Source organism: Cibotium barometz, chromosome 30 (assembly GCF_041138505.1).
Source record: "Cibotium barometz isolate CiBa-2024 chromosome 30, ASM4113850v1, whole genome shotgun sequence".
Lineage (NCBI taxonomy): Eukaryota > Viridiplantae > Streptophyta > Polypodiopsida > Cyatheales > Cibotiaceae > Cibotium > Cibotium barometz.
In genome coordinates, this window is record NC_141075.1 from 9295130 (window position 1) to 9439308 (window position 144179).

General features: G+C 41.8%; 1 protein-coding gene across 1 annotated transcript; it reads left to right on the forward strand.

Annotated features, from left to right (window-relative positions):
* Positions 1-33722: 33722 nt before the first annotated feature.
* On the forward strand, positions 33723-109871 carry LOC147621129 (ethylene receptor-like). Its single transcript, XM_086823862.1, has 7 exons — positions 33723-34646; positions 35626-36605; positions 36783-37151; positions 37252-37518; positions 37635-37762; positions 37870-38064; positions 108847-109871. Exons 2-7 carry the CDS (start codon positions 35700-35702, stop codon positions 109220-109222), a joined length of 2241 nt encoding a protein of 746 aa, XP_086679988.1. The 5' UTR covers positions 33723-34646; positions 35626-35699; the 3' UTR covers positions 109223-109871.
* Positions 109872-144179: the final 34308 nt, after the last annotated feature.

The following is a 144179-nucleotide window of genomic DNA, read 5'->3' on the forward strand; positions in this document are numbered from 1 at the left end:
GTTTTTTGTGTGGACGAAACACATTGAGATACATTACCACTTCATCAGGGAAAGAGTCTTGCCAGGCGACATTGACTTGGCCTACGTCAGCACATAGGATCAGGTCGCTGACATCTTCATGAACGCCTTGGGAGCTAAGAAGCTCTACAGATTTCGAGATATGCCTGGAGTTCATAAGTTAGAGTTGAGCTTGAGGGGGAGTGTTGAGATGTCAAGCTTAACATGAGTTGACACTCACGAAGAGCTTGCATGACCGTTCGACATTTACATCACTGACGGGTTTGGTAGCTGTGAAAGATCCTTGTCCCCTCTGCACAACAAATTCAGGGGTGCTAGTAGTGGAAGTAGCACTTCTTGCGCAGGGCAGAGCCTCTCACTCGGGGCCTCGCCCATGGATATCCAGACAAGAGACTAATCCCTCGGTTCTCGAACCCGAAAAAACTTCCCTCGCCCAACAGACAGGCGATTCCTCCAGGATAATTTTATTCTAACGTAGTCAAGGTCATCATTAACCAAACTAATCTGACTGAACCTGTAAGTCTCATGGTCATATCAAGGAAAAGACTTGCACTTGGATCATAGAGTCCAACGCTTTTTTCCTCATCAAGAGGTGCAGCCGTTGATTCTTTTCCATAGAACAAGGGTTATCCGAGATTTACTTCAACTATCGTAACTTAACAGAATTGAGTCTCATTTTAGGGACCCATCAGTCCAGCCTAACCCCATCCAATCCCATGGGTTAGCCAATTGCCCAACCACTATAGTGATAGGATCCATTTAGAAATTTGGTTATGTTTTGTCCCAGGTACTAGGGAAAAGAGTTCCCAGGCCCCCTAGAGCCGGCGCTTCAAGCAAACTTCAAGATAGTCACACCACTTACACACCCCCAATACGAAATTACCTGTTTCACAGATTCAACTGTCTTTAAAACAATCTTTTAAGGAAACCATAGTATCACTGATCATAATCCTCCAAAATATCTAGCTTGAATTCTAATTTCCAATCATTCCTTCATCGGTGTACCTATGGCATCCTTGGCAACTAGAACGCTCACCACCTGTTCACTCAGAAGCCTTTTCAATAGTTCCTAGCTCATAGTACCCGAAAATATATTCACTTAAGAAAATCCAGATGGACTCTTCGTAGCAAGATCAACGATCCATATAAAAGAGCCATGGACTCATTCGTTGAGGACTAGCAAGGACAATCAACCAGATCCATGCCCGAGTTTAGAAAATAACACTAACTCCTTGTTCCATTTTCTTTCCTCGATGCATGCGTGGGTATCTTCGGTGACCCAAAGACTGAGCAGCGTATGGTCAGCACCCTCTAGGCTCCTTTCTTAGGTCATCTAGCACTTCACTCATAGGCCGCTTTCTTGGTCCCTCATCCACCGTACTACCGAAAGCTCACCATTTAAATCGAATCGAGGCTGGTCAAGACCTCGGCCAACCTTGCTACGCGAGACATCCTCCATTGACTCTCCGTTAGATATTGCAACTTTATCACTTAGGTCTCCATGATCTCATTCACAAGATGGTCAAAATTCTTCCCCAACATTCTTAACATAAAACAGTCATTTAAAAACAGGTCATAAATACAGTTTCTAACGAACTCTCATCTTTCCACATTGTTCCACATCATTTCTCGTTATTCCATATTCTTCCAAATCAATTCACTTTGCTTATTCCACATCCAGTCTATCTATTCCCATCATCCTTCATCCATTCTCATCCAATCATATCATATTACATCTCATCACATCTATCCATATCATATCACATTCATCTACATCACATCCAATTACATCTATCCATATCATTCTCATTTATCCATATCATATCACATTCATCTACATCACATCCAATTACATCTATTCTGATCCTCATCACATGACATCACATCCATCCTCATCACATCTCATCCATTCACATCTACCCATATCCACATCACATCACATCACATCCATTCACATCTACCCCGATTCACATCACATCACATCTCATCCATTCACATCTACCCCGATCCACATCACATTCATTCACATCTCATCACATCCGTTCACATCACATCTCATCACATCCGTTCACATCACATCTCATCCATTCACGTCTCATCACATCATATTCACATCCATTTACATCTCATCATATCATATTCACATCACATCACATCCATTTAGATATCATCACATCACATTCACATCTCATCGCATCCATTCAGATATCATCACATCACATTCACATCCATTCACATCTCATCGCATCCGTTCACATCTCATCACATCCACTCACATCTCATCACATCCATTCATATCTCATCACACCCATTCACATCTCATCACATCCACTCACGTCTCATCACATTCATTCATATCTCATCACACCCATTCACATATCCATCACATTCATTGCATCCACATCTATCCTTATCACATCACATTCATTCCATCCATATCACGTCACATTCATTCCATCCACATTACATCACGTCCACATCTATCCACATTACATCTCATTCATTCCATCCACATTACATCACGTCCACATCTATCCACATCACATCTCATTCATTCACATCTCATCTCATTCATCCACATCCATCCATTCATTCACATTCACATCTATCCACATCCATCCATTCATTCACATGCACATCTATCCACATCTATCAATTCATTCACATTCACATCTATCACTTCACATCTATCCATATCCATCCATTCATTCACATGCACATCTATCACTTCACATCTCATTCTCATCTATTTACATCACATCACACCATTCACATCTCATCACATTCACATCCACATCCATTTACATCACATCACATCTCATCCACATCTCATCACATCCACTCACATCTCCTCACATCACATTCACATCTTATCACATCACATACACATCTTATCACATTCACATCCACATCCATTCACATCACATCTTATCACATCACATTCACATTTAGTACCGTTTTCTACTTTCGATATACGGATGGGACTTTTCTAAGTTTTTGCCAATTGCTTGGCCTAGTTAAAGGTACTTCTTCTCTCGATGGATATTTTCATATTCTTTCTCAAATTTCTCAAGTGAAATATTTTCAATATTCTTCTTTTAAGTAAAAGATTCATGGGATTTACAAAATTCAATTCTACCCATATTTTCCAATAAAATTAATAATGCTCAAAATTCCACTTTTAATAAATACTCATAATTTGAATTATGCCAAAAATTCCTCTTTTACCATTTAATTACTTGGATCTCAAATATCATGGGAATTCCTCTTTTTGCATAAAATTTAATTTACCAAAAATTTCTCTTTACCATTTAATTACTTGGATCTCAAATATCATGGGAATTCCTCTTTTTTCATGAAAATAAATTTACCAAAAATTACTCTTTTCTAATAATCAATTAATTATGCATAATTATAAAAAAATTATTTCTCATGAATATGATGAAAATCATTCTTTTTGCATAGGATGTCCAATCCTAGAATATGGTAGGAAGTCCTCTTTTAGCATTATGCATAAAAATAAGATATGTATTAATTTCTAAAAATTTTGCCATAGCTTCGCTGCTATTACTGATAATTCTCAATTTTTTTCTAAAGAATAAAAGCTTGTAATGAAAATATGATAGTAGTTCCTCTTTTACGCTTAAAATCAAACTATGAATTTAAATCATAATTTTAACCATAGTCATAAACTTAATTATGATTATCCCACTAGATTAAGCTAATTCCATTATTTCTCTTTTCCCAAATTGATAGGATAATCTATTTCTCATGTAGAATCAATCAAAGTAGTTTTTAACTACTTATAAATAATCTAAAAGAATCAACCATTATTTTGTTAACATAAAATCATAAATATAATATTTTCTTAATCTCTAGCTTATCAAGCCTAGAGTTTAGCTTTGAATAAAGAGATCCTTTTTCAAGGGATTTAGCCATAAAGATGGCTATTCTTTTAGAGAGAGAGATTTACTTAAAGAAAGCATTACAAATAAGCATAAAGATTAACTTTCTCTTAATTAAGCATTAAGACTTTAAAAGAAAGCTTGATTTGAATTAGAATAATTATTTAGAAAGCTTCTCAAGCTTGAGAGGTATTGAGAAGAAGAAAGTCATTGAGATAAATTGAAAAAAACCATAAAAATTATTTTACCTCCAAGTTTGGCTTGATTCTCTAATTTCAGTGAAGCCCCCGACCAATCAATTGGTCCACCAAGAGGATAAGAGAAACTCCAAGAGTTGTTGTAGAGAGAGAGAGAGAGAGAGAGAGAGAGAGAGAGAGCTCCAAGCTCCTAAGAGAGAGGAAAATTTAAAGGATAATAGAAAATATGATTATTTTAATATAATACTAGCATAGTATAGCTCCAATATTTTTTTACAAATGATTGATGGTCTATTTATAGGTGAGGGAGTCCACTAACCAAGTCCAAATGGGTTCTAGAATTTTCCAGGTTCAGTTTGACTCAATTTAGACAAGATTTGGACCAGTTTGGCTCCCTTTTTTATTTGGTTTGATCCAGGAGAGAGGAGAGATAAAAATATCACAATTTTTTTGAATTAAAAACCCTTCCACACATGTGAAATAGGTGCCTACCTCAAGAGTCTCCCTTTCCTTACCAAGGTGTCAAAAATGCATCATTATTCTAAAATATCTCATTGTTTTAGTAATATCTCATAATTTTTAACTAATAAACCTTGTACTCAGTCAACTCTTCATCATATGTGAGCATTTACTCAATTTTGGGTATTTTGTTTTATTCTTTTGGATTTATCTCATCCCAACACTTGGATTAATCCAATTGGTCCATTGGAACCTTAATTGGACCATAATCTAAAAATTTCTGAAAATGTAGACCCTTAGGCTAAGCTCCCTTATACACATTTTCAATTAATTCCAAAATGCACACTGGAAAGTTCATTTTGAACTTCTGTTTTAGGGGAATCCATTTTAGACACTAGGAGGATTTTTATATCCAAAGATATCTCAATTTTGAATTATCTCTCTCTAGATATTTTCTCTCTCTAGGCCAAAACAGGGTAAAACAAGATCTTTCTCCTATTTCAGAGAGGGGAATAATTTCAAGAACAGAAGGGGAGGTTCGTATATCTTTACTCCTCAAAAGTTGGAGGGAAGAATCTTACATCCTACCCACTTAAAAAATGCAAGATGTCCTCATCTCGCAGCAGCAAGAGGATAAACTCTTTCACCTTAAGATCCAACTGATTCTGGGGTTCCTTATAGTCTGGTCAACCCACGCAGAATCCTGGGATAAAGATCCCTTCATACATAACTCATTATCAGAGAACAATTCATTCAGAACATATCATTCATATCCTTAACATAATAATGGTCCATCATACCGAAAATTCTATCTCAACATTCCCCCCACAGAAATTTATTCACATCTATCCACATCCATCCATTCAGTCACATTCACATCTATCCACATCCATCCATCCATTCAATCACATTCACATCTATCCACATCCATCCATTCATTCACATGCACATCTATCACTTCACATCTCATTCTCATCCATTTACATCACAACACACCATTCACATATCATCACATCTCATCACATTCACATCCACATCCATTTACATATCATCACATCTCATCACATCCACATCCATTTACATCGCATCACATCTCATCACATCCACTCACATCTCCTCACATCACATTCACATCTTATCACATCACATACACATCTTATCACATTCACATCCACATCCACATCCATTTACATCACATCACATCTCATCCACATCTCATCACATCCACTCACATCTTATCACATCGCATTCACATCTTATCATATCGCATTCACATTTAGTACCGTTTTCTACTTTCGATACCGATGGGACTTTTCTAAGTTTCTGCCAATAAGTCAATATTAGGTAATTTGGAAAAAATCTCACATTTTGGGAATCAATTACTCCATATAGTTTTGGACATATCTTAAACATACTAACTCCAAATTTGTCGGAGATCATAGATTTAGATTCTACTCTTCAAGATCTTTCCAATGATATGTCACATGAGGGGGTTTTGACAAACTTTTGGACAAGTTCACCATGCTCCCATTTTTCAAATGGGAATAGGATTTTTCGCAAATTATCTAATATGGTGTTCAATTGCCTAGCCTAGTTAAAGGTACTTCTTCTCGCTAGATATTTTCATATTCTTTCTTAAATTTGTCAAGTGAAATATTTTCAATATTCTTCTTTTGAGTAAAATATTCATGGGATTTACAAAAATCATTTCTACCCATATTTTTCAATAAAATTAATAATGCTCTAAATTTCACTTTTGATAAATACTCATAATTTAAAATTCCTCTTTTACCATTTATTTACTTGGATCTCAAATATCATGGGAATTCATCTTTTTGCATAAAAATCAATTTACCAAAAATTTCCCTTCACCATTTAATTACTTGGATCTCAAATATCATGGGAATTCCTCTTTTTGCATAAAAATAAATTTACCAAAAATTACTCTTTTCTCATAATCAATTAATTATGCATAATTATCCAAAAAAAATTCTCATGAATATAATGAAAATCATTCTTTTTGCATAGGATATCCAATCCTAGAATATGGTAGGAAGTCCTCTTTTAGCATTATGCATAAAAATAAGATATGTATTATTTTCTGAAAATTTTACCACCATAGCTTCGCTGCTATTACTGATAATTCTCAATTTTTTTCTAAAGAATAAAAGCTTGTAATGAAAATATGATAGTAGTTCCTCTTTTATGCTTAAAATCAAACTATGAATTTAAATCATAATTTTAACCATAGTCATAAACTTAATTATGATTATCCCACTAGATTAAGTTAATTCCATTATTTCTCTTTTCCCAAATTGATAAGATAATCTATTTCTTATTTAGAATCAATCAAAGTAGTTTTTAACTATTTATAAATAAACTAAAATGATTAACCATTATTTTGTTAACACAAAATCATAAAAATATCATTTTTTTAATCTCTAGCTTATCAAGCCTAGATTTTAGATTTGAATAAAGAGATCCTTTTTCAAGGGATTTAGCCATAAAGATGGCTATTCTTTTAGAGAGAGAGATTTACTTAAAGAAAGCATTACAAATAAGCATAAAGATTAACTTTCTCTTAATTAAGCATTAAGACTTTAAGGGAAAGCTTGATTTGAATTAGAACAATTATTTAGAAAGCTTCTTAAGCTTGAGAGGGGTTGAGAAGAAGAAAGTCATTGAGATAAATTGGAAAAAACCATAAAATTTGATTTTACCTCCAAGTTTGGCTTGATTCTCTAATTGCAGAGTAAAGCCCCCGACCAATCAATTGGTCCACCAAGAGGAGAGGAGCGAGTTCAAGATTTGTTGTGGAGAGAGAGAGAGAGAGAGAGAGAGAGAGCTCCAAGCTCCCAAGAGAGGAAAATTTAAAGGATAATAGAAAATATGATTATTTTAATATAATACTGGCATAGTATAGCTCCAATATTTTTTTACAAATGATTGAGGGTCTATTTATAGTAGGTGAGGGAGGCCACTAACCAAGTCCAACTAGGTTCTAGAATTTGTCAGGTTCAGTTTGACTCAATTTGGATAAGATTTGGACCAGTTTGGCTCCCTTTTTTATTTGGTTTGATCCAGGAGAGAGGAGAGATAAAAATATCATAATTTTTTTGAATTAAAAACCCTTCCACACATGTGAAATAGGTGCCTACCTCAAGAGTCCCCCTTTCCTTACCAAGGTGTCAAAAATGCATCATTATTCTAAAATATCTTTTTTTTAGTAATATCTCTTTTTTTAGTAATATCTCATAATTTTTAACTAATAAACCTTGTACTCAGTCAACTCTTCATCTTATGTGAGCATTTACTCATTTTTGGGTATTTTCTTTTATTCTTTTGGATTTATCTCATCCTAACACTTGGATTAATCCAATTGGCCCATTGGAACCTTAATTGGACCATAATCCAAAAATTTCTGAAAATGTAGATCCTTAGGCTAAGGTCTCTTATATACACTTTCAATTAATTCCAAATGCACATTGGAAAGTTCATTTTGAACTTCTATTTCAGGGGAATCCATTTTAGACACTAGGAGGATTTTTATATCCAAAGATATCTCAATTTTAGATTTTCTCTCTCTAGATATTTTCTCTCTCTAGGCCAAAACAGGGTAAAACAAGATCTTTGTCCTATTTCAAAGAGGGGAATAATTTCAACTACAGAAGGGGAGGTTCTTATATCTTTACTCCTCAAAAGCTGAGGGAGGAATCTTACAAGCTAGACTAGACTACACCGACTAGTCCACATCTATCCACTCCACTTAGCGTGTTCACATTATGGACCGCTTGTATATACTCTATTATGTGTGTTAGTCACTTTATCTTCTTTGTAGACCTCTTTGTTGTGTGAAGAAGAAGAATAATTTTCAGCCTCTCACCCACCATTGTGTTCTCTTCTTCTAGGGTTTGTGTGAGTTAGTGTGTGCTTGCAAGAGCTCAAGCTCTCTTCTTCCCTGCACCAAGCTCAAGAAATAATTAATTATCCTAATTTTACCTGAAAATTATACTAAATTTAGCAGATCACAAAATTTAGCTGCTACTACCGGGTTGTCGAATACTAATGAGATTTCATGTGTGCATAGCCCGTGATGGGTAGACTCCAAATATGAAATCTTGCAGCCATTGGAGATCTGTAGCTAGCCCAAAATAGCAGTTTTCTCATCCGATAACTACTATGGACCAATAGTGAAAGACGAGTCCGATGGGCTGTTGGCATGGTCTGAAAGTGTGGCTAATTATTCTGTATAGTTCCAAGATTTGATATATCAACAAAGTGTACATCAAATATGTAGTGGACAAGATCATGTTCACTTTTAAGATCATTTAGGCCTTTTTGAGGTATGTTGAATATGGTGTCTGGCTCATATTTACATCACAACATCCGAGTTGCCTACCATGCATTGTAATACTATTTTAAGTATGTAAACATAGTCAGAATAGCTGGGGGTTTAACACAGGGCAAGTCCACAGTATAGTTCTTGCATGCGCAAGACCATGTTAGATTCTGATTACGTTCTCTTGCTAAAAATAGTAAACGTGAACCCCTGCATGCCTATGTCTGGCATCAAGTCAAATCTTTGCCCAAAAGCATTATAGACAAGCTGCTTTTGGTGCCAAACTTTCTTGGAACAGTATGGGGTTTGACATGCTTGTAGTCAAGGCATTTGACTACCTATGTATGAGAGCTTGCAGCATGCAAAGGATGGTAAGGTCCAGGAGAAGTAAATATGGACCTCCTACAGGCTAGGACAACAACAACTGATGCAGCAGTGCTTCATGATGTACCTGGAACCTTGCGGATAGGGTTTGACTTGGCTAGGATGTTCAAAATGGGTCAAAAATTGAAATTCCAGTTCTTAACACCCTGTTACCCGCTTTCGATTGTAATGGACCCAATTATAGGGCATTGTCAGCTAACAATAGTAGTTTGGCTTCCAGAAATGCAAAAAATTATCTTTTGGCTATCTTTTAGTATGTTCCCATGGGCCAAATAACATATGATTGGAACCTAAACATGTGTAAAAGGTTTGGTTTGGATTGGGTGTCAGATCTGAGGCCATCCAATGTATTGATTTGAACACGCTTTGTGTACATGACCAACTATACATATCCTTGTTTGGGGCCATCTTTGAGCATTCCAAAATCATAACATTGATGTCTAGAATCCCTAGATATCTAACATGCCTAGATTCCATAGAACTTTTTTGCCATATGCAAATCCTTGATGCCATACGACAGGTAGAAGAATCCTATTTGATGAGGTGGTCCCAAGATGGCTAAAAAATTAGCAAATTTTTCATGTTTTTAGTCCCTTTATAGCAGTTAATTTGGAAAAAATGCAACCAAACCTTATAGGCATCAAGTTCTAAGTGTTTTGCACTGGCATACATGAGCACAAGTCAAATAGATGCTTTGAAGGGGTCCTAACTGCCAAACATGGAGGCCTATACAGAAGTGGCCTTTTTTGGTGTGTCCAGTGCTCAATTCAGCAGCTCAGAATATGCCCTTTAGCCTATCAAAAAATTGTTGGACCTGGTAAATAGCTGTTACATACATAATACTTCTCATATGCAAGAGGGATCTGCAAAACAGTGAAGATAAGGCCCCATTTTTACCAAACATGTACCCCCTGTAAGATAGGGTCACACGAGAGGTTCGGAAAGAGATTTAAAGCAATTGTTGATGCTAATGAACCCCCATATATTGTCTGTTGGTCATCAAACTTCATAGGCCTATGAAACTAGATGTAGTTGAGAGTCTTATAAAGTCATACTAAAAAATGATAGGTGGAAAACCCCTAAACTGCCAAACATGGAGCTTTATTGCTATGTTTGGCCAAACAATCAAATCTTTGTCTGGGACCATATTGGAGTAATCAAAAAACATAGCATTTGTACCCATAATACCTTGACCTTTGATATTCGTGTAGTCCATAAGACTTTCTATCCTTGTGCAAAACCTTGTTACCATGCGATAGGCAGAAGAGCCCCATTTTACCAAACGTGGATCCCCTGTGTGCTTATCTGGGCCACTTCATCTTGAGACAACCTTGTCTTGCGTGCAGGCCGCCAAAAATTTTGATTTACAGCTCTAATTGAGGCGATCAAGTAGTTAAAAGTTATCTACTAAAAACAAGGATTCCATATTTGAAAGAAATTTGCAAAATTGGGTATTCCCTCAAAAGTTATAGGTGTTTAGGTAAAATGTAGTTGAGCATCAGGACATATAGTTACCCAATGAAATCTTTGTTCGGGACCATATTGGAGTAATCAAAAAATTTAGCATTTGTACCCGGAACAACTTGAACTTTGATATGCATGTAGTCCATAGGACTTTCTACCCTTGTGCAAAACCTTGTTGCCACACAAAAGGCAAAAAGCCCCATTTTACCAAACGTGGACTCCTGTGTGCTTATATGGGCCACTTCATCCTAGAGACACCCTTGTCTTATGCAGGCAATAACTTTTGAATTACAGCTCCAATTGGGCCATCAAATTGTCAAAAGTTATCTACTGAAAGCAAGGATTCCCAGGAGAAAGGTGATCACCTCATTTTGTGATGAAATGATTTCCTGTATCACTTACAAGTTAGAGTGGACAACCATATATTGTTATGATATTCTTGTACAAGAACTTGGCAGTACTTTGAGCATCAACTTTTACAGTGGCTCAGGCCTTTGCCCATTTTAAACAATAGCATGTATCTACTATAATACACCTTGCTTGAGTTGGCTCAGTTGTAGGACTGATGGGTCCAACAAAATCCACTCCCCACTTTTGGAAGACTTGTAGAGAGTAGACTACAGTCAAGGACATTTCAAATGATGGTTTAGAGCCCTCGCCTTTTGTTTATCGAGCTTCCTCATATTGCACAAAGAGTTCATCTAAATTATAATTCTTGAAATAATCAAGAATCTTGGAAGCATCTTCTTCCAAGTATTCTTCTTCTTGGGCCTTTCATTTTGTTCAGGGAATTGCAACTTTTCGACCTTATTCTTAAGCGCTTTTCCTAACCCAACTCCTTCGTTACTTGAGTTAATTGTTTTGCCCTTAAGTATGCTTAGATATGATAAGTTGGGATAAAATCATGCATGGATTAGAGTTTAGAGCTTACTTGGAGAGCTCAACATCTCTTAATATCTTGTAGAAGCGTCCTAAATGTCAAATTAATTGTGTCCCTCAAAGCTCCTTATCCACCTCGGCTCTCTTGTGCACTTAAATCTTGTAATAATTCTTCTTACAAACTTAAATGGTACAATGTTTAGCAAAAAAATAAAAATTTGATAGCATTTCGATTCTTTACCAAGTGCAAGTGTGGACAAAATAGGACTTGCAACAATGGCGCTAAAGAGTATGTTGCTAAAGAGCGCTAGTGAGAGGGATGAGAGTACAATAGCCTTATTGTTCTTACCGTGGCTTGAGACTTTCGTTGGTGAAGCCCCTGCAGCTTTGGTTGAGTTGCTAGCACTTGTAGATGATCTTAGTCAGCCCAAAGCAGCTCCACCTTGCTCATCAAAAGATGAGACTTGCCTTAAATCTAAGATCTTTTACGAAGAAGAAGTGGTGTTTGAGGGGGTTTGTATGCCCTCAAACTAAATTCTTTCCTTACAAAGATATAATAGATTAGGACACTTACCAGTACTTACCACAGTGGTAGTTGTTGAGTAAGCTTGCCAAGAATACGAGAAGCTCTTCCACAAGCCCCTACCGTTAATCCAAAAATCAAGCCAAAACCACTCCAACATTCACAAAAAACAAGCAATTTTCAACCATACTCAAATTTAAGTACTCAAATTTAAGTGAATTTTCAAAAGTGAAAATTAAGCCAAATGCACTTAGGGGATTGTAGATATTTTTGGATTGATTCTGAATATGTCCCTAGATACAAGATCGGACGCTCGATTGGAGAGCTAAGAGCTCCTGCATGCCACTTTCTCCTCATTGTAGAGCTTACAAAGAGTGACTAAAACCTACAAAATAGCTTCCAAATCCCTCAATAGTGCATGGAATGGATAGAGATCAATTAGAAGTAATTAAAAACTCTAAATCCATTCAAGAGAATCCCTAAACATGATTAAATTTAGTTAAACTTAATTAATATCTTAATCACCTTGTCAATTACCTCAAAAATTCAAGAGTGATCAAATGTAGTTTTGAGGCTTGAAATAACTCAATTTAGGTGTCCTAATTCCAAATCCAAGCTTGGATTTTGGATTAGAGTCCTCTTAATTGAGTTATTTAGGGATTAAGCTCACTAGCCTCTCTTTATAGAGTAATTAGTAAATGCTTAATCTAATGCAAAATGATTAAGCTCACTAGCCTCTATTAATAGAGTAATTAGTAAATGCTTAATCTAATGCAAAATGCATGAAATGCAAGTCTAAATACATCTATTATGCTTAGAATGCAAAATATTAACTAGTATATGGATTAATTAGCTAGTTTTTATACTAAATATCCGATTTTGGATTAATTAAGCACTCTATAAATGGACTTTAAACTAAAAAATAAAAATCATATTTCATCCAAAATTAATGTAAATGCAAGTTTAAATGCTATTGTAATGATGGAAATGCAATGCTAATAGCTAATATATTAAGCTGATTAAAGCCAAAAAAAACCCAATTTGGGGTTAATTAAGCCTGTTGTTATGGGCCTGCAAAAATAAAAACATTTTTTATTTTTTCATTGTTCTTATAGAGAACTCAATCAACACATTAAACAACCAAAAACCACACAAGATAATAATAAATTCCATACACTAAACCCACATTAATAAAGAAAAACAACCCACACAACAAAAATCAAAATAAATACGGAACCAACCAACCTTTTCCTCTTCCTTCTCTTACCTTATCCACTTTGTTATACACAAAGAGTGGGCAAAAATGGAAGAAAATACAAGAGAAAGCACTAGAAGCAAGAATGTAACTAATATTTAAGCCCTTACCTCCCCGACAATGGCACCAATGTTAAGCTCATTTCACCACACTCTCAAGAAAACTCAAGCAATAGCATTATGCACACCTCAATGAAAGGCTCAACATGAGAGAAAGAGATGAAACAACTTGCTTGTTGTGGGGATGCAAGGGAAATCTATTTAGAGCTTCCCAAGGGAGGCTCTCCAATGCTGAGATATTGAGATAACCCTCTTAGGTGATAGCTTCCGCACTTATGCCACTAGCATGGTTGGTGCGATTATGGTTGATATGCCGCCAGTGGGATGATAGCCTGTGTGACAGCCACTTTGGAGTACTAGAGTTATGGCATAGTTATAGCGCTAGCTCATATAGTCATGTTCACACTACATTTTGTATGTTATTGTAGGAGAGTACTTTCTCTTTATGTATAGACTCTCATCTTTTAGTTATATGGATATAGAGAAGAGAAGAAGATAGAAGAAAATTCAGCCATCCATCTCTCTCTTATGTCTTGCACTCTCTTGTGTGTGTGTGTGTGTGTGTGTGTGTGTGTGTGTGTGTGTGTTTGCTTTGCAAGGAACTCAAGCTCTCTCTCTCCTCCACATTCTCTTTATCCAACCACTTAGAGAAGTAGCTAGTGCAAACTTACCTCCCACCTTGGAAATACCTTCTCATAGCTCCATAGCTATAGTGATACAACCCAATAACCTACAAACAACTCTCACTCACACACTCACACACTCTAGCAAGAGGATAAGAGCAAGAGAACACAAGAGCTCTAAGATTGCATAAGGGAATTGTATGTTCCAATTCCTTACATTGTTAATTATACAAAACTTATAAGTGACCAGGCACCCAACTTAGGCAGCCATTGCGTAAAAATGAGAACTATCTGTATCTGCACACCTACTAGTATACATATGTATGTGATTCTAGCATTACACTTAGCTCAGACATCCCTTGTTTACATCGTGATACACTCAATTGAGCGATAAAAATCCATAAGATAATACATGAAGTGCTAAAAAACCCACTCGGGCGGACAAAACATTACAAGTGACCCAATTAGAGTAATCTGATGTTCCCAATCACTTGTTACGCTTGGACAGCCTTTGAAAAAATAAGCGGCGGGCCAGCCCATTTAACCACCATCGGAGATGCGGTCAAACAAATGCCTTATGATAGGCAAAATAAAAAGATAACAAAATGAAAATCTATGGAGCTAGGGCCGCATCGAGGTCCTCATCTCATGAACGTGATGTTCCTTGTCATTATCTTTACCAAAAACACAAACACAGTCTCACACATTTCGATTATTATCATTCCTTGTAGCTTCACCCTCTACTCTCACATTTCCATTGCTTTTTGATTACACATGGACATGGTTTGTAGTAGCATGATCCTAAAACACAATAAAACTAACATAAGTGAAACTTAGTTTTGAAAAAACAAAGCGGTTATGGTTTTAGGAATGTACCTACTTGCCATGCTTGCTAAGAATGGCCTCTAGAAATAATAATATATCCTTCTTCGTGCACCCTTTCAAAGAGAGCTTTACAACCCCATTCTAATGCGAAATCATATTCATCTTACGTAGGGGGCGGTCCACTTCTTCGAGCTTCAGGCATACATATAAATGAACATCGATTTTATGTTATTATAAGATAACCTTAAGATATGAGGCAATATACTTACAAATACTTTTGGGATATCTACTCCTCCTTCACGTGTAACATTGCCCTATAAGTTGTTTGCCATCTACCTATGCATTAACATAAATACTTAAAACTCCTATGTATAGTCTATGTATAATCAACAATTCATCCTAGATCATGGCACCATAGCATTGCAAGTTGTTTCTATCCATGGTTATTAATCCTAGATCGTGGCACCCTTCATAAAAATAAGCAAGAAAAGGTATTAAGAAGCTTACCTCAAGAGTCAAGGAGGTGTTGGTGGGCTCAAGATAGAGTAGACCTATAATATTAAATAAGAGTTAGAAAAAACATTAATGTAATAGTAATATCCTCTAATAAATCTCCACTGCGAGTTGGAGCTCCCCTGTCGTTGCCCCCCTCTTCATCGTCGCACTCCTCTCACCTTCCCTTCCTCGTCGTCGCCTCTCCCTCTTCATCGTCACTCCTCTCACCTTCCCTTCCTCGTCGTCGCCTCTCCCTCTTCATAGTTGCACTCCTCTCACCTTCCCTTCCTACTCCCCTTTGTTTCTTGTCTCTTCGCTACCTCCTCATATCCCTTTTCCTACCTCTGGTAGGGAGACCTTAGCATCATCGATCCCTCTATCTAGAGTTGATCCCTACTAGGCAAGTTGATCATTCATGGACTTCTTCCAGGTGGTGAACTTGGAAGGACTTTCTCTTACCCCAGACCTCAGCCTACACCTCTCGGAGGCCTAATCAAGGAGTCTCGTTGAGATATCAAGCAGGGACATACTTTGTCTTGACATTAACTCTTTCATTCCTTCATAGTAGCTTAGCTTAATTATGGACCCCCTCCCTTACAATGGTGGTTGGGAGTGGTGTCGCACCATCATGACATACCTTTTGCAGTACACACATCACTCAAGATAGTTCAGCCCTCCTATCAGGCCTCGTGGCAGACTTGTTAGAGAAGAGACCCCTTCCAAGGATCAGAGTTGGATGCGCACAAGTATGGGAGTGTTGCACCATCATGACACACCTTTGGCATTACACACTCAAGATAGTTTGGCCCTCCTATCAGGCCTCATGGCAGACTTGTCAAAGCAGACACCCCTTCGAAGGATCTCAGTGGATGCGCACAAGTATGAGGCCTTCCTATGGATTTGGTGTTATGGTCCTTCTCTCATTGGCAGAGGTGGTGAACCCACCTAGCATTATAGACCATTTGTATGGTTGTTCGTTCCCTCCATCGACCCACTGTATGAGGTAAACTCCTCCCCCTAGAGTGGCAAACTAGGGGAGAAGCACAAACCCCTTCCAAGGATCTCAGTGGATGTGCACAAGTACGAGGCCTTCCTATGGATTTGGCATTATGGTCCTTTTCTCACTAGCACAGGAGGTGAACCCACCTAGCATTATAGACCACTGGTATTGTTGTTCGTTCCCTCCATCCACCCATTGTATGAGGTAAACTCCTCCCTCTAGAGTGGCCAACTAGGGGAGAAGAGCATCCCCCATCCCCTGGACCTTTGTTTCTCATCGCTCACTCAACGGAGATCTTCATACTTAGCCAGCATTGTTGTCTTTTTTTGGTAACTAAGATCTCTCTTTTTTTTTAAAGAAATGTTAATCTAAAGCTCCTAATATACATGCACATAGAGCATACATAACTACAATAATATGCATACACCCTGAGGGTGTACTATTTTAATAGAAAGGATTTAAGGTTTAGAGCTTACCTCAATAGGAAGGGTAGGGTGTTGGACCAAAACAAAGAAGACCTACAATCATAAGAGTAGAGGTAATGCATAGGCATAGAAGCATCTTATGCAATTCTCTATTATTGGAACTTTGCATGTTGTATGTATGCATATTAAAGCATACATAGAGCATGCATAAATCATGTATATATGCATACATGTATATTAGAGCACGCATAGAGCATGCATATCTTTAATATGCATAGAACATATGTATTCTCTATGCATGCATAGAGCATACATATGTATGCATGCATATTAGATCTATGTGTATACTCTAATATGCATTCATATAGGCCTCTTATACACAATATCTCTATGCATAGAGGCCTCATACATGGAGCCCTCTATGCGTAGATGTCTCTTTAAGCATAGATGCCTCTTTATGCATAGATCCCTTTATGCATACTAGTAACATGAAAAAAAACTCCCATAGCATCCGAGGGTGTACCATTAATAGCACCCAAGGGTGTACAATTAATATACAGGGTTTGGGGTCTAGAGTTTACCTGAATAGGAAGGGCAAAGTGTCAGACAAAAAAAAAAAGAATACCTACAAACACATGAACCATAAACCATAAACATAAAGCTTATTGCAAAAAAGTGTGTGAGAGAGAGGGTTTCCCACCTTATGTGGAGGAGAGAGTTTCTCACTTTATGTGGAGGAGAGAGTTTCTCACTTTATGTGAAAATATCCTATAAAAATAAAAATGCTCAAATATTAGGTGAGATAAAACATAAACTTACATATGCCTTACTTATTAGTAAAGAGAAGGAGAAGAAATACCCCGGTTTAAAGAGGAGAATAAAGAACAGGAGAAGCAAGGGCAATAGCAAGAGGCCACTCTTCACTAATCAAGTTAAGGACAAGAATAACCCAAATCAGATGCATAATCATTATACTAAAGAGTATATACCTTCACGTGTTGCATGCTTATGAAAGAGAAGAGAGAGGGAAATAGAGGAGGGAGTTGAGGAGTTTGCCATGGAGGGATATGAGAAAAGGTAGATGAGGGTTGAGGGAGATGAGGTGAGGGTTTGCCAAGGAGGCATATGAGAAGAGGGAGATTATAGATGAAGAGATGAGTTGAGGGTTAAGTCGATGGAAGGATATGGAGATGCCGAGAAATGAAATTTGAACTATATTAAGCACTAAGCGACAATATAAATGTGTGAGTATATGAGATTCTTGTTATTAGCAACACATACCCGACTCTTTTTTTCAAATAATGGTTGAAAGTATCACTATAGGGTGTCATTTAGCAACACACCCGTATGTTTTATCACTAATCCCCTATCTCGTATGCCTTCTAGTGAGAAGAGCTAACAACGCAAAAAAGACAAGAGATCTACAATATAAGAAAATGATGTAATCATAAGAGCAATGCTAGAGTATGCATGCTCTATGTTTTATGCATGCATACATCTTGTTCACGTAACTAACTTTAAACCCCAACACCCAAGGGTGCAAACAAGAAAAGCATAAATAGCAAAAACATAGAGCATAGAGTATAGAGCATGCATAACACTCACTCTCTTTATGCATGCATAAAGCTCGATCTCTTTATGCATGCATAGAGTACGCATGCTCTATGCATAAAGATTATGCATACATAGAGTATACAAGCTCTATACATGCATAGATCATGCATACTCTATGCATGCATGGAGTATACGAGTTTTATACATGCATACAGTATGCATGATGCCTACTCTACGCATGCATAGAGAGTCTGCATGCTCTAACTCCATGCATAAAAACTATGCATGCATAAAAACTATGCATGCTCTAAGCATGCTTAAAGAGTATGAATGAAGCCTTAAAGCATGCATCCATAGAGTAAGCATACTCTTTATGCATGCATAAAGTATGCAAGCTCTATGTCCTATGCTTTATGCATACATAAAGCATGTGCTCTCTCTCTCTCTCTCTCTCTCTCTCTCTCTCTCTCTCTCTAATCCTAAACTCCATCACCCAAGGGTGTACATAAGAAAAGAATAAATAGAAAAAGAGCTTATCTCGAGTTGTCTCAAGAAGAGCTAATGGCTTAAAAAAGTTGAGAGATCTAATATAAGAAAATGATGCAATCATGAGAGCAATGCTAGAGTGTGCATGCTCTATGCTTTATGCATGCATAGATCTTGTTCATATAAGAAAATGATGCAATCATGAGAGCAATGCTAGAGTATGCATGCATAGATCTTGTTCACATACCTAATATAAGAAAATGATGCAATCGTGAGAGAAATTCTAGAGTATGCATGCATAGATCTTGTTCACATACCTAATCTTAAACCCCAATACCCGAGGGTGCAAACAAGAAAAGCATAAATAGAAAAAACATAGAGCATGCGTAAAGCTCTCTCTCTTTATGCATCCATAGATTATGCATGCTCTAATGCATAAATAATATGCATACTCTATGCATGCATAGAGAGTATGGATGCTCTATGCTCTATGCATGCACAAAGAGTATGCATACTTTAACTCCATGCTATGCATGCATAAAGGGCTCTATGCATGCATGCTCGAAGCATTTATAGAGTATGCATAAAGACTTAGAGCATGTATCCATAGAGTAAGCATAATCTTTATGCATGCATAGAGTATGCAAGCATACTCTATAACCTATGCATGCATAGAGTATGATTTATGCATGCATAGAGCATGCTCTAAGATCTCTCTCTCTCTCATCCTAAACCCCAACACACCCAGGGTGAAAACAAGAAAAGCATAAATATTAAAAGAGCTTACCTCGAGTCATTGAGAAGAGCTAACGACTCAAAAAAGGCAAGAGACCTACAATGTAAGAAAATGATGCACATGAGAGCAATGCTAGAGTATGCATGCTCTATGCTTTATGTATGCATATATCTTACTCACATAACTAACCCAAAACCCTAGTACCCAAGGGTGAAAATAAGAAAAGCATAAATAGTAAAAACATAAAGCATAAAGCATAAAGCATAGGGCATGCATGCATAAAGCTCACTCTCTTTATGCAAGCATATGCATGCTCTATGTATGCATAGAGTATACAACATCTATGCATGCTTAGACAATGTATGCATACTCTATGCTCTATGCATACATAAAGAGTATGCATAAAACCTTAGAGCATGCATACTCTATACATGCATAGAGCATACTTTAAGCATGATCTCTCTCTCTCTCTCTCTCTCTCTCTCTATCTATCTATCTCTTATCCTAAATCCCAGCAGCCAAGGGTGCAAAAAAGAAAAGCATGGCTCAAAAAAGGCGAGAGACCTAAAATATAAGAAAATGATACAATCATAATGAGAGCAATGCTAGAGTATGCATACTCTATGCTTTATGCATGCATAGATCTTGTTCACATAACTAACCCTAATACCCTATAGCCAAGGGTGCAAACAAGAAAAGCATAAATAGCAAAAACATAGAGCATAGAGCATAAAGCATAGAACATGCATAGAGCATGCATAGAGAATGCATACTCTAAACATGCATGAAGAGTAAACATAAAGTCTTAGAGCATGTATCCATACTCTTTATACATGCTCTAAGAGTATGCATAAAGCCTTAGAGCATGAATCCATAGATCAAGCATACTCTTTATGCATGCATAGAGTATGAAAGCTCTATGCCCTATGCATGCATACTCTACATGCATAGAGTATGCTTTATGCATAAAGCATGCTCTCTCTCTCTCTCTCTCTCTCTCTCTCTCTCTCTCATCCTAAACCCTAACACCCAATGGTACAAATAAGAAAAGTATAAATAGCAAAAGATCTTATCTCAAGTTCATTTAAGAAGAGCCAATGGCTCAAAAAAGACAAGAGACCTACAATACAAGAAAATGAGGTAATCCGAAAATATTAAAGGAGCAGAGAAAGCTTGAGCTCTTGCAAGCACACACACACTCTCACAACAATGGATAAGACACACATAAAGATGGGAGGATGAAATATTCTTTTACTTGTTGCTCTCAAAAGAGTTCTACAAAGATAAGTGAAAACCAACATAAGTACTTGACTACTATGTACAATTGGTCCATAATGTGAACATGGTAAGTAAGTGAGTTGGCAAGATAAGTATGTCATAACTTGGTTGGACTAGGTAGGTGTAGTCTAGCTATTGAATCACGACAAAGATCCATCATGTTAGCTACCAAACACGCCAGTGGTGTAAAGGTGAAATGATCATCTAGGCATGTTGTAAGTGTCAACTCCTATTGAACTTGACATCTCAACACTTCTCCTCAAGCTTAACTCCATCTCCAAGACTCCATGCAATCTGTGAAGCTTCTTTTCTCCTAAGGCCTTTGTGAAAACGTCAGCTACTTGCTCCTCTGTGCTAACATACACGAGATCAACATCTCCTGCTGCCAAGACCTTCTCACTCTGATGAAGTGATAATGGACCTCTATGTATTTGGTCCGCACATGAAACACTGGGTTCCTAGCTAACTGTATGCTACTAAGGTTGTCACAAATAGATGACAACTTGCCTATCTACTTGTAACCCCAAATCTTTAAGTAGCTTATGTAACCAAGCTGCCTCACATGTTGCCATACATCACCCTCCTTGTACTCTTCCTCCTTACTTGACAAGGTAACTATCGAGTGGCTCTTGCTGCTCCATGTAATAGCAACACTCCCAAAGAAAAATATAAACCTGCTACTAGTAGATCTTCTATCCAAGATGCTACCAGCCCTGTTGGAAATAATCCAAACATAAAGACAATATTAAAGCCTAAGGTTCAAAGGTTATTGACCATGTAACTTCAGCATTATAAAAGGCACAAGAATCCACTCAAATGGGTGAGAAGTAGGCACCCTCCTCTGTAGAGAATCAAGGAGAAATATGAGGGCAATGCCCACCTACATTCTCTCCACCTCTCCTACAATAACTCCATCTCTCCACATTCCTCTCCACCTCTCCTAAAATCAAGCCACCTCTTGGCCTATAAAAAAGGGACTTTTGGGAATGAGAAATTAGTACTTGTGTTTTGATTCATACCCTCTTCATGCTTGTGTAATTAGTTTAATTATATCTTAATCATATTGTTAATCATCTTCTAGTGATGTGGCATACATATGCTTTGATCCACCATAGTTACATGATCCTTTCAATTTTCTTTCATGGTATCAGAGCTAGGCCATCCCTTGGTACCTTAATTACACTTATTTAATCATCCTTTCGCAATATCATCTATAGATTATTGAGGTTTTTTATCACTAACTTAATCTAGCTCCTCTTCCCACAGCACATACATTGCTTGGAGGCCTTAGAAGGAAAAGGAAAGAGAGGCTCAAACCAAGGGGGGCAATAGTATGGAGAGGTGGAGGAGACTCATGTGGAGAAGGTGAGGGTGGTGATGGCCCGCCAACATTAGAGGCTGCCCGTTAGCATGCTCTCCACTCTCTTTTAAGCTTGTGAACTATCCTCTTTCTCTCAACTTCTTAAGCTTCATGAGTGGGGGGTTTCCTATTCCTATCAGATGTATTACTCTTATGACTTTGTGAGCTTATTCTCTCTAAAATGCTATGAAAACTAGACACCAAACTATGATTAAATGAAATGAGATTAGAAGTGTATGCATTTGAAGGAAACAACAATCTCTTATATTGCATTATATTGGATATTCTAATTCATAAGATAAGATTTTCCTTATTCAATTAGATGATTATGGATTTATAGATATTTTTTAAAATTAAATATACATGATATCTTTGGTTAGATTTTTGAAATAAGGAGTAATTTCATGTAATATATATTTTTTAAAATTAATATTTAAAAATAAATAAAATTCTTTTTTAAAGGAAAAGATATAAAATATATTTCTTTCAACTATAAAATAATATTTTATTCAATTTACATAACCATGCCTTTAAATTATATATATTATTTAAATTAACAAATAGCTATTTTTAAAATAATTATATATATATATATATATTACATAAATTAACAAACAGCTAATTTTTAAAAGTAATTATTTAATATAATTATATTTTATTTAATATAATTATATTTTATTTAAAAATAAGTATCATAAGAGTATTTTACACACATATGCATGGATTATCTATAAATTTTATATATATATATATTACATGCATGTGAAACTATGAATGGATGCACCTATGCATGGGGTGATGATATGGATACTCGAGTTAATAACAGGGCATGGTGGATTCTTGACATAGCATATGCTCCACCTAGGCTTGGCACATTACCTAACCTAGGTTACCAAGCCTAGTTAAGCTAGAAACTACTCAAGTAGAGCTATTTTCACATAAAATGAATGAAAATAGATCTTTTGTTACTTAAATTAAACCATATTTTTTTCACAGATTCACCATGATTAGCACTACCTTCTCACATAAAATTGTTGCATAATCAAATAAAAATGAATTTCTATAATTAATTTACCAATTATGTTCAATAAAGTATATTTTTTTCATAGATTCACCATGATTAGCACTACCTTCTCACATAAAATTGTTGCATAATCAAATAAAAATGAATTTAATTTACCAATTATGTTCAATTGCTCTAAGACTTTAAAGTAAACTTCCAATAGAGATCTTGGAAAATGTAACTATTTTAAAAATGAAATTTACAATAGAGATCTTGGAAAAAGTAACAATTAAAAATGAAATTTGATCATATGGTCATATTATCCTTAAAATTACCTATCCTTGGGTCATTCAATCAAGTAAATAATAATAATTTTTTCTATAAAGATATGTTGTATAAAAAAAATTTACTCTTTTTGTATACCTTCAAAACATATAATAATTCATTTAAAATAAAAACTACATGCAAAAATCAAGTTAAGATCAGCATTACATACCTTTCTTACGTGCAAAGTGGAGATGGAATTGGAGTTAAAACAAGGAAGTTACATTTTATGATCATATTGTCTACCTATTCAAGTTTGGGACATGCCATATACACTATATTTGTGATGCAAAAAATTTAGCGTTTGAAATTTTTGATTTTCAATCGGACCATTGAGGACCCTTATTGGACAACCATCCTCACCCACAATGCTACCTTTATGGGTTGTGGTATCATACATTTCACTTATTTATACTCCATCAAAAGGATATACTAGGTTGTATTATGGGCCTAACATTTACATCAGATATAGATCCACTATACCTTTAATCATAGCTATCTATGTTGATGATATCCCAACCTTATCTATATTAACATTGCAAATCTTAATGAAGCCAAGGAAAAACTCTCTTCTACCTTCTCCATGAAAGATTCTTGGTCCCTTGGAGTTTTTTATAGGGTCTAAGTCTTTTGTACATGTCTATTGGCATAATACACCTCTCCCAACCTAAGTTCATCAGCAAAATTTTATCAAAATATGAGATGTAAGATTACAGGCCTATACCTACACCATTGCCTACGACATGCCAGTTGTCTTTGAAGTTATCTTTGACAACAAGCCCCAATGAGGCCACTTCCATGTAGCACATTCCATATGCACAGGTTCTTGGTAGTGTGTGGTATTTAGTGACATGTACCGATCCTGATATTTGTTATGTTGTAGGTTTCTTATCTTGATTATGAAGAATTCTAGAATGGAAAATTGGTGAGCTGTGAAAAGACTACTTCGATATCTTCAATATTCTAAGATTTTTATGCTTACTTATGCATGCATCTCATTGGTGAGCTGGGAAAAGACTATTAATTTATAATCTACTTCTGGGTCTATGTTTATGTGCAAGAGGTGCAATGTCATGGCAAAGTAAGAAACAATCGACCATGGCTCTCTCATCCACTAAGGTCGAGAACGTTGTTGCTACCAAAGTAGGAGTGTGGATCCAAAAACTAGTAGTAGAAGTGTAAAAGATGCCGGAAGTACCTATCACAATTTATTACCACAATCAATCGTGCATCGCACTTGCCAAGCAACCGTGACATCATGAGAAAACAAAGCATGTTGATTTCAAAATGCACTTCATTCGTGACTATAGAAGATGGCCAACTCAACTTTGTGTAAACACCAACTGAAGATATGTGGGTTAACTACTTAACAAAGCCCACTTCATTCGTGACTATAGAAGATGGCCAACTCAACTTTGTGTAAACACCAACTGAAGATATGTGGGTTAACTACTTAACAAAGCCCACTGCCTAATCAGAAACATTATTTATGTTGTACTAGCATAGGAATATAAAGTACTTAAGGGGAGGGCATGTTGAAATGTATTAATCATGGATTAAAGAGGTGAAACCAAGAGAAAATCCCAAGCTTTTAAAGCATAATTAAGACTTTGAAAATTTTCTTTTTTTCCTCTCCATCCACGTGGGTGACGAATCGCGAAGCACTGGTGGGTTTCTTCTTCTTCACAAATGCACGCTACCCCATGGGTCTCTTAGCTGTGTGAGGAAAACGTATTAAAAAAAATTCAAGCCTAGGCTTTAAGCTTTGAAGCTTTAAAGCTTGTTATAACTATAAGCTTTTTAAAAGTTTATAACCTTTTAAAGCTTTTGTCTCTTATAGGCTAAAAAGATTATATATTTCTTAAAGCTCCAAAACCCTTCAAAGACTACAAGAGAGAGAGAGAGAGAGAGAGAGAGAGAGAGAGAGAGAGAGAGAAGTTTTATAGAAGAAAAATTCCAGCTTGCATTAATTGCAGGGAAATCTTTAGAAAAAAAAAGTTTGCCCACTTTTTTTTTTAATGGAAGGCCTCTTACAACCAGAAATTTTGGGCTTTACCAAAGGGGATCAAAAACCAAAATTTTTTAGAGGTGCTCTTCGATACCAGTTTCCTCATCACATCAAGCTTTAAGCAGGATTTTTGGATACTCAATGGATTTGAAGTGGCTTTAAAAATCTTGCTAAAGTCGACCGAAACTCAAGACTCTTAACCATGCATGAGATTCATTTGGAATTAGAGTAAAGGACAGTGCTAAGAACATCCTTTTGACAAAATTTCAAACCCGAATTTAACACGGTTTAAGAGCTAAGTTTTTCATCTTTATTTATTTATCCACATCATGAATTTTATTTTCTTTATTTATTTATTTACAATGGACAATTTACCTGCACAACCCACTATGCAAGAGTAATTTTTTGCACTTCAAGAGCAAATTACAAGTGAGCGTAAACTTCGACGCAAGCTAGAGTGACATATGAAGCGTTCTAAGCTCAAGCGTGACTCTTCTGACTATGACAAGGAGGAAAGTGATCATGTTAGGTGCACCATCAAATATACTTTGCGTGCCAAGAGTTCTCGAAAAGATTCACATATTAGCCAAAATGAGTTCACTTTCCAGAACTATGATGGCAAGAAAGATGCACAAGTACTTATTTCATGGATCAATCAAATGGGTGACTATTTTTTAAGAAAAAAATTCTAGAAAAAGGACAAGAATAAATGTGCTTGTAACCATTTGATTGAAAGTGTTTCTTTGTGGTGGTGGTATGTGATCAAGCAAGGTAAACATCGACCTAGGACATGGAAGGAGTTCTAGAAACTTTTAAAGAAACATTTTCTTCCTTCTCGATACAAGGCTAAAGCTCATCGACGATAGGATACTTTACATCAAGTGTCCAAGCTTACATCAATAAATTTTGGGACATTCTATTACAAGTTCAAGTGATCAAAAAGGTCAAATAAAAAAAGCAAAGAAGAAAATTCATTGCCCATCTCAAGCCTAGTATTACGGCCAATGTCAATATGTTTCATCCTCATAGTCTTAATTCTGCTATGGATCTTGCTCTAAATTTTGAATGCAAAACTTCTATTTCTAGAGATTCTAGAATGTAGGAAAAGCCTTTTACAAAGTCTTCTAAACCATCTTTTCCTTTGAGCAATTTTGATAAATCCAGGATGCATAAGGGTAAAGATGTAGTTAAAGGAGATGTTCAAAAAGACAATAAAAATAAACTCTCAAATGGTCAGCTAAAGAATCATATCATCATGTGTTTCAAATGTCACAAGGAAGGTCACCTTGCACCAAACTATCTAGAGAAGAAAAAAAACTCTACACTTATGGCTCGTCTCAACGTGATTGAAGAGGATGATAATGATTCTTTCAAGCAAGAGAATAATTCTGACCCTGACTATTTGAATTCATAGAAAAATAAAAGGAAAACCAATTTTTATCTTTCATGATGATGGTAGTTCCCATGACTTTATTTCTGAAAAGGCATTGAAAGTACTTAACCTAGATGCATCGTACTCTAGTTATAAAGTGAAAGCTACATTTCAAGAAACTAAGTATAATTGCACTAAAGAGGTTAATAATCTAGAATAGGAAATGGATTTGTTGAAAGAAAATAACATTTCTAGTTGCTCCTTTTTGCAAGGTGTTGATGTCATCTGAGGAATGCCATGGAGACATGAACATAATCCTCATATTGATTATAACACCCATACAATATGGTTAATGAAAGGTGACAAAGAAATTTGTCTCCAATGTCAGACTAAGGGCAGCTTAGATCCTCTTTTAACTCATACCCAAGCTAAAAGTGCTATAAGGAAGAAGAAGAAGACATTTTTAATTCTTGTCAACCAGCTTAGTGCTCAGGCTGACTCTAACCCAAACGTGTCTTATGATCCTTTCATTTCTAAGTTCTCTAACTGCTTTATACATGACCTACCTCCTGGTTTACCTAAACCTCGTCTAGAAGATCATAAAGTTAAAATAATCCCTGGAATCTCTCTGCCATATGCAAAGCTCCTTATCGAATTAATATGCTTTAGCATAAAGAGATTCAAAGACAAGTAGAAGAATTGTTAGAGAAAGGATTGATTAGACCCAATAGTTTGCCATTTTGTGCTCAAGTTCTTCTCATTAAAAAGAAGAATGGGACATATCGAATGTGTATCGATTATCGTGCTTTAAACAAGATAGTATCAAGAACCAATATCTGATACTACAAGCGGATGACTTGCTAGACAATCTCAAGGGAACACAAGTTTTTTTGTAAAATTGACATTAAGCCTAGCTACTATTAGATTTGAATGGATGAAGGGGATATTTTCAAGATTGCTTTTAGAACCAAAACCAGTCACTATTAGTTTTTAGTTATGCCATTTAGTTTGCCTAAAGCTCCGGCTACTTTCAACAGAATGATGAATAGAATATTCTTGAAACATCAAAATTTTATTGTAATGTTTTTTGATGATATCTTAGTTTTCAGTAAGAATCATCGAGAGCACGAACATCATTTAGAAAAAGTGTTCTCACTTCTACAAGAGAATCAGCTCTATGTCAACCCGCGACAAGAGAAATTTATTTCAAGAGGAAATTGAATACTTAGGACATATTGTTTCTGTTGATGGTATTTGAGTAGACCCCAAGAAGATCAAAAGCATTGCTAATTGGTCCAAACCACGTGATATTCATTAACTCCGATCTTTTCTTAGATTGTGTAGTTACTATAGGAAGTTTGTTATAAAATTTTCATGTATTGCAAATCCTTTAATCAAAGTTCTTAAGAAAGCTAGACATTTTGATTGGACTAGAAGACAGGATCATTCCTTCTCTGAGCTTAAAAAAGCATTGACTCATGCACCAGATCTTACACTATAAGATTTTCAACGACCATTCTTTGTCATAGTTATTGGTGCAAGTGGACATGGTTTTGGTGCTGTTATCATGCAAGATGGACATCCCATTGCTTATGAAAATCGTACGCTTAAACCAGGAGAAAGAAATTATAGTACATATGACAAGGAAATTAGCTGATATTGTTCATGCTTTAAGACTTTGGAAACATTATTTAATGGGATCTGAATTTTTAATAGACTGACCAACAAAGCATTCACCATTTGTTTACCCAACCCTTGATTTTTGACCAACATATCAAATGGGCTTCATTTATCCAGAGTTTCTAACCTATGATTCAATATCAACCAGGGAAAGAAAACGTTGTGGTAGATGCTTTAAGTAGATATCCTAGTGCCCACAACATTTCCATCATTTAGAGTGAACCTTTGAGTCCTATGAAAGAGTCTTATAATAGTAACCCAAATTTCTATGAGGTTTGGACTAAGCTTAAAGACAATAATTGGAACCCTATCAGTGATTACTCATGCTGTGATGGTTACCTTTTCTTCCATAAGAGATTGTGTATTACACAATCTTTCAGATAATTCATATTAGAGGAAATGCATCAACCACCATACATGGGTCATCGTGGTGTTTCAGCTACTTTATAATTAGTCTCTAGAGAATTATTTTGGCCTTATCATAAACAAGATGTAGCAAAATTTATGGCTAAATGTTCTATTTGTCAAAAAATTAAAAGCTATAAAGGTAAGACCCAAGGACTTCTTACACCTCTACCAATCCCTAGTGATACTTGGGAATAAATATCAATGGACTTCATCACAAGTTTGCCCACTACATCCGGTCGTAAATAATGACATGATTTGGACTATAATGGGCCGTTTAAGTAAGCAAGCTTATTTCTTATCTTGTAAGAAAACATCGACTTCTTAGCAAGCTGCAACTATGTTGATCAAGCAAATCTTTTCCCACTACATCTAGTTGTAATGACATGATTTGGACTATAATGGGCCATTTAAGTAAGCAAGCTTATTTCTTACCTTGTAAGAAAACATTGACTTCTTAGTAAGCCACGACTATGTTGATCAAGCAAATCTTTGTACATCACATATTGCCACGACTATGTTGATCAAGCAAATCTTTGTTCACTCATCACATATTGCCAAAAGTTATTATTTCTGACAAAGACTCTAGATTTAGCACAGTAATAACTTTTAGATCACTCTGTTCTTGAACGTAGGCACTAAGATAGATTTTCCCACATCTTTCCATTTGGAAACGACTGGACAAGCTTAAGTTACTAATAACACTATCTTGGATCTACTAAGAGAATATGTTTCCCAACAACCTAATTCATGGGATAAGTATATTCTTCTTCTCCAGTTTGCTTACAATTACTAGTCAAGCACCTTTCTAAATTGTGTATGGAAAACCTTTGCTTATTCTAGCTACTAGACATTCCCATAAACCGAAGCTACTGATCAATTCACTATCGATTTTAGTAGCATTTTTAATGATGTAAAATATTATATTGCACATGCTCAAGAGCAATATGTTAAGAAAGCAAACCACCAATGTAAAGCTATCTCTTTTAAAATTAGAGATTATATACTTTTGAGAATTGAGAAATGTAGACTTAAGAGTGTTGAAAAATTCATAGATGTCAAGCTCATTCCAAGATTTTATGGATCTTTTAAGGTGATTCATAAAATTAATGATGTTGCTTACAGACTTGAATAACCTTCTCATGGTGGCAGATTCATAACTCATTTCATGTGAGTTTGTTAAAACCTGGGATCACTTCCCACTCATCTTGTGTATGAGGAACCACCTCTTATTGAGGGTGAGGAAGAAGCCAGATACTGTCATTGACCAATAGATTACATCGACTTGTATTGGAAATCAATATATCAAATATTTGGTGACTTTTTAAATCATCCTTTATGAAGATGCAAGATGGGCGCCTGAGAAATATTTTCATGCCTTCCCTGAGATCCTTCGTTCTTTTCATCAACAAACCCACAATTGAGGGCAATTGCAAACTCAACCAAGAGGGAATGTTATGAGAATATATTTTAAGCTCTCTTTAAAATATTATTATACCCTCTTAGATAATTTGGGGATGCTTGGATTATCTTTGCGTCATGTCAAATCGTGTTAATATCATGGGTGATACCATTATAAATATTAATACGTTTGGTGTACATTAACGTATGATTGGGGCCTCCAATGTTTATTATAGTTGGTTTGTATGGAAGGGATTCGTGGGTGATATCATTATAAATATTAATACGTTTGGTGTACATTGACGTATGATTGGGGCCTCCAATGTTTATTATAGTTGGTTTGTATGGAAGGGATTCGTGGGTGATATCATTATAAATATTAATACGCTTGGTGTACATTAACGTATGATTGGGGCCTCCAATGTTTATTACAGTTGGTTTGTATGGAAGGGATTGGTTACTTACGCCTGGCAAACATGTATGTGGTGATGGTTTGTATACTTATGGAATATTTGTTTACCAATTTATTATTGGTTATTTTATAGGCAAAGAGGATTCAAAAGATTAAGGAGGATGCGCATGATATTATTTATTGGCACACATTTTTGTAAACAAGCTTTGTATATACATGTGTTAGCTTGTCCACATTTTGATTTATTTTGAAAAGCTTATATTTATCAAGATTAGACTTGAAGTTTAATATTTTTATAAACCATGATATGCTTTAACCCTAGCCTTAATTTATGGAGACTCTATTTTGAGCACAAGAGATTGATGTGCAAGTAAAAGCATCTTTTTGTATTTTTGGAGGCTATGGCCTATTTTGGAATGGAAAAATTACATAAATGCTCATGTGTGGGGAGAGGCCACACACATGAGGGGAGAAGATTGCACCTAATGTTCAGTCATTTTCATGAGCTAAGTGTTTTACACGTTATTTATCCAATTATTGAATATGTTAAACTTGTGGTTTTTATAAGTTGATTGAGTTGAATAGTATATTTTCTTGCAAGTCTCCATTTTCTCTCTTTTCCTAGAAGTGGATCCGTGTTAAGAAATAACCCAAGGTAAGAAAACTATGATACCATTTAGAGAGTCTCTCTTAATTAATTTCATTAACATTAACCATCTTTTTGTAATTCCATATGTCTTTTAATTTGCTTCTGCAACGTTGCGCATTTTTCTAAAAATAACATGTTACATGTGTGGGCTCTGGAAATGTGAATCATGATGCATGCTGGAATGTCAATTTGTATTCCTCTTCTCGTTGGCCATAAGGTGCAGCAAAGAGAGAGCTCTCTTGTCTCTCTTATGCATTAGAGAAACAGAAACACGCCTCTCCTCCTCCCATACAAATGCAAGGGAGCCTCTCTCTCTCTCTCTCTCTCTCTCTCTCTCTCTCTCTCCATCATTACTTTCGATTGTAATTGTCTCTTTGTCGTTGAATGTAGGTTATAGCTATCTCTCATATACTGAAGTGCAGATAAATCTCTTACTCTCACAAAGATTTTTAAAGCAGGCCGATGTCACCAGCACAACGACAACCAACCAAAAGGAACAACAAACAAGGTGCAACGCCATCACCTCCCCACCAAAGCGAGTCACACCCTGCATCAAAGAAACCTGCACGAAACCCTAACGAGAGGGAACAACAAACAAGGAATAGCGATAAGGGCTGTCACATCTCACCTCCACTCACATGTCATTAGCATCACAACCACAATGACAACGAACCAAAAGGAACAGCAAACAAGGAGCAATGTCACCACCTCCCCACCAAAGTGAGCCTGTATCATAGAAACCTACACAAAACCCTAATGAGAAGGAACCTGTATGAAACCCTAATGAGAAGGAACCTGTATGAAACCTTAACGAGAAGGAACATCGATCAAGGAGCAACCTCACCAACGTCCAATCACCTTCACTCCGCCCTCAAATAGACCTCCCCACCAACATCACCGGGTGTCAAAAACACATGCGATCTTTCACATCACTAAATCTACCATCATCACCTTTTAAAAAATGATCATAATTAATTAATGCATGAAAAAATGATCTTGGGTAGCTTATTGACTATCTTGGGCACTAGTGCCTGTCGTTTATAATTTCACCCAAATGTCTATCTTGGGCATTAATAAATGCCTAACGGTTAGCCTAAGGGTGAATATGCACCTAAAGGTTTACACTTTCACCCTTTCCACGTGGAAAGTCTCCCCCTATCCCCCAAGCGACCTCTACAGCTTGCCAACATCCCTCCACACCATGTGTGTTGCGTTGCTCGTGTGTCGTTGTGCTCTGTGTGCGTGTTGTCGGTGTGCTTGTGGTTTCTTTGTGTATGCTTCTGATTTAAGGTTTGAAGTTTTAAGGTTACTGGACATCGAGGGTGAAACATCTAACCTTGGTATAAATATTGATTAATTACTTCCGAGTCGATATAATTAATTACTTCCGAGTCGATATAATTAATTAATGCAACAATTTCAAGTGAAATAACTATATAGTAAGGGCGGGCATTAATTAATACAACCTTACACGATTAAGGTTGTTGTTGCTCTCCCATCACACACGACTGCATGCGAAGCAGAAGGGCGAGCTCGCCCATGGGCTGGAGGCAAAGGAGGTGGTCTTCCTTCTCCAGCAGAATGAAAATCGTGGTTGGAGGTGAAGAAGAAGGGTGATACGGTGCTGGTCAGGGGCGGGTGAGGTGCAGGATAAGGCGAGGTGAAGGGTTTCAGCGATTTCTTTCTCGTGTATGGAGGTATCACTTCCTCATGCATGAAGCAGGTGTTTGCAACCAAAGACATATGCAGGGTACAATGAAGCTTGTGTTTGTATGTCAGAGCTTGTAGAGCACAACAACAAGGCCGATGAGCTTTGCTTGGATATGGATTGGAGGCAAGAGACGAGGGGGCGTGTTATAGACGCCGAAGGTCGTGGAACACGTGTCACAATATACTATAAGCGGAAGATTTGTAAAATCTATGAAGATGCAAAATAACTGAAGAAAACCTTAGAAATAGCCTTGAAGACCTTCTGAAAAAAAGAATCGATTAATTAGTCATTTGACACGCTAAGGCAAATAAATTATTGGTAAGCCAAGTTCAATGAATACCTCTGTGGAGAGTGCATGAACAATGAATACCTAAGGTGGGCAAAGGTACTCGGGAGTATGTGTCAACAGTCATCTGGAAGAGGATGTCCCCTTCCCGAGGGACAGCACATTGCTTTATCTCTTCTCATTGTGGTGTGTTCTTTTATGGTCCATGTAACGGGATTCATCGCTTCATGTTTAAAAAAACACACACATACATGCATCGACCTTCTTTATGCTCTCTCTCTCTCTCTCACACACACACACACATAGACATCCCTTGCCCTTCACCGACCTTCCCTGTTCTCCCACTCGTGAGCTCTTACCTGCTCTCTCTCAATCGCATCCCTTTGGCACACTTTTCACCCCTCTCTGAGCTCTGTGTGTTTCTCGCCCCGCTCCCTTTTTTTTTTCTTCTTTGTGTATGAGCCCGCCCTTCCTCTCCTCTCAAAACCTTGCGGGCCTGATCACATGGCCTTTTCTCGCTGAAGCACAATCTATTGCAAGTGATTCACGGTGCCCTTTCCCGCTGTCTGTAGTGCTTCTGTAGCCCTTGGTCCGGTGGCTCATTTCAATTGATTCAGGGGCGTATACAACGGTGGAAGAGCTGATCAAGAGCATTTGCAGCTATTTAGGGTTTCACTAGCCAAGGTGTGATGATTCAGTCTTGCAAGCAGGTGTATTAGGGTTTCTTTGGCCAGGGCCTGATGAAAGCAGAGCTGATTATGGCTTCAGCAGGGGGTCAGAGGCCTGTGCAGTTGTGACAGCGCCGTTTGGGGTTTACTTTGAGGGGCGAGGCTGGGAACTTTGCACTGGTAGCAGAGTTAATCAGGCCTGGTGGGGTTTTACAATACAATTGAAGCAGAAACATCTACAGTTGTGCTAGGGCGACAATGTTTTCTGGCTTGCTTCGCCTGATTTGAGCAGGGGCAGCGCTTGATAAACGTGGAAACACTGATTTAGTCAGCGGCATGCAGGTACTTGGGCATTGCGGAACCACCTCTTTACTCAGTGACATACTGGCAAGAATGTACTCCGTCCTTTGTGGCAGAGCTGATTAGGATTTCTTGGCTTATCTTCATTGCGGCCATTGTTCAGGTAACAGTCGGAACTTGTTTCAGGCTTAATTATCAACTTAATTATGGGATTAATAATCAATCTTTTAGAATTTCCATAAATTAATTATTCGAATATGAAAGCCGCAGGAACCATTTGTTAATCTTAGTGCCATGTAGTATGTACATGGCTATGGCATCAATTAAGAAAGAAACTTTCCCTGGTCAGTCAGGGTTACACAAGAGTCCATCTGGGTATCATTCCTGCTTGCGTGTCAAACATTTATTGGCTGAAAGTTCACAAGGTCCACTGACACCTAAAGCATGGACTCCCACCCATCATGCCTCGTCACGGACACTGAAGCGCAAAAAAGTGTCCCACCATGGACAAGCCATCAAAAGGTGGACATGCTAGAAAATGGGACATAGCAAAAGGACCTCAGCCAATTAAAAGAGAATGTCTTGACCACATGGCTCACTTCAGGTTGTTGAAACAGAAGGAAATTTATGAAAAGGTGTCCATCGATGAAAAAGAAGAAGAAATCTACCCCTCTTCTACTCTACACACCAAAGTCCTCAAAGGACTACATCTTGCAGAAGTGCACGACACACAAGAGAAAAACAAAATAACTTTCTATATTATTAACAAAAAATGTGTAGAACCTCGTTATAGGAGTTACAAGTTGCTAGAAATAAACTAGCATCTATTCTTATGAAAAGGTCCTTCAAATAAATGCATAAGATTGGGCTATGGTTTTAACCATATTTATTCAAAATCCATCTTCACCTTGTGACACTTCCGCCTAGCGTCCTCCCCTCCCGGAAATGCCCATGGACAGCTGTGAATCGCTGTCCCCAATATGAGGGGTATATTACATTGGAAGAATTTTTGATCACCCTAGTCACTCCGTTCATTTATATTGCTGAACAATGATGGCTTTTGCAAAGTGAGCAGCTTGATTTTTTTGCTTACAACATTAAGGCTTTATTATGTGCATCTGAATGTAATGTCCTTGGTCCAGTTTTTCAGGTACTTCCGTCTCAGCTCTACATTGTCATAATTTTTTGAGCGAGCAGTCCGTGGACAGTTCACGGGATGGAGTCGTGCAATTGTGTTGAGCCACATTGGCCTCCTGATGATCTTTTCATGAGATATCAATACATTTCAGATTTCTTCATTGCATTAGCTTACTTCTCAATACCTTTGGAACTTATCTACTTTGTGAAGAAGTCAGCTGTCTTTCCATACAGATGGGTGCTGGTACAGTTTGGGGCCTTTATCGTACTCTGTGGAGCGACACATCTAATCAGTTTGTGGACCTTCACCACACATTCCCGCACAGTTGCGCTGGTGATGACTGTCTCAAAAGCATTGACGGCTGTGGTGTCTTGTGCGACTGCCCTTATGCTTGTCCACATTATCCCGGATCTTCTCAGTGTCAAAACAAGGGAGCTATTTTTGAAGAATAAAGCAGCAGAGCTTGACCGTGAGATGGGACTGATTAGGACCCAGGAGGAAACTGGCAGGCATGTGCGGATGCTGACTCAGGAGATCAGAAGCACATTAGACAGGCACATGATATTGAACACTACCCTTGTTGAGTTAGGAAAGACATTGGCATTAGAGGAGTGTGCACTTTGGATGCCGACACGCAATGGGCTAGAATTGCAACTTTCTCATACACTCCGGCTGCACAAACCTGTATCGATGACGGTTCCTATTCACCATCCAACTATCAAACAAGTGTTCAGTAGCCACAGAGCGATGGTTATTTCTCCTAATAGTCCTGTGGCAATGACACGGCCTAAAACAGGCAAATATATGGCTGGTGATGTCGTAGCCATGCGTGTACCATTGCTGCATCTTAATAATTTTCATATTGCAGATTGGCCAGATCCCTCAAAGAGGCCGTATGCGCTCATGGTCCTCATGCTTCCATCAGATAGTGCTCGCAGGTGGCATGTGCATGAGCTTGAACTAGTCGAGGTGGTGGCAGAGCAGGTTTGGTTTTTTCAGACCAGACATAGCAATGTATACTGTTTTGTAATTTAGATTGTTGGGGTCATGCAGGCTCCAGAGCGATTGGGAGATCCTCTTGATGAAACAAAGCTTACAGCATTAATTCAGTTTTATGCACTTCCTTTCAACGGCGTTTGATTCGATGGTGCTTTCTTTCAGGTAGCAGTCGCCCTGTCACATGCTGCCATTCTAGAGGAGTCAATGAGGGCACGGGACTTATTAATGGAACAAAATGTTGCTCTGGACATGGCCAGGAGGGAAGCAGAGACAGCAATTCGTGCACGAAATGATTTTCTTGCTGTGATGAATCACGAAATGCGGACTCCGATGAATGCAATCATTGCATTCACGTCCCTTCTGAAAGAAACTGACCTGACACCTGAACAAAGGTCAATGGTGGAGACTGTGCTTAAGAGTAGCAACCTTCTTGCTACTCTGATAAATGATGTACTAGATATGTCACGTCTAGAGGATGGGAGTCTTGAATTGGACTTGCATACTTTCAACTTGCCGGCTGTGTTCCGAGAGGTATTGCCATGCCTTTTGTTTCATGTCAGTTAAATGTGTGCAAAATGCTTCAATAAAGATAGCCTCTTTTTGCCGAAATTAATCAACAGTTGTGCTTCAGGTTCTGAACTTGGTGAAACCGATTGCTTCAGTGAAGAAGCTTTCAGTTACATTGCAGTTAGCCCCAGACCTTCCTGAATATGCAGTGGGTGATGATAAGCGGCTGATGCAAACTACTTTGAATGTGGTTGGTAATGCCGTGAAGTTTACAAAAGAGGGCAGTGTAGTTGTGACTATCTTCTTGGATAGGCAAGAATATCTAAGGGATCCTCGCTTTCCTGACTTCCGTCCAGTTCACGATAATGGTTATTTTTTCCTCAGAGTACAGGTAAATATTTTCAAGCGCAATTTCATACCTGATGTTTTTGCATCTTTTTGACCTCATGACTTTGGATTAGAAACGTTTTCAAGGGAGGTGTCATTTGCTGTTTGGATTGTTTGCAGGTCCGAGACACGGGAATTGGTGTCAATCCTGCTGATATACCAAAGTTATTCAACAAGTTTGTCCAAGCTGATTCGGCAACTACTAGGAGCTGTGGAGGGACAGGCCTTGGTTTAGCCATTTGTAAGAGGTAGGGTTTTATCAGTTTTGGGTACATTTTGTCAAGAGCCTTTTTGCTCCTTTAGAGGGATAGATTGGTGTAGTATCTGACTACTTGATTTTACGGGGTGGTTCCAGGTTCGTGACCCTGATGGAAGGGCACATTTGGATAGAAAGTGATGGGCTGGGAAAGGGCTGTACTGTGACTTTCATTGTAAAGTTGCAATTTCCGGAGTTTTCAAGTGAGATGCAACAGCTCGCTCTCACTGCTCCTTTGAGTAACATGTGGGCGGATTTGTCGGGGGTTCGGATTCTAGTAATTGATGATAATCCGTAAGTTGACTCATCTTTTATCACGTGTTGCTTTCTTTAATCCGTTTCATGGTGTAATGTTATTTTTTTATTGTTATGTAACAAGAGAAGAATCTCTCCAAGGGGCCTGCACAGAGAGAGAGAGAGAGAGAGAGAGAGAGAGAGAGAGAGGTTCTATTGATGTCTACAAAAGACCAAAGGCTCTATGAAACCAAAAGTGTTACGATGTGTCCAAGAAGTGACAGAATCATGGAAAAAAAACCTAACTAGAGCTAAAAGGAAAAAGACAGCTCTGTAAGTGGTAGTGGTACAATGCTACAATGATACATGAGGGGATCAAAGTGGTCCTCGACATCTATGACTGTATAGAGGCTCTCCACATTGACGGTCTGTGGAGGCCCGAGGGGCACTTTTGTATCTCTAGAGGATGTTTTGGATCTGAAGTTCTTGGGTGGAGCATCTCCTCGGACCAATGGGTCTTGGGAGTGTAGCTAGCTGCACCTGGGCTCTGTCTAGGGAGATGCCCGGGAGGTGGGGTGGCATGCACATGGCACATGTACTGTCAATGTGCACTGCCGGTCTGTTGAGCATAGGTAACAAGAAATGTGCTTCATTCTGAGGCCAACCTGTTTGAAACGACTAGTTTAAGATGTTTCAAAGAACGAGTTTTTTTACAAGGTTAAAAAAAAAGCATCTTGTGACCCACACTGACTAGAGGACAAAAAAAACGTACCTGCATAGTTTAAATAGATCAGGGATCAGGATGCACAGCATGTTGCCTGTTATAATTCATTAGTCAAAGTCTTAGGATGACTGTTGACATCTGGCATTTGTTAGACATTTAGCACTGTATGAAACGTTTTTGAAACTTGGCAGATTTGTATGATAGTAGATGCAATGAATGTTTTTTACATTTAACCATACTTGCCAAGTCCCACGTGTGCCTTTTCTCTAGTGCTGCCCTCTCCCTCCTCCTGTTGACCTGAACAGACTCGCTGCCCCTGCTGTGCATATGCACATACATGTTTATGGCTGCCATGTGGCAGTCCGTACAGTGTACCATCTGTACCTTGCGCCTGCTGGCTGGCTGCGCACTGTTCTACTCTGCGGCTTCTGGATTCTGGCTGCCTGTATCATGAGTGTGCTTCTTTCTTGCTTACATGAGAATGACCAAGCCATAATATGCTAGTCTCCCTACAACTATAGCCAAGCACAAACATGCTTTCCTGCATATAGCTCATAGGCAGCTCATGCCTTCTTGCTTCTCTCTTGGTATAGAACAAACCAAGAGACTGGTCACTGGGTGCCTTGTAAGTACTTGAACACACACTTAATAGTTTGCTGATGCTTTGTCCTTGGGATGTGCATAAATTTGCTCAACTTGGACATTCCAAACTGTATGTCCGGTCTTGTGTTACACAAGTATATGAGGCAGCGAACAGCCTGGCTGTAAAGAGTGGCAAGCATCACAAGGCTCTCTTGCATCATACATACTCAGCCTAAGCCGCCTAAGGTGGGGTTGTACTGGAGGAGAAATAGGGTTACAATCCTGAAATTTGAACCTTTGTATTAGCCCCTTTATGTACTTGGACTGCAGTGAAACAATGTCCTCTTGTAATTGTACAAACTGTATGCTTAAATAATAGTGTAACAGCCCGAGATTTGTCATCTCAAATGAGGATTCAAGATCAGCGTTGAATGCTGCAATTTCATCCTCATTGATCCTTGCTAGCAACATATCATCCACATATAGGATGATGATAATCAAATCTTGTTTGTTCACTTTGATGTAGAGGGTACTCTCCGTTGGACTATTGTGGAAGCCCTAGCTGGTCAAATAAGCATGTATCTTTTCATACCAAGCTCGAGGAGCTTGTTTGAGGCCATACAATGCCTTGTGTAATCTTCATACTTTACCTTCTTGACCATGTGCCACAAAACCTGTGGATTCACTCGCATACACTTCCTCGTGCAAGTCCTCACTAAGGAAAAGGCTATTTTGGTATCCAATTGAAGTACATTCCAACCATGATGGGCAGCCAATGCAATAACACTTTTGATGGTGGTCATCTTGGAAGTAGGTGCAAAAATCGCATCATAAACAGTGCCCTTTTGCTGAGCATATTGCTTATGTGACCGCTGACGATGTTGCCCACTTTTTCATGATTCCTAGGACCATAGTGTCAGATCGAGATGCCAAGTTTACAAGTCATTTTTGGAGGGCATTGTTTGATAATTTTGGGTACTAAACGGAACTTTTCCAGTGCGTTTCACCCACAGACAGATGGCTAGAAAAAAATCTACAACCCGTTGGCTTTCGACGTGCTGAAGTGTTATGTCCATGATCAACAAGGTAAGCTGGAATCATATTTGCCTTTAGTTCAAGCAGTTTTGAATGATTCATTTTCTTCACCTAATGGCAGGACTACTTATGAAGTAGCGTTTGGAAGACAATTCTAGTCGCTATTGACCAAAACCTTGTCTTCAGTACCTGAAGACCATTCTAGTCGCTATTGACCAAAACCTTGTCTTCCGCCAATCTGTTCACTTCAGTACCTGAAGTGAACAGATTGGCGGAGTCCTACGAGATCAGTTAAAGAGAGGTTGGCTATGAGTCTCCCTCTAGAATGATGTCAGGTGTCCTGAGTGCTTAGTTTGCAACCAGATGCCAGACATCTGTCTAGAAGCATGTAGTTGCATGTAGAAGGGGGGCAGCCCTTAGGGCTACCCCAGAAAGGGGTGTTGTATCCCTTGAATGGGCAAGGGGTAGGCCTTAGGCCCAAAGGGCCCAAGAGGCTTGTGGCCAACGGCCACTAGCCAAGGAATGGCTGTAGCCTAGTCGGCCAGCCCAAGAAAGGGCTTTGGCAGCCTGTCGGCCAGCTTTGGAGGCTTGGCCAGCTAGCCGACTTGCCTTGGAGGTCAGCCTAGCTGGGCGGCCAGGGCATATGTCATGACCCGGTGAATTTGTGCAGCGTAAGTGTGAGCATGGTGGTCGGTGAGCAAGATATATGTTTAAGGTTCATACTTGGGGCAAATGTTTTATTTAAATAACCCCATGTGTGGAGGGGACAAGGTATTTAAATAACCCCATGTGTGGAGGGGACAAAAGGGAACAAAGGTTTAAAACCTTAAAAAAAATAAAAGAACACCCCCTTTTTGGAGGGATCGTGGTCCCTAGGCTATTTTGGGGCCTATGCTTCTTTTGGAGAGGGAGTCGGGCCAGCACTCTCTCTCTCTCTCTCTCTCTCTCTCTCTCTCTCTCTCGCTTTTGGGGAGAGGTTGGCGGGCTTTGCTGCAGCACACACAGGCGTACTTCTTGGTGCAACAAGCAGGTGGGCTGGACAGAGAAATGGGGCTGCAGGAAGCGCAGACTGAATCTCTCTCTCTCTCTCTCTCTCTCTCGCTCTCTCTCTCTCTCTATTTGCAAGGAGTCGGCGGGCTGCAGCCAAGGACTGCAGCATACGTGGGCGCACAGAGGGGTTGGCTTTTTCGTGGAAAAAAGAGGGGGCACAGGGCTGCAGCATACGTCGGCTGCACGTGGGAGCTATCTTTCTCTCTCGTTGGCTGAAGTCGGATGGATTGCAGAGAAGCGTGGATTGGACAGAATTCCCTTTGCTTTTTGGTTACTGGTTGGCTGCAAGCGCAAGGACTGAATTGCTTTTTCTCTCTCTTTCTTTCTCTAGGGGAAAGCAACACAAGAACTGTAAGTTTCTCTCTCTCTTTATGAGCAGGTGGGACTGCAAGAAGTGCCTAACCAAGTCTATCTTTTCATTGGCTCGTCACTGTTTCGGAGTTGTTTCTCTGGCCCTTTGTGAGAGGAAGGGTTTGGCAGTTTGGAGGGTGAAAATAGGGCAAGTTTTTGGATTGATTTGGAAGAGTTTATGGACTGTTTTATGGCTGAGCTTGAGGCTATGTGCATGGGCCAATTAGATGCATATTCAAGGTCTCACGGATGCACTGTCTTGGCTGATTAGAGGAGATAACAGTGTGGTGTTTTTGGGGCACAAGGCTATGTGTAACCTCTATGCTAAGAGGTCCACGGGATTGGCAGATTGGACATGCAAACATACAAGCCATGAATGGCCATGATGTACTCATTTAAACTCTTCCATTTAATTTGAATAAAAAAATACCGAAAGGGGCGCCAAGCTTTGGGGCCAACAGGGGTCGTTCTTCTTTTCGTGTTGGAGCACTCTAGCTCTCATATATTTGTTGTATTTGCTGGATTACAACTGGTTTGGGTGACTGCTAGTCTACCGCACTTTGGTTTCTACCAGAGGCTGGTTTCAGCATATGGGCTACCCAGCAGGCCTAGGCAACAGCATGTGCAGGGCGGCCAACAAGCACCTTTGCTTTTGGCAAGAAGTTGACTGTCAGTTGAACTGCTGTTCATACAAACAGTGCTGGACATAGAAGCGTGGACTGTAGGAGGGAGTACAGGCTGGACAGCAGGTTCATCCACAGGTGTTCTCTCTCTCGGCTGCAAGACGAGGGCAGGACTGAACAAGGCTTTTCCTCACGCCTCCTCTCTCTTGTGAAAGGCGACACAAGGACTGTAAGTTTCTCTCTCTCGTTGTGAGTAGGTGGGACTGCAGGAGGTGTCATATTAAGTCTCTCTTTTCTGTTACGACCCTGTGTTTTTCTCTGGACAACATGCAGGTGGGCACGGGGACAGAATGGACAGTGTGAATGGCATCAGTTTGGAATTGAGAAGGAAACCCATGTGTGGACACCCCAAGTGTGAAGGGGACAAAAAGAATTAAAGTATAAAGGTTTTATAACCTTTGGGACAAAAGCATTTAAGTTTATAAGGTTTCATAACCTTTGATGATTTAAAATAATAATATCTTTGGGAGGTTGCGCTTTTTGGCTATTGCTTTTAGTTTTTGCTTTTTGAGAAAAGCGGGCTGAGGCGCCTCCTTATTAAGGGGAAGGGTGGTGGAGTTGACGGTGTGTGTGTGTGGCGCTTCTCCTTGGAAGGTTGGGAGTGTTTCTCTCTCTCTCTCTCTCTCTCTCTCTCGCTTTTGGAAGGAGGCTGGTTGGCGGTCTGCCCTGTAGTACACACAGGCGCAACAAGCAGACACATGGGTTGGTCTACAACGAAAGGTTGCGCAGCTCTACAGGGGCAAGCCGGTGGCTGCAAGAGACCGACTGGTTTGCAGGAGGCGGACTGGCAGGGCAGAAGCGCACATGTGGGCTGAGCAGGTTTCCTCACACGCTCTCTCTTTATCTCTCTCTTTGGAGGAGGCGCAGGGTTGCAGGCTGCTGCAAAGGGTGGCGCACAGAGCTGTAGGCAGGGTTTTGCTCTCTCTCCTCCTCGCTTGGCACACAGGCAGGTTGGCCTATAGGCGCACAGAGGACTGCAGCGCGAGCCTTTATGGAGACGAAAACCTGTTCGTCTGGAGTGCTTCAGTGTTTGGTTCAGAAGACACTCCATGGGAAGGCCGCGATGGAGGTTGTGACGAAGGAGATTGTGGCTGAGAGCAAGAAAGCTGCATCAAGAAAGCTCTGGTGACATGAAGCTTGGAAAGAAGAGTTTTTGGAATTGTTTCAGAGGCTCATTGGGATTGTTTTAGAGGCATGAGCCGCTATGGCAAGAGTGGGAGCATGAGGCTATGATTCCCAAACATGAACGCGTGCACTCCTGGAAGGAAAAAGCTGCAGATCAATTTGTATCTTGGGCTGCTATCTCTTTGTCTTGGGTCACGATGTTTTGGGTGGGTTAGAAGTGCTCTCTAGTGCTAGCCCTGTGTGAGCAAGGGTACTATGAAAAGTGCCTTGGCTAACAAGTGGTAGGACTTGGATCATGGGACACATCCAAGGTAGACTTGCAAGAGAGCAAGAGCGCCATGAGAGGTTCCGGCTAGCGAGTCTTGAGCCTTGAGTGTGTACGAGGCCCTCGAGCACTTAACTTGAAGGCTTTTGAAGACAAAGATCAAGGGTTAAGGCTTTGAGAAGGGCTCTTGATGAAGAAGACATGGGGTAAGGCTTGCTAAGCACTCATTTGGAAGACTTGGGTGAAACTACAAGGGATTCTGTTGCTGGAGGATTCTACAAGTTGTACTTTGTTCTCAAATTTGATTAAATTAAAGAAATACCGCAAGGGGCGCCACTGCGATTTGGGGCCAACCAGTGTCCGTGTACTTTTTGCAAGAGCACTCTAGCTCCCCCTGTTTGTTTTCCTTTTCCAGGTCCTCAAAGGTGTTGAAGTGTTTTGTGTGCGAGTGTTTGTTTCACCGCCCATCAAGATTCTGAAGGCCGGTTTCACTTTTCATTGGCTCGTGACTATTTCGGAGTTGTTCTCTCTGGCCCTTCGTGAGAGGAAGGGTTTGGTAGTTCAGAGGGTGGAAACAGAGAAGCTTTCTCCCATGATCAGGGCTGCCACAACCATCCATAGCCTCTCACCCTATGAACAGCATCACACCTTGACACATCCGGTGCTTCTGCATCACAACAAAGACTCCAAACTCGCATCACAGCACAACATACCATATAGTAGACACACCTGTACACCCTCTCTTTCACGACCCTGTGTTTTTCTCTGGACAGTATGCAGGTGTGCACAGGGACATGGTGGACAGCGTGAATGGCATCAGTTTGGGGCAATAACTTCATGGACAGATTGGTACAACTCTTGGGGTTGAAAAGGACTCAAGGTTTTAAAAAGGTCCTTTTTTCATTACCCCAATGTGGGGGGAGGGGACAAAAGGTTTTAAAAACATTAGAATACATTTTTTTTAAAGGGATCGTGGCCCATAAGCTATTATTGGGGGCCACGCCTGTGCTTTTTCGAAAGAGGGGCTGGCGGGCTGCAGAGGGCGCTTCCCTATTGCTGAAAAAAACGGAGGGTTGAACAGGAGGAGGCAGGCTGGAGCTGCGGCACATGCTCTCTCTCTCTCTCTCTCTCTATCTCTCGCTTGACACACGGAGGGCTGGACTGCAGGCGCACAGGGCTGCAGCAGAGGAGTGTGTGTATGCTTTCTCTCTCTGGAAAAAAGGCTGCGCTGAAGTACATACAGGCCCGACTGAATTTTTCTCTCTCTAGCGACTGTCAGCCTGGATTGCACGTGGCTGGACTGCACGTGGGCTGAACAGAGGAGTAGGGTTGAATAGCAGGCTGTCGGGCAGTTTTGCAGGGGCGCATAGGGACTGAACAGCAGGTTCTTTACCTATTTGCAACAGGCCGGCTGCAACTGCATGTGTGTGCTTTTTCTCAAGGGAAGGCTGAAGTGGCAGCATGCTCTATCTTTGAGACTGTTTATGGGCTGTTTTGCTTGGCTGCAAGTACACTATGTACATGGGTTATTGGCTGCAAGTACAAGGTCACCTGGTTATGTTTCTTGGCATGGGAGCGAAGCAAGCTCTCATAGGTGCATACCCATGGAGCAGATTGCTTTCTTCCTGTTGGGAAGGAACAGAGGGATCATCAGTTTTGGGCTTACCTGTGTAACATAGTTGTGGGGCAGAAATACAGCCAGACATATTCAGTAAGAGTTCTCTCTTTTGTTTGTGTATTGTGTTGGCACTACATTTGAATGTGCTGAGAATGTTTTCATGTGGAAACATGACATGGGTTTCATGCTGGGCCAAACCAGATGTTTCATGGGGAAACAGGTCACCCGATGTTTGCTGAAACAGGTCTTCGTTTCATGTGGAAACATGTATTTGGGTTTCTCCAGGAGATAGGTCACATGCAGGCAGCGGTCACAGGAGTGGACACATGTTTGGTATAGCCTTGCTACTGATTGGACAAGGGACAGGGAATCCATGACTGAGATGGATAATACCCTTGGAAGGTAGAGAGGGAGACTGGGAGTGTACAGGTGTGTCTACTGTATGGTATGCTGTGCTGTGATGTGAGTTCTCTTTTGAGAGACAATTTGGGAGTCTTTGTTGTGATCCAAAAGCACTTGAAGTGTCAGGGTGTGATGTTGTTCATAGGGTGAGAGGCTATGGATGGTTGTGGCAGCCCTGATCATGGGAGAAAGCTTCTGTATGCAGACTCAATGTGTGGGAGTCTTTTGATGTGAACAATGGCTGGACTTGTTTGTGGATGCCGAGTGGACAAGAAGCCATGATGCACGGTCTTTGCAGGCTTCAGGAGTTCTACTATGACGGTTGAGTTTCCAGCTTTATTGTAATCAAAGCTCTCTTATAATCAATCAAAGAAATACCGAAAGGGGCGCCACTGCGTTTTGGGGCCAATCGGTGTCTGTGTACTATTTGCAGGAGCACTCTAGCTTCCCTTGTTTGTTTTCCTTTTCTTGGTCCTCAAAAGTGTTGAAGTGTTTTGTGTGCGAGTGTTTGTTTCGCACCTCCCTTTTGTTTTGTTTGAAGACTGAGGCCGGTTTACAAGGTTGCGTTGTCGGGACATTGTCGACTTTCTCAAGTAGGCGAGCCCATGGTTGCTTTGGTTGGGACAATCACCAACTGTCTCAAGGGGGTGAGCTCGTGGTTGTCTCATGAGAGTCACATCAAAAGCTTCAACATGTGGAAAGTGAAAAGGAAGTGCAGGAGGCAGTGCAGGATTGTGTGTCTTTGTCTATATCAGGTGGAGCGAAAGCTGAGGATGAAGCTCAAGAGAAAAGACACCAAGGACAAGAAGTAGTCGGCCAGGAACAAGAAGCAGTTGAAGTGTTATGGTGCAAAAGATGGGTTGAAGGCTATGACTTTCGATAGTTTGTCATCGGTGGTATCTTCATGGAGGCTTCATGGGTTCGGAAGGCAGCTTCTTTCTATGTTTAGCAGTGGCGATCTACTATGCTTCATTAGGGACTTGTGCTTACCACTTGGGAGGAGTGCAAGCAGGTTTTGGGTTCCTGAGGATGTATCAGATGAGGCTTAGACGGAAGTGGAGGAACTTGATGAGGTTCTTATTCCCGAGCAGATACTGGCACATAATGAAAGAAAGGTACAAGGTAAAGTTTCCGGTCGCTATGTTGTGAAGTTCAAGAACTGTTCACCGATGGATGCAAAGTGGATGGAGGAGGGTGACTTAGCAGATTCACCTAAGGTATTGCAGCTTTATCTTGATGCCTTTGAGTTAGAGCCGACTCTTGCTATGGCTCATTTAGGTTGAGCAAGGCTGGGGTCTGGAGCATTGCCTGATGCTCAAGAGGGGGGTAGCACCTCGGCTCCCTTCTTACAGACAGGCTCAGTTGTCATCTAGGAGTCGCTTGGTGACATCTTTGTATTCACCCGAAGGTACTGATAGCTGACAGTACATTTGCTTATGGGACTTCTATGATATTGTGTACTAGTCACATGAGGTGGTACAGTTGGGTATGGTTCACAATCGGCTGCACCATGAACTATAACTGCAACTATAACTCTGTCTACATTTATGGTTAACAGAGATGGTTTTTGCCTTTGGAACTAAGGTATGACTGAGGAAGATTGGGTCATTGATCTTTGTCATATGGTTTTGGCTGTTCTTGACCACAGGATTGGTCAATTGGATATTGAGATGATGCTATTTGTGGAGTCATCAGTTTTGGGCTTACCTATGTAATATAGTTGTGGGGCAGAAATACAGCCAGACATATTCAGTAAGAGTTCTCTCTTTTGTTTGTGTATTGTGTTGGCACTACATTTGAATATGTGCTGAGAATGTTTTCACGTGGAAACAGGACATGGGTTTCATGCTGGGCCAGACCAGATGTTTCATGGGGAAATAGGTCAGCCGATGTTTGCTGAAACAGGTCTTCGTTTCATGTGGAAACATGTATTTGGGTTTCTCCAGGAGATAGGTCACATGCAGGCAGCGGTCATAGGAGTGGGCAGCGGTCATAGGAGTGGACACATGTTTGGTATAGCCTTGCTACTGATTGGACAGGGGACAGGGAATCCATGATTGAGATGGATAATACCCTTGGAAGGTAGAGAGGGAGTGTACAAGTGTGTCTACTGTATGGTATGCTGTGCTGTGATGCGAGTTCTCTTTTGAGAGACAGTTTGGGAGTCTTTGCTGTGATGCAGAAGCACTGGAAGTGTCAGGGTGTGATGTTGTTCATAGGGTGAGAGGCTATGGATGGTTGTGGCAGCCCTGATCATGGGAGAAAGCTTCTGTATGCAGACTCAATGTGTGGGAGTCTTTTGATGTGAAAAATGGTTGGACTTGTTTGTGGATGCCTAGTGGACAAGAAGCCATGATGTAGGCATAGTTGCGATGAAATGCGTTTCATTCAGTTTGAATGAAACGAAACGTTTCGTAAACGTTTCATACGAATGAAACGCGCGCGTTTCATTCGTGTCCACTTGGGAACTGTACGATTTAAGCGTTTTTAACCCAGATTCTTTAGTTTTAATTTGAAAACATGTTTTAATGTGTAAATGATGCATGTTTAATACTGTTTTGAAGGAAAGGCAACATATTTTTTACATATTATAAACTTATATATAAATTTTGGGCCTGTAATCTCCATTTTTTGTATGAAACGTTTGGGATTTGAAAGAAACGTTTATGAAACGTTTTTGAAACATGTTTCATGAAACGCTTGGCAACTATGGATGCAGGGTCTTTGCAGGCTTCAGGAGTTCTACTGGGACGGTTGAGTTTCCAGTCTTATTGTAATCAAAGCTCTTTTATAATCAAGTAAAGAAATACCGAAAGGGGCACCACTGCGTTTTGGGGCCAATCGGTGTCTGTGTACTGTTTGCAGGAGCACTCTAGGTGTAACGGGAGGCGGACGCGTGTATTGGAATCGTATAAATGTGAACAAGATTCTGAGCACTTAACACTTGAGCATTACAACCACAAAGTTGAAAATGACAGTACACCACATAAAGGGGCCGATGATAGGCTGATCCCCCCCCCTTTAGGTTATATTACCAAAAGAGTCTGCAAAGTACAAGATTACGGGTGCCTGGGGATTCACCACCAGCCTGCACCTGATTCTTCCAAATACATTATGAATGAATACATTTCAAACAAGAGAATCTGTAGGTACATCCGCCCTACACACAGGTACATCCGTCCTGCACAAGCCTCTTCAGCTGTAGCAAACACGCATGCACGCTCTCTCTCTCTCTGTGAAACTCGCACGTAAGCTCTCTCTCTGTGAAACGCGTGTGCAAGACTGAAAAAGGCCCAAATTTTGAGCCGTACGTTTTCAAACGGCAAAAATCCCCAATTTTGACATTAAAAAAAAAATAAGCATAAAAAACTCGTTTCAAATTTAACGAAACGTTTCGAAACGTTTCGTACTTCAGTGGGAATGCGAAACACGTTTCATTGCTACTATGGGTTGGACCAAAATTAACGAAGTCCGGACAGCTTATGGCCATTTCCCATTTGGTTGGACCTAAACTTACAGAAACAGGACAAATGGAGCACTATGGGCTGGACACCTACCTGGACACCTTATGGGGACACATGTCAGCCAGCATGTGTACCCACCAGGCCCCTGAGGTGGCACCTGAAAAAGGCGCCTCCCTCAAGAGGCCCTTTTGGGCTGTTTTATTCATTATTCAACACATTGGAGAGCTGGTTGGAGCTTTGGGAGTTGCTACAGGGCTGGTTGCTTGCTTCCCGGACTCACACAAGCTTGGATATCGATCCCCACACTCTTCTAAAGGGCTGGTTGGTAAATTTCAGACCTGCAATTTCTGGTTATTGCGAGTTTTGGGCTGGTTAGAGGTGTCCAAAGTCAACTTGGACAGTACAGGACAGCTCTAGGGACCTCCACAGGGCTGTAGGACCCCTTACAGGTGGATTTCTCGCGATAGAAAGTTGCTGTTTTGGACTGGTTATTGCACAAAACAGACCGGACAGCAATGGAATATGTGAGCATGGATGTGTCTCAAGGATTCCTGGTATAACAGGTGCTTAGGGCAAGCATTGGGGACACTTGCTCACGGAGAACACAGGTTTCTGGATCAGTTTCTCGCGTGGAAACAGGGCCTAAAGATCCATTTACATCCTGTGCAGGGCGGAGTACATGTGAGGATTGTGATACTCTTGTGCAGGGCGGATGTACCTGCTTGCAACTAGCAGGTTTTACCTCCCTCTCTCTCTCTCTCTCTCTCTCCTCTAGCTTTCTCTCTCTCTCAAGACTCTCTCTCTCTCTCTCTCTCTCTCTCTCACACACACACACACACAAACACGCACACACACACACATCTCAAATTTCAATTTTCAATTGAGATGTGTGTGTCTGTGTGTGCGTGTTTGTAAGTCTATAAGATCAAGGTGACATGTTGTTTGTTTGCAGTCTTATAAACTGATATGAAACTTGTTGAGGGTCCCTATTGTTGGGTCTCCCCCCCCCCCCCCCCCCCAGGTACCCCTCCCGTTTCATACTTTTGGGTCCGGCATCGAAACGTTTCGAAACGCGTTTCAAAAACCTTTTTTATGAAACTCCTGGCTACTATGGTCCAACCAAATGCGAACGCATTATAAGTTGTCCGGCCACTTATTAATGAGTGTGGACCTGCAAACCAATAAACCTTAGTAGTAAATGAAGTAAGCTGTAAATTGAGTGTGGACGCACTTACCACCTGCAAAACCCATAAGCCCACAGTTTTAGGCCCAAACAAACCCAAACAGGAGTGCACACACGTGTCCACAAGGTGCCCGGGCGTCCCCGGTCCCTCGGACTTCACAAGCCAAAATAACAAGCATTGTCCAGGCAGCAAGACAATGTCACACAAAGTAAAATAAAGTTATGGCATGCATCATTTATGCATTGTGCACATGTAAACTTGGAGAACCACCTATCATCATTCTTGTACTTGAAAATATTCCGCCTGCCATCATAACACGCCATGTGTGCATGGCCGGAATCCACACGGGCACCGCCCGAAAGTCCACAAATGTCCTGCCATGTCCTTGGACTCATATGCATCCACTCATATGATCCATACACATGCCCAGGTATAATACATACATGCATCCACATGTTTCTAGGCCTGACACGCATCCGCATGTCCCTAGAATATAGGGGTTTGTGACACTAGCTCCCCATGTTTGTTTTCCTTTTCTTGGTCGTCAAAGGTGTTGAAGTGTTTTGTGTGCGAGTGTTTGTTTCGCAACGCCCTTTTGTTTTGTCTGAAGACTGAGGCCGGTTTACACTCTCTACCTTCCAAGGGTACTATCCATCTCAGTCATGGATCCCCTGTTCCTTGTCCAATCAATAGCAAGGCTGTGCCAAACATGTGTCCACTCTTGTGAATGCTGCCTGCATGTGACCTATCTCTTGGAGAAACCCAAATACATGTTTCCACATGAAACAAAGACCTGTTTCAACAAACATCGGGTGACCTGTTTCCCCATTAAAAATCTGGTCTAGCCCAGCATGAAACCCATGTCCTGTTTCCACGTGAAAACGTTCTTGGCACACACTCAAATGTAGTGCCAACACAACACACAAACAAAAGAGAGAGCTCTTACTGAATATGTCTGGCTGTATTTCTGCCCCACAACTATGTTACATAGGTTTGCCCAAAACTGCAGGTCTCTCTGTTCCTTCCAAGCAGGAAGAAAGCAATGTGCTCCATGGGTATGCACCCATGAGAGCTTGCGTCGCTCCCATGCCAAGAAACATAACCAGGTGACCTTGTACTTGTAGCCAATAACCCATGTGCACAATGTACTTGCAGCCAAGCAAAACAGCCCATAAACAGTCTCAAAACATGCCCTGTTGCAAGGAGGACCAGCGTACTTGTGCACCTTTGTCCAGCAGCCAACTGGTCTTTCCCTCCAAAAAGCAAAGAGAGAGGAAGGTTCAGTGCCTGTGTTTTTTGTAGCACAGCAGCCAATCAGCCAACCTTTTCTCTCCAAAAAAGCAAGCCTGGTCTGCGCCTGTGTTCTCTGTAGCACAGCAGCCAAAGAAGCGTAGCCCATGTACTCTCCCCAAAAAGCAAGCCTGGTCTGCGCCTGTGTTCTTTGTAGCACAGCAGCCAGAGAAGCGCAGCCCCCCAACAGCTATTTTCCAAAAAGCAAGAGTAGCGCTGCCCGCCAGCAGTCCTTCCAAAAAAGCATGAGAGAGAGAGAGAGAGAGAAAGAAAGAAAGAAAGAAAAAAGAAAACTATATTAACGTCCTTTAGAGGCCACATTTGACCTATAGGACTAATCAGATACATCCATGTGATTACATTCCACTTCGGGGGCAGCAAAATGAAAATAGAGATAAAACTAAGGATTTCTCTAGCAGCTACTCTTCATTACTACCATGTTTGGTTGTCCTGAAATGTGCAATAACAGCTCTACCTCTACGGTAGACTGCCCATTTTCCTCGTTTCCTTGCTTCGTATACTTTATTGAGTTCTTGTTTCCTGTTTTTTAGTTGTGTGGCTGTGAGTTCATCCGCCATCCACACCTTCGTTCCCTTAAGTGACCTTGTTTGCTTCATGACTTCAATTTTGTCTTTCATATCTGCGTACCTCAAAACCACATGTTTTCCTTTGATTGCCACTGAGGGATCTCCACTGAGAGAGAGAGAGAGAGAGAGAGAGAGAGAGAGAGAGAGAGAGAGCCAAGGTGCATGTGCAGTCCCCATTGTTTTTTTCCACCAGTAGAGAGGCGCATCCAACCATCTGCTGTTTCACCAACAGAGACGCATCCAGTCATCTGCTTTTTCACCAAAAAGAAAGGTGCATCCAGGCATCTGCTTTCTGCAGTCCACAGCCAACCGGCGTGTAAGTGCAGTCCAGCGCTCTGCTTTTTCATCCATAAAGAGGCGCCTGTTGTAGCCCGCCAGTCCCTTTTGAGAAGAGCACACACGTGGCCCCCAATAATAGCATATGGGCCACGTTATCTTTCATAAAGGGTATTATAATGTTTTTAAAGGTTTTTAAAATCTTTTGTCTCCTCCCCCCACATGGGGTTGTGAAAATAAAAAGATCTTTTTAAAACCTTGAGTCCTTTTTGACTTCCGATGCCATTCACACTGTCCACCATGTCCCCGTGCACACATGCATATTGTCCAGAGAAAAATACACGGTCGTGACATACCCCCCTCTTGAAAAATACCAAGCGTCCTCGATTGCACTCAATGGCACAGTAGGCATCTTATGAGCAAAGACGCCCCATATGACAAAAGCAATGGCCCTCCAATGCATCTGGGTGATGCAACAATCATCCTGCACAATATGGCCACACCGTCACATAACCAACCTTCTTTGTTCCTTCAGAACCTGCAACAAAAGTCTAAAACCAAGTGGAAACACGTAACCTGTGCCAGCCAAAAACAAAACCATGCAACATTCTACATATGACACACATATGCATGGCACATATATGCATTCGCAAACAATATGCTCCTCAAGATGCTCTACCTACTCTAAAGTAATAGTCTAAGGGCTGCTCGCAAGCCTTACGCCAATGGACATCCCGCAGGAGTCGCGATTGGTGGTACAACATGAGCATATGAAAGTACTCAATGCATCCAAACAATACATCCACTAAGTACTTTCCACATATGTCCCTCTTGATGCTTTACCCACTCTGCTCATGGCCATCCCGTAGGAGCCACACCCAGTGGTGCATCCATGAACATAATAAAGTACTTGATGTATCATACCAACATACATGCCTCACACGACACAATCCGGAGTATTCCCAATGTATTCTCAAGGGTACCAGGATCCAATGGCACTAGAATACAATAATACCTCAAAAAGTGTATGCATACATGCACAAATAGAGTTCGATCCATATATCTATGAACCAAACCAACTCTAGGACTGCTCGCAAGACTTATATCCTCCATAGAGTCTCGAAGTGTTAGCTCAAGTTGCCGTAGACTTTGAGCTCTACCAAACCATGCCAGTCCAAAGGAGACTAACTCCACAAATAGCATCATCTCAATATCCAATTGACCGATCCTGTGGTCAAGAACAGCCAGAACCATATGACAAAGATCAATGTCCCAATCTTCCTCAGTCATACCTTAGTTCCAAAGGCAAAAACCATCTCTGTTAACCATAGGTGTAGACATAGTTATCCATAGTTGCAGTTATAGTTCATGGTGCGGCCGACTGTGAACCATACCCAACTATACCATCTGATGTGACTAGTACACAATATCATAGAAGTCCCATAAGCAGATGTACTGTCAGCTATCAGTACCTTCGGGTGAATACAAAGATGTCACCAAGCGACTCCTAGATGACAACTGAACCTGTCTGTAACAAGGGAGCGGAGGTGCTACCCCCCTCTTGAGCATCATGCAATGCTCCAGACCTATGCTCTGCTGAATCTGAATGAGCCGTAGCAAGAGTTGGCTCCAACTCAAAGGCATCAAGATAAAGCTGCAATACCTGAGGTGAATCTGCTAAGTCACCCTCCTCCATCCACTTCGCATCCATCGGTAAATAGTTCTTGAACTTCGCAAGATAGTGACGGGAAACTTTACCTTGTACCTTTCTTTCATTATGTACCACTATTTGCTTGCGAATAAGACCTTTGAGGACCAAGAAAAGGAAAACAAACAGGGGGAGCAAGAGTGCTCCTGCAAACAGTACACGGACACCGATTGGCCCCAAAATGGAGTGGTGCTCTTTGCGGTATTTCTTTAATTGATTATAAGAGACCTTTGATTACAATAAGGCTGGAAACTCAGCGGTCACAGTAGAACTCCTGAAGCCTGTAAAGACCTTGCATCATGGCTTCTTGTCCACTCGGCATCCACAAACAAATCCCACCATTGTTCACATCAAAAGACTCTTTCACATGAGTCCTGTATACAGAAGCCTTCTCCCATGATCAGGGCTAGCACAACCATCCATAGCCTCTCACCCTATGAACAGCATCACACCCTGACACATCCAGTGCTTTTGCATCATAACAAAGACTCCAAACTCGCATCACAGCACAACATACCATACAATAGACACACCTGTACACTCCCTCTCTACCTTCCAAGGGTACTATCCATCTCAGTCATGGATTCCCTGTCCCCTGTCCAATCAGTAGCAAGGCTGTAGCAAACATGTGTCCACTCCTGTGACCGCTGCCTGCATGTGACCTATCTCCTGGAGAAACCCAAATACATGTTTCCACATGAAACAAAGACCTGTTTCGGTAAACATCGGGTGACCTGTTTTCCCATTAAACATCTGGTCTGGCCCAGCATGAAATCCATGTCCTGTTTCCACGTGAAAACATTCTCGGCACACACTCAAATGTAGTGCCAACACAACACACAAACAAAAGAGAGAGCTCTTACTGAATATGTCTGGCTATATTTCTGCCCCACAACTATGTTACATAGGTTTGCCCAAAACTGCAGGTCTCTTAGCAGGAAGAAAGCAATCTGCTCCATGGGTATGCACCCATGAGAGCTTGCGTCGCTCCCATGCCAAGAAACATAACCAAGTGACCTTGTACTTGCAGCCAAGCAAAACAGCCCATAAACAGTCTCAAAACATGCCCTGTTGCAAGGAGGACCAGCATACTTGTGCACCTCTGTCCAGCAGCCAACTGGTCTTCTCCCTCCAAAAAGCAAAGAGAGAGGAAGGTTTAGCGCCTGTGTTTCTGTAGCACAGCAGCCAACCAGCCAACTTGTAACTTGGTTGAACACAATGCTAATCAATACACTTAAATACACTAAGATTTGAAGGACACTTGCTCAAATACAAGAAGTAAATTGCTGAATTGACAAGAGGCACACAATGAGCCGGAACGGCCGACCCCTCCCTTGAGTAAATTGTATTACTATAGGAGAAATTCAATACATAGTTTCACGGGCATCCATTGCCAAATCCTCCATGCCAATGCATATGAAATTCAGCATTTAGAAAACAATGGTATGTCGATGTAGATCACCAAGGAGCTGCCTTGATGCCCGGCCCGACTTCAGTGCCCATATTCTCTACCATTGGCTCTATGTTCTACCAAGCAAGGTAGCAACATCTTCAAGAGCACATAGGACAAGAGAAATACTACACAGGGCGGCTAAACAAGGAGTCCTGCCCTTCTACTGAGTAAGTAATGACAATACATTGTCCAATTACCTTACCAGTCTTCATAGAAGTTGTTGCAAGCGGAAGCCTTCGCGTTGGAAGCTTTAGAAGTGTTGATATCTTCGATTTGTCGCAATCCTTCGCGACAAAAGTCTTCAAGAGGATGAAGGGAACCTTTGGAAAGCTTCCCCTATGGTTCAACTTGAGAAAGAAAGGCTGAAATTAGGGTTTTCAGCAAAAAGACCAGAAATTACAGCAAAAATGAGAGCTGTTTTGCTGAATTTCAGTCATTGGGAGTGAGTAGGAGAGTGATTAGCACTTGGAAACACTCTTGGAAGATTGGAAAACACCCTAGTAAGTTGGGTATGGCTATGGAGAGCTTGGAAATGGAGAGAAATGGTGGAAAAACAGAGTTTTCAGCCTCCAAAAATCCTCATGAAGAGAAAACACGAATTTCTCTTAATAAGTAAGTGAATTGGGGTCCAATTAGGTGAAGGGACATGGGGAGATGCCCATTTATGAGTAAAAGGGGAGGATCAGGTCCTGGACATTGAGTCTTGTCCGCCTCGGGACTTCAGTGAGTGTGAACTTGGAAGCGGTCATAATTTATAAGTGACTTTTGGGCGCCCAAACTTTAATGAAATGGGAACGCACTCACTTATAAATATTGGCTAAGTCCTAAGGGTTATTTGAGCCTAGATTGGGTAATACTTACCACCTGTTCACATGCCACACAACCATGTCAGCAGACAGTTTCACACGCACGGTTCACGGGCGGGCGTCCCCTAGCCCGGAACTACACATAGGTCATGCAGGCATGAAAACAGCATGCAATTTCATTTGCAGGCAAGCACATAAAGATGCTATGCAATGCAGCATTGGCATGAGCGATTTCCGTTCATGAAACCATATAATACCAGGCGTTTCCAGGCAAGTATATGCGATACCAGACCCAGTGGAAAGCCAATCCTCCAGGCGTTTCCGGGCATGTACACAAAGGTACAAGTCCCAGCGGAAAGCCAAGTCCTCCAGGCATTTCCGGGCATGTACACAAAGGCACAAGTCCCAGCGGAAATCCAAGTCCTCGAGATATTCCGGGCATGATAACATCAAGTCCCAGCGGAATATCATATCCAACTATACAGCATGACACGTGTCAATCACCTGCATAGGCATATTCCATAAGCCATGGACACTAATCCAATATGTACATAGTGTGAAAGCAAGAGTGAACCATTCGGGTGGCCAAATGGTGACATTCCTCCCCGCTTCTAAACAGTTGTCCGCAACTGAAATGCATCCAAATATGTCTGAAGCACATGCGGGCAATCTTTGAAGAACTCTTCATCTACCCATTTAGCATCAATGGGAAGATAGTTCTTAAACTTCACAAGGTAACGCCTCCCAATCATTCTCTTTAACATCCAATTGCCTTCTATGCTTGTCGGCAGTCTTTTTATGCTTGTCTTGTGACCTTGCAATGGCTGTCCGCACCTGAGCAAAAGCAATATCCAAGTCTCTTACATACTCATCAGCTGCAAATATCTCATCCTTTGTGCGAAGGATGGGTGGCAAAACCACCTTACCATAAACAATCTCAAACGGGGCCTTTCCCGTAGATGCATGCACTGTGTTGTTGTATGCAAATTCCACAAGCGGTAAGTACTTCTCCCAAGAAGACTTCTGATCCGCCACATAACATTTCAAGAGATCCAACACGGCTGAATTTGCAGCCTCACTTTGCCCATCCGTTTGAGGGTGATAAGCTGATGAGAATTCCAATTTGGTGCCCATATTATCAAATAAGGCCCGCCAAAAGAGACTTGTAGTTCTGGGATCTCTATCCCCCACAATGGACTTCGGCATTCCATGATGTTTGAACACTTGTGCAAGATATATTTTAACCATATGCTCAGCTTTGATGGTCTTTTTGACCGGCAAGAAATGAGCTTGCTTGCTAAACCTGTCCACAATTGTCCAAATTGCATCATTACCCTGTTGGGTACGTGGCAAGTCCATAATGAAATCCATTGTAATACTTTCCCATGGCTGCGTGGGAATAGGCAATGGCTGAAGCAAACCTGGTGCCTTTTGCCTATCAAATTTGACCTTTTGACAGGTGATACATGCACGTACATGTGCCTCTATGTCCTTCCGCATACCTGGCCAAAAGAAATACCGCTCAATCATGTGCGTAGTAGGCATTATGCCTCTATGACCAGCATATGGAGGAGCATGGCACTCATCCAAAACCTTTTGCCTCATGTCAGACACCACACATAGGCAATTATCTTTCATGAGATAACCTTCTTTGATCACATATGAGGCATGTGCATGACCAGCCATCAAATCAGCCCAAATAGTGGCAAAATCAGCATCCGTATGATACAAATCACGCATGGTAGACAAGTCCCCATGAGAGGCAACCGAGATAGCTGCTACATACGGCTTTCGTGACAATGCATCGGCCACTACATTCTTCTTTCTTGGGGTGTGCAAGATCTGAAAATGAAACATAGAGAGGAAATTGGCCATCCTCATATGCTTCTCTGACAACTTAGTTTGAGTAAGAAAATACCTCAAACTCTGGTGATCTGTCTTCACATTGAAATCAGTCCCAAGAAGGTAATGTTTCCATATAGTAAGTGCATGAATTACAGCCAAGAGCTCTTTCTCATAAATGCCAAGAGATAGCTCTGCATCATGCAATCTACGACTTTCATAAGCCACGGCATGTCCCTCTTGATTAAGGACAGCCCCTATGCAATTTCCAGATGCATCACATTCCACACAAAAAGGCTTTTGCAAATCCGGAACGATCAACACTGGACCATGAGTAGTTGCATCTTTCAATTTGAGGAATGCATCTCTCTCTACATTAGTCCATTTGAACACGGCCTTCTTCTTTGTCAAATCATGCAAAGGAGAAGCAATCCATGCAAAGTGCCGAATGAACCTGCGGTAGTAAGAGCATAATCCAAGAAAACTACGGATCTCATGCACTGAACTCAATTCAGGCCAATTCCGAATTGCATCAATCTTTGCAGGATCCATCCGCATTCCATCTTTGGACACAATATGCCCAAGATAATGTATCTCTGACAAGAAAAACTCACTCTTCTTTGCATTTATGAAGAGTTTATGCTTATGGAGCTCTTCAAAAACAATAGCCAAATGAGCTTTATGCTCTTCTTCGGTCTTCGAGAAGACTAGTATGTCATCAAAGAAGACACCTGTAAATTTCCTGTACCCACGGAATATGCGATCCATCATTCTATTGAATGTAGCCGGGGCATTTGTAAGACCAAAAGGCATAACAAGATACTCATAAAGCCCAAATGCTGTCCTGAAAGCAGTTTTGTGTACATCCTCAGGCACTACACGCACTTGATGATATCCACTCTTGAGATCAATTCGGCTAAAGCATGCCGATCCATCCAACTTGTCAAGGATGTCGTCTATGCATGGAATCGGAAACCTATTCTTGATGGTAAGCTTATTCAAAGCTCTATAATCCACACACATACGAAAGGATCCATCCTCTTTTGAACTAAGAGGACGGGTGAACAATATGGGGAAGAGCTTGGCTGAACCAAACCCTTCTCAAGAAGCTCATTTACTTGCTTCATGATCTCCTCTTTTTGGGATGCACTTACACGATAGGCTGGCCTATTAGGCGGTGAGCTACCCGGCACAAGATCAATGCGATGATCTTCCGGTCGTACAGGTGGTAACTCATTTGGTAACTCATCAGCAAAACAATCATTGTGCTCTTGCAAAAATTTCAGCCTATCATTACTAAGAGTGTTTACATGTACATTATTTTTCTCAACATGATCTCGTACAAAAATCAAGTACGCAAAAACACTCTTTTTCATTACTTTCTTAATTTGTACATGAGATACAAGGGGAATGGTATCACCCTCTTCACCAACATCAATTACATGTTCTCGGCCTTTATGCATGAAGGTGATCCTGTTAGTCTTGTAAGCCTTGCACGGATCAATACGTGTATGCCAAGGCTTTCCAAGCAATACATCACAGCCATTCAAAGGCGCCACAAGAAAATCCTCATGATCCACATAGCCTTGAATGTGTATGCGAACTTGCCAAAAATAGGCATGACCTGCACTTCTCTACCAACAAAGGCAGCGCCTGCTTCAATTTGAGGACCCATGTCCTCCACTTCAATACCCAAAGCAGCTGCCATCTGAGTGGATATGAAATTCTCCGATGCACAATCATCAAACATGAACAAAGCGGACTGATCCTTGAGTTGTCCCCAAGCTTTGCATACAATCCTATCTTTGCTATCATGTGAAGTGTTGCCCTGCACATCCGGAACCATATGCACATTAGGCTTCGGTACATTAGCATTTTCAGCTTTGTTCTTCTTATTTGGGCATGCTTTTGCCATGTGCTCAGTGCTGCCACAAGTAAAGCATTTGCCTTCACGCATATATTGCTCCTTCTTCTCAGCACTAAGACCAAAGTTTGCCGGCTTATAAGGGCGCTTGTTAGCAAACTTATTTTCAGCTTTTGGACCTGATTTGGCTTGGTTTTGGTCCCTTTTAGGTGGCTGTCCATCATTTTGCAGGTTTTGGACAGCCCTCTCTTTGCCTTGAAATGAGGGTTTAGCCTTATTGGATCGACTCAATTTGAGTTCCAATTGTTCGGTGGCGGTGGCGGTTGCGATTAATTGGTGTAAGGTATGACCAGGATACATTTGTAATCCCGCTTTGTACACGGGTTGTAATCCCGATTGAAACCTTCTCTTCCTTTCCGCCTCGGTGACATGCATAAATGGAGACACCTCCAAGAGCACTTTTCAAAACTTTTGTACATATGCATTTACCGATTCCTCCTCATTTTGCTTTACCCAATCCCACTTCATTGTTATCTCATTCAATGCATTGGGAGGCAAGAATTGAGCATAAAACCTCTCCTTGAACTCTTCCCATGATCTAACGGGATTCGGTGAGAGCTTCTCCGTGAGCCACCAATGGGCAACAGTGCCTTTCATGAACATGCTTACATGCCGGATCATGGATTTCTGAGTGAAATCCTCATCACTGAAAGCAATATCAAACTGGGCAATAAAAGCAAGTGCCTTTGATGCATCGTATTCTCCATGATGTGTCAAACTTCACAGATTTGTCTCCGGCTTTGAAGTCACGAGACTTTGATGCATGTGTGTGCATCTCAACATGTTTTCCCCCATGTTTGTCCATTGGTAACTGGCATCATTTTTGGACCAAAAGGTGATACATAAGGCATAGATACGTGTGCCATGTAAGCATGAGGCATGGCTGGCCCCTCAACATGCATTGATACATTTTCAACCATAACTTCTCCCTCACGAGCACACTCGAAGGCATGAGTGGCATGAGAGATAACGCGGAATACCTGCACCAACAGAAAATTGCAGCCCATGTTGCATGTGTTGTGCCTGCACATTTTCAGTCGGCAATGGCATTTGACATACATTTTGACCACGGCCATAAACATTGTATCCTTCACGGGCTACATGAGATATTCCTGCATGGCGTGAAGTCACTGATTGTTCCTCTCCCATAGCATGGAGATTCATCCTCTTAGACATAACTTCTTGTTCGGGCACTTGTGGGGATTCCAAGACATGTGGGATGGTTGCCTTTTCTGTATAGGCATCCTCGGTACGAGCCAAGTATGCACGTGCTGCATCCCTTGGTTGCATGTGCAACTCTTGAGCAATCATTGCCATTGCATGATCCATATAAGATTCAGCTTTCTTGGTCTTCAAACGGTCATGTACCAATGGATCCTCGCGGCGATAGAGATTCAATTCTTCTTGTTGTGCTTGGAGAAGAGCCTGCATACGAGTAAGTTCAGCCCTCAAGACTATCGACTCTTCTTCTTGCATCTTCTCTTTGCCACGAGACGGCTGTCCCACATATTCATGTTCCCTATTGTGCACCACATGAGTTTGCTCATCCTGTAAAGCATTGGAGGCATGCATTTCATTGTCCCTGCCTCTTGTATTAGCATCTCCAACATTCATTGTATGGCTGTCCATAATGTTCTAAGTGTAGAGATAGCTAGTGTTCACGGTGATCGTCTCTCACGATAGAAGTGAAAGAGAACCGTATGCTCTGATACCAATGTAACTTGGTTGAACACAATGCTAATCAATACACTTAAATACACTAAGATTTGAAGGACACTTGCTCAAATACAAGAAGTAAATTGCTGAATTGACAAGAGGCACACAATGAGCCGGAACGGCCGACCCCTCCCTTGAGTAAATTGTATTACTATTGGAGAAATTCAATACATAGTTTCACGGGCATCCATTGCCAAATCCTCCATGCCAATGCATATGAAATTCAGCATTTAGAAAACAATGGTATGTCGATGTAGATCACCAAGGAGCTGCCTTGATGCTCGGCCCGACTTCAGTGCCCATATTCTCTACCATTGGCTCTATGTTCTACCAAGCAAGGTAGCAACATCTTCAAGAGCACATAGGACAAGAGAAATACTACACAGGGCGGCTAAACAAGGAGTCCTGCCCTTCTACTGAGTAAGTAATGACAATACATTGTCCAATTACCTTACCAGTCTTCATAGAAGTTGTTGCAAGCGGAAGCCTTCGCGTTGGAAGCTTTAGAAGTGTTGATATCTTCGATTTGCCGCAATCCTTCGCGACAAAAGTCTTCAAGAGGATGAAGGGAACCTTGGGAAAGCTTCCCCTATGGTTCAACTTGAGAAAGGAAGGCTGAAATTAGGGTTTTCAGCAAAAAGACCAGAAATTACAGCAAAAATGAGAGCTGTTTTGCTGAATTTCAGTCATTGGGAGTGAGTAGGAGAGTGATTAGCACTTGGAAACACTCTTGGAAGCTTGGAAAACACCCTAGCAAGTTGGGTATGGCTATGGAGAGCTTGGAAATGGAGAGAAATGGTGGAAAAACAGAGTTTTCAGCCTCCAAAAATCCTCATGAAGAGAAAACACGAATTTCTCTTAATAAGTAAGTGAATTGGGGTCCAATCAGGTGAAGGGACATGGGGAGATGCCCATTTATGAGTAAAAGGGGAGGATCAGGTCCTGGACATTGAGTCTTGTCCGCCTCGGGACTTCAGTGAGTGTGAACTTGGAAGCGGTCATAATTTATAAGTGACTTTTGGGCGCCCAAACTTTAATGAAATGGGAACGCACTCACTTATAAATATTGGCTAAGTCCTAAGGGTTATTTGAGCCTAGATTGGGTAATACTTACCACCTGTTCACATGCCACACAACCATGTCAGCAGACAGTTTCACACGCACGGTTCACGGGCGGGCGTCCCCTAGCCCGGAACTACACATAGGTCATGCAGGCATGAAAACAGCATGCAATTTCATTTGCAGGCAAGCACATAAAGATGCTATGCAATGCAGCATTGGCATGAGCGATTTCCGTTCATGAAACCATATAATACCAGGCGTTTCCAGGCAAGTATATGCGATACCAGACCCAGTGGAAAACCAATCCTCCAGGCGTTTCCGGGCATGTACACAAAGGTACAAGTCCCAGCGGAAAGCCAAGTCCTCCAGGCGTTTCCGGGCATGTACACAAAGGCACAAGTCCCAGCGGAAAGCCAAGTCCTCGAGATATTCCGGGCATGATAACATCAAGTCCCAGCGGAATATCATATCCAACTATACAGCATGACACGTGTCAATCACCTGCATAGGCATATTCCATAAGCCATGGACACTAATCCAATATGTACATAGTGTGAAAGCAAGAGTGAACCATTCGGGTGGCCAAATGGTGACATTCCTCCCCGCTTCTAAACAGTTGTCCGCAACTGAAATGCATCCAAATATGTCTGAAGCACATGCGGGCAATCTTTGAAGAACTCTTCATCTACCCATTTAGCATCAATGGGAAGATAGTTCTTAAACTTCACAAGGTAACGCCTCCCAATCATTCTCTTTAACATCCAATTGCCTTCTATGCTTGTCGGCAGTCTTTTTATGCTTGTCTTGTGACCTTGCAATGGCTGTCCGCACCTGAGCAAAAGCAATATCCAAGTCTCTTACATACTCATCAGCTGCAAATATCTCATCCTTTGTGCGAAGGATGGGTGGCAAAACCACCTTACCATAAACAATCTCAAATGGGGCCTTTCCCGTAGATGCATGCACTGTGTTGTTGTATGCAAATTCCACAAGCGGTAAGTACTTCTCCCAAGAAGACTTCTGATCCGCCACATAACATTTCAAGAGATCCAACACGGCTGAATTTGCAGCCTCACTTTGCCCATCCGTTTGAGGGTGATAAGCTGATGAGAATTCCAATTTGGTGCCCATATTATCAAATAAGGCCCGCCAAAAGAGACTTGTAGTTCTGGGATCTCTATCCCCCACAATGGACTTCGGCATTCCATGATGTTTGAACACTTGTGCAAGATATATTTTAACCATATGCTCAGCTTTGATGGTCTTTTTGACCGGCAAGAAATGAGCTTGCTTGCTAAACCTGTCCACAATTGTCCAAATTGCATCATTACCCTGTTGGGTACGTGGCAAGTCCATAATGAAATCCATTGTAATACTTTCCCATGGCTGCGTGGGAATAGGCAATGGCTGAAGCAAACCTGGTGCCTTTTGCCTATCAAATTTGACCTTTTGACAGGTGATACATGCACGTACATGTGCCTCTATGTCCTTCCGCATACCTGGCCAAAAGAAATACCGCTCAATCATGTGCGTAGTAGGCATTATGCCTCTATGACCAGCATATGGAGGAGCATGGCACTCATCCAAAACCTTTTGCCTCATGTCAGACACCACACATAGGCAATTATCTTTCATGAGATAACCTTCTTTGATCACATATGAGGCATGTGCATGACCAGCCATCAAATCAGCCCAAATAGTGGCAAAATCAGCATCCGTATGATACAAATCACGCATGGTAGACAAGTCCCCATGAGAGGCAACCGAGATAGCTGCTACATACGGCTTTCGTGACAATGCATCGGCCACTACATTCTTCTTTCCTGGGGTGTGCAAGATCTGAAAATGAAACATAGAGAGGAAATTGGCCATCCTCATATGCTTCTCTGACAACTTAGTTTGAGTAAGAAAATACCTCAAACTCTGGTGATCTGTCTTCACAGTGAAATCAGCCCCAAGAAGGTAATGTTTCCATATAGTAAGTGCATGAATTACAGCCAAGAGCTCTTTCTCATAAATGCCAAGAGATAGCTCTGCATCATGCAATCTACGACTTTCATAAGCCACGGCATGTCCCTCTTGATTAAGGACAGCCCCTATGCAATTTCCAGATGCATCACAGTCCACACAAAAAGGCTTTTGCAAATCCGGAACGATCAACACTGGACCATGAGTAGTTGCATCTTTCAATTTGAGGAATGCATCTCTCTCTACATTAGTCCATTTGAACACGGCCTTCTTCTTTGTCAAATCATGCAAAGGAGAAGCAATCCATGCAAAGTGCCGAATGAACCTGCGGTAGTAAGAGCATAATCCAAGAAAACTACGGATCTCATGCACTGAACTCAATTCGGGCCAATTCCGAATTGCATCAATCTTTGCAGGATCCATCCGCACTCCATCTTTGGACACAATATGCCCAAGATAATGTATCTCTGACAAGAAAAACTCACTCTTCTTTGCATTTATGAAGAGTTTATGCTTATGGAGCTCTTCAAAAACAATAGCCAAATGAGCTTTATGCTCTTCTTCGGTCTTCGAGAAGACTAGTATGTCATCAAAGAAGACACCTGTAAATTTCCTGTACCCACGGAATATGCGATCCATCATTCTATTGAATGTAGCCGGGGCATTTGTAAGACCAAAAGGCATAACAAGATACTCATAAAGCCCAAATGCTGTCCTGAAAGCAGTTTTGTGTACATCCTCAGGCACTACACGCACTTGATGATATCCACTCTTGAGATCAATTCGGCTAAAGCATGCCGATCCATCCAACTTGTCAAGGATGTCGTCTATGCATGGAATCGGAAACCTATTCTTGATGGTAAGCTTATTCAAAGCTCTATAATCCACACACATACGAAAGGATCCATCCTCTTTTGAACTAAGAGGACGGGTGAACAATATGGGGAAGAGCTTGGCTGAACCAAACCCTTCTCAAGAAGCTCATTTACTTGCTTCATGATCTCCTCTTTTTGGGATGCACTTACACGATAGGCTGGCCTATTAGGCGGTGAGCTACCCGGCACAAGATCAATGCGATGATCTTCCGGTCGTACAGGTGGTAACTCATTTGGTAACTCATCAGCAAAACAATCATTGTGCTCTTGCAAAAATTTCAGCCTATCATTACTAAGAGTGTTTACATGTACATTATTTTTCTCAACATGATCTCGTACAAAAATCAAGTACGCAAAAACACTCTTTTTCATTACTTTCTTAATTTGTACATGAGATACAAGGGGAATGGTATCACCCTCTTCACCAACATCAATTACATGTTCTCGGCCTTTATGCATGAAGGTGATCCTGTTAGTCTTGTAAGCCTTGCACGGATCAATACGTGTATGCCAAGGCTTTCCAAGCAATACATCACAGCCATTCAAAGGCGCCACAAGAAAATCCTCATGATCCACATAGCCTTGAATGTGTATGCGAACTTGCCAAAAATAGGCATGACCTGCACTTCTCTACCAACAAAGGCAGCGCCTGCTTCAATTTGAGGACCCATGTCCTCCACTTCAATACCCAAAGCAGCTGCCATCTGAGTGGATATGAAATTCTCCGATGCACAATCATCAAACATGAACAAAGCGGACTGATCCTTGAGTTGTCCCCAAGCTTTGCATACAATCCTATCTTTGCTATCATGTGAAGTGTTGCCCTGCACATCCGGAACCATATGCACATTAGGCTTCGGTACATTAGCATTTTCAGCTTTGTTCTTCTTATTTGGGCATGCTTTTGCCATGTGCTCAGTGCTGCCACAAGTAAAGCATTTGCCTTCACGCATATATTGCTCCTTCTTCTCAGCACTAAGACCAAAGTTTGCCGGCTTATAAGGGCGCTTGTTAGCAAACTTATTTTCAGCTTTTGGACCTGATTTGGCTTGGTTTTGGTCCCTTTTAGGTGGCTGTCCATCATTTTGCAGGTTTTGGACAGCCCTCTCTTTGCCTTGAAATGAGGGTTTAGCCTTATTGGATCGACTCAATTTGAGTTCCAATTGTTCGGTGGCGGTGGCGGTTGCGATTAATTGGTGTAAGGTATGACCAGGATACATTTGTAATCCCGCTTTGTACACGGGTTGTAATCCCGATTGAAACCTTCTCTTCCTTTCCGCCTCGGTGACATGCATAAATGGAGACACCTCCAAGAGCACTTTTCAAAACTTTTGTACATATGCATTTACCGATTCCTCCTCATTTTGCTTTACCCAATCCCACTTCATTGTTATCTCATTCAATGCATTGGGAGGCAAGAATTGAGCATAAAACCTCTCCTTGAACTCTTCCCATGATCTAACGGGATTCGGTGAGAGCTTCTCCGTGAGCCACCAATGGGCAACAGTGCCTTTCATGAACATGCTTACATGCCGGATCATGGATTTCTGAGTGAAATCCTCATCACTGAAAGCAATATCAAACTGGGCAATAAAAGCAAGTGCCTTTGATGCATCGTATTCTCCATGATGTGTCAAACTTCACAGATTTGTCTCCGGCTTTGAAGTCACGAGACTTTGATGCATGTGTGTGCATCTCAACATGTTTTCCCCCATGTTTGTCCATTGGTAACTGGCATCATTTTTGGACCAAAAGGTGATACATAAGGCATAGATACGTGTGCCCTGTAAGCATGAGGCATGGCTGGCCCCTCAACATGCATTGATACATTTTCAACCATAACTTCTCCCTCACGAGCACACTCGAAGGCATGAGTGGCATGAGAGATAACGCGGAATACCTGCACCAACAGAAAATTGCAGCCCATGTTGCATGTGTTGTGCCTGCACATTTTCAGTCGGCAATGGCATTTGACATACATTTTGACCACGGCCATAAACATTGTATCCTTCACGGGCTACATGAGATATTCCTGCATGGCGTGAAGTCACTGATTGTTCCTCTCCCATAGCATGGAGATTCATCCTCTTAGACATAACTTCTTGTTCGGGCACTTGTGGGGATTCCAAGACATGTGGGATGGTTGCCTTTTCTGTATAGGCATCCTCGGTACGAGCCAAGTATGCACGTGCTGCATCCCTTGGTTGCATGTGCAACTCTTGAGCAATCATTGCCATTGCATGATCCATATAAGATTCAGCTTTCTTGGTCTTCAAACGGTCATGTACCAATGGATCCTCGCGGCGATAGAGATTCAATTCTTCTTGTTGTGCTTGGAGAAGAGCCTGCATACGAGTAAGTTCAGCCCTCAAGACTATCGACTCTTCTTCTTGCATCTTCTCTTTGCCACGAGACGGCTGTCCCACATATTCATGTTCCCTATTGTGCACCACATGAGTTTGCTCATCCTGTAAAGCATTGGAGGCATGCATTTCATTGTCCCTGCCTCTTGTATTAGCATCTCCAACATTCATTGTATGGCTGTCCATAATGTTCTAAGTGTAGAGATAGCTAGTGTTCACGGTGATCGTCTCTCACGATAGAAGTGAAAGAGAACCGTATGCTCTGATACCAATGTAACTTGGTTGAACACAATGCTAATCAATACACTTAAATACACTAAGATTTGAAGGACACTTGCTCAAATACAATGTCACGATTGTGACGTGTTTATATATCAGATTCTCTCTTCATTACTGATTACTGTTGCAGATGCAAAGAGTTACCAGCCAAAGGGAACCCCTACCCTCGACTGGTTGCAACTCTTCGTCAAAGGATGTACCTCTTCATCGAATAGCCACATCTCTTCGACGAATGGTTGTATCCCTTAGTGAATGGTTGTGCCTCTACATCGACTAGACACATCCCTTAGCCTAAAAGTTGTACCCTTTCGTCTAAGGTCATGTCCTTTCATCAAAGGACATGCCTCTTCAAATGTGTCTCTTCATCTCCTATATAAGAGACCCATTGTACTCAGTTTAATAACAACAAGTCAATTCAATCTTGTCTCAAGTGTTCTCCTGAAGGTTCTTGTTCTAAGATAATTACTTAAGTAGTAATTAGTACACAATATGCAGGATTAACAACATAATCCTCACAGTGGTATCAGAGCAAATTTTTTTCCTACCCGTGGGTTGTGAAGCCCTCACCCTCTCCGCGGCACTCCCTCATCCACCTCTCCTCTCGGTGTTGTATGGAAGAAGCAGAGCGATGGCGGACTTGGCGTGAATCTTTGCTTGTCGTAATGTAAACAAGTACACAAGGTCTCACACCCATATACACGTGTTGTGTGTATAGCAGAGAGGGACCCCTGCCGTATTTCCGGAATGCCCTCCCTCCCTGCTGCCGGTGGCGTTCGCAACATGGCAGGAACTGCCCCCTTCGCTGCTGACTATGGAGCCCCCCTCTCTTCGCCTTGGTTGCTGCCAACCGGCGCTCTTGTTTGCTGAGCGTGGCTGCCTACTATATGCTGAGCGTGGCGAAGTGTCACCTCCTACTTTGTGTGCTACTGGTTCAACACTGTTCGCAGCACGTTCAACACTGTTCGCAGCAACCCATTCGGCGATCAGCCTTCGAAGCGTCACCTTTAAAAAAAATAAAAAACGTAACGCTTCAGATTAATACCAAAAGCCTCATTACTTTAAGGCTTATACACTTAAGCCTTTTTATCCACGTGGCTTTCACCAGCCACGTGAGCAGTCGGGCGCCAGCACCCAACAGCCGCCAGCGCCAGGACACCCGCCGCCAGCTACCAGCGCAAGGAAACCAGCCGACCAGCGATTATTAAAAAAAAAAAAACAAAGGAGTACCCCACGGCCAGCGATCAGCACAATCTTTTAAAAAAAAAAGAAAAACCAATGGGCGTGCGCTAATGTGAACCGGCACCCCCCCTTTCCGTTGGCGATTCGGCAACCCCAGGATGCAGCCCTCTTCATGTACGCCTCTCTTGTCTCCGGCAATGGCTTTCTTGGCATGCATTTTGACTACCTTTCACACTTCTCCGGCTACCTTGTCTATTTCCAAGGTTTCTTTGACGCATATGCTCGTGGTAGCACATGTTCCATTGAATGGTTCTTACTAGCGCAATCAAAATGAAGGCATTTCAACTACTCCTGAAGCCTTCGCTGGCTACTTTTTCGTCACACTTGATCCATGGTGAGCCAAAGCCTCCTCAAGCTCCCGGCAAGCAACTTCTCGGCGTACAACACCCACAACAAGTTTCTTGTCCTCAGCACGGTTCTGTAGAGACCACTAGACATGAACTACCTTCGTTCGAGCCTCTGCATGCTCGTCGCAAACATTCTCAACATTACAACAGTTATGAGAAAGATCCATCTTTGAATCACTATCAGCAGAAGCCAAAGCAGCAATATGAAGCTTTCAGAAGATCTCCCCTTGAAGAGTCATCAATCTCTTCGAAGTGGGCTCACATAGTGGCACATATTTCCGACCCTAGTCGAGTACTCGGTCGTGAATGCCGCAACGCTGGACAAGTTCCCCCTTGCGAGCCATGCCATGCTCCTCCTACTCTGGAAGCCTTAATACCCGCTGATAAAGCTGAAGATTCAAGAGGTTCTGGTTCATGTGTGGCATCCCAAATGCACACAACTTCTTTGGCTGTGGTCCAGGCAAAAACAAAAGCCTTGTCACCGCTCCTGCAGAATGAAGTCTTTGTCTCTTACACAATAACCGATGCAATTGCAATGGTGAATGATGATTCTTCAAAAATGAAGACTCCAGTCCTTACCTTCAGTGGTGCAAATGAATCTTTGGACATAACTTGTCCCGAGAACAACTTTCTAAGCAAAGAAAAGCATATGGAAGATATTTCTTCTTCATCTACGACAACACTTCAAGACTTTTGTGTTCCAGAAAAATCAGTGGAATCCCTTTCAGACATCCAACAGGTGGTTGGCACCTCTCAGCCGGAAAGCGTGGTGACACAATCAGATAATTTACCAATAGTTTCACTTGAAGCAGATAAAGATTCAATCTTTTCTTGGACAAAGCTCGAAGTTACCAATGATGTTAACAAAAGAGTTCCAGATATGATTCTCATACTTTCGGTAAAGATGAGACAAGTTGCAGATGCAGTTAATATTCAGTTTGGTATGTGCAAGATTGTTATGGTCAACAATAATGCCATGACATGGGATCTAGCAGCTAGAGCTTTGGATGCAGAAGCAATTCAATCATTTCCCTTCTTCCAGAGTCTCAACAACTACCCCTGGATTTTATTTTAAATGGGAGGGAATGTCACGATTGTGACGTGTTTATATATCAGATTCTCTCTTCATTACTGATTACTGTTGCAGATGCAAAGAGTTACCAGCCAAAGGGAACCCCTACCCTCGACTGGTTGCAACTCTTCGTCAAAGGATGTACCTCTTCATCGAATAGCCACATCTCTTCGACGAATGGTTGTATCCCTTAGTGAATGGTTGTGCCTCTACATCGACTAGACACATCCCTTAGCCTAAAAGTTGTACCCTTTCGTCTAAGGTCATGTCCTTTCATCAAAGGACATGCCTCTTCAAATGTGTCTCTTCATCTCCTATATAAGAGACCCATTGTACTCAGTTTAATAACAACAAGTCAATTCAATCTTGTCTCAAGTGTTCTCCTGAAGGTTCTTGTTCTAAGATAATTACTTAAGTAGTAATTAGTACACAATATGCAGGATTAACAACATAATCCTCACATACAAGAAGTAAATTGCTGAATTGACAAGAGGCACACAATGAGCCGGAACGGCCGACCCCTCCCTTGAGTAAATTGTATTACTATTGGAGAAATTCAATACATAGTTTCACGGGCATCCATTGCCAAATCCTCCATGCCAATGCATATGAAATTCAGCATTTAGAAAACAATGGTATGTCGATGTAGATCACCAAGGAGCTGCCTTGATGCTCGGCCCGACTTCAGTGCCCATATTCTCTACCATTGGCTCTATGTTCTACCAAGCAAGGTAGCAACATCTTCAAGAGCACATAGGACAAGAGAAACACTACACAGGGCGGCTAAACAAGGAGTCCTGCCCTTCTACTGAGTAAGTAATGACAATACATTGTCCAATTACCTTACCAGTCTTCATAGAAGTTGTTGCAAGCGGAAGCCTTCGCGTTGGAAGCTTTAGAAGTGTTGATATCTTCGATTTGCCGCAATCCTTCGCGACAAAAGTCTTCAAGAGGATGAAGGGAACCTTGGGAAAGCTTCCCCTATGGTTCAACTTGAGAAAGGAAGGCTGAAATTAGGGTTTTCAGCAAAAAGACCAGAAATTACAGCAAAAATGAGAGCTGTTTTGCTGAATTTCAGTCATTGGGAGTGAGTAGGAGAGTGATTAGCACTTGGAAACACTCTTGGAAGCTTGGAAAACACCCTAGCAAGTTGGGTATGGCTATGGAGAGCTTGGAAATGGAGAGAAATGGTGGAAAAACAGAGTTTTCAGCCTCCAAAAATCCTCATGAAGAGAAAACACGAATTTCTCTTAATAAGTAAGTGAATTGGGGTCCAATCAGGTGAAGGGACATGGGGAGATGCCCATTTATGAGTAAAAGGGGAGGATCAGGTCCTGGACATTGAGTCTTGTCCGCCTCGGGACTTCAGTGAGTGTGAACTTGGAAGCGGTCATAATTTATAAGTGACTTTTGGGCGCCCAAACTTTAATGAAATGGGAACGCACTCACTTATAAATATTGGCTAAGTCCTAAGGGTTATTTGAGCCTAGATTGGGTAATACTTACCACCTGTTCACATGCCACACAACCATGTGAGCGGACAGTTTCACACGCACGGTTCACGGGCGGGCGTCCCCTAGCCCGGAACTACACATAGGTCATGCAGGCATGAAAACAGCATGCAATTTCATTTGCAGGCAAGCACATAAAGATGCTATGCAATGCAGCATTGGCATGAGCGATTTCCGTTCATGAAACCATATAATACCAGGCGTTTCCAGGCAAGTATATGCGATACCAGACCCAGTGGAAAGCCAATCCTCCAGGCGTTTCCGGGCATGTACACAAAGGTACAAGTCCCAGCGGAAAGCCAAGTCCTCCAGGCGTTTCCGGGCATGTACACAAAGGCACAAGTCCCAGCGGAAAGCCAAGTCCTCGAGATATTCCGGGCATGATAACATCAAGTCCCAGCGGAATATCATATCCAACTATACAGCATGACACGTGTCAATCACCTGCATAGGCATATTCCATAAGCCATGGACACTAATCCAATATGTACATAGTGTGAAAGCAAGAGTGAACCATTCGGGTGGCCAAATGGTGACATTCCTCCCCGCTTCTAAACAGTTGTCCGCAACTGAAATGCATCCAAATATGTCTGAAGCACATGCGGGCAATCTTTGAAGAACTCTTCATCTACCCATTTAGCATCAATGGGAAGATAGTTCTTAAACTTCACAAGGTAACGCCTCCCAATCATTCTCTTTAACATCCAATTGCCTTCTATGCTTGTCGGCAGTCTTTTTATGCTTGTCTTGTGACCTTGCAATGGCTGTCCGCACCTGAGCAAAAGCAATATCCAAGTCTCTTACATACTCATCAGCTGCAAATATCTCATCCTTTGTGCGAAGGATGGGTGGCAAAACCACCTTACCATAAACAATCTCAAATGGGGCCTTTCCCGTAGATGCATGCACTGTGTTGTTGTATGCAAATTCCACAAGCGGTAAGTACTTCTCCCAAGAAGACTTCTGATCCGCCACATAACATTTCAAGAGATCCAACACGGCTGAATTTGCAGCCTCACTTTGCCCATCCGTTTGAGGGTGATAAGCTGATGAGAATTCCAATTTGGTGCCCATATTATCAAATAAGGCCCGCCAAAAGAGACTTGTAGTTCTGGGATCTCTATCCCCCACAATGGACTTCGGCATTCCATGATGTTTGAACACTTGTGCAAGATATATTTTAACCATATGCTCAGCTTTGATGGTCTTTTTGACCGGCAAGAAATGAGCTTGCTTGCTAAACCTGTCCACAATTGTCCAAATTGCATCATTACCCTGTTGGGTACGTGGCAAGTCCATAATGAAATCCATTGTAATACTTTCCCATGGCTGCGTGGGAATAGGCAATGGCTGAAGCAAACCTGGTGCCTTTTGCCTATCAAATTTGACCTTTTGACAGGTGATACATGCACGTACATGTGCCTCTATGTCCTTCCGCATACCTGGCCAAAAGAAATACCGCTCAATCATGTGCGTAGTAGGCATTATGCCTCTATGACCAGCATATGGAGGAGCATGGCACTCATCCAAAACCTTTTGCCTCATGTCAGACACCACACATAGGCAATTATCTTTCATGAGATAACCTTCTTTGATCACATATGAGGCATGTGCATGACCAGCCATCAAATCAGCCCAAATAGTGGCAAAATCAGCATCCGTATGATACAAATCACGCATGGTAGACAAGTCCCCATGAGAGGCAACCGAGATAGCTGCTACATACGGCTTTCGTGACAATGCATTGGCCACTACATTCTTCTTTCCTGGGGTGTGCAAGATCTGAAAATGAAACATAGAGAGGAAATTGGCCATCCTCATATGCTTCTCTGACAACTTAGTTTGAGTAAGAAAATACCTCAAACTCTGGTGATCTGTCTTCACAGTGAAATCAGCCCCAAGAAGGTAATGTTTCCATATAGTAAGTGCATGAATTACAGCCAAGAGCTCTTTCTCATAAATGCCAAGAGATAGCTCTGCATCATGCAATCTACGACTTTCATAAGCCACGGCATGTCCCTCTTGATTAAGGACAGCCCCTATGCAATTTCCAGATGCATCACATTCCACACAAAAAGGCTTTTGCAAATCCGGAACGATCAACACTGGACCATGAGTAGTTGCATCTTTCAATTTGAGGAATGCATCTCTGTGCCGAATGAACCTGCGGTAGTAAGAGCATAATCCAAGAAAACTACGGATCTCATGCACTGAACTCAATTCGGGCCAATTCCGAATTGCATCAATCTTTGCAGGATCCATCCGCACTCCATCTTTGGACACAATATGCCTAAGATAATGTATCTCTGACAAGAAAAACTCACTCTTCTTTGCATTTATGAAGAGTTTATGCTTATGGAGCTCTTCAAAAACAATAGCCAAATGAGCTTTATGCTCTTCTTCGGTCTTCGAGAAGACTAGTATGTCATCAAAGAAGACACCTGTAAATTTCCTGTACCCACGGAATATGCGATCCATCATTCTATTGAATGTAGCCGGGGCATTTGTAAGACCAAAAGGCATAACAAGATACTCATAAAGCCCAAATGCTGTCCTGAAAGCAGTTTTGTGTACATCCTCAGGCACTACACGCACTTGATGATATCCACTCTTGAGATCAATTCGGCTAAAGCATGCCGATCCATCCAACTTGTCAAGGATGTCGTCTATGCATGGAATCGGAAACCTATTCTTGATGGTAAGCTTATTCAAAGCTCTATAATCCACACACATACGAAAGGATCCATCCTCTTTTGAACTAAGAGGACGGGTGAACAATATGGGGAAGAGCTTGGCTGAACCAAACCCTTCTCAAGAAGCTCATTTACTTGCTTCATGATCTCCTCTTTTTGGGATGCACTTACACGATAGGCTGGCCTATTAGGCGGTGAGCTACCCGGCACAAGATCAATGCGATGATCTTCCGGTCGTACAGGTGGTAACTCATTTGGTAACTCATCAGCAAAACAATCATTGTGCTCTTGCAAAAATTTCAGCCTATCATTACTAAGAGTGTTTACATGTACATTATTTTTCTCAACATGATCTCGTACAAAAATCAAGTACGCAAAAACACTCTTTTTCATTACTTTCTTAATTTGTACATGAGATACAAGGGGAATGGTATCACCCTCTTCACCAACATCAATTACATGTTCTCGGCCTTTATGCATGAAGGTGATCCTGTTAGTCTTGTAAGCCTTGCACGGATCAATACGTGTATGCCAAGGCTTTCCAAGCAATACATCACAGCCATTCAAAGGCGCCACAAGAAAATTCTCATGATCCACATAGCCTTGAATGTGTATGCGAACTTGCCAAAAATAGGCATGACTTGCACTTCTCTACCAACAAAGGCAGCGCCTGCTTCAATTTGAGGACCCATGTCCTCCACTTCAATACCCAAAGCAGCTGCCATCTGAGTGGATATGAAATTCTCCGATGCACAATCATCAAACATGAACAAAGCGGACTGATCCTTGAGTTGTCCCCAAGCTTTGCATACAATCCTATCTTTGCTATCATGTGAAGTGTTGCCCTGCACATCCGGAACCATATGCACATTAGGCTTCGGTACATTAGCATTTTCAGCTTTGTTATTCTTATTTGGGCATGCTTTTGCCATGTGCTCAGTGCTGCCACAAGTAAAGCATTTGCCTTCACGCATATATTGCTCCTTCTTCTCAGCACTAAGACCAAAGTTTGCCGGCTTATAAGGGCGCTTGTTAGCAAACTTATTTTCAGCTTTTGGACCTGATTTGGCTTGGTTTTGGTCCCTTTTAGGTGGCTGTCCATCATTTTGCAGGTTTTGGACAGCCCTCTCTTTGCCTTGAAATGAGGGTTTAGCCTTATTGGATCGACTCAATTTGAGTTCCAATTGTTCGGTGGCGGTGGCGGTTGCGATTAATTGGTGTAAGGTATGACCAGGATACATTTGTAATCCCGCTTTGTACACGGGTTGTAATCCCGATTGAAACCTTCTCTTCCTTTCCGCCTCGGTGACATGCATAAATGGAGACACCTCCAAGAGCACTTTTCAAAACTTTTGTACATATGCATTTACCGATTCCTCCTCATTTTGCTTTACCCAATCCCACCTAATTGTTATCTCATTCAATGCATTGGGAGGCAAGAATTGAGCATAAAACCTCTCCTTGAACTCTTCCCATGATCTAACGGGATTCGGTGAGAGCTTCTCCGTGAGCCACCAATGGGCAACAGTGCCTTTCATGAACATGCTTACATGCCGGATCATGGATTTCTGAGTGAAATCCTCATCACTGAAAGCAATATCAAACTGGGCAATAAAAGCAAGTGCCTTTGATGCATCGTATTCTCCATGATGTGTCAAACTTCACAGATTTGTCTCCGGCTTTGAAGTCACGAGACTTTGATGCATGTGTGTGCATCTCAACATGCTTTCCCCCATGTTTGTCCATTGGGACAGCCCCTGTAATAACTGGCATCATTTTTGGACCAAAAGGTGATACATAAGGCATAGATACGTGTGCCCTGTAAGCATGAGGCATGGCTGGCCCCTCAACATGCATTGATACATTTTCAACCATAACTTCTCCCTCACGAGCACACTCGAAGGCATGAGTGGCATGAGAGATAACGCGGAATACCTGCACCAACAGAAAATTGCAGCCCATGTTGCATGTGTTGTGCCTGCACATTTTCAGTCGGCAATGGCATTTGACATACATTTTGACCACGGCCATAAACATTGTATCCTTCACGGGCTACATGAGATATTCCTGCATGGCGTGAAGTCACTGATTGTTCCTCTCCCATAGCATGGAGATTCATCCTCTTAGACATAACTTCTTGTTCGGGCACTTGTGGGGATTCCAAGACATGTGGGATGGTTGCCTTTTCTGTATAGGCATCCTCGGTACGAGCCAAGTATGCACGTGCTGCATCCCTTGGTTGCATGTGCAACTCTTGAGCAATCATTGCCATTGCATGATCCATATAAGATTCAGCTTTCTTGGTCTTCAAACGGTCATGTACCAATGGATCCTCGCGGCGATAGAGATTCAATTCTTCTTGTTGTGCTTGGAGAAGAGCCTGCATACGAGTAAGTTCAGCCCTCAAGACTATCGACTCTTCTTCTTGCATCTTCTCTTTGCCACGAGACGGCTGTCCCACATATTCATGTTCCCTATTGTGCACCACATGAGTTTGCTCATCCTGTAAAGCATTGGAGGCATGCATTTCATTGTCCCTGCCTCTTGTATTAGCATCTCCAACATTCATTGTATGGCTGTCCATAATGTTCTAAGTGTAGAGATAGCTAGTGTTCACGGTGATCGTCTCTCACGATAGAAGTGAAAGAGAACCGTATGCTCTGATACCAATGTAACTTGGTTGAACACAATGCTAATCAATACACTTAAATACACTAAGATTTGAAGGACACTTGCTCAAATACAAGAAGTAAATTGCTGAATTGACAAGAGGCACACAATGAGCCGGAACGGCCGACCCCTCCCTTGAGTAAATTGTATTACTATTGGAGAAATTCAATACATAGTTTCACGGGCATCCATTGCCAAATCCTCCATGCCAATGCATATGAAATTCAGCATTTAGAAAACAACGGTATGTCGATGTAGATCACCAAGGAGCTGCCTTGATGCCCGGCCCGACTTCAGTGCCCATATTCTCTACCATTGGCTCTATGTTCTACCAAGCAAGGTAGCAACATCTTCAAGAGCACATAGGACAAGAGAAACACTACACAGGGCGGCTAAACAAGGAGTCCTGCCCTTCTACTGAGTAAGTAATGACAATACATTGTCCAATTACCTTACCAGTCTTCATAGAAGTTGTTGCAAGCGGAAGCCTTCGCGTTGGAAGCTTTAGAAGTGTTGATATCTTCGATTTGCCGCAATCCTTCGCGACAAAAGTCTTCAAGAGGATGAAGGGAACCTTGGGAAAGCTTCCCCTATGGTTCAACTTGAGAAAGGAAGGCTGAAATTAGGGTTTTCAGCAAAAAGACCAGAAATTACAGCAAAAATGAGAGCTGTTTTGCTGAATTTCAGTCATTGGGAGTGAGTAGGAGAGTGATTAGCACTTGGAAACACTCTTGGAAGCTTGGAAAACACCCTAGCAAGTTGGGTATGGCTATGGAGAGCTTGGAAATGGAGAGAAATGGTGGAAAAACAGAGTTTTCAGCCTCCAAAAATCCTCATGAAGAGAAAACACGAATTTCTCTTAATAAGTAAGTGAATTGGGGTCCAATCAGGTGAAGGGACATGGGGAGATGCCCATTTATGAGTAAAAGGGGAGGATCAGGTCCTGGACATTGAGTCTTGTCCGCCTCGGGACTTCAGTGAGTGTGAACTTGGAAGCGGTCATAATTTATAAGTGACTTTTGGGCGCCCAAACTTTAATGAAATGGGAACGCACTCACTTATAAATATTGGCTAAGTCCTAAGGGTTATTTGAGCCTAGATTGGGTAATACTTACCACCTGTTCACATGCCACACAACCATGTGAGCAGACAGTTTCACACGCACGGTTCACGGGCGGGCGTCCCCTAGCCCGGAACTACACATAGGTCATGCAGGCATGAAAACAGCATGCAATTTCATTTGCAGGCAAGCACATAAAGATGCTATGCAATGCAGCATTGGCATGAGCGATTTCCGTTCATGAAACCATATAATACCAGGCGTTTCCAGGCAAGTATATGCGATACAAGACCCAGTGGAAAGCCAATCCTCCAGGCGTTTCCGGGCATGTACACAAAGGTACAAGTCCCAGCGGAAAGCCAAGTCCTCCAGGCGTTTCCGGGCATGTACACAAAGGCACAAGTCCCAGCGGAAAGCCAAGTCCTCGAGATATTCCGGGCATGATAACATCAAGTCCCAGCGGAATATCATATCCAACTATACAGCATGACACGTGTCAATCACCTGCATAGGCATATTCCATAAGCCATGGACACTAATCCAATATGTACATAGTGTGAAAGCAAGAGTGAACCATTCGGGTGGCCAAATGGTGACATTCCTCCCCGCTTCTAAACAGTTGTCCGCAACTGAAATGCATCCAAATATGTCTGAAGCACATGCGGGCAATCTTTGAAGAACTCTTCATCTACCCATTTAGCATCAATGGGAAGATAGTTCTTAAACTTCACAAGGTAACGCCTCCCAATCATTCTCTTTAACATCCAATTGCCTTCTATGCTTGTCGGCAGTCTTTTTATGCTTGTCTTGTGACCTTGCAATGGCTGTCCACACCTGAGCAAAAGCAATATCCAAGTCTCTTACATACTCATCAGCTGCAAATATCTCATCCTTTGTGCGAAGGATGGGTGGCAAAACCACCTTACCATAAACAATCTCAAACGGGGCCTTTCCCGTAGATGCATGCACTGTGTTGTTGTATGCAAATTCCACAAGCGGTAAGTACTTCTCCCAAGAAGACTTCTGATCCGCCACATAACATTTCAAGAGATCCAACACGGCTGAATTTGCAGCCTCACTTTGCCCATCCGTTTGAGGGTGATAAGCTGATGAGAATTCCAATTTGGTGCCCATATTATCAAATAAGGCCCGCCAAAAGAGACTTGTAGTTCTGGGATCTCTATCCCCCACAATGGACTTCGGCATTCCATGATGTTTGAACACTTGTGCAAGATATATTTTAACCATATGCTCAGCTTTGATGGTCTTTTTGACCGGCAAGAAATGAGCTTGCTTGCTAAACCTGTCCACAATTGTCCAAATTGCATCATTACCCTGTTGGGTACGTGGCAAGTCCATAATGAAATCCATTGTAATACTTTCCCATGGCTGCGTGGGAATAGGCAATGGCTGAAGCAAACCTGGTGCCTTTTGCCTATCAAATTTGACCTTTTGACAGGTGATACATGCACGTAACAAATTTCTATTGAACATATATTTCATTTTCTGTGCTATATAGCATTCAAACAAAAAAAAAGAAATACCGCTCAATCATGTGCGTAGTAGGCATTATGCCTCTATGACCAGCATATGGAGGAGCATGGCACTCATCCAAAACCTTTTGCCTCATGTCAGACACCACACATAGGCAATTATCTTTCATGAGATAACCTTCTTTGATCACATATGAGGCATGTGCATGACCAGCCATCAAATCAGCCCAAATAGTGGCAAAATCAGCATCCGTATGATACAAATCACGCATGGTAGACAAGTCCCCATGAGAGGCAACCGAGATAGCTGCTACATACGGCTTTCGTGACAATGCATCGGCCACTACATTCTTCTTTCCTGGGGTGTGCAAGATCTGAAAATGAAACATAGAGAGGAAATTGGCCATCCTCATATGCTTCTCTGACAACTTAGTTTGAGTAAGAAAATACCTCAAACTCTGGTGATCTGTCTTCACAGTGAAATCAGCCCCAAGAAGGTAATGTTTCCATATAGTAAGTGCATGAATTACAGCCAAGAGCTCTTTCTCATAAATGCCAAGAGATAGCTCTGCATCATGCAATCTACGACTTTCATAAGCCACGGCATGTCCCTCTTGATTAAGGACAGCCCCTATGCAATTTCCAGATGCATCACATTCCACACAAAAAGGCTTTTGCAAATCCGGAACGATCAACACTGGACCATGAGTAGTTGCATCTTTCAATTTGAGGAATGCATCTCTCTCTACATTAGTCCATTTGAACACGGCCTTCTTCTTTGTCAAATCATGCAAAGGAGAAGCAATCCATGCAAAGTGCCGAATGAACCTGCGGTAGTAAGAGCATAATCCAAGAAAACTACGGATCTCATGCACTGAACTCAATTCGGGCCAATTCCGAATTGCATCAATCTTTGCAGGATCCATCCGCACTCCATCTTTGGACACAATATGCCCAAGATAATGTATCTCTGACAAGAAAAACTCACTCTTCTTTGCATTTATGAAGAGTTTATGCTTATGGAGCTCTTCAAAAACAATAGCCAAATGAGCTTTATGCTCTTCTTCGGTCTTCGAGAAGACTAGTATGTCATCAAAGAAGACACCTGTAAATTTCCTGTACCCACGGAATATGCGATCCATCATTCTATTGAATGTAGCCGGGGCATTTGTAAGACCAAAAGGCATAACAAGATACTCATAAAGCCCAAATGCTGTCCTGAAAGCAGTTTTGTGTACATCCTCAGGCACTACACGCACTTGATGATATCCACTCTTGAGATCAATTCGGCTAAAGCATGCCGATCCATCCAACTTGTCAAGGATGTCGTCTATGCATGGAATCGGAAATCTATTCTTGATGGTAAGCTTATTCAAAGCTCTATAATCCACACACATACGAAAGGATCCATCCTCTTTTGAACTAAGAGGACGGGTGAACAATATGGGGAAGAGCTTGGCTGAACCAAACCCTTCTCAAGAAGCTCATTTACTTGCTTCATGATCTCCTCTTTTTGGGATGCACTTACACGATAGGCTGGCCTATTAGGCGGTGAGCTACCCGGCACAAGATCAATGCGATGATCTTCCGGTCGTACAGGTGGTAACTCATTTGGTAACTCATCAGCAAAACAATCATTGTGCTCTTGCAAAAATTTCAGCCTATCATTACTAAGAGTGTTTACATGTACATTATTTTTCTCAACATGATCTCGTACAAAAATCAAGTACGCAAAAACACTCTTTTTCATTACTTTCTTAATTTGTACATGAGATACAAGGGGAATGGTATCACCCTCTTCACCAACATCAATTACATGTTCTCGGCCTTTATGCATGAAGGTGATCCTGTTAGTCTTGTAAGCCTTGCACGGATCAATACGTGTATGCCAAGGCTTTCCAAGCAATACATCACAGCCATTCAAAGGCGCCACAAGAAAATCCTCATGATCCACATAGCCTTGAATGTGTATGCGAACTTGCCAAAAATAGGCATGACCTGCACTTCTCTACCAACAAAGGCAGCGCCTGCTTCAATTTGAGGACCCATGTCCTCCACTTCAATACCCAAAGCAGCTGCCATCTGAGTGGATATGAAATTCTCCGATGCACAATCATCAAACATGAACAAAGCGGACTGATCCTTGAGTTGTCCCCAAGCTTTGCATACAATCCTATCTTTGCTATCATGTGAAGTGTTGCCCTGCACATCCGGAACCATATGCACATTAGGCTTCGGTACATTAGCATTTTCAGCTTTGTTCTTCTTATTTGGGCATGCTTTTGCCATGTGCTCAGTGCTGCCACAAGTAAAGCATTTGCCTTCACGCATATATTGCTCCTTCTTCTCAGCACTAAGACCAAAGTTTGCCGGCTTATAAGGGCGCTTGTTAGCAAACTTATTTTCAGCTTTTGGACCTGATTTGGCTTGGTTTTGGTCCCTTTTAGGTGGCTGTCCATCATTTTGCAGGTTTTGGACAGCCCTCTCTTTGCCTTGAAATGAGGGTTTAGCCTTATTGGATCGACTCAATTTGAGTTCCAATTGTTCGGTGGCGGTGGCGGTTGCGATTAATTGGTGTAAGGTATGACCAGGATACATTTGTAATCCCGCTTTGTACACGGGTTGTAATCCCGATTGAAACCTTCTCTTCCTTTCCGCCTCGGTGACATGCATAAATGGAGACACCTCCAAGAGCACTTTTCAAAACTTTTGTACATATGCATTTACCGATTCCTCCTCATTTTGCTTTACCCAATCCCACTTCATTGTTATCTCATTCAATGCATTGGGAGGCAAGAATTGAGCATAAAACCTCTCCTTGAACTCTTCCCATGATCTAACGGGATTCGGTGAGAGCTTCTCCGTGAGCCACCAATGGGCAACAGTGCCTTTCATGAACATGCTTACATGCCGGATCATGGATTTCTGAGTGAAATCCTCATCACTGAAAGCAATATCAAACTGGGCAATAAAAGCAAGTGCCTTTGATGCATCGTATTCTCCATGATGTGTCAAACTTCACAGATTTGTCTCCGGCTTTGAAGTCACGAGACTTTGATGCATGTGTGTGCATCTCAACATGTTTTCCCCCATGTTTGTCCATTGGGACAGCCCCTGTAATAACTGGCATCATTTTTGGACCAAAAGGTGATACATAAGGCATAGATACGTGTGCCCTGTAAGCATGAGGCATGGCTGGCCCCTCAACATGCATTGATACATTTTCAACCATAACTTCTCCCTCACGAGCACACTCGAAGGCATGAGTGGCATGAGAGATAACGCGGAATACCTGCACCAACAGAAAATTGCAGCCCATGTTGCATGTGTTGTGCCTGCACATTTTCAGTCGGCAATGGCATTTGACATACATTTTGACCACTGCCATAAACATTGTATCCTTCACGGGCTACATGAGATATTCCTGCATGGCGTGAAGTCACTGATTGTTCCTCTCCCATAGCATGGAGATTCATCCTCTTAGACATAACTTCTTGTTCGGGCACTTGTGGGGATTCCAAGACATGTGGGATGGTTGCCTTTTCTGTATAGGCATCCTCGGTACGAGCCAAGTATGCACGTGCTGCATCCCTTGGTTGCATGTGCAACTCTTGAGCAATCATTGCCATTGCATGATCCATATAAGATTCAGCTTTCTTGGTCTTCAAACGGTCATGTACCAATGGATCCTCGCGGCGATAGAGATTCAATTCTTCTTGTTGTGCTTGGAGAAGAGCCTGCATACGAGTAAGTTCAGCCCTCAAGACTATCGACTCTTCTTCTTGCATCTTCTCTTTGCCACGAGACGGCTGTCCCACATATTCATGTTCCCTATTGTGCACCACATGAGTTTGCTCATCCTGTAAAGCATTGGAGGCATGCATTTCATTGTCCCTGCCTCTTGTATTAGCATCTCCAACATTCATTGTATGGCTGTCCATAATGTTCTAAGTGTAGAGATAGCTAGTGTTCACGGTGATCGTCTCTCACGATAGAAGTGAAAGAGAACCGTATGCTCTGATACCAATGTAACTTGGTTGAACACAATGCTAATCAATACACTTAAATACACTAAGATTTGAAGGACACTTGCTCAAATACAAGAAGTAAATTGCTGAATTGACAAGAGGCACACAATGAGCCGGAACGGCCGACCCCTCCCTTGAGTAAATTGTATTACTATTGGAGAAATTCAATACATAGTTTCACGGGCATCCATTGCCAAATCCTCCATGCCAATGCATATGAAATTCAGCATTTAGAAAACAACGGTATGTCGATGTAGATCACCAAGGAGCTGCCTTGATGCCCGGCCCGACTTCAGTGCCCATATTCTCTACCATTGGCTCTATGTTCTACCAAGCAAGGTAGCAACATCTTCAAGAGCACATAGGACAAGAGAAACACTACACAGGGCGGCTAAACAAGGAGTCCTGCCCTTCTACTGAGTAAGTAATGACAATACATTGTCCAATTACCTTACCAGTCTTCATAGAAGTTGTTGCAAGCGGAAGCCTTCGCGTTGGAAGCTTTAGAAGTGTTGATATCTTCGATTTGCCGCAATCCTTCGCGACAAAAGTCTTCAAGAGGATGAAGGGAACCTTGGGAAAGCTTCCCCTATGGTTCAACTTGAGAAAGGAAGGCTGAAATTAGGGTTTTCAGCAAAAAGACCAGAAATTACAGCAAAAATGAGAGCTGTTTTGCTGAATTTCAGTCATTGGGAGTGAGTAGGAGAGTGATTAGCACTTGGAAACACTCTTGGAAGCTTGGAAAACACCCTAGCAAGTTGGGTATGGCTATGGAGAGCTTGGAAATGGAGAGAAATGGTGGAAAAACAGAGTTTTCAGCCTCCAAAAATCCTCATGAAGAGAAAACACGAATTTCTCTTAATAAGTAAGTGAATTGGGGTCCAATCAGGTGAAGGGACATGGGGAGATGCCCATTTATGAGTAAAAGGGGAGGATCAGGTCCTGGACATTGAGTCTTGTCCGCCTCGGGACTTCAGTGAGTGTGAACTTGGAAGCGGTCATAATTTATAAGTGACTTTTGGGCGCCCAAACTTTAATGAAATGGGAACGCACTCACTTATAAATATTGGCTAAGTCCTAAGGGTTATTTGAGCCTAGATTGGGTAATACTTACCACCTGTTCACATGCCACACAACCATGTGAGCAGACAGTTTCACACGCACGGTTCACGGGCGGGCGTCCCCTAGCCCGGAACTACACATAGGTCATGCAGGCATGAAAACAGCATGCAATTTCATTTGCAGGCAAGCACATAAAGATGCTATGCAATGCAGCATTGGCATGAGCGATTTCCGTTCATGAAACCATATAATACCAGGCGTTTCCAGGCAAGTATATGCGATACCAGACCCAGTGGAAAGCCAATCCTCCAGGCGTTTCCGGGCATGTACACAAAGGTACAAGTCCCAGCGGAAAGCCAAGTCCTCCAGGCGTTTCCGGGCATGTACACAAAGGCACAAGTCCCAGCGGAAAGCCAAGTCCTCGAGATATTCCGGGCATGATAACATCAAGTCCCAGCGGAATATCATATCCAACTATACAGCATGACACGTGTCAATCACCTGCATAGGCATATTCCATAAGCCATGGACACTAATCCAATATGTACATAGTGTGAAAGCAAGAGTGAACCATTCGGGTGGCCAAATGGTGACATTCCTCCCCGCTTCTAAACAGTTGTCCGCAACTGAAATGCATCCAAATATGTCTGAAGCACATGCGGGCAATCTTTGAAGAACTCTTCATCTACCCATTTAGCATCAATGGGAAGATAGTTCTTAAACTTCACAAGGTAACGCCTCCCAATCATTCTCTTTAACATCCAATTGCCTTCTATGCTTGTCGGCAGTCTTTTTATGCTTGTCTTGTGACCTTGCAATGGTTGTCCGCACCTGAGCAAAAGCAATATCCAAGTCTCTTACATACTCATCAGCTGCAAATATCTCATCCTTTGTGCGAAGGATGGGTGGCAAAACCACCTTACCATAAACAATCTCAAACGGGGCCTTTCCCGTAGATGCATGCACTGTGTTGTTGTATGCAAATTCCACAAGCGGTAAGTACTTCTCCCAAGAAGACTTCTGATCCGCCACATAACATTTCAAGAGATCCAACACGGCTGAATTTGCAGCCTCACTTTGCCCATCCGTTTGAGGGTGATAAGCTGATGAGAATTCCAATTTGGTGCCCATATTATCAAATAAGGCCCGCCAAAAGAGACTTGTAGTTCTGGGATCTCTATCCCCCACAATGGACTTCGGCATTCCATGATGTTTGAACACTTGTGCAAGATATATTTTAACCATATGCTCAGCTTTGATGGTCTTTTTGACCGGCAAGAAATGAGCTTGCTTGCTAAACCTGTCCACAATTGTCCAAATTGCATCATTACCCTGTTGGGTACGTGGCAAGTCCATAATGAAATCCATTGTAATACTTTCCCATGGCTGCGTGGGAATAGGCAATGGCTGAAGCAAACCTGGTGCCTTTTGCCTATCAAATTTGACCTTTTGACAGGTGATACATGCACGTAACAAATTTCTATTGAACATATATTTCATTTTCTGTGCTATATAGCATTCAAACAAAAAAAAAGAAATACCGCTCAATCATGTGCGTAGTAGGCATTATGCCTCTATGACCAGCATATGGAGGAGCATGGCACTCATCCAAAACCTTTTGCCTCATGTCAGACACCACACATAGGCAATTATCTTTCATGAGATAACCTTCTTTGATCACATATGAGGCATGTGCATGACCAGCCATCAAATCAGCCCAAATAGTGGCAAAATCAGCATCCGTATGATACAAATCACGCATGGTAGACAAGTCCCCATGAGAGGCAACCGAGATAGCTGCTACATACGGCTTTCGTGACAATGCATCGGCCACTACATTCTTCTTTCCGGGGGTGTGCAAGATCTGAAAATGAAACATAGAGAGGAAATTGGCCATCCTCATATGCTTCTCTGACAACTTAGTTTGAGTAAGAAAATACCTCAAACTCTGGTGATCTGTCTTCACAGTGAAATCAGCCCCAAGAAGGTAATGTTTCCATATAGTAAGTGCATGAATTACAGCCAAGAGCTCTTTCTCATAAATGCCAAGAGATAGCTCTGCATCATGCAATCTACGACTTTCATAAGCCACGGCATGTCCCTCTTGATTAAGGACAGCCCCTATGCAATTTCCAGATGCATCACATTCCACACAAAAAGGCTTTTGCAAATCCGGAACGATCAACACTGGACCATGAGTAGTTGCATCTTTCAATTTGAGGAATGCATCTCTCTCTACATTAGTCCATTTGAACACGGCCTTCTTCTTTGTCAAATCATGCAAAGGAGAAGCAATCCATGCAAAGTGCCGAATGAACCTGCGGTAGTAAGAGCATAATCCAAGAAAACTACGGATCTCATGCACTGAACTCAATTCGGGCCAATTCCGAATTGCATCAATCTTTGCAGGATCCATCCACACTCCATCTTTGGACACAAGATAATGTATCTCTGACAAGAAAAACTCACTCTTCTTTGCATTTATGAAGAGTTTATGCTTATGGAGCTCTTCAAAAACAATAGCCAAATGAGCTTTATGCTCTTCTTCGGTCTTCGAGAAGACTAGTATGTCATCAAAGAAGACACCTGTAAATTTCCTGTACCCACGGAATATGCGATCCATCATTCTATTGAATGTAGCCGGGGCATTTGTAAGACCAAAAGGCATAACAAGATACTCATAAAGCCCAAATGCTGTCCTGAAAGCAGTTTTGTGTACATCCTCAGGCACTACACGCACTTGATGATATCCACTCTTGAGATCAATTCGGCTAAAGCATGCCGATCCATCCAACTTGTCAAGGATGTCGTCTATGCATGGAATCGGAGAGCTTGGAAATGGAGAGAAATGGTGGAAAAACAGAGTTTTCAGCCTCCAAAAATCCTCATGAAGAGAAAACACGAATTTCTCTTAATAAGTAAGTGAATTGGGGTCCAATCAGGTGAAGGGACATGGGGAGATGCCCATTTATGAGTAAAAGGGGAGGATCAGGTCCTGGACATTGAGTCTTGTCCGCCTCGGGACTTCAGTGAGTGTGAACTTGGAAGCGGTCATAATTTATAAGTGACTTTTGGGCGCCCAAACTTTAATGAAATGGGAACGCACTCACTTATAAATATTGGCTAAGTCCTAAGGGTTATTTGAGCCTAGATTGGGTAATACTTACCACCTGTTCACATGCCACACAACCATGTCAGCAGACAGTTTCACACGCACGGTTCACGGGCGGGCGTCCCCTAGCCCGGAACTACACATAGGTCATGCAGGCATGAAAACAGCATGCAATTTCATTTGCAGGCAAGCACATAAAGATGCTATGCAATGCAGCATTGGCATGAGCGATTTCCGTTCATGAAACCATATAATACCAGGCGTTTCCAGGCAAGTATATGCGATACCAGACCCAGTGGAAAGCCAATCCTCCAGGCGTTTCCGGGCATGTACACAAAGGTACAAGTCCTAGCGGAAAGCCAAGTCCTCCAGGCGTTTCCGGGCATGTACACAAAGGCACAAGTCCCCGCGGAAAGCCAAGTCCTCCAGATATTCCGGGCATGATAACATCAAGTCCCAGCGGAATATCATATCCAACTATACAGCATGACACGTGTCAATCACCTGCATAGGCATATTCCATAAGCCATGCACACTAATCCAATATGTACATAGTGTGAAAGCAAGAGTGAACCATTCGGGTGGCCAAATGGTGACACAACCTTCTCTCTCCAAGAAAGCAAGCTTGGTCTGTGCCTGTGTTCTCTGTAGCATAGCAGCCAAAGAAGCGCAGCCCATGTACTCTCCCCAAAAAGCAAGCTTGGTTTGCGCTTGTGTTTTCTGTAGCACAGCAGCCAGAGAAGCGTAGCCCCCCAACAGCTATTTTCCAAAAAGCAAGAGTAGTGCTGCCTGCCAGCAGTCCTTCCAGAAAAGCATGAGAGAGAGAGAGAGAGCCAAGGCGCATGTGCAGTGTAACACGCGGAAGCTCTGGGAGTCTTCTTTCAGCCCTAAACACTCCTGGCAACATGCTGATGCAAAAACGCAGATATAGAGAGAGAGTAGAGAGAGAGAGAGATGCTGGAAAATTCAGTATATTACTATAGTACAAAAAGGTACTTGTCTGCAGCCGCCGACCTGATCTGGTAGTACAGCCCACGATGCCCTCCCTGCAGCCGACAACTCCTTCTGGGTCTTCTTCAAGCTTTGCTTTATGTCCAACCTTCTGCTCCTTGTGCCCAAGTCTGGTTCTCATGCTCTTTTTCTGGTTGCCTTCCTTTGGATCAGCCTTGAGAAGCTACATGGCATTTATCATGCACATGACATCCCCCTCTACTAAACTTGATGACGGGATTCCAATCTGCTCTTGGATGACTGTCATCGTCCCAAATCTTTTCCCGAATTCCCTCTGTCATCCATCCATCCCTGACAACCCTTTTCTCTGAAAGCCCGGCCTGTTCTCCAAACCACTCTGTCTCAAACGAAGATCTATGCATCTGTTCCCTCTAGTCCACAATCCATTCTTGCCCTGACTCTGAACACCGTCTTGGTCTTCATTCCTGAGAAATGAGTCTGGCACTCTCACATCACCCTTGGACTCCTGTGCAGGACAATGCACACCTGACCTCGAACAACCGAGATGGATCCCTGGCTGACTCGTCCCGGACTGGGCTCACATGGGACCAGTTCACCATCCCAGGTCCCGCACCTTCTGTACAGAAATGTCTATGTGGCATCCAAGTGCGGGAAGCTACATAGCCTCCAAATAATCCGGCAATAACGCTGGATAGTCTTCGAAAAACTCTTTGTCGAGCCATACCGCTTCATGGGTTCCTCGATCCTGAAACTTTGTGAGGAACTGTCGTAGTCTTCGGCTTGAGCCATGCTTGAAACGGTGTAGAAGGATCTATTCTGGAACCATAACTTCTGCGTCATCAACAATGTCTGGTTCCGTTTCGTCTTTGACCTCTGAAGGGGGTGGACCTGCATATGGCTTTAACCAACTGACATGAAATACATCGTGCATAGTCCAACTCGGAGGTAGCTTTAACTGCATAGACACCTCATTAATCTTTTTCCTGACGGGAAAAGGTCCGAAGCTCCTGAAAGATAACTTTGGGCATCACTTGTTTCAATCTTTGCTTCATAATCCGAAGATAAACCCAATCCCCTTCCGAAAACTTCATATCCCTTCGGTCTTTATTGGCCTGTCGAGTGTAGGCCTCTTGCGCTTTAGCCAATCTGTCTTTTACTGACTCTAAAATCTCCTGGTAAGACTCCGTCACTCTATTCGCCTCCAGTACTGAAGACGAAGTCCTGGTCAACAACGACTGGAAAGGTCTTCCAAACGCTACCTCATATGGAGTCCTGCCAATAGTTGAAGAAAAAGAATCATTCAAAATAGCTTAAACTAAAGGCAAATACGATTCCCACTTACCTTGCTGATCGTGGACATAACACTTCAGCACATCAAAGGCCAACTGGTTGTATATCTTTGTCTAGCCATCCGTCTGTGGGTGGAATGCATTGGAAAAATTCAACTTAGTACCAAAATTATCAAACAATGCCCTCCAAAAATGACTGGTAAACTTGGCATCTCGGTCTGACACTATGGTCCTAGGAATCCTGCCAATCGGGTACCAATGCCAAATGAACAACTGGGCAACATCCTCGGCGGTCACATTGGCCCTGCAAGGAATAAGCATAACAAATTTGCTAAACCTATCAACAATAGTTAAGCACTGCGTATTACGCTTACTCGGACTGGGAGACAGATTTGTGACAAAGTCCATCGAAATGTCTTGGAAAGGACCCTCAGGAATTGGCAAGGGTTGTAACAAGCCTATCTTCTTTCCACGAGGTGCTTTCACCTTTTGACAAATGTCACAGCGTTGTACAGTAAACACATCACGTCTCATCTTTGGCCAATAGTATTGCCGTTCTAATTTCTCTAGAGTCGAATTCATGCCCCTATGACCACCTGTAATGGCGTCATGGGCATCATGGAGACGAGCTACCCTGAACGACTTCATGACACATAGTCGGCCTTTGTAGAAAAGCCAACCATCGTGTATCAGAAAGTGGCATGGTCCTGTGGCATCCAATGCCTGTTCCCACTGTGTACCGAATTCCTTGGAATCCGCATACGTGTGCTTCATGTCCTCTAGTCCTGTACCAACAAGATCAAGTCTAGTGGTCTGAATCGTAGACACTTGTCCCTTCCTGCTGAAAGCATCAGCCACTGGATTGGCCTTTCCTGGAAGGTACTCAATCATACCACTGAATTGCTAGAATATCTGACTCCAGTGGTGTTGTCGATCACTCCACTGTGCACTTGGTATCGTTTGAATCCAGCATAATGCCTGATGGTCAGTGCGAACCTCGAAGTCACGGCCATACAGAAAATGTTTCCAATGTTTCAAGGCGTGTATAATTGCTAGGAGTTCACGATCATAGACTGAGTAGTTTCTCTCGGCGGGCAGTAACTTACGAGACATGTAAGCTATTGGATGACCATTCTGTTGCAATACACCTCCAATTGCGATGTTACTCGCATCAGTGATCACCTGAAATGGGTCGTCCCACGAGGCAAGCGCTAAACAAGGCGCTTGTGACAAAGCCACCTTGAGGTTCTGGAATGCCTCCGACGCTCGTGGAGTCATTCGAATCTTTTGCCTTCTTGTTTTCACTCCCTTTAGCAGATCGGTGAGATCTGCCGAGAGGTCAGAAAACTTGTCGATGTGGGTGAAGTATGCCTGGCATATACCCACAAAAGATCTAATGTCATAGGCTGTCTGAGGTACTTCCCAGTTGACAATCTCAGCCACTTTAGTCGGATTAAGTCGAATGGCTTCAGCACTAATTATATATCCCAAGTAATGCACCTGGAACAGATAAAATTTTGACTTCTTTTCATTAACGTAGAGCTTGTTGGTTTCCAGCAACTTAAGGACTTTCTCCACATCAATGTCATGCTGCCCAACCGTAGCTGAGAATACTAGTATGTCGTCCAGGAATATAAACGCACACTTTTCAATCTAATTCCGGAAAACACGCATCATCATGCGGTTAAATGTAGCTGGGGCGTTCGTCAAGCCAAATGGCATGTCCACAAATTCATAGTGGGCCCGTTCTGTACCAAAGGCTGTCTTGGGGATGTCCCCCTCCACAATCTGCACCTGGTGGTACCCACTCTTTAAATCCAGTTTCGAGAACACCTTTGCTCCATTCAGCCTCTCGAGCAATTCGAGGCATCGGGAATCTGCTCTTGATAGTTAGCTTGTTGAGTGCACGGTAACCGACACACAAACAGGAAGACCCATCTTTCTTTTTGACAAATAAGATCGGGGTTGCAAATGGCGACACACTGGGGCGGATGAAGCCAGATTGCAACAATTCTTGGAGTTGGCGGTCCAACTCCGATTCCATTGCCTTGGAAAGGCGATACGGAAACTTGCTCGGGGTTTCCGAGCCTGGGAGGAGGTCTATCTTGTGGTCCTCCGGTCTAGACGGGGGGAGCTAGGTTGTCCCGAATAAAAATCTTTTGGAACTTTTCATGGAGAACCGAGTACTTCTCGGAAGCACTGGCCACCGTCTGGCCTGTCTGGATGTAAATCATCGCACACTGTGCGCCTTTCCTGACTGCTCGCTTAGCCTGTAGGTGGCCTATGAGCGGAAGGTTCGGAATTCCTAGCCCACACTTAATGGTCACTGGGGCGTTTGACACATTCCGATTGATCTGGAACGTGTGCTTGTCCCACTTGACATCAGGAAGAAACTTGTGAAACCACTGAATACCCAAAATTATGTCTGCTCCTACAAGAGGGGCCACCATAAAATCACGCACAAACTCTATGCCCTGAATCACTAACTTAGCACCTAGAGCTTCATATTTGACGCTCGTTGTCATGCCTGTGCTAAAACCCTCAACCTGTTTGTCCATCGAAGTCAGATCGAAACAGGCACGCCTAGCGGCCTATTCCGTGACCACATCCTCCGTGCTGTCGCTGTCAAACACGACAACGACTCTCTGGCCACCTATGTAGCCAAAGGACTTGAGCAATTCGTTGCGCTCATACTCCTGGTCATGGGCGCCCTTCTACTTATCTTCGAGCTCCCGGCTAATAATTGCTCCAACTGAAGCACCGGGGTTTGAAGAACTAGGGGTGGGGTCTGTGTGGGAGCTGAGCTCACCACGGACGCTGTGGAGGCGGCGGTGGCGGGCTTTGGAGGCTTCTTCGGACAATCCCGAGAAGTATGTTCTTTTGTATGACAAAAGAAACATCTACCCTCCTTCTTGTACTGAGAAAGCTCCTCAGCACTCAACTTGCCACCTGTCTTGCCTGCCTCCGCTTTCTGGTCTGGAGTAAGCTTAGACGCAGTGCTCGAGTTCTTGGAGCCAGAGGCTCTCGGGCTCTGTCCTGAGGAAGACCCCGTCTGGTTCTGGCTTTTGCCCCCCGAGGCGGTAGCCCTGGGAGAAGCCGGCTGGGAAGTCTTGGGCTTGCCACCATTATGTTTCATTTCTGCACTCTGCGCAAGCGAGAGTGCGTCCTCAAAGGTGGCTGGCCTAAACATACGCACCTCCCATTGGATTTGCGTGTCCAGGCCATACAAAAACTGCCCTTTCTTGTCCGTATCAGATAAGCCTAATTGCAGACATAAAGTCAAAATTTTATTGGCAAATTGAAGGACTGGTTGCGCGTTCTGACGCGCTCCCCTGAACTCGTCTTCGAGTCGCTCAAGGTAGTGGGGCGGTAGAAACCGCTGCTTAAGGTCGCGGACAAACTCGTCCCACACGTAAGCTGCCATACCTGCTCTGGTGTGGGCATGAGCCCACTGAGTCCACCAAGGAATGGCCTCACCTTCCAAGTACCAACTGGCTAAGATCACTCTGTCAGTATCTGTTTTCCTAACTGCGGCAAAGTAAGCTTCAAATTGATGTAACCATGAATAGAGAGTTGTGGGATCGAGTTTACCATTATACTTACTGAAGTTCATTTTCTTGGGAAAATGATTCGAGGGCGCCGCTGGTGTCAATCTGGCGTCCAATGCTTTGAGGTAACGCTCGTGTTCCACGCGTCGCATGGCTTCGTCTTCTCGTTGTCGGATCTCCAATGCACGCATTTGCAACTCAAGCAAAGAGCCTGGTTGCGGCTGTGACCTTGGGAGAGGGTTCCTGTGTCGAGGATCTGGTATCTGGGATACGGAAGGAGAGGGAGGAGGAGATGGAAAACGCGACGCTGGAGAGCGGGTACGCTCCTCCAGAGCCAAGATCTGCGCCTTCTGCTCATCCAACTTGGCTATCTGTTCTGCGATTGCTCGCATCATCTGCTGGAACATGTCTGTGACACTCAAGCTTGGTGCCCTAGGAGGGCTGCCTGGTGCACTCTGGTCCCATGGTTCTTGGTCTCTCTCGTCGTCGAAGCTCGCCATAGCAGGAAAATGCACTTCCTTTTCGGAACGCAATCTGACCATCCACTATCTGTGTGGGAGACGTCCGGAGGCTAAAAACCAACCGTCCTTCGAGGGACAGGAGTCACTCCGAAAGGGGTAGTCCACCGGCGTCTAAAAACCAACCACACGAGCGAGAAAAAATTCTGGTTTCTTTGCTGAATCTTTGTACTTGAAGTAGGCTCTAATACCACTGTAATATGCGGTAGCTCTGGGAGTCTTCTTTCAGCCCTAAACACTCCTGGCAACATGCTGATGCAAAAACGCAGATATAGAGAGAGAGTAGAGAGAGAGATATATGCTGGAAAATTCAGTATATTACTATAGTACAAAAAGGTACTTGTCTGCAGCCCTAGGCTACCTTGAAGAAAAGGTGATAACACCCAAAATTTTGTCCCCCTATGGGACTCCTACTGACCCAATCCCTAGGGGATTGAATGAAAACAACTATGGGCACACTTTGCCTTTTATAGTATTCTTGAGCAATGTAGAAGCTGGCCGACTGGGCCTGAAGCACACATATTGCTGGTCGGGCTGCGCTTCTCCATGGATTGAGGTGCCTGTTGCAGTCGACCTGATCTGGTACAGCCCACGATGCCCTCCCTGCAGCCGACAACTCCTTCTGGGTCTTCTTCAAGCTTTGCTTCATGTCCAACCTTCTGCTCCTTGTGCCGCAACTCTGGTTCTCATGCTCTTTTTCTGGTTGCCTTCCTTTGGATTAGCCTTGAGAAGCTACATGGCATTTATCATGCACATGACATGCAGTCCCCATTGTTTTTTTCCACCAGTAGAGAGGCGCATCCAGCCATCTGCTTTTTCACCAAAAAGAAAGCCGCATCCAGCCATCTGCCTTCTGCAGTCCAGCCAACTGGCGTGTAAGTGCAGTCCAACGCTCTGCTTTTTCACCCATAAAGAGGCGCCTACTGCAACCCGCCAGTCCCTTTTCAGAAGAGCACACACGTGGCCCCCAATAATAGCATATGGGCCACGTTATCTTTCATAAAGGGTATTATAATGTTTTTAAAGGTTTTTAAAATCTTTTGTCTCCTCCCCCCACATGGGGTTGTGAAAAAAAAGACCTTTTTAAAACCTTGAGCCCTTTTTGACTTCCAAACCGATGCCATTCACACTGTCCACCATGTCCCCGTGCACACCTGCATACTGTCTAGAGAAAAACACAGGGTCGTGACACCACAGGTCTCAGCAGTTTCACTTGCTTATCATCATGAGCTTGATGAGATGAAAGAGCAGTATGCCCAAGATGAGGATTTTGGCAGGGTCTATGAGTAAATGTCTGAGGGTCAGTGGCATGATCATTATACTCTCATGGATGGCTTTTTGTTGATGCATGGTAGACTGTGTTACCAGGCAGTTACGACTCAAGGTTATGATTGAAAGTCATGCTCCATCGTATGCAGGTCATAGAGGCATTGATGCCACGGTAAAGGCAGTTGAGGCTTTCTTTTATTGGCCGACCTTGAGAAGAGATGTTAATGCTTTTGTTAGGCAATGCATCGTATGCCAGAAGGTGGAGTTTGACCTTCAGAAGACACCAGGGTTACTTCAGCCTTTACCTATTCGGGATAGACCATGGGAGAGCATTGCCATGGATTTTATATTTGATCTTCTGAGGACACAAACAGGGAATGATGGCATTTGGACTATCATATGCAGGTTCAGTAAGCAGGCTCATTTCATTCCCGTTCGGAAGAAGATCAAAGTTAATCACATGGTGAAGTTGTTCATGGCGAACATCTTCAAGTATCATGGCATGCCTTCGTCTATCATTAGTGACCATGATCCACAGATGACGAGTTTATTTTGGTGAGGGTTGTTTGACAACATGGGTAGAACTCTCAAGTTTTCATCATCGTTTCATCCACAGACAAATGGGCAGTCGAAAGAGGTTAATTCCACAGTGTCATATCTTCTCAAGTGTTATATGTCAGAGCACAAGCATCAATGGGAAAAGTATCTTCCTTTGTTGGAGTTCGCTTATAACAACACCATCCATACCTCGACGGGCAAGGTGCCTTTTGAGATTGTGGAAGGAGGGAAGAAGGTACCACCCATTTTGCACACAAAGGATAAGATCTTTGAGGCTGACCAATATGTGGAGAACATGGATGAAGCTTATAGGAGAGTTAAGTTGGCACTCCAAAAAACTCAGCAAAAGCAAAAGAAGGTAGCAGACCGTCACAGGCGTGCATTAGAGTTTGCATTGCGTGACTGGGTTCTTTTGCGATTTGAGAAAGCCGGTATGTGGAGAACATGGATGAAGCTTATAGGAGAGCTAAGTTGGCACTCCAAAAAACTCAGCAAAAGCAAAAGAAGGCAGCAGACCGTCACAAGCGTGCATTAGAGTTTGCATTGGGTGATTGGGTTCCTTTGCGATTTGAGAAAGCTAGGCTTAAAAAGATGAAGGGTAAAGAGCGCTTATTCCCTAAGTTGAGCATGCGCTATTATGGACCTTTTCAGGTATTGGAAAAGATCGGTGAGGTGGCCTATCGTTTGAAGCTACCAGATCACTAGAGGATTCACAATGCATTTCATGTGAGTCTACTTACCTTTCCAAGGAGATGTGCCTGAGGATGTATCAGATGAGGCTCAGCCGGAAGTGGAGGAACTTGATATTCCCGAGGAGATACTGGCACATAAGGAAAGAAAGGTACGAGGTAAAGTTTCTCATCACTATCTTGTGAAGATCAAGAACTATTCATTGATGGATGTGAAGTGGATGGAGGAGGGTGACTTAGCAGATTCACCTCAGGTATTGCAGCTTTATCTCGATGCCTTTGAGTTGGAGCCGACTCTTGCTACGGCTCATTAAGGTTCAGCAAAGCATAGGTCTGGAGCATTGAGGGGGGTAGCACTTCCGCTCCCTTGATACAGACATGCTTAGATGTCATCTAGAGGTCGCTTGGTGCAGTTTTTGTCTCACCCGAAGGTACTGATAGCTGACAGTACAAAGTTTATGGGACTTCTATGATATATGTGTACTAGTCACATTGGATGTTGTGGTTGTGTATGGTTCATAGTGGTATACAACTTAGACTATTACTACACCATTGGTTTGCAGTGAATGTTGTTACATATACATGGCTTTATTGTACTTTTCACTTTTAGTTGGATCACATGGTTGATATCTTACTGTATTGGGCAGCCTTCGTTATTAGTGTGGTTCCATTCTGGATGTCTTGCTGTATCACCAGAATGCAATTGATGTAGGCATATGCTCACTTATGGTAGTGCTATGTGTAAACAGGGCTTAACCAAGGACACTTTTTCCCATGTGGTTTTTCCCCTTGGACATCAAGTGTGAAAGGACACTCTTAACATATAATATTTGTACTTCTATATTATATGGATGTGGCACACATGCAAGGGTTGACTTGCATTTTGTGGATACCACACTTTTGGCTCTCTCTCTCTCTCTCTCTCTCTCTCTCTCTCTCTCATTTCTGTGTGTGAGCTTCTCTACTCTGCACCTAACCCTAATGTGCAGGTTTGTGTGTGTGAGAGTGTGAGTCCAACACCCAACAATTGGTATCAGAGCTGGGAGCTGGCCCTGGAGTAGTGCTTGTGGAGATTCTGCAGAAAAGTGTGCAAAATTCCGTCGACGTTGTATTTTTCCGTTGCCTGCGTTTTTCTGTCGCCGTCCGTCCGTCGATTCCGTCGTTGCTCCACCGTCCGGCCACCCGAAACGGGCGGGACTAGTGGGGAGCCCACCACCTCCGCCCAGCCTCGCGGGCGGCGATACTCCAGCACCCGCTCCTGCCGTCGCGACCACCCACCCACGCCGTTCCAACACGGGCGACGCCCTTCGCGCCGTCACGGCCCCGTCCCGGCGTTAGTACCAATTGTCCAGCCGTCGCCTTCTACGTTCGGTTCCGCCCGACCAGGCGACGCCGCTTCGTTCCGGCTGCCTCATCTTCACTGCTCCCTTTAGGCGATCAACTCCCGTGCGTACCCGTCGCTCCTTTGTTCAGGCCACCCAACACGCCTGTGGCTGGTCCCTTCCGGACGTGTACAGCCGCCGCCGTCGTCCTGCGCCCTCCGTGCTAGCCCAAGGCCGCCGCCGGGTCGTGCATTGCGCTCGCCCTCCTCCTCGACACTTCTGACTGGTTCGACACTTGCAGCTCTGCACGCCTCCGCCTGCTGTACATACACCTGTCTGCAGCTCTCCTCGACACCTGCAGCTGTGCACAGCTCCGCCGGCTCCCACCGTCAACTCTATTTGACTGTCTGCTCCCCACCTACCACCTGCTTCCTCACACGTGCTGCCAAAGGTATTTTCTGTATAATTTTTTCGTCAAACACATACAAAATTTGCAGCCATTCCAGTGCAGGTCATATGCAGATTTTGCAGACACTTCTGTGAAAGTAAGATTGAAAGGAAAATTGCAGGTGCGATTTGGGGGATTTCTCAATTTCAAGACAAATCGAAAAAATTGGGCATATTGCTTTGCTTGCAATTTGAGGTTTTTGAAATTGAGGTCAAAATCAGCAAATTGAACCTCTTTCATTTGCAGAAATTTGGGAGTTTTCAAAATTGAGGTCAAAATCAGCAAATTGAACCTCTTTCACTTGCAGAAATTTGGGGCTTTTGTGGAAATTGGCCAATTAGATGCACATTGAAGCAATGGGAGTGCATAAAAATTGGGGATTTTCAGATTGGCGCATGTAATTGGGCATTACAGCTGCGATTTGTCGCGTATGTATACACATTGTGTGTAATTGGACAATTTGGTGCAGGTTTACACTTGCTTTGATTTGCAGGCATACATTTGCACAGGACATTTGGTTGCCTGGCAGTGCACATTGGTGCTTGGTTTGCTTGCAGATATATTTTGTTGACATGGCACAGAATGCTACAGATGTATTTGGTGTGCTCACCCAGGAGGATAAGCTGGATGGATCTAACTACTCCCTCTGGAGTTTCATGATCCGTAATTTGCTGGTAGCCAAAGGGCTTTGGGGCATCGTGTGACACACGTCCACTTACCATACAGCCAGCCACGCCTCAAAGGGGAGGTGCTCAAAGAGCTCCTGATGTAGATCCTGCTCCCACACAAGAGCAGAAGAGATGGGACTCTAGAGATGCACAGGCCATGTCATTGATAGCCCTTTCAGTGAAAAGGACTATTATTCCGCACATTCGTTCTTGCAAGACATCGAAGCTTGCATGGGACACATTGGAAGCAATGTATCAGGTACGCAACGAGGCAAGAGTTGCCTACTTGAAGTGGCAATTGGATCTTCTTTCTATGGATGAGGGTGACTCCATGGTAGATCATCTTACCAAAGTGAAAGATTTGCAGGAACAACCTCTCAATGAGAGGAGGTGGTGATCCCGTCACTTTTGAAGAGCTTGTGGGTTTACTCTTGCAGGAAGAACAAACAAGAGCAAACTTATCGAGCAACCGTGGTGGAGAAAAGGCATTTACAGCCAAGGATAAAGGTAAAGCAAAGAGCTTTAGGCATGGGGGACAACAGTCTAGCAAGGCTGGTCATGGACAGCCCTCTTCTAGTGGTGAAAAGTCTGACAAAGGGGATGCAAACAAGCCCAAAAAGAAGGGCAAATGTCACTACTGCCATAAGCCTGGACACTACATCAGTGAATGTAGGAAGCGGATTGCAAAAGAGAAAAGGAAAGAAGCAGGCAATGCAGTAGCAGACTCTTCTGATGACAAAGCACAGCAATCAGCTAATGTAATCCTGGAAGAGTACACTTTTTTGGTCACATGCACTAGTGACACACCAAGTGCTTTAGACACTAATATGTCTTGCATTGCATCTAACAGACAGAATGCATCATGGTATTTTGATAGTGGTGCTTCGAGCCACATCACTTCATGCAAAGATGTATTTCAGCACTTGGTTTATGCTTCAAATGGCCGCACTGTATCATGTGCAGATCATACCACATATCCAGTAAAGGGAATTGGTAATGTCATACTTATTGCAGCCAATGGTGCCAATATATGTATAAAAAATGTATTGTATGTTCCAAGGATAAAGAAAAATCTGCTCTCCGTCTCAGCCATAAACGACCAAGGTTTAAAGGTTGAATTTGAAGATGGGAAGTGTTTGGTAAAAGACCCATCAAAGGGTTATGAAATAGTGACTTCTGGAACACGATACAAAGGCTTGTATAAGCTGGACAGCTATGACAAGCGCACTTACGATGCAAATACAGTGGCTGCCCACACTCCTGCTATGCATGATGCAGAGCTATGGCATGCTCGTTTTGGGCATGTAAATTTTCAGAGTTTGATGCTTTTGTAGAAGCATCATATGGTTGATAATATGCCGCCTCTTGAGTCTCCACCAAGACATGTATGTGGGGTGTATTTTGGGAAAGATGCAACGAAAACCATTCCCCAAAGATGGAGTTGTTAGAGCTGAAAGTAAATTACAGCTCATACATAGTGATGTATGTGGTCCAATGCGGACACCATCTATAGGGGGGCATCTTTACTTCGTCACATTCATTGATGACTACTCCAGGTTTGCTTGGGCTTACCCTTTGAAAGCGAAAGCAGATGTGTTTACATGCTTTCGACACTTTGTAGCAATGGCTGAAAATATGTGTGGATGTAAAGTCCAAATACTCCGCTCAGATAGAGGTGGAGAATACATGTCAAATGTGACTTGGTTGAACACAATGCAAATCAATACACTTAAATACACTAAGATTTGAAGAACACTTGCTCATATACAAGAAGTAAATTGCTGAATTGACAAGAGACACACGATGAGCCGGAACGGCCGACCCCTCCCTTGAGTAAATTGTATTACTATTGGAGAAATTCAATACATAGCTTCACGGGCATCCATTGCCAAATCCTCCATGCCAATGCATATGAAATTCAGCATTTAGAAAACAATGGTATGTCGATGTAGATTACCAAGGAGCTGCCTTGATGCTCGGCCCGACTTCAGTGCCCATATTCTCTACCATTGGCTCTATGTTCTACCAAGCAAGGTAGCAACATCTTCAGGAGCACATAGGACAAGAGAAATACTACACAGGGCGGCTAAACAAGGAGTCCTGCCCTTCTACTGAATAAGTAATGACAACACATTGTCCCATTAGCTTACCAGTCTTCATAGAAGTTGTTGCAAGCGGAAGCCTTCGTGTTGGAAGCTTTAGAAGTGTTGATATCTTCGATTTGCCGCAATCCTTCGCGACAAAAGTCTTCAAGAGGATGAAGGGAACCCTGGGAAAGCTTCCCCTATGGTTCAACTTGAGAAAGGAAGGCTGAAATTAGGGTTTTTAGCAAAAAGACCAGAAATTACAGCAAAAATGAGAGCTGTTTTGCTGAATTTCAGTCATTGGGAGTGAGTAGGAGAGTGATTAGCACTTGGAAACACTCTTGGAAGCTTGGAAAACACCCTAGCAAGTTGGGTATGGCTATGGAGAGCTTGGAAATGGAGAGAAATGGTGGAAAAACAGAGTTTTCAGCCTCCAAAAATCCTCATGAAGAGAAAACACGAATTTTCTCTTAATAAGTAAGTGAATTGGGGTCCAATCAGGTGAAGGGACATGGGGAGATGCCCATTTATGAGTAAAAAGGGAGGATCAGGTCCTGGACATTGAGTCTTGTCCGTCTCGGGACTTCAGTGAGTGTGAACTTGGAAGCGGTCATAATTTATAAGTGACTTTTGGGCGCCCAAACTTTAATGAAGTGGGAACGCACTCACTTATAAATATTGGCCAAGTCCTAAGGGTTATTTGATCCTAGATTGGGTAATACTTACCACCTGTTCACATGCCACACAACCATGTCAGCAGACAGTTTCATATGCACGGTTCACGGGCGGGCGTCTCCTTACCCGGAACTACACATTGGTCAAGCAAGCATGAAAACAGCATGCAATTTCAATTGCAAGCAAGCACATAAAGATGCTATGCAATGCAGCATTGGCATGAGCAATTTCCGTTCATGAAACCATATAAGACCAGGCGTTTCCAGGCAAGTATATGCGATACCAGACCCAGTGGAAAGCCAATCCTCTAGGCGTTTCCGAGCATGTACACAAAGGCACAAGTCCCAGCGGAAAGCCAAGTCCTCCAGATATTCCGGGCATGATAACGTCAAGTCCCAGCGGAATATCATATCCAACTATACAGCATGATACGTGTCAATCACATGCACAGGCACATTACATAAGCCATGGACACCAATCCAATATGTACATAGTGTGAAAGCAAGAGTGAACCATTCGGGTGGCCAAATGGTGACAAATGCATTCAAGGATTATATGCTTCAAAAGGGCATCAAACACCAATGTACTGTGCCTTATACACCGTAGCAGAATGGTGTAGCTGAAAGGAAAAATAGATCTCTCATGGAGATGGCAAGATGCATGGTGAAAGCACAAAAGTTGCCTCACAAATTTTGGATGGAAGCTATAATGTGTGCAACTCATGTGTTGAACAGGTGTCCAACAAAAGCTTTGAAAACCATAACACCATTTGAGGCTTGGTATAGCCGAAAGCCAACAGTGGATTATATGCGTACATTTGGGTGTTTGGCATATGCACATGTGCCAGAACAACTCCGAACAAAGCTAGATGACAAAGCAATTAAATGCATTTTTGTGGGCTACAGCAATGAAAGCAAAGGATACCGTCTTTATAATCCAACTACACGAAGGATTTTTGTCAGTAGAGATGTGGTATTTGCTGAAAATTCAGAACAGCCCATGTACAGCTTGTATAAAAGCAATGATACAGGCATACAGGACATGTTTGATGGACTTTTACCCATTGCAATTAGGGGGGATTCAGATGAGCCAGCCCCTACACAAGAAAATCCACATGTAGAACATGTGGACCAGCCAGCCATTCAGCCCCCTTCTATGGAAGAAGTGGAAGATCTCGTCAGGGAAGAGCAAACAGCCATAGACACAGCCAAGTCAGTGCCAAGATGGTTGTTGAAAACTTTGCAAGAAAGCAAAGTTGGAGCTCCACTCACAGGTAGAACAAGGGCTAGTTCCAGCCATGCTTTGAATGTACATCGTGGGGAGTCTGCATTCGCAATGGGTGGTCTCTTTGATTCAGAAGAGCCTTCTTCTTATGAAGAAGCACATGAGAATGAGCATTGGTTGCAAGCTATGCAAGCTGAAATTTCTTCTATCATGAAGAACAATACATGGGATCTTGTGGAATTGCCTTAAGGCAAACATGTAATTGGAACAAAATGGGTGTACAAAGTCAAAAGAAAGTCTGATGGTACTATTGACAGGTACAAAGCAAGACTTGTGGCTAAAGGCTACTCCCAGAAAAAGGGAATAGATTATGAAGAGACTTTTGCTCCTACTTCGAGAATGACCACAATAAGATCAGTGATTGCATTGGCTGCCCATAAAGGATGGAAAGTGCATCAATTGGACATCAAAACTGCATTCTTAAATGGGGATTTACAGGAGGAAGTATATGTAAATCAGCCCATTGGTTTTGTAGTTCCTGGTGAGGAACATAAAGTATGGAGGTTGCACAAAGCATTGTATGGGTTAAAGCAAGCTCCAAGAGCTTGGTATGATAAGATACATGCTCATCTAACCAGCCAAGGTTATGAGAGTAGTCCAGCTGAAAGCACATTGTATGTGAAGAAAACCGATGCTGATATTCTCATAGTCATCTTGTATGTAGATGACATGCTCATTACAGGTACAAGCAAAGCACAAATTTCAGATTTCAAAGCTGATTTGAAAGCTGAATTTGATATGTCAGATTTGGGGCCTTTACACTACTATCTCGGCATACAGTTTATGCATACAGATGATGGCATTGTTATGCAGCAAACTAAGTACATACAAAGTTTGCTAAAAAGGTTTCACATGGATAAATGTAAGCCCATTTCTACTCCGGTAGAACCAGGTGTACGGCTTACTATGCATGATATTGGAGAGCCTTTTGAGGCCGGCATTTACAGCCAGGCAGTGGGATGCCTCATTTACTTGTGTAACATGAGGCCAGATATATCTTTTGGGGTGTCTTTGTTGAGCAAATTCATGCACAGTCATTTAAACTTTTCCATTGAATTTGAATAAAGAAATACTGAAAGGGGCGCCAAGCTTTGGGGCCAACAAGTGTCGTTCTGTTTCATGTGTTGGAGCAGTCTAGCTCCCATTTATTTGTTTTATTGGCTGGACTACAATTGGATTGAGTGACTGCTAGTCTACCGCACTTTGGTTTCTACCAGAGGCCGGTTTCAGAAGGTGAAGAGTGCAGGTCAAGAACATATCATGAGATCTCTACAGATTTGCGTTATTGTACATTATTCTAATAAAGCAAATATACCATTCGTGGTGGTGGAGGCCCTATCGAGGGTATTCGAGACCCAATAATGTGTCCGACTCCTCTCTCTCTCTCTCTCTCTCTCTCTCTCTCTTTCTGCACTTGTCTATCTATCTTGTGCGTTATCTTCGATGGGAAAGATTGCTGAATTCTGTCCATTGAAGCTACTGATTCTACCCATCAAGCTTCCTCATGTTACACCCTTGACGATCTTCCATAGTCGTCCTCACATAAGGAGTAGCCTGATTTTGGTTTGCGACGATGGAAAGTTAGCATTGGAGAACTTGTCGAAGGAGATGTTGCTTCTGTTAAGATCCATGGCACTATGGGAACTTCAATGTGCTGCAAGAGGCTCTGATTTTGCCAATTTTGGAAAACCCCCAAATTTATGTTGTTGCAGGAGCTTCAATTAGATGAATTTTGCCCTAAAATTGGAAAAGGCCCAATTTTTCCAAGTTGCAGAGAGCCGATATTCACAAAAGCCCTAATTTTTGTGAACTGCAGTAGTGCTAAATTTGAAAATGCAGAAATACCCCAAATATCGTGCTGATGTCGTGGGCGGTTGCAAGTGGGCAGGTGGCTGGCGCTGTTGATGATGGGAATGGTAGAGAGGCAGCCGGTGGGCACAAGGCGTCAGGAGGCGCAAGTCGACGCTGGGCTCTAAGAGTGGGCTGTTGGTGGCGATCACCCATAGGTTGCAGTTGGCATCGTTGGCTGTCAGCAGGGTGGCGCAGAGCAGTTCGAGTAAGGCGGCGCCAATGCTCAAGAGCTCGCAGTAGCAGCAATTTCAATGTCATAGCTAGGTGGAGGAAGCATTGGAGCTGTGTGCAGTCGTCGGCGGGCGAGGAGTTGACGGGCAGACGGTGCTTGCAGCTGGTTCCGACAGGGAGCAGAAAATCGAAGAGTAGGCACTTCGACCACCAACAGTTCACCAAAGTGAGGTGGTCTTAAATGTCAAGGCTGTGAATGAAGGAGCTGTGGAAATTTTCTCCTTCGTAGCTGCTGACGACGGCACAGAGACTGTGGTAGTCGTCATGAGGAGGCTGGAGCAGGAGTAGCTTGGGCACCACGAACAATTGATTGATGAGCAACGTAGAGAGCCTTGCTCTGATACCATTTGTGGGATCTTCAGTACAGAGGTGGCAGCCTGAAGCTATGGGGGATGGAAGATTGCCATGATGCACAGAGAGAGAGAGAGGGAGAGAGAGAGAGATGTAATAAATGCAGGGACAGTGATTTGCACAACTCAATAATCAGCATTCGTTGATGATTAATTTTGTATCAAGTACATGGTTTTATAAGCTAGAAGGCCTCATCTTTGACACATCACATGAAAGGGAAAAATGAAACATGGCTAGACCAATGACATCACTGCTTATCACATTTACACCCAAAACGGCTGTAAGAGGGCCACAGTGCACACACACACTCACTTACATGAGTGTTCACACACATACATAAACGAGGGCACACATACATGATGATACACACACAGAGACTCTGAAATACCCAACATGCAACAATAATGAAGGGAGATCTTTGAGCTGGAGTACCAATAGTAGAGTTGTTAGAGAGAGAGAGAGTGATATATGGGAGCTAGAGTGCACCTCCAACACATGAAGAAGAACGACACCTGTTGGCCCCAAAGCTTGGCGCCCCTTTCGGTATTTCTTTATTCAAATTCAATGGAAAAATTTAAATGAGTACAACATGGCCATTCATGGCTTGTATGTCTGCATGTCCAATCTGCCAATCCTCTGGACCTCTTAGCATAGAGGTTACACACAGTTTTGTGTCCCAAAAACACCACACTGTTATCTCCTCTAATCTGCCAAGAGAGTGCATCCATGAGGCCTTGAATATGCATCTAACTGACCCATGCACATAGCCACAAACTCAGCCATGAAACAGTCCATAAACTCTTCCAAATCAGTCCACAAACTTGCCCTGTTTGCACCCTCCAAATTGCCAAACCCTTCCTCTCACAAAGGGCCAGAGAGAACAACTCCGGAACAGTCATGAGCCAGTGAAAAGAGAGACTCTGTGTTACACTTCTACAGTCCCACCTGCTCACAAAGAGAGAGAAACTTACAGTCCTTGTGTCACTTTTCACAAGAGAGAGGAGGCGTGAGAAAAGCCCTGTTCTGTCCTGCCCTCTTGTCTTGCAGCCGCCAGCAGTCCAGCACCTGATTCATGCTGTCCAGCCCTGCACTCCCTTCTTCAGTCCACACACCTGTGTCCAGCTCTGCCTGTATGTACAGCAGCGCAGCCCGACAGCTAGCCTCTTGCCAAAAGCAAAGGAGAAGGAGAGATTCAGCTGGCGCCTGTATATACTGTAGCGCAGCAGCCAGCCAGCCCTCCAAAAGCCAAGGAAAGAGAGAGATTCAGTCGGCGCTTGTGTGTGTACTGTAGCGCAGCAGCCAGCCAGCCTTCTCTCTCCAAAAAGCAAGCCAGTCACTGATATGCAGCTTCGCCTGTATATGTTCTAGTGCAGCCCGTCAGCTCTTTTTTTCAAAAATCGAGAGAGAGAGAGAGAGAGAGAGAGGAAGCGTGCTAGCCCAACTCTCCAAAAGAAGTGTAGGCCCCCAAATTAGCCTAGGGGCCACGATGCTTTTTATAAAGGTTTTAAACCTTTGAACCTTTGTTCCTTTTTGTCCCCTCCACACATGGGGTTGTCCACAAGGTTATAAACCTTTGAACCTTTGTTCCTCTTTGTCCCCTCCACACATGGGGTTCTCCACAAGGTTATAAACCTTAAACATATATCTTGCTCACCGACCACCATGCTCACACTTATGCTGCACAAATGCACAGGATCATGAGAGAGAGAGAGGGAGAGAGAGAGAGAGAGAGAGGATTCATATGATGGCATTGAAGTGTGAGGAATGGGACTTGATTTTGGGGTCTCTTGCTTAAGTGATCCAATGCGTATGTGTGTGTGTGTGTGTGACACACACACACACACACACACAAAACCACGATATGAGAGAGAGAGAGAGAGTGTCTAAGTAGAGAGTCTTAGTAAAGACCACAAGGGCCTACCAAACAAATGCAATGCATCAAAAGTGTATCAATGAAACTGTATGACATTGCTTGATAACATAAGCTGAAACTAAATATATAAAATGCTTTGGTATTAAGGTGGCAGCAAGATTTGGTGCTGTCTGTGGATATGATTGCTCCAAAAGTATCCATTGAGCATTTACTCAGTCCACTCACTTGATATCATGTTTGGAATTTTTACTTGTCTAATTTATATTTAACACAGCTTCTCACTCGTTTTGCAGTGGAAATCGGGCCATTACCAAGGGGCTTTTAAATAGGCTGGGCTGTGATGTAACTTTTGCAAGTTCTGGCCGTGAAGCATTTCAGATTCTCTCTCATGCCATCCAGAGTTTCAAATTTCTCATAATTGATATTTCCTTGCCTGGTTTGGAAGGTCTTGAAGTGGGGATCCATGTCAAAGAAAGGTTCCCCCCGGGACCTGATAAACCCTTACTGGTGGCCTTGACCACAAATTCCGACCGCTTAACTAGAGATAGATGCCTTAGCATTGGCATCGATGGTGTTGTGGTGAAACCAGTGACTCTAGATAAAATGAGGAGTGTACTCGGTGAGCTTTTGGCTGGATTCTCAGGAAGTGATAGCTCTCAACACATGTGACTGATGTGATTGCCTTGCCAAATCTTGAAGAGTTCTTTTGAGAAAGGGTGTGTCAGGCTACAAAAGGGAAACTTGATTTTTGGTTGTCCAAATGAATTGGCAGACAATGCTGAATTGGATTACTACACCAGTGTTATGATGCTTTGCACGGGGTGTCCGCAGGCTCTGTATACATGGGCATAGCAAAGTATCCATGACAACCACCTACGCTTTGAATCTCCCAAAGTTGTGTTGTGCACAGAGCTTCCAGTTTATGCAGTTTTGCGATGGCAAAGAGAGATTCTATATAGCTCAATTCGTCGTGTAATTTTTATTCACTGATAATTGTTTATACTTCAATCTGCGTGCTGCTGGTTTTGACGTGAAGGTTTTTCTTTGAAGATGGGAAAACAACAGTTGGTTGTGTACTTAAGAAACTAGCTACTTTTCCATGACTGTCTGGTGGGCGTTGACAGCTCTTGGATGCTTGCCTTGGCCATGCAAGAAGAGATGTGCTTTGTCATTGTGGAAAATACAGTGCATAAACCTATTGATTAGCTCATAAGGGGTGCATGAGCTGCTTTTTTGATATAGTGTTGTCTGAGGTTTTTTGATCAGTCTTTTGTATCAGGAGCAGTTTTCAGAGTCGATTTGTTATTATTGGGATGAAGCGCACTATAAATTCACGTTTGAAATATTTTCAAATAACTTACATAATGCTTTGATGATGTAACAGGAAAGTATATATATATATATATATATATATATGTATATATATATGTGTGTGTATGTATGTATGTATGTATGTATGTACATGTACATATATATGGTTCCACATGTTGTTCTCGCTATGTCTGGTACAACCATATGCAATTGTTATCTTTGGTGTGAGTGTTCATTAGTTTAACTTGCCCTAGTAGCATAAAAATTGTCCTTTGAATTTGTACTTTTTTTGGCAAGTAATCTTCCTTTTAGATGTAGAATCTAGGAGGGGTTTTTTCTAGTAGAGCTGCAGGCCCCTAACCTGCTTTGGTCTCGAGGTCTTTGCATCAAGTGGATGAACAAACATGGCACTTGGTAACACAATGACTTGGTTTTTTGTTTAGTTGACAGTTGATTGCAGCTCTTCTGCATCACAACCTAGCACGAGGGTTGATTTTCCAAGTGAAGACTATAATCTTGATTCCCGTGCTTTTGCTTTCAGAAAACATAAGACAAAGTAATGGTTTTCAAGGGAACACCATGATCTTGATGGAGACCTACTAGGATTGCTGTTGTAGTGGCATACTAAATAAGTCAATGTAATCATTGGTTGATTATGGGCTTTGTACATGGGCCTAAACCATTGAATCTCAGAGTTTCAAGACAGAGATGTAAATGCCTTGGTTAGAATTGCCGTGTTTATTATTGTTTTGATTCCCTTTGGCTAAGTTCTTGTATGCAAACTCAGGATCGATTTGTTGGGTAGATTTTCATAGTAGTTTAAGCAAGGTTAATGATAAGCTTTTACATAGTGTTAATGCCAGTGTTAATTTAATGGTATTTGATGTTTTGTGAACTTGATTTTTTATAAATATTGACACTTGCATGGGACGTATTTAAACGTAAGAAATCTTTGCTAATTGGCTAAAGTCGAGCCACATTGAAGACATGAATGCTAAGTCTCATGTTTGAGATTAATGTTATAATAAGATAGTGTGAGATTGTGGGTTGTTTCTATCAAGGGAAATTCTCTCAAGGGAGGTCGGCTGATTGACAAGTCACCTCATTTGTCATTGTGAGGGTTCTTAGTGATTAAATCTTTATTTAGGACCGTCACGCTAAATTAAGGGATTGATCAAGGTATGGGTTTGCCAAGATTGTTGGTGGACATGTCTACTAGCTGCTTTTGTTAGAAGCGACTGCCGTTCCAAAGTGGTTAATGATGCTTCATAAAAGAGTCAAATGGTACGAGGATCTAATATTGTTATTTTTGTTTTTGATGAAGTGAGTTTGATCTCTTGGATGTGTAGTCAGCTAATGTGAGAAACAAGTGCACATTTGGATTAGTGTTACGTTAAGGATGTGCTTTGATTTGCATAAGAGACTACATATTTGCAACTATACTATGATTAATAAAAGATTTTTAAATACTTGCATTTTTTGGATATTTAATTTGGCTATTGATACATTTTTAAAAAATGAAAAGGCCATTGCAAGCTATTAATAGGTCTTGAGAGCTTATGTGATTGTTGGCCAATTATTGACAGTATGATTGAGAAATTGATTGATTGAGGAATACACGTTGTGGGTAACCAAAAGGAGTTGATATTTGTCCCTATAAATGTTGGCTCTTAAGGAGGGCAGTATGTCAACACCTTGGCATGGATTGGCTAAGGGATAGAATTAATTCTAAGGTTATTAATGTAAGTTTTTTTTTTTGGTTGCTAAAAGCTTGTAAAATTTCTTGGATTAAAAGAGAAAACTTCATGAAGTAGAGGTCATTCACCATTCCAAGAATCACATGTAGTATCATCATTAGCTTGGTAAGACTTTAGTTTGAAATCTCTATAAATGTACCACCATACAATGTTTTTCTATCATTGGTGAGTTGTAGACTTGACCATGATGAAGGCTTGCATGCCATAGGAAAAAAAGAAAGAAGCACACACACACACACACACATCATGTGTTGTGGCCAACAATTGGACAAACACTTTGAAAGAAATTTGCATGTTTGCTTATATGACAGAAAGATATTTCAATGGAAAGTTTTAAGCTACCAAACTTTTAAAAAAAAAAGAGATGATGGCATTCGAAATGGGAAGGGGGGTTATTGCAACCAATATAGTACCTAGAGGCTCAGGGTTGGGCAAAACCAAGCCAATCCACATCTCAAGGATGTTGGCTAAATTTGATGGAACTTGAGATCCCATTTAGTACCTAGAGAAGTTCAATCAAATTTGTGAGGCCATAGGATGGATTGCTGATCCCACAAAGATCCACTCATTTTGACTTTGCCTTGACAAAATAGGCCAGTGGTTTAGGTCACTAAACCTTCTCGACAAGGCTAGCTATGAAGACTTGAGACACACTTTCATTGTGAGATTCTTGCCAAGTGGAGTTAGATGGAGTCCCATTGCACATATATATAACCACAAGTAGGAGAAGGGAGAAATGATGTGAGATTGCATTGCTAGAACCAAGTATCTCGACATAAGATGCAATACCCACAAAAGATTGGATCACTTATTGTTCATCGACCAATTTATGATCGGTCTCAAGAGTAAGAGGCTTCATGGCCATCTCTACAGGTCTAGGTACTACATCTTTGATGAGTGTTGCCCGTGAGGCAATAGACCTAGTGGATAACCTGCAAGAAAAGGATGTATAAGTCATCCAACAAACCAAGAGATAGGGGATGCATCATTCAAAGCTTCAATAGCCAAGGGTGCCCAACCAGCACCAACTAGAGTCTTACTCAAGGAAATGAGCATGGAAAAGTTGACAAAGAATCTGCTCAACTGTTTAGGCCAGTGGTGTCAGGGCTAGCTCCAGCCAACACCTCAAGTAGGACACTCACATCTAATCCCATGGAGAGATATGGCTTGGTGCACAGTTTTCTGCCAAAATTATATAAGTACAGAGTGTCTAATGTTGAGGCCTAGACAACAATAGTATTATGCTCATTTATCAGTGCCCACAGGAACCATGACATAGCTCATTATTGGTATCAAGGAAACCCGACACCACAACCTATGCTCTCGGCACCAAAGCTACTAGCCCTACCACCCATACCAAATGCTTCTCAACAGGTACAGGCTCCATGGCCTACGTATCAAAACCTCGTATCGAGAGGTAAGTACAGACCTGTCATACCCACCCTTGGTATTATCAGCCTAGCACGTTCCTCTTAGACACCAATATAATAGTGTTGGAAAAGCATTTGCTCAATGCTCCACCCTCGTGTTGTTTTTGTGAACGGATATGCTCTCTTTTGTAAGGGTCCCTTTATGAAGAGTAGCTGTTGTGGTAGTGAGAACCCGGGCACCCAGCAGTTCCTACTTTAGACACTCTGTGGGGTGGCCAAGTGCTAGTTAGGAGATGGCTTATGTAGACTTAGCACTCTACCAAGTAGGATGCATGCTTGTGTGGGCTATGTAACCGCATAAGTGAGTGCTAGACAACAAGGATACACTGTTCTTGGGTTGGTGGGGTGGTCTCACATGGTTGTGGGAGCTACACAGTCCCTTTGAGACTATTTTGTAGTCTAATATGGTCCCAGTCAGATGATGTGGTTAGTTGGTCATTTTGGACCAAGTCATGAGTCTGACGACATGGCCGACCTACGGCCATGCCGACCTTGGGTACTACATAAAGACTTGTTTGGGAGCTGTAGTTTATCATCGAGTTCATGTTTAAGCACTCTTCTAAGGAAGACATCCTCCATCCAAAGTTTGTTTAGACTGCCATCAAAGTTCCTTAACCGGAGCACTTGAATGGCCAGACACCATCAATTTGTAATCAAGTTTTTGCAAGAAGTAATATTGTTTACTCTTTACTTCTTTCTCTAATTCAGTGTTTTGTAGTAAGGCAAAGCTTATTTTTGGCAGTTTGCTATTTAAATGTAGATTTAAAGAGATGGACTAACCTACAAATAACGCAGCCGCTTGTGCTCCCACCCTCCACCTTTTAGTGATGGGAAATTGGATGGGACAAATCACTCTCTGAAAAATCAAGATTAGGTCCATTCTTGATTCATATGAATTGTGGGAAATTGCAACTGGGGATGCAAAGCTAGGTCCTACTTCGGATCGAGGAGATCCACTATAAACCATACTACTAGATCCTACTCTCACTTTGGCGTGGCGGTGAAGGAATGCAAATACGCTATGTGCCATCATCACCAACATTACTGATTCAGTGATTACCCTATTTTTAGCATACTACCATAGCTTTTGAAGCAAGGCAAGTTCTAAAGAACCAGTATGAGACAAGGAATCAGACAAGGATTCACAACCTTGAGAATGAGCTTGCACGAGAAAGGCATTATGATGGAGAAGTAGCATAGTAATTTATATTGAATCTGCAAGATTAGATGGCATGACAGTGGGGTGATATAACTAAGACCAATGAAGAATTGGCACAAAGATGCATTAGGGTGTTGCTCCCAAAGTATGACAATTTGGTGACCTCATTAAACACACAGGTACCTAACCCACCTCTTACTTTTGAGGAGTTTGGTACAATGCTGGTTGAGGAGTTGCGCTTCAAAGCCGCAAATGGTAGCGATGCAGCATTCTCCACAAGTGCAAAGAAAGGGAAGGGAAGGGCTTCGGTAATGCCAATGCTTCTAAAAGGAAGAAGAATTCTAAGGCAAAGAGTTTCTACTATGACAAGCATGGTCACATGGTTAAAGCATGTAGATTGAAGGAAGAAGCGGATGACAAGAATGACACTTTTGAATCCTTGAAAGGAGGAGTCCAAGAACAATGATAAAGTGAACTTGGAGTTGTTTGTGGCAATAGAAGAAATCTATGCAAAATAGAACATTCCTTGCCACTTGGCATCTGATGGTTCATGGATCTCATTGATAGTGGAGTGTTCTAACATATGACCAATCAAAAGGGCGAGTATACCTTTCTCAAACTTGTGGGGGAGTCCATCCTGGTAGCAGTTGGGAACAATGCTAAATGACTAGCCATGGTTTGAGGTACCATTTCTTTTGTTTCTAGCAATGGTGATACTAAGAAGTTTCCAATGTCATTTATATGCCTTTATGTATTAGACATCAAGAGGAATATGTTGTCTGTTTACGGCCATAGCTGACCGTGACTTGAAGGTTCTCTTTGATAAGGTTGGTGCAGTCATCATATATGCAAGCGACACTGTCTTGCGAAAGGAATCTAGCATAATAACTTGCATGAGCTATTGGCTTTTATAGCCTGAGCCAATGTTAGGACAAGCGTGCTATAGCATGAGAGATTTGGGAACCTGAGCTTTGTTGTCTTGAAAGAGATACAAAGGTCTAGTATTGTGGCATATCTACCAGCATTTTCAGAGGGGGCGACTGATCACTACAGATGGGGGACAAGGGAGATATGGAGATAGGCAGAAAGAGAGATAGACACTCATATGAAGAATAGACATATGAAGGATGCAGTCATTGTATGCTCTCAAGTGATAGTTGATAGTCTGTATAATGAAGCTTGTTATAAGGTGGTACTCAGGAAGCGATGCAGTCATTGTATGCTCTCAAGTGATAGTTGATAGTCTGTGTAATGAAGCTTGTTATAAGGTGGTACTCAGGAAGTGATAGTCTGTGTTGGGCAATTGCTTTGTATTAGTCTGCAATACTTCTAGAATGTAATCAAGAGCAATCTTGCCATTTCATCATGTTTCTATATTACTCTCTGCACTATGTGGATTAAGTGTGTAGTGTCCATGTTTTAATGAACATGCTGTGTATGAGTGAGAGAGTGAGTGTGATATGTAGTGGAGAGATGCGGAATGAGAACTAAGAGAGTGAGAGTGAAGGTTTGCTCAGTAGAGTGGTGTTATGTGTGTTCCCATGACCATTTGTGAGTTGGTGTTCATACCCGGAAACTATGGTGGGTGACTAAAAGTCTCCCATGGCATTGCGTGACTGGTCTGTCACCCTAAATTGTTGACTTGCCATTCCACTTTGAGAGGGAATTCAGCAAGAATTAGCCACTCAATGAGATGATAGTGTCCCCTTTTGGTGGATGTGATAGCTTGCACTGGCGTGCCTTTCTATAGGCAACAAGAATGGTGCAGTGCACTAGTGAGTGGATCAAAGGCAATTCTTTGTCTCACTTGATGGAGTTGAGGTGCACGAGGCATGATTTCAAAAAATTACATTCACTCTGAGATGTGATTGTAGAAAATGGGCATGTCAAAACCTACATGCTGGGAATAGAAAGACTCTTTCTATGTCACCTATTTCAATGTGCCGATTACTATTTCAATCCCTTTTTACTTTTTTGCATGCTGTGATGACTGCTACTCCGTTCTTTTGTTAACATTTTCCACTGGCTACATCACAAATGTCTATCCATTGGCTGATGCATTCCATGTCATTCTTGTCCTCCTTTGGCTAACACCTTGCTACTTGCAGATCATCTCACTTTCTATTTAGACACTTTTTCTAGGGTCATCGTTCTCTCAATATTGTTTTCTCTCTCTAACTTTTTTATAAGGTGAACAAATTATTTTTCTAATGAGTCTGTTTTTCTAAGCGGTCCATGTAGGGGCATGTGCATATATGGTGACTCTTGTACTTTTAAAAATCCTTTTGCGAGGCGTCTGTTTCGTGACCTAATTGAATTTTTGAGTTCTTGAGTTAAAGGAAACTTCTGATCCAATTACTTTTTTCAAATCATAACCCTCTTTCTCTAAGATAACTTTCTCTCACTAGAACTTTCAACTAGTAGATGAAGGGTTTCAATTATACCTGTTGAGAGACCGGGGAGAGACAACCACCATCCAGAACTGGGAACTGCGTGGGTGCTCACCAAAACAGCTACTCCTTCATAAAGAGCGCCTTACAAAATAAATCACATCTATCACCCGCAAAAATAACACGAAGGTGGAATATTGAGCAAATGCTTTTCCAACACCCCCCCTCAATGTCCACCCCTGTAGTAGGTGAACTACCTCTTCGGTCCAGCTAAATCAAAATGAAGTTGATGCTCTAACAAACATCTCCCCAAAACCTTTGTGAAAATATATGCATAATTCTCTATCATCGGGCAGTAGACAATCTCCACCTCTCCATCCATAATTAGCTCATGCACATAATGATACTGTATCTTCTTAATGTGCTTCATGCAAGCATGAAACAAAAGTTCTTTGTAATAGCCATGCAACTTTGATAGCAACACTGTCGCTCCCTTTTGAGCAATGTCTCCTAAGGTATTCCTCAACCAGATTGCCTACCTCTACAGAAGAAAGTGCCACTGTAGGCTACTTCGTGTTGATCCAGGATGTAATTCTATAACCAATAAGGAAACCGTAACTAGAAATATATTTTGTGCTATGATCAAAATCTCCTACCTAATATGAGTCACAAAATCCACTCAAAGGAATTACCCGATTTGTAAACGATGTCATACCCAACGATACTTTTGATGTATTTCAACACCCACATCTCTACCTTTCACTAGTTCTCTCGGGGCTAACTTGAGAACTTGCTTTGAGGACACCAACTACAAAGCTGATGTATTCAGGTAGTGTATTACAAAGGAGGATCAAACTCCCCATCAACTTCGTGTACTCCATATCCACAAGTGGAGAAGAATCTTCAACAGAAAGCTTCGCGTTAACTTCTATGGGTGTAACCACCACTCTGACTTGCACCACTCAGCCATGCCAAATGCCTTCAAACTTTCTCCTGTTAAGAAATGAAGATTCCATTTGACTCTTGCTAGATCTCTATCCCTAAATAAAAAATGCATAAGCCCAAGGTCTATCATATCAAACTTAAACTCAACATCTCATGTGTCTGTCGGATCTTCTTCCCCATCTCATAATGATGTTGTCCACATATAGGACAATGTTATGTACATTCCCTGCTCAAAGAAAATATATAAATTTGTATCTAATGGTCATTTAAAAAGACCAATACTTACAAAGAAAGCATCTATCCATTGGTACCATGCTCGAGGGGTTTGTTTTAACCCGTACAATGTCTCCTAGACTCTGCACACTTTGTTTTTTGAATTGGGTATCTCAAACCCAGGTGGCTATGCCACATAAACCTCTTCCTTGAGATGGCTATTCAAAAAGCTTACTTGACATCGATTTGCAATACAAGCCATTTTCCATTAGTGACCAAGGTAAGTATTTTACGAATAGTGGTTAGTCAAAAAAGCTTACTTCACATCCGTTTGCAATACCAACCATTTTCCATGAGTGACCAAGGTTAGTACTATACGGTCAATCTAGTTGTGGGGGTGTCTCTTGAAAGTCAAACCCCCTTTAACTTGTGCAAAACCCTTTCACCTATGTAAAACCCTTCATCCATGAGCCTTGCCTTATACTTATCCAATGTACTATCAAGCTTGTAATTAGTCTTCCAAACCCACTTAGTGCTTATAACCTTCCATTTTTTAGGATGATCCACAAGATTCCAAGTGTGGTTTCTCAAAATTGAGTCAAAATCTAGCTCCATGTCTCACCCTCCACTTTGGATATGCTACTAATGCTTCCTCTGAGTTGCAGAAACAAACTGGATCTCTTTAGTTCTAGGGTTTTGGGGGGGGCATCTATCACGCTTTGATTGGGCCCAAAACTTTGGAAGGTGTGATGACTACCGGAAGTATGTTGTTTTGGTGAACGATTTTTCCAGAAGGGACGACGATGTAATGGTTCAATCTTCCTCCTTTTCCCCCACCTCTTCGTGAAAAAACGTATGACATCACTTCTTTCGAGAGAGAATTAGTATCTATTTCTGAACACTCTCGACGCCTTTCTCTCTCTCTTCCATCAAAGTATATTTCTAGAAACTCGCCATCAGTAGCGAGGAAAAAAGGGGAAGGGGGAACAAGCAACTTGGAGAGCGCAGTATGACAGAGTTGTATGCTATCACAAAAATGGTTTTTCCTACTACAGTGATCCAATGAATGGGTCTTACAAACAAACCGCGAGAACACTGAGCGTGGCACAAGAGCGACATAGACATTTTACGGCTTTTGGGAAGAAGAATGATACTGATCCAGTTGAGCCGAATGCTACTAGTGGACATAAAGGAACGTTTGGCTCTAGTACTTTCATTATCTCAACCATCAAGGCCATATTGACAATCCTCTATTCTCTTGGATCTGCAAACAGCTACTCTAATCATTGTTGGTGGAGCTTTCCCATCCAAGAGTTGCTTCACCCATTTAGGATATGGCTCCTTATGAGCTATTGCTAGATTCATCATATGATGAATCCACCTCTTTTGGAGTTGGTACTATCGTTGGTGGTTGCGTCTACACTACTTTTTTGTTATATATAGTGTGGACGTAACTCTCTCCTTTACCTGATGAGGTTGTTCCTCAAACACCATATCATGGCTGACAATTTTCTTATTTGTCTTGTGGTCCTATAGTCGATAACCCTTTGACTCCATACTGTACTCTAAGAAGATACACTTTCTGCTCTTAGAATCCCACTAAGTTCTGGAAGAGTCTCAAACATGCACAAAACAATCACAACCAAATGTGCTGAAATATACAATTGAGGATTTTTTACTTGAATAATTTGCTTGAGTTGTCATGCCCTCAAGCAGATTATTACTGCCCTTGTGTAACTCCTATTATAAGGATATGCACTGCAGTGTTAACTGTCTTGGCCCGAAAAAGTTTTTTGTAATCCTTTTCCTTTGAGCATACTCCATGCCATCTCCACCACTATGTGATTCTTGCACAGTACTGCAACCCCAGTTTGCTAGAGCATGAGAAACTGTCAAATCTCTCTTGATCCCATGCTCCTTGTAATAGCATTGAACTCAATGGATGTGAATTCTCCCCCTTGATCTGTTTGAAACTTCTTCAATCTCTTTCATGTCTCATTCTCTACCAAGTTATACCATATTTTGAGCTTTCCAAAATATTTAACCTTATCTCGAAGAAAATGCACCCACATCTTTCTCCTAAAGTCATCGAACAAGAAGTAGGAAGAACCACCCAATGTAATGGTTAGCATTATACCACAATGATCTCCATGAACAAGCTCTAGAGAAGGATATCACAATGTGCTTCTCTTAACACTGCTTGTTGCTCATGATTCGGGACACATCTATGTAGGATCTGGTCGATGACTGTTTTTTAGAGTTGCCTAGTAGTTATGGTGAAATTTATGCTTCTTAGGGCAATTCTCTTCTTCCTGTCAGTAGTGTACCCTTCCGAAAAAGTCCCATCTCCCAAAAACTACATCATGTCATAATACCAGTTTTCTTCCACTTCAGCTACTGCTATTGTGAATAAGTTGGTATCTGGGAGTCAATCTTCTACACCATCCAGAGTAGGTTCTCTAGAATCTAGTTTGGATAAAAAGTCCACCACTGCATTATCATTTCTAGGTGTGTGCTAGATGGTGAACTCAAATTCTTGAAGTAGGAGCATCATCTTGCCATTTTTCCACTGCAAGAAAAGTTTTGTTCACCAGATAAATGAGGGCTTGATGGTCCACATGGAAAACAAAATTGTTTCCCAAGAGATAGTGTCGGAACTTATTCACGGCATAGATCATTGAAAGGGCTTCACGCTCTATTGTGTTGTAGTTCCTTTCTGCCCTTGTGAGGGCTTTGCTGGCATAATGGATGGATTGCATATAACCTTTTTGCTTTTCCTACATCAGTGCATTGCCCATTGCTTTGTCTGACACATCTACATACACATGGAACATTAGATTCCATTCTAGATTGATCATCAACTCGTGCAGATGACACCATGCTCTTCAGCCATTGGAATGCCTTCTGACGCTTTGGACTCCATTCATACCTTACATCCTTCTTGGTAAGTGCATATAATGGGTAAGCTACATGTGCTAGATATTTCAAAAATCTAGCATGCCACTTCACCTTACCAAGGAACCTTTCAAGTTGCTTAATATTCTGAGGAGCAGACATTTCGGATATGGCCTCTGCCTTAGCTGGATCTATAGCCAATCCTTGGGCTGACACAATGTGTCCTAATAATGTTTCGGATTTTACTACAAAAGCACACTTGGTCGGATTTAACTTCAGCCTTGTATCTCTGCATCTTTGCAGACATAGCCTCAGATAATAGACGTGCTTTGCCTTATCTAGACACGCTGAAATCATCCACAAAAGCTTTCATGAAATTTGTCAGGTAGTCATAGAAAATCTCCTACACCATTCTCTGGAAGGTAGTAGGTGCATTTTTAAAGCCAAACATCATGAGACGATTGCCACAAAGACACCCCATTTAGTGATGAAGGCAATCTTCTCCCTGTCTTCTGGATCCATCTTCACTTGGTTGTACCTGCTGCTAAAACCATCCAAAAAAGAATACATCTCCTTTTTGGCTACCTCATCCAACAAGGAGTCCGTGAATGGAAGTGGAAAGGGATCTGAGTTAGTTGTGGTGTTCAGCTTGTAGTAGTCCACACAGATTTTGATTTTCTTGTTCTTTTTGGGGACCACTACGATCGGGGATATCCAGGCAGCTTTTTCCACTGGCACGATGAAACCCACCCTTAGTAGTCTGTCAATTTTCTCTTTGAATTGCTTTGCATAATTGGGGTTCCTTATGTACCTCTGTTGTCTGACAGGTATCACTCCCTCTTTTAAGTTGATGCTGTGCTTGAAGAATTTAGGGTCGATGCCCTCCATGTCTTCATATGACCAGGCAAAGACATCTTGGTATTCCTTTAGGAAGGACACCAGCTCCTGTTTGAATTCTTCTTCCAGATCCAGACTGATCTTTACATGCTTTTCTTCTTTTCCATCCCCTAGATTTACCTCCTGTAGTTTGTCCGGGCTTACTTTTATGGCATTGTTTTCCTAGTTCTCCTTTTGCTTTTGCACCCAATCTTAGATCTCCTGGATCTCTTCTTCTTGCTCTAGATTTCGAGCCCATTTAATTTCTTCTGAGGCTTTCTCCTACAAGGTCTTTCTCAGTTTTAAGCCCTCTATTTTTTCAGAATTTGCTTCTTTTTTCTTCATTTGGTTGTTTACTACTTCACCGTTTTCACCCTTTGCTTCCGCATAATGCCTTATTACTTCATCCACATTTTACATGTATAAGGGCACCATGTCCAAGTGTTCGCAGAGTATTATGTTCTCTTCATCATCACCAAAGCGTTCTGATATGTTGAATGTTTATGCATGGACTGGCCTCTGAGCAGGTTTCACTGATCCCCTTGCATTGAAAATATCAACGTGAGCTTTTCGCTTTCCCTTTTTGATGGTGATTCTATTCTTGCCCCAGTCTTGCTTTACCTTGCCATGTCTCAACCAGGGCTTTCCCAAAACACATGGTAAGACCCGGTGTGGTTTTTTGTGGTAATAACCACTAAATTGACCTTGAAGTCAACTTGTTTGATTTTTGTTGGGGCGTTTTTTATGATTCCTTTAGGTACTATTATCTTGTTTTCTGCCATTCTTATGTTGAATGGAATGGGCTCCCACTTGAAACCCAATCCCAATGCAATTTCTTCCGTGATTACATTCACTCTGGATCCTCCATCTCTCACACTGCATCATTTAATGAGTACATTGTTCAGTTGAATTGTGACTTTGGCCACTTCATCATCTCTGGATGCTGGGGGTTCTTCGGCTTGATTATTGCTACATTCTGAGGTTTCTTCTTCTACTGAGTGCTTAAGTTCTTGGCTTAGTCCTTCAAAGCCTGCCATCAGGATCTTGGTCTTGAATCTTGGACATAAGTTCAGCACTTGTCTTAATCGGACCTGTCTATCTAGTAGCATTGACACTACATTGGGGTTTGCATCCTTTTGGCTTTCTTTCAGGCATTCTTCATTGAGGTGCTCTGCACGCTTGCTTTTGTTTATTTCTGAAAGATCTGTGATGATTTTGCGTAAGTCATCCTCCTTTTGCTTACCTTGCCTTCTCTCTATTTCTTTGGTAGTTTAGATCCTCACCTTTTCCTGTTGTTCCCAGTCCACAACTACCTTCTCACGGGCTTTGGGTGAGTTTTGATTATCTACTAGCGGAGTTATTTTTACACTAGATTCATTAGCTTTAGCCCTTGTGACTGCCAAGATATAATGAACCTCCATCTGAATGTCATCTGCGTGCATCATGTTGGCGCTTGGTGGATTTTCTTTGAGTTGTATCAATTCTGCTTGTCTTTCTTCATCATGATTTTTCTTCATGGCACATTCCGCTTTGGTGTGTCTGGGTTGTTTGACAATAGTAGCATGTGAAGGTTGTAGAACCTCCGGCACGTCCTTGGCCTCTTCTTCCTAAATAATTTCCATGGCCTCTATTTCCATAGTAGCATGTGAAGGTTGTAGAACCTCCGGCACGTCCTTGGCCTCTTCTTCCTAAATAATTTCCATGGCCTCTATTTCCATACCTTCCCATTCTTGGGGGTCTTCTTTCCGCTCCTTCCATGCTGCTCACCATGGGAGCTCTATTTTTCATGTTGTACCTGTAGTTCCATGTACTATGATTGTACATGTTACAAATGGTGCAAGTTGGTGGCATAGTGCATTCCTCCTTGAGGTGACCTTCCTGTTTACATTAGGAACAGAACACATTTTTACAAAAATATGAGCCCTTGCTCTTTTTCATTGCTTGCATCAGTTGCTTTACCTCTTGCAGTATCAATTCTCTGGGGCTTGCTTGTGCCTTCCTAGTTTTCTTCTTTTTGTCTTTCTTTTTCTTAACCACCACTGGAGTGTCCTACGAGGAGTCGCTTGAATCATCCTCTTCAATGGTGAAACTCTTCCTGGGCTTCCTCTTTTATCTCCTTTATCAACTTCTTTTTTCTGCCATTTTGGCCAACTCAACCAGTTCCTCGAACTCCTCTTCAGTTTCTTCTTACTTTTTGTGCATGAATGTCCGGCTTTTGAGCCCTTGGACAAACCAATCAGTAACAATTTGCATTGAGGGTCGGGTTTGTTCCGCCACTCTCTACCTCAAACTTAGCAGCTTTGTTCCATGTTCTCTTTTGTTGGAGCTCTCTCATTTGATTATAGAGTTAAGTTGCAGACTTTATCTTGTGGAATCTTCCCAAAAAAGCAATCATGACCTCTTCACATGTCTAGAAATGGTTGTCTTGATATCTTGACACCTTTTTCATGGTTCTGTCTTTGAAGGTATTCATGAAAGCATCTCTGCGGATTTCACTCAGCTTAGGCTCCTCCACACCCCTAGTCTGGCCAAATGTCTTTCCCCCGGTAGCGGTGTCAAAGATGTTAATGGAATAACATACTATCTCACAAGAACAAGAGAGAAGAAGAAGGAAGGGCATGTAAGGTCGAATCCAGTGATCCGCACTTGGCCAACCTTATTAGGGTTAACTCCAAAGTGAGGCCTCTAGGGGCTCACTCCACACTCTCCTTGTGTCACCCAAAGAGAGATCCAAGAAAGCTAGGTAGGAGCAAGAGGGAAGGAGCTATGGAGAGCTCAACCTCTACCTCATGCCAATCATATGCAAACAAGACAAGGTGGAGAGAAATGAGAAGGGAGTGAAGGAGAGAAGGGAGAGCAACACCATTCGTATTCACATACACCAAGCATCACAAGCAAGCAAGCCACCATAAGCGAGAGAGCGAGAGAGAGAGAGAGAGAGAGAGAGAGAGGGAGAGAGGGAGATAAGGCAAGACTCAGTTGAGACAAATGGGATTGTCCCTTTTCATATTTCGTAAAATGTCTTATATACATGAGCTCATATTTACAATGTTCGGCTGCCTAATTACAAATGGGGGCCCAAACCTAGTCTTCCTAGTTTAACTAGCTCTATGTACATCAATTCCTTTTATGACTGGCATTACACAAGCCATAAGCTTGTTCATCCCATGTCTCTTTTACAATTAGCGCTTAGCGCGGTTACAAAAAGATAAGTTACAAAGGAGGTACAGTAGCCGCGTGAAAGGTCACGTTAACCCGAGTGGTTAACAGACTTCATTATCAATGTGTAAGGTCTCTGTGAGAAAAGGGTCAATGTGTGTGAGATCTTACCAGTAAGAGTTGACCATTTTAAGTGGAGAACCAATGACGGGAGTTGAGGATGATCTTCATGACACTGCTTTCTTCCAAAGAAGTCCAGTGCCAAGATGGAGCAATGAAATCACTCAATTCTTAAGCCATGGATTCCTAATGGGGAGGAATTAATGTCTTAAAGAAAAAGATAACTTAGAAGGCATCAACCCCTTACACGTTTATTTCAAGTTAGCTCTATAAAAAGGGAAAGGATGATGTCTTAAAACTTTGCATGTGTGAGGACGAGTACATAGATATTCTTGAATAAGCTCACGTAGGAGCCACGGATAACATTTTTCAGGAGCAAAATCACCGCTCAAAAATTCCTCTATGTCAGGTTATGGTGGGGCAATACTCTTTAGAGATGCCATGAAATACATCAAAAGATGGACGAGTGCCAAGGCTTCACAATATCACAACAAAAAGACAAAATGACTTTACAATAATCTATAAAATGTATGTTAGACTATTTGCTAAATGGGGAATGGATTTTGTTGGATCCATTAGCCCTGTAGCTAAAAGTATGCAAGCACGATGTATTATCATAGCTATGGATTATTATGTAGCTAGATGGGCCAAGGCTAAAGCCACAGTCAAGGGACCAATACTAAGTTCCTCTATGAGAACGTCATCGCAAGGTTTTATTTCTTAAATAAGGTGGTGGGTTTCTCTTAGAAGAAATTATGGTTATCCACCACCATATGTCTTCCCTCTACTATCCACAAATAATTGACAAGCAGAGAGTACGATCAAAGTCCTATGCACGGTGCTCTAAAAAATAGTTGATGCTTTTAGAACTAATTGGGAACTTAAACTTACATCAACATTGTGGACATACATAAATTCTTACAAAAATTCAATAGGGACTACACCTTAGTTGTCAGCATACACTAGGCCATTCAGGAAGTTGTAAGGGCAAGGCTAAAGTAGAGGAACAATTGACCATGGAAGAGTGGAAATGATTCCAAAGGCAAATTTGCCTTTGGAATCATTTCCACTCTTCCATGGTCAATTGTTCCTCTACTTTAGCCTTTGCCTTTGGAATCATTTCCACTCTTCCATGGTCAATTGTTCCTCTACTTTAGCCTTGCCCTTATAGGTTCTTTTAGGTACCTATACCTGCTTTGGCTCGGTTATTGGCTTTGACAACGATGATGACTTTTTATGTTCTTTGGCTCTCGTGCTCTCTGATTGATGCCCCCCCCCCCCCCCCCCCCTTGTGGGCTTAATCTTTGGCAAACCAAATCTACCCTTGATAATATCCTTGGGCTTTGAGGGAGCATTATGTGGCCTCTTGAGAATGGCTACAAGTTTGGTCAAGGCCTTTAGGAGAATCAGAGGCTCCACCAAAGCCCAAAGCTTTCCTCACATAGGTTCAATAATCAACTCTAAAATAAGGTCTAATATATGCTCTCGAGGCAAGGTCAATGGCTCTTACTTGACCACTTACTCAAGAGTAGGCTCTAATCTAGCATGCACCTTCCTTACAAGCTCAGGCTCTAATTTATCCAGCACCTTTCTTATAAGCTCTTGGGCTTTAATTTAGTCGGCATCTTTCTTATTACAAGCTCTTAGGCTTGTTTCATTCTCGTACCTTCTCTAACATGGGATTAGGGTACTCTTTTGACTTTCCTAGGAAGGTTTGCACAGTCAATGGGCTTCTCTTTGGGAAGAGATGGTTTGAGCACAAGATCGCTTATTGTTTTTGTAAGGGATCCAACTTTAGAGATCTCATCTGACCACTTTTAATGGCCATGATGTCGTTGTCCTTGTTGATTGACATTATGTTTTCTCGTACTCTTTGAGGCCTTCTTCCATGAGCATGTTTAGGGACTAATGTAGTCTTTAGGGCTAACCTCAAGCTATTTACCTACTTGCTTCAAGTTTAAAGGTTGAGTTTTCTACTTATTGTCACCTTGGTGGATATTCCCTTAGCTACTACCCCCGCCTTAGCTTGGAGACTTGTGATGGCATTAAGAAGGGAGAATGTATGAATAAATCCTCCTTGTATTTTTTAACAAGTTAAGGCTCATCAAAGAGGCCATTGTCGGGGGTCAATCGGCACAACAAGACAAATGTCTATTATGCCATCGAGGGTCAACTAGCATAGCAAGACAAACGTCTACTATTTAGGATAGATCCATCAATTCTTGAATGCCCAATATGTAAGATCACTAGTCAAACAACACAGTTTGACATATGCACACACATGTAGAGACATACTACCAAAAGAAACTATGTAGATATAGTAAAAGAAGGTCACAAAGTTAAAGCAAATACAACATGCATATATTATCATCTTAAATGAAGACTAAGATGTAGTGCAAGAACTGTTGTGATGTAGTCTATGGAATGCACTAAAAAGTAGGTGAGTGAGTATTTGCCTCTTCCTAACCACACGGTCTAAGTTAGCACATGTCACTTATACATCTACACCTGTCGGTTACATCTAAGATCCTAACAACTTAATGATTACAAGGCAATATACAAGGTAGTGGGCACATTGGCGGATGCCAATGGATAGCATTATGGAGTCGACGGTGTTCCCATGGTCTAACAACATGGCCACTCAATAGGTTGGGTCCACTAGTCAACACCTAGCACACCCGATGGTTCTCCTTCATTAGGTTGTTGTCCTTGTTGGAGGAATGAACGGTAAAGAGATTGAGGTGGAGTGCACTAGTCAACACCTAGCACACCCGATGGTTGGTTCCACTAGTCAACACCTAGCACACTCGGTGGTTCTCCTTCAGCAGGTTGTTGTCCTTGTTGGAGGAATGATGGTAAAGAGGTGGAGGTGGCGTTCTGCACTAGTGAGCTTCCATGCCTCTTTGTTTTCTTGGTATTTTTGCTCCAATCCATGGGCTTTAGCGACTGCTTCTATGTTACAACGTAGGCCACCCTCAAGCTGTAAATGCATGCCTCTTTGTTTTCTTGGTATTTTTTCTCATGGATGTTACAACTTAGGCCACCCTCCTGAGATCTTTCTATGGATGGTTGCAAACTATGATAAGCACTTAAAATTTTACTTCCATTGAAATTATGTCCTAGGGTTTGATGTCTATTTGTCTTCCTCATCCAAGGTTGTTAGGCTACCACCTCTATTGTAGAAGTAGCATGTTTTTCTATTGCAGAGGTAGTAATGCTACTACTTGCACACAAGGCAGCATTGTGTGCTAGTCAAAAGATATGAGTATTAGATTGCATAGTTTTCTAGGGTGGGTTTGAGCTGATATGGCACCTTGTATGTGGGATTATTCAAAGTCTTGTACATCTAAATAAAATTTTACACTTTCTCTTTGTTGTGATCGCATGAGAAATTTTTCATTGTCATGTAATCTTCCACCAACCACGTTAAACACTATGCTACAAAGTCAAGATGTAACATTATATTCAATGTGCAATCCTATATGCATTTGTAGCATATTATGCTAGATCTCTTTAACCCGTGCATCCCATTGGCACTTCCTTTCAGTGTCTTATGTAGATGTCAGCCTCTTGATTTTTTCTTTTTCTTTTTTTTTTTGGGATCTTTGTGCTCGTGTGTGTGTGCTTTTTCATGCCGCTGTCAACAGCCAGCAGATTTTAAACTCAACACCTCATGCATGGGACTTTAACACCTACCACTAGGCTGTGTCTCCATTGGCTCCGCTTGATTTTTTCTTAACCTCTAGCAGTTCTGCATACGTTGTTCTTTGGACCTTCTATCGTAGCTCCTGATTGATTAATTTGCCTTTGCTGCTCGGAGCTCTTGTAGCTTTTAAGCTATGATGGTTTATGTTTTGCCTTTTTTTTTGCTATCTTGCTTCCTTTTTTACCCTTGGTTTTTACATGTGTCATTGGTGACTTTGTGCCCGATAGTTCCTCTCATTTATCAAATAGCTGAAAGCTTTTAACAATCAGCTTATCCACCTTCCGATGTAGCCTTCTAATGTTGTGCTTGGAGTTTTCATATTCCTATTAGATCTTTGTGTTCATCTTGTCGTGAAAGTATTTTCATTCCTTGTAATCTCCACCTGTTTATCTTCTATCACTTAAATATGATCTTGCATTTGTGATGGAGTCATAGTGTTGAGGGTTACTTGTTACAATGGCTTTATGATTCCACTCCTTGTATACCCTCGAAGCTCTTCTATAGATCCTTTTGATTAAGATTTCATCTCTTAAAGAGTCTGTCTTTCACCCGCAAGCTATAGCTCATTTGTTTGCTTCCTTCAGCTCCCTCATATCCTTGTTGTTATTGTTGGGTGCCTTGTTACTATTAATGACTACTTGTGATGGTTGTTTTTAGCTAATTGTTTGGATCCTATGGATCCTCTTACAACTCCATTCTTGTCCTCTGATGGTGGCATGAGTAATGGCTTACATGTGCGAGGAGGTAGAACCATGAAATCTTTGACTAGTTGTATGTTCTCCTCCTCCCATCATGCCGTGTGGGGTGATTTCCTACTCCCACACTCGCACATCTCCATGGGTAGCTACACCACATCTATCTCTTGGATATACATTGGTGGTGAATAGTTCCCTTCTATCTACCTCTTTTGCACATGTTTAGCAATTTTTTGTGGCTTTGTGTGCATATGTTGCCATTTGTGTTTAAGCTTCCCTTAGTTTTTGATGGTGGAGCTCATTGTTTGTGTCTTTAAGCTCATAAAAATGTTGCCTCCAGCTCATTGTAGGTAGTCTATTTCTCTTTTTCTTAGCTCCTCCACTCTTTTTTGTTGCAGATGTAAAATCGTTATTTTTTAGTTGCTACCTTTGCAGCCTTTGTTTTTGCTTTGTCTACTTTATTCCTAAGCATTTTTGCCTACTCCTCCAAGTTGGATACTATTATCTAGCTTGTAGAAACTTTCCAAATGCTCCAAAATCATGTTTTACTGTCCCCAGTGCCTGCATGTGGCATCTGATGCTTCTCCTAGGTTGTTGAGGAGCCATCTTGTTGTGTGCACCTGAATTGCTCATGATGCATGTGCATAGATCCTTTGGTTAGCTACATTTCACATATGTGGGGGGCAAATTCACCTCTCTCTCTTGCTACTTTTTAGGGCCGAGGACATTCTGAAGGACATGTTTATAGATGTCACCATCTGAGCTTTCTGTTAGTCTTTCTCTGCTCATCACAGCTTGGTCTTCTTGGGTTTGTGTGTTACAACATTATGAGTCTAGTCAAATAAGCATTTGCACGGGAGGGGTTGGGAGGGGGCTAATGCATCTTCTACACTTGACGAGTTGAGGGTTGAGTTTTTGACAAGTTTTGTTGCTTTTTTCTCTTAGATTCCTCCTCACATTCTTACATCTTTTGCACCTAAGGAACCAAAGGTTGAGCTTGACATCTTCTTTTGTCTCTTATTCTTTCTCCTCTCGCAGCTTGGTCTCCTTCAGTTTGTGTGCTACAACATTATGAGTCTAGTCAAATAAGCATTTGCTAGCATAGAGGGGTTGGGAGGGCGGATGCATCTTCTGCACCTGAGGAGTTGAGGGTGACAACTTTTGATGCTTTTACCTCTTAGATTCCTCCTCATATTCTTGCATCTTCTGCACCACCTAAGGAACTAAGGGTTGAGCTTGACAATTTTTGTTGCTTTAGTCTCTTAGATTCCTCCTCACATTCCTCCATGTTTTTGTGCTCTCTCTCTTCTCATCTTCTGCTTTATCGGAATGTTTTGGGCTTCTGAGCTGCGCATTTCAAGCTACACAATGGCTTGCAGATGACCGCTCATCCTCGAGTGTCCTCCTAAGGAAGCTATCTTTTAAACTTAAGTCACCATGTTTCTCGAGATTATTGCTGACAATCGACCTTCTGCTCCATCTTTATTGCCTTTAGCAAGTTGTAATTAGATTTTCTCATGTTGGTGTTCTTTACTAATAGACACACCATGTCGATGTAGAACCACATTTGTTTCTAGCATATTTAACTCTCTGCCTAGTTGACATTTTTCCCCATCTTAGTTGTAGTTGGATTTGCTCATGTTGGTGTTCTTTGTCCAAGTAGAACCACATCTGTTTTGGGTGTATCTGATGCTCTGCTATGGAAATAGAGTATTGGCAACTTTCTTTAGCTCTAAGGTGTTTTTTTTTGCATTTAATGCATCTGCATTGGTTATGCCTTCTAATAGGATATGGAGAACCACATCTATTTTGGATGTATATGACTCTCTATTATGGAAGTAGAGTATTGGTGGCAACTTTCTTTAGCTCTCTGAGGTGATTTCTACATTTGATGCATTCGCATTGGTTATGCCTTCTGATGGGAGATGGTGGAGAGTCTTTGCCATTGTCTCCTATGTGACAAGCATCATCTTCTTCCCAACTGTCCACACCCTATTGTTTTTTGCCAAATTCTCCCCATTTCTCTTCTTCTTCAAGATTGTCCTTGTTCCAAATTCTTCCAATATCATCGAGTCAAGTTGATTAAGTCATTCGCTTCCAACCATAGGTGATGGTCTGGGTGATTGGGGTCCACCAGGAGTTTGATTATGACTCAAACTTAATGAGCTTTCTTGTCACCATGTTGACAACTAGAGGGTGAAAGAGTTTACAAGAGGGGGAGAGAAAAAGTGCAGGCCAGGTGATCGAGTGTGCTTAGGAAAAGTTTAAAACAAATGGTTACCTTGCACATTGATTTCATTTTTTTGCATCTTTGAACCATTGCTTGTTTGATGTGACACATGATTCGTTATCCTCCTCAATGAGCATGCATAGTGTGGGAGTAACTCTAGCGAGGGGATTAAATCCCACATTTGATCTGGGCTGAGCCTTTCCATGGTTGCAATTCTCATGCTTGCCACTACAAACTCTTGCTACAATTTCTTCTAATCCATATGCAAGAAGTGTCTAACCTATGCAGCATGCCTTATACATTGTTCAAAAAGCTCATAATGTTGAGTGTAATTTTTGACCTTATAGGCTATCAAAATACCCATAATGCTGAGTGTAATTTTTGATCCCGATCAGTCATGTTCTCATTGAAGATATTGTTCAATATTTGCAAGAGCTGTTGATTGCTTGACTCTGCAGGGGTAGTATACTATATTGCTTGACTCTGCTTGTTGCACTGCAGGGGTAGTATACTATATGGACTTCTTGTGGATTAAGATGCTTGCTTGTTCAAATATTCCATTATGTCATTCAAAAAATGTTTGCCTTGGTCTCACTGACCAATTTCAAGTGGCATCCAAATCGTGTCATGATGTCCGTATATTAAAACTTTGACATTGAATTGGTTGAGTTATCCTTGAGGGCCTTTGTCTCTACCCCTTTTTCATATCCTCTGGAACCATGTAGACTTGGTTGTACCTAAGAATGAATACATCTCATGGTGGACACCTACCTTGTCTAGATATTAATTTGTTAAAGGAAAGGGAAAGGGAAAGGGAAAGGGATCTAAAAGGGTAGCTACATTAAGCCTCCTATAATCAACACAGACTCTAACCTTGAGATTCTTCTTGGGCACAATCACAATTAGTGAAATCTAGGTTGCCTTCCTATGACGTAAATGAACCTAACCTTCAGTAGTTTATCTATCTTTCCTTTCACCTACTTGGTATAGTTCACATATGGTGTTTAATTGGAATTGCAACCTTTTTGAGGTTGATCTAATGTTAATAAAAACTAGGATCAATGCCATCTATGTCAATATAGTTCCTTGTTGCAAAGACATCTTCAAATTCTTTCAACAGGCTTACTAGTTCTTCTTTGAACTTTTGATCCAATTTTACACTCATTTTGACATTCTTAGGGTCTTCCTCTGCAAACCTAGATTGACATCCACCAATTCATCTACTTGCTCTGGCTGACTTCATGGTGAGCTTTTCTTTCAGATTTCCATTTTCTATCCACTTCTTCAGCTCTTATAGTAAGGGAAGGTTGTTCTGTCTACTGGTTCTTAGCTTCCTTATTTTTTAATTAGTCCCATTTGCATGACTTACTTGTTACTACTGCATATGGGCTTACTTATGTGGCCCCTTCTTTAACTATGTTGCACAGGTCAGCTTCCATGTATTGCGCATCAATCTTCTTCACATCCAATATCAACAATGATAAAAGGTCAAGAGTCACTACAAGGATCCTCTCCTCTTCATCCTCTTCCACACCATTCATTAGATTTATCCCTTTCGAATGGAGTGGTCGGACTATGCTTTGGATTATCCTTTCTTTTAAGAGTGTTAGTTTGAGCTTCTTCTTGCCTATTCTAATGCTTATCTTATCTATCTCCTAGTTTTACTTGATTTTTCCATGTTGCAACCACTGCCTTTTAGGATCGAATATGCTCTGTGAACGAATTCCATCCACATCAAGAGGAATATCATAGGGAAATTCCATCCTACAATCATCATTTGTTCATTTCTTACTATGCCCAATGGTCGATTCTTTGGTCTTCCATGTGGATATTAAATGATGCTAACATACATACATGTATTCCCAACTGTTTCACTGTGTTTTCAAACATTATGTTCACTCCAGAAGCTCCGCCCAAAAGTACTTTAGGCATAACATTACCTAAAGTAATGTAATAAATGTATGATTCTAGCATACATACATGTATTCCCAATTGTTTCATTGTGTTTTCAAACATTATGTTCACTCCATAAGCTCCGTCCAAAAGTACTTTAGGTATTAAATTACCTCAAATGTTCACATTTATTTGTGGAACGACATTGTCCACCTCCGGTATCATTTCTACTGTGGCATTCTAGAAATCTAATGATGGCTCTTTGACTGAAACCTTTAAGTTATCCTTTGACTATCCCTAACAGCTTAACTACTAGCTTCTTCTTGCAATTTGATACCAATGTCAATATAGTAGTAGCTGATCTAATGTGATACTGAGTTTCATGTTCTTCACATCATCCCATACATCATACTCCTCCTTCCCTTCCTTCTATGTCTGAGATTACGTTGTGTTTGACTTACTAGTCTTCTTCATGTTGCCTTATGCTACCTTTTGCATGATGATTCTTTCCTCAACTGCTTTTGAGATTTTTAGGATCTCTGCCCCATCCTCTTGGCTATTTGTCTACTATTTTGTAGGCCTACTTCACCCTCTTTCTGTCTTCTTTTTTTTGGGTTGTTAAATCTATCATGATCCTCAGGAGTGCTTATGTAGCTCCCTATCCTTTAGACCTTTAGGACGAATCCGTGTTTTCTTTTCAGATCATTCCTTTCACCTGTTGCACTAGTTTTATGGCTTTTTCCCAAAATCTTGCTTGATTCTCCTAAGACACTGACTTCATTTTCTTTTTTGATGGCCTCTTTGGACTCACCAGCTCTTCTTTCTTTGACTTGTTGCTACACAACACACTCATGGTTGCTCTTCCCTCCATAGGAACGAGCATCACCATGTTTCCTACAGGGCTGACTAGTCTCTTTAACTAACCCATCTTCTCCCTCACCTTTTGTTGATGATGTTTCTCAAAGTTTAACCAAGTGGTCTTCCTGTTTACTAGGGACTCTATAATACATGCATAAATTTATGTCCATGGAACTACCACCATCGTGTCCTCTGCCTCTTCTATTTTCATTATATAGTGTCCTCTACTCATTGTAGTATGGCCTCCTATTGCCATAATTTTACCTCTGAGGCTCTTCTTGCAATTGCTCTCATCATTCCATGGTTGTTGCATCCATTTGTCCTCCACATTTGCTAGGTTGTTTAATGTGCTTCTGATTTACTTATGCCCACTTCAAAATTCTTCCTCATTACTAGCAGAACTTCTCCTCAAGCTTCTCTAATGACCAGCCTTGTCCCCAATAAGATCACTAAAAGTCTAAAGGGTCAGTTGGCACATCAAGACAAATGTTCACACTGCTGATTAGGATGGATCCAACAATGCTTGAATGCCCAATATATAAGATCTCCAGTCGACTCTCTAGTCAAATAGTGCAGTCTCACACACACACATATGTTGATTAGGATGGATCCAACAATGCTTGAATGCCCAATATGTAAGATCTCCAGTCGCCTCTCACACACACAAATAGTCCAGTTGGCTCTCTAGTCAAATAGTGCAGTCTCACACACATCAAGACAAATGTTCACACTGTTGATTAGGATGGATCCAACAATGCTTGAATGACCAATATGTAAGATCTCCAGTCGGCTCTCTAGTCAAATAGTGCAGTCTCACACACATATAGAGAAGTACATAGGTAGACTATCGAAAGAAATTATGCAGATGCAATAAAAGAAGGTCACACAGTTAAAGCAAATACAAGTGGATTGTATTATTATATGTAAAACAAGACTACCTGAGGACTATTGTGCAACACAAAGATTATTTAAGATGTAGTGCCAACAAGAATTATTGTGCAGCACTCTATACAAATACACTAGATAGTAAGTGAGTAACTAGTACAATCTATGTGAATATAATAGGTAGTGAGTGAGTAAATAGTAAGCGAGTGAGTACACTCTATGTGAATATACTAAATAGTAAGTGAGTGAGTATCTGTATCTTCCTAACCACACGATCTAAGTCTACAAATGTCACTTATATACATTTGTGCCTATAGGTTACATCCAAGATCCTAACGGCTTAATGATTACAAGGTAGTGGGCACATATGGACAAATGCCAATGGACGGAGTTATGGAGTCGACATGGTGTTCCCACATGATACGATGCATTAGCTCCACACCAGCCCACTGCCACTAATACCTCCATCATTGTCACTCTATTCAAACAATCCTTATAAGCATGATCAAATCCACACTTGTAATAGGTGCATCCATAAGAAATAACATTAGGGTTGGCACTAGATTCAAATTCTAAGAAGAGCACTTGGGCGATTTGGTGTTACTAGGGTCCTTGTGAGGGAACTCCGTAATATAATGTGGGCCTTTACATCAAAATAATTATATCGATTGGCCTACGTACTATATTGTTGAGGTCTCTCACTACCTCATGGCAACACTCATCAAAGATGTAATGTCTAGACCTCTATAGAGATGGTTGCCCTCATAAATCAATCAATGAGTGCAATAAGTCATCCAACCTTTCCTAGGCTACATCTCATCTGTATCTAGCGATGTAGTCCTACATGGTCTCACTTTCTCCTTGGTTGAGGTTGTAGATTCATGCTATCTGGATCCATCTCATAAGAATCCCACAATAAAAGTGTATCTCAATACCTCATAATTGGATTTTTCAAGTGGGTTTAGTAATGGCCTACTTTGCCTTCAAGGTAAAGTCCAAATGAACAGATCTTGGTGGGATCATCATTCCTTCCCATAGCTTTGTTGCAAACTTGATCGAACTTCTTCTGTAAGTACTAAATGTATCTAGCTCCATCAAATTTAGCAATTATCCTTGAGATATGGATTGGATTTGTTATGTGCTAAATTTTGAGCCTCTAGGTGTTCTAATCATGGGGTAATTCTCCTTCCCACTTTAAACGTCATCCTTAGCATGTCTTCTACATATTCATGTGTGGTGGTGAAACATAAGGGAGTGCTTTCACAAAACCCTCAGTCCCTAGGTTAGGTGTCTCATGCCCCATAGGGTTTGGTTGTGTGGTTTTCAATGGCACTTCTCCTATGCCTAATATGTGCCTTTGAGGCTACAGGCTTATGGCAACTTATTAGGACACATTATGTGATTATCCTTTGGAACACCTAGGTTAAAACTAGTCCCTATAATTAGCTCTTTACCTTTTCTCTCGTGCCATGTTCCTCATACGAATGGAGAGTAACTAGAACTTGGTTATAATGGGCTCCTTTTGTGAGGAGGTGGAACTGTGTAATTAGCTCTTCCATAAAAGTAGCCCTTGTAATTAGCTCTTTACCTTTCCTTGCGTGCCCTGTTTCTCGAGCAAATGGAGAGGAACTAGAACTTGGTTCCATGGTTAAGAAGCTTCCGGAATGGGCTCCTTAAGGAGACGGAACTCTTTGCTTACACTATGTGTACTCATTCTCATTTATGAGTTTGTGGATTGTGTGCCCCTAATGGTACTAGAAGAGACATGTCTCAATGCCATAATTGCAGTTGTTAGGCTTCTTGGCCATGGCCAGTTTAGGCAAACCCAACTCAAGATCACAACACACCAAAAGCTTGAAACATTGTGGTGTATGACATGGTTTGAGCACTTCCAATGGGAGAGAACCTTTGATGTTCCTAGTACTACTCTCGCTCCTTCACTAGAGCTTCCAAAGATAGGGTGGTTTAATTCCCTTTTCATGAAGTTTATGATGCTTTTCACTCAGCTAAATGATGAATCTGGCTCATAGAGGACCGCCAGCTAAATCATGAATCTGGCTCACAGAGGACCATGGATGGCTCCTTGTATTTCTAGGGGTTCCATTATTCCTCCACTCACATCTGTGTTTAATTGGCTCATTTTGTTCCAAATCTCCTTGCTTGAGGTAGATGTAAAGGAGTCTTGCCTTCTTAACAGGAGAGTATTATGTTGAGTACAAGTAGTTTGATGGGACTGAAGGCTAGGTGGGTTTAAAGAGGTGTGGTTTGATGTATTACAAACTACTAGAGTTTATTTTCAATAATTAGTCCAGAATGAGTTTGTATCAAACGGTTTCTTTGTGGTGAATCAGTGTCTCACGTGCAGATCTAAAGGGATTAAAATACACGTGTTTTGCCCAAGTTATAATTTTTACCTTTTAGTTTGAGGTTTTTGGTTTTTTGAAATATTTTGTTTAAATAGGCCCATGTCACATCTATGGGCTACTTGTAGGCCCATGTCTATAGGCTCACGTCAATAAACTAATGCATGTGTGGAATCATGCATATAGGCTCATGTTTATAGGCTCACGTTTGGAGGCTTACTCCTTTTTAGTATGTTTGGTGAGCTGGACTCACGTCACGCTTGGCAAGCTCACACCTTGTGGGCTTACATCTACGACCTTATGCTAGTTAGCTCATATCTTAGGGGCTTATGCCTTGTGTGCTCACATCTCACGTCTTGTTAGGCTCATAGATAGCTAATTTTTTTATTTCATTTTTTGAAATAGGCTCATAATTATACTTAGTACTCCAGTAATTATACTTAATTCTCTAATAATTATTGGGTAATAATCATACTTAATGCTCTAATATTATAAAAAGATAAGAAATTTCTTTTGAATTTTTTGTTGATACAAATTGTATGACATGAATATCTTTTGAGAACATGAGTAGGTGTGTCCTTACAAGTCTTTTAAGCAGTTTTAATTGGTTGTATAATATTAGGTTTATCTACCTCTAGACTCATGAATCACATCTTTTAAGCAGTTTTAATTGGTTGTATAATATTAGGTTTATCTACCTCTAGACTCATGAATCACATCTTTTAAGCAGTTTTAATCGGTTGTATAATATTAGGTTTATCTACCTCTTTTAAGCAGTTTTAATTGGTTGTATAATATTAGGTTTATCTACCTCTAGACTCATGAATCACATCTGCAGACTCAGAGCTCATGTCCCCAAAGTTCTGGCTCACTCCTCCAAGCTCTGTCTCGAGGTTCACGGCTCATATCTCCAGGTTATGGTTCATGTATATAGATACACAACTCACGTTTATAGACACGCGACTCACAACTTCAGGCTCACGATTGCTAAACTCATTTCTGTTAGACTCACATTTGTAGGCTCACTCCTCCAAGCTTTGTCTCAAGCCTCACGGCTCATATCTCCAGGTTATGGCTTGCGTCTATAGAAACATGGCTCACATCTTCAGGCTCACGATTGCTAGACTCACATCTCTAGGCTCACGTATACTTAGACTCTCTTTTTCTTAATGAGATTGTGCGCTCACGTCTCCTCCAACCTCGAGAGATGGTTTGGCCTGGTCTTTGGAGTTTTTAATGGTTTTTTAGACTTGAGTGGGGGTTATTAAAGGCTTTTAGTCCTAATTAATGTAATGATTAGCTTTCACCTAGGCCATTTAAAACTTAAAAATATTTCTAATCTTAAGCAAGTATGTATCTCAAAATTTGTCACTTCCTCATTGGCATTAAGCTAAGAGTAAAGGGATTTTATAAAGTCCACAATCATCTTACAAAAGATGGGCTTCTGTTACACACAAAGGTCAGATGGATCAGCGTCTTATGATAGGTCTTGTGGGTGAAACCATGTTAACTTGCAAAGCAATAGTCTACTTTAATATTTTAGATTCTATGGCATGTGGAGTACATTGTATGGAAGGCAATAATTTAGTGTTAACTTGTTTATGCACAAAGATTTATTTTACTAGACTTGAACTTTAGTGTTAAATGGAACTTTGGTGTTAATTGGTGTACATTATATCAAAGGTATATATTTGTTATTAACTTACTTATGTATAGTGCATGTACTTAATCACAAAGAATGCAACAGAAGAGCAAAACAAGAAAGATTCTCTTTATCTATCCTTTCTATATAGCTTTGTCATTTTAAGGGTAATTTTTTTTCGCATAGGAAGGTGTCATGTTTTTCTTCCAAATATTTTAGTAGGATACCTTGATTGAAGAAACATTATTTAACACCATGGTACCTTTGAAGCAAATATATTTTTGTATGTTGAAAAAACATGGCAATGGCAAATATACATCTTTCCCCGTGCCTTCACCTATGATGTTTGGTGTTTCCATCTTATGATGCGATGACATTTTAGCAGGCAACACCATCTATAGTGGCCAACCTAAATCCACCATGGACCAATGTATTTGCCTCTTCCAGAGTCAATTTTGTTCCCTTCTTAATGGGCCAAATAGAAGGCAAAATTGGTATGGGTGAGATAGACGTGGGTGATTTCTCTCTAAAAAGAAACATGGACATGGCACACCTGTAGAACAATTGTTGATGATTTTATTGCACTTTGTCATCCTTGTTCCTTCAATGATCCACCCAAGGCATTTCACCTGACTATTTAAAGGTTTCCTCATAATTGCCCACTGTGATGAATGAATTGCTCCATAACAGACCTTTCGTCCAATATACATTGGAGTTGTGCTACAAGTGTGTCATGTTGAAGTGTTGCATCTTTCTCTGTGAAAAATATTCTCCTTGGTTGGTCTCGTGGTTGTCTACTTTTATTTTCATAATTATACTCAAGATGATGGGAATTGTTATCCTCCAAATTAACCACATGAGATGGTCTTCTTTTGCAATGCCAGACACTTTCCCAATCATGTACTCTATGTGTGTGATCAAATTACACCCATGCAAGTCACATCATCACTTCATCTCATGCGATTCACCAAGTCCACGCTTGAAGTTGGACCCTTACTTGACATCTTGAATACAAAACACCTTTCACTAGGCAACCTAAGTCTAGGAAACCTACTTCCTTGGAAGAAATTGTACATTGACTTCCTCTTTAATAGCAAGATAGCATCATATCCAACCCCAGCTAGAAAACCTTATTTCTTTCATTTGCAATAATACTTCTCAATCTACAACCTAAACACAAATTATAAGTACCTACACCAATAATTTTGATGTTACTAGCACAATAACAAACACAAATTATAAGTACCTACACCAATAATTTTGATGTTACTAGCACAATAACAAACAAGGGCACCTTTCATTCTCCACTAGAGGAGGCATTTCCTCCAACAAATTGGTCAATTCAATATCCTCGACTGTATCATCATCAACCCTATCCTCTTTCAACATTGAAAACATTATTAATTCTTGGGCTATTATCATATGAACCTTCCTTGGTCCACCAATACTCTTATCTCCTTGAATAGCTCGTTGAACTAAAATTCTAGTCTTCTCAATGGCAGCTTTAAATGTCCCTTTCCAAGGGCTACCGTAGCCTTTAGGAATTCTGCCTCCTGAGGCTCTTTGGCTACTAGCTTCAAGGTTGAAGTGTGAGCTTTCTGCTTCTTAGCTGCCTTGGATGTTTCCTTAGCAAACTGGGTCTCGATCGTTGTGATGGCATTAAGGGGGACTATATGAATAAGTCCTCCTTGTACGCTTAACGAGTTAAGGCTCGTCATCAAATGGCTCATGCCCTTGCCACCATTGGGGTGACTATCACTTTATTAAAACATGTTTAAATCCACAATTGTAACAAGTGCCTTTGTATGGAATGACATTAGGGTTTAGCACTAGATTCAAGGATGAAATTGGGCCACTTAGTATGTGCGATGGCTCTATGAGGCACCAAATATATTCAATTACCCTTATTGAATCAAGTGTTGTTGGACCTTGCCTTAGAGCTGCAATGCAAATCCTTGATGTGGTTGCACTAGCTCGTCTCACATCCTCACTCTATTGTGTCACATTGGATCGCTTCTTGATAAAAGGGTGAAGGAAGATCTCTCTTCACCTAGATGGAGGCAAATTGAGATTCTTCACAGTGGTTCTCTCTCACAAAAGGATGGGAAGAAAAAGCTAATAGAAGAGGGAAACCTCCAAACAAACCTATTCTAGCATGCATGAGTCCGATAGAATATAAGAAATCAAGAGTAGAGAAGAGAAGAGCTAACAAGTATTCTATTACAAGGGAATGATTATCCGTTGCTTACCAAAAAAAATAACTTATATACAATTGACTAGTTTTTACACTAGGCCGGCCAAACTTAAAAATGGTTCGGCCTCTATTACTAGTCTTAAGCAAGTATGTACACGAAGTTCTTAGACTTCCCCTATTTTACATTAATCTCAAGGTAAGGTTGCTTTATATGTTCCAAACATTGACTCCTACAAAGGATAAGTGCTCATTTGAGCTGGTAAGATGGCAAAGCGCCTTATGGTAGGTCGAGCGGGTGAAATCATGTTAACCTATAGAGTCATTATCACTCATTTCTCTTATTTTCTTACTCTTGCCCCTCATCCTCCTCTTTCTAGTAACCATAATCATTCAATTTTAGCGATGATAAGAAAACCAAATTTTGTATAGATCCCTATCATATCAAGGTGAGGCTCTATTGCTCATGCTCCTCCCCCCTCCTCCTATGCTAATGGTGGAGCTGCTATACTTCCCTCCTCATCCTTGCTGCTACTAATAGTTCTTATCTTTTCCTTTCCTATTTTTTACTCTCCTCCCCCTCCTTTCTTGGTGGTGCTCATTCCCCTCCTATAGGTTTGAAGCTAGAAACACCCTTTTAAAATTGGTTCACAAGGGAATCTATCCTGGTAACATTGCATTATGATGCAACTTGAAAATCTAGATAGAGAATCATTGGTCCTTCATCTTAAGAGTTATGGGGAGGCTAGGTTTTGGGACAAGAATGGGAATATGAACATATTCACTTGCCTTTGGTGCTTCTTTTCAACTGTTATTGAATGGTCATCTAGTACGAAGCTTTGAAATTCATTGATCCGTTAGACTGGGTTGCCCATTAGCTCCCCTTTTATTTGCTGTTGCTACTCATCCTCTCATTCTAGCCCTAGAAGATGCTATGAAGAAGGGTCAGATAAAAGGGATTGACTTTTGATGAATGGTCATTCATTGTTTAGCTAATGAATCTTTGCTTTTCTTGCATGCTGACAATGACAATATCAGGAGGGCACTCTCTTTGGTTCAACTTTCTGCATATGCATCTAGATCAAAGTGCAACATTTCCAAGTCTAGGATGATCAGTATGACTGAAGAGGATTCCTTTGATATTTCTAGATGGGAATGTCAAGTAATTAACAAAGGGGATATCTTCTAACATCTAGGGGCTCCTATAGGTGTTGGGGTTATTAACAAGGCACTAGTCAAGTGGGCTATTGACAAAGCTATTATGTCAACAACATCAAGAAATGGGATAATTGTTTTTAACCCTTTCACACTAAGGTGGAGGTTATCAATTCAATATTAAATGCATATATCATGTTTCTCTGTCTTATCCAGGATTTGGAACACATTTATCTCACATATCAGGAGGTTTCTTTGGAAAAATAAAAGGGGGAACAAGAGCTTTTTTACTTGGTTAGCCTGGGAAAAAATATGTCTCCTAAAGGAGTTAGGTGGTCTAGCTATTATGTACTTGCCCATTCATGTTAAGGCAAGAGTTCTCACATTTTTTCCCAGGTCCCTTTCTAAAAAAACTATGTGGTCCTAGTTACTCAAAGTGGTGATTGACATATGCTAAGTCAAAGCCAAGGGTGTTTGGAAGGGTCTGAGATGGTTAGATAAAGTGTTCTCTTTTACACCCCTCAAAATGTTGGATGCACCTTTCAGTAACTTTCTGGTCAAGATTTGGAAAGAGCACCTTGGTCTAGTGAGATGGAACAAGTTTACTAGATTTACTAGCAATTCCTTCTTCTTATTAAATATTTGGTGGTCTCATTTCTTTATTAAGCCTCTAGCTAGACTGTATGAATAGGATGTTGCCAACAAGGCCTTGAACAACAAAGGAATCTCCTACTTTGGTGATCTCTTGGGGGAGTGGGCCTTGTTGAAGGGTGGAAAGATATGAGACATATTAGAAGGGAAGGGAGGTATCGAGATAGGTGCTAGACATTGTGGAAGGTTGGTCATTTCCATTGCTTGTAATAGAGAAGCTTGGATTAAAGATTGGCATTGGCTAGGGGGGGTGGTCTAGTAGAATCATCCAAAACCAGCTTTTTATATAAGCACTAGGGTCCTTGAGAAGTATGGCCTATTGTTGCAAACAAATTTGGAGAGTAAAATGGGGCCTCTCTACTTGGCAAAAGCGATGGAAACTGCTATGGAATCTCATACCAAAAAAAGTCAGGCTTTTCATATGGAAAGTGTTAATGGGAGCTGTACCTCTAGGATTCAAATTTGGAGAGTAAAATGGGACCTCTCTACTTGGCAGAAGAGATAGAAACTGTTGTGGAAACTCATACTAAAAAAAGTTAAGCTTTTCTTGTGGAAAGTGGGAGCTCTATCTCTAGGATTCAAACTAGTAAAAAGTGGCTTCAGTTATGGGAAATGCCCCAGGTGTCTTACTGCCCTAGAGGATGGATGACATGCTTTCTAGGCCCGCCTTGCTTTGAAACCCTTTTGGGGAGCAATGAATAGTCAGGCTCCTGGCACTAGACTAACCTGGTCTAACTGGCTTATTGGTAAGGAAGAGATTGAGGGGGGAGACCTAAACTTGCTACTTACTCTGATTAGATTTACTTGTATGTGGGAAATTTGGACATTTAGGAATGGTAGGATCTTAAACTTTAATGTTGCTCAAGGCTTGGACTTGTGATAAGGTTAAAGGATTATGTAAAATCACATGTTATTCTTTTGTAATGGTTAATTGCTTACATAATTGTGAAATATCTGAACTACTATCCAAATTGGGAAAGTCTTGATCACTAATGAGGGGGCTTTGAAGATCTAACCTCCAAGATGATTTTTTTCCAGATGCTTAGGTCTAAAGCTTCAAAGCATAGCTTCCAACTAATGAGTTTGCCAGTCAAATGCAATT

Excerpts from the sequence above, each read along its gene's own strand:
- LOC147621129 (XM_086823862.1), top strand. The coding sequence starts at position 35,700 with ATGGAGTCGTGCAATTGTGTTGAGCCACATTGGCCTCCTGATGATCTT. Across the intron at positions 36,606-36,782 it reads TCGAGGTGGTGGCAGAGCAG|GTAGCAGTCGCCCTGTCACA; the intron begins GTTTGGTTTTTT and ends GCTTTCTTTCAG. Across the intron at positions 37,152-37,251 it reads TGCCGGCTGTGTTCCGAGAG|GTTCTGAACTTGGTGAAACC; the intron begins GTATTGCCATGC and ends GTTGTGCTTCAG.